General features: G+C 50.6%; 6 protein-coding genes across 13 annotated transcripts; 2 read left to right on the forward strand and 4 right to left on the reverse strand.

The window, feature by feature from the left end:
* Nucleotides 1-6,183: 6,183 nt before the first annotated feature.
* On the reverse strand, nt 6,184-22,995 carry DCAF10 (DDB1 and CUL4 associated factor 10). Of its 3 annotated transcripts, XM_074933276.1 has the most exons (8): nt 21,948-22,782; nt 19,312-21,873; nt 18,513-18,626; nt 12,467-12,664; nt 11,920-12,122; nt 11,038-11,160; nt 9,728-9,873; nt 6,184-7,159 (listed from the first exon to the last, which is right to left on the reverse strand). In XM_074933276.1, exons 2-8 carry the CDS (start codon nt 19,434-19,436, stop codon nt 6,791-6,793), a joined length of 1,278 nt encoding a protein of 425 aa, XP_074789377.1. In that variant the 5' UTR covers nt 19,437-21,873; nt 21,948-22,782; the 3' UTR covers nt 6,184-6,790. The 3 variants fall into 3 exon arrangements, with proteins under 3 accessions (XP_074789377.1, XP_074789376.1, XP_074789379.1); XM_074933275.1 differs by lacking the exon at nt 19,312-21,873 and having other exon boundaries at nt 22,678-22,995; XM_074933278.1 differs by lacking the exon at nt 21,948-22,782 and having other exon boundaries at nt 19,312-21,933.
* Nucleotides 22,996-23,209: 214 nt separating this feature from the next.
* Nucleotides 23,210-35,027, reverse strand: LOC141973959 (uncharacterized). Its single transcript, XM_074933056.1, has 5 exons — nt 34,772-35,027; nt 31,487-31,648; nt 29,041-29,140; nt 24,031-24,161; nt 23,210-23,494 (listed from the first exon to the last, which is right to left on the reverse strand). The coding sequence occupies exons 1-5, from the start codon at nt 34,808-34,810 to the stop codon at nt 23,210-23,212; spliced, it is 717 nt and encodes a 238-aa protein (XP_074789157.1). The 5' UTR covers nt 34,811-35,027.
* Nucleotides 35,028-35,100: 73 nt separating this feature from the next.
* Nucleotides 35,101-40,120, forward strand: TRMT10B (tRNA methyltransferase 10B). Its single transcript, XM_074933055.1, is given in 8 exon segments — nt 35,101-35,221; nt 35,319-35,462; nt 35,464-35,665; nt 36,142-36,294; nt 37,060-37,138; nt 37,979-38,046; nt 38,337-38,460; nt 39,388-40,120. Coding segments are annotated over 8 exon segments (978 nt in total). The 5' UTR covers nt 35,101-35,120; the 3' UTR covers nt 39,495-40,120.
* A 124-nt stretch (nt 40,121-40,244) lies between these two features.
* On the reverse strand, nt 40,245-81,531 carry FRMPD1 (FERM and PDZ domain containing 1). Of its 6 annotated transcripts, none has more exons than XM_074933048.1 (17): nt 81,446-81,531; nt 66,572-66,730; nt 65,182-65,286; nt 64,237-64,394; nt 62,206-62,308; nt 61,816-61,861; nt 59,208-59,315; nt 55,038-55,133; nt 51,911-52,036; nt 50,681-50,800; nt 50,238-50,374; nt 48,896-49,022; nt 48,407-48,526; nt 46,968-47,150; nt 46,441-46,588; nt 44,950-45,765; nt 40,245-44,434 (listed from the first exon to the last, which is right to left on the reverse strand). In XM_074933048.1, exons 3-17 carry the CDS (start codon nt 65,280-65,282, stop codon nt 42,102-42,104), a joined length of 4,722 nt encoding a protein of 1,573 aa, XP_074789149.1. In that variant the 5' UTR covers nt 65,283-65,286; nt 66,572-66,730; nt 81,446-81,531; the 3' UTR covers nt 40,245-42,101. The 6 variants fall into 6 exon arrangements, with proteins under 6 accessions (XP_074789149.1, XP_074789152.1, XP_074789154.1 ...); XM_074933051.1 differs by having other exon boundaries at nt 65,182-65,282; nt 66,572-66,733; nt 81,446-81,502; XM_074933053.1 differs by having other exon boundaries at nt 48,407-48,502; nt 66,572-66,733; nt 81,446-81,502.
* A 16,458-nt stretch (nt 81,532-97,989) lies between these two features.
* TOMM5 (translocase of outer mitochondrial membrane 5) lies at nt 97,990-99,262 on the forward strand. The gene is made up of 2 exons (XM_074932291.1): nt 97,990-98,178; nt 98,767-99,262. The coding sequence occupies exons 1-2, from the start codon at nt 98,058-98,060 to the stop codon at nt 98,799-98,801; spliced, it is 156 nt and encodes a 51-aa protein (XP_074788392.1). The 5' UTR covers nt 97,990-98,057; the 3' UTR covers nt 98,802-99,262.
* A 10,932-nt stretch (nt 99,263-110,194) lies between these two features.
* Nucleotides 110,195-111,701, reverse strand: EMC4 (ER membrane protein complex subunit 4). The gene is made up of 5 exons (XM_074931930.1): nt 111,612-111,701; nt 111,437-111,536; nt 111,131-111,284; nt 110,369-110,529; nt 110,195-110,279 (listed from the first exon to the last, which is right to left on the reverse strand). The coding sequence occupies exons 1-5, from the start codon at nt 111,677-111,679 to the stop codon at nt 110,244-110,246; spliced, it is 519 nt and encodes a 172-aa protein (XP_074788031.1). The 5' UTR covers nt 111,680-111,701; the 3' UTR covers nt 110,195-110,243.
* Between the last annotated feature and the right edge of the window lie 13,105 nt (nt 111,702-124,806).

Here is a 124,806-nt window from a genome sequence, read left to right on the forward strand (position 1 = left end):
AGATAATCAGTGCGGCGGCTCCGAGGAGGTTCCTGTGTGATGCGGGAGCGGGGCCCGGGCGTTGCGATGAACTTGGCCCTGCTCAGGGCGCTGCCGCCCTACGGCGCCGCCTCAGCCGCCAGCCCCGGTCTGAGCTCACGCCGCCGCGTCCCGTGAGGGCAGCGCCGATGCGGGGAGGGGGCTCGGAGGCGCCCTGGGCCGCCCCTGCCCCCGCGCCGGCCCGGAGCGGGGTCCCTGCTCTGCTGCTGCGTCCCGCTGTCGCGTTGCCACCACGCCGGGACCCTGCCCCGAGCGCCGGCGGGGCCGCGCTGCAGGGGCTGCGGTCACAAACGGCTGGGCCCGACCGGGAGGTTGGACCAGCCTCTGCGGCAGAACGTCAGAAATGATTGCCGGTGCCTCGGCGGCTCTTCCGGGGGGGGGGGGGGGGCTGCAGCGATCGAAGGGATGGGGAGTTCCTCCAACAGTAACCGGGTGCTGCCGAGAGAAGGACCGATAGGGCCTGACTTTTGGGTCCTGACCGCACAAAGGAGGACAAGGCTGCAAAATACTGCCCTGTGGGGTTTGAGGCGTAGCGCTACTGCAGAGACCCTGTATACCTGTTTTATGCTAATCAGGTCATCAAGCCTGGCCAGTTCTTGGCTGTTTGAAGCTGGGGTGGGCAGAACGCAGACCTTTGCATGGGTAAGAAAACAAACACAAAGGCAACAGTTCTGAGAAAGTGGTGGGGATGGAAAAGGCTCCAGCAACAGCTGTGAGAAACAAACGTCAGGTCAGTCGGGCTGTGACAGTCCGGTCAGGCTTTTCTCATAGAAACTAATGCCATCGCAGCTCTAACAATGCAGGACAGCCTTCCCCTCATTTATTACAGTGTGTAATGATGGAGGAAGAGAAAGCCACGAGTGCTGCCAAGCCCAAGCAGCATTTCTGCAGTGTTCAGGTAGGTAAACTGGATATACAGCACGTTATTTTTTGGGCAGGGCACAGTTTAACTGGTGGTCTGTGCAGGGCTGTGGTATAGATAAAAGGTTCGGAGTCAAACTTTGACTCATCATCTCATTTTCAGGAAAACGATAGAAAAGCATTAGAGCTGAATCTGTGACACACATGCTTGGGAACTGCAGCAGTAGCTTATAGCAAAGCCTGGGCAACAAAGTGTGCTTGTTGCCTCAGCTGCTTTGCTTGTATCCCTCTGCCCCCTCTTTAAGCCCCACTGCCCGTTATTCCTGCGTGTGTTGTTCCTGCTTACAGGAAACACAACGGCTGACAACACAGCGGGTGCAGTGCCCCGACTCGTCCTGCCCGACCCCCCTCCCCTCCGTCCCTCGGGCGACGCGGGGGCAGAACTGGGGTTTGCACAGATGCTGTTGTCACCGTGACAACGTCGGTGACTTCACGGGAGCTCAAACCACCGAGGGTGCAGCGTCACTCCTGGCACCGGACACCCGCCCCCCTCAGCCCCGGACACGGATGCCCGCGGCAGAGCCCACGGGATCCTTCCCCGTGTCAGGCCGTGGCCTGGGGGCAGGCAGGTGCCTGCACACCACTGTGGGAACAGCTGCCTCCGAGGGTTTGCCATTTGAAAAAAAGGAGTTCCTACCCCACAGATACCATCCCGGGCAGGGGAATAGTTAATTACACTCAGTTTGTAATTATCAGACTGGCCCCAACCAGGGTCCTGCTCTCTAGGCCTCCGGGCTGAGCTGTTCCCCGGCCCAGGCCGGGGGTGGGGGGGGAACCGCAGGGCAGCAGCGCAGGCGAGGAAAGCAGAGGGAGAGACCCCGTGCAGTAGTCGTTCTGCTCAGGGAACTGATTTTTTTTTTTTTCCCTGTTAGTTGAGAGGGAGTCGACAGGAACCAGTGAGCATTACAGAACAAAGCTCAGTGTAAGATAAATACATGAAAATAGATTTTAATTCATTGAATTATTAAATGTTTAATTTATTATGCAAGCAAGAGAAACTGTCCACAAATAGTAAGTTACTGTACGGCTGTAAGTACAATATTTTCAGAGCAGTTCTGACACTACCTATGCAGTATTAAAAGGCTGCAATTTTTACTATGAAATCTCAGGTATTTCAAAATAGTCTACATGCACAATTTGTTCTTGTATTAAAAACCTTATATTTAACTGAAGATACTTAGTGCTTAAGAAAATGCACCTTTGACTAAGATCAGGAAATGAGAAGTTTCTTCTTCCTGCAGGACAAAAATATTATGGGCTGTTGACTTTTTCCTCTTACTCCAACTTTTTAGAATCTTGTAAACTAGATTTTTTTAAAAGCTCTCATTTGGCAAGTGTATTTCTTTTTTCTAAGAGTTCACATTTTGTAGAGCAACAGACCCATGATTTAACGGTATCAAGACCTTCTCCACATCAGTGTTACCCAAATTAAAAAAACCCGCACCAACAACAAAAACCCCCCACCAAAATCAACCAACCCACCCGCCCCCCAGTCCCCAGAAAAACCTGATGTTTACATTCCAATTCTGGTAGTAGGCAATCAAACCAAGAGTGCAAACGAACATGTGTCTGTCTGTCTCTACCACTGTGCTTTTCTTCCTATCCCCAATAGTTCTGTTTGGAGGTCACATTTTTCCCTGAAATACCCATGTTTGACAAGTGGACTGATGCCCCGTGGCTGTATATATACTGAAATACACACACACCCCACACAGAAGGTACATACACATGAATGTCCTCATACAGTCCCAGTAATAGTTTCTCTCCTCACAAATAGACAACTAACAGTGCTGCAGTGATTTAAAGACTGACCTAATGGAATACTCAGAAAATGAATTTACTCCCACAACATACACTCACTGTACTATTACAAGAGGATTACTAGCTTCAAACACTAGTTTGGTTCCTGTAGACACTGCTATACGTTGACATTCCTACGGAGATCTGAATTAGGCAGTTTATTGGCTTCTGCTGATCAGCCATTCTGTGAATGGAGGAATTCCTTTACTCCAGAAGTTAATGAATATGAAATCATGCATTTAAAAAACATACTGCATGCTTTACAATCAAACGGAGACCTTTATCTTCAGTAGAAGTACTGTGAAATTTATCAAGTAATGCAACACTTGAGTGGTCAAAAGTAAACCAGATTAAAAGAAACCTCTGGTATAAGCCACTGCCACACTTTGCTGTTAGCACAGTTTTCATCTACCATTTGAAACATTTTCTTGTTTCAGACAGCATATAGGTTCTGGAAGGTTAAAAATTCATCTTTTGAAACATAACAGTAAGATAAACCCAATTTTTTTTTTACTAGCTAGAAATAACCCAAAGCTCACCAACAAATTACTTCATTAATTCAATAAGGCAAGGTTATATTATTCAAAAAGACATCTGAAAAATCACTCCTTCCACCAAGATGCAACTGCAAGGCCTATCGGTTATAAACTATTGATTAGTGTTTCAGTAAGCATTATGTGAACTTCACAGGTAAAACAGATTAATAATTTCCAAGTATTGAAACAATCAGATGATCAAAATCTGAGATTACCTACTTATTCAAACTTACTACAAATGCAATCAGAAGAACTAAGTAACATTTCTACATCACACACGGACAGAATCCATCTTCATGGGCACCTGCTGGATGCACTACAAAAGCATCAGCGTTGTCACTGAACGCCACGCTGCACCCCGGCCACGTCCTGCCCACGGGCAGGGCCCCCACCGCTCTTGGCGCTGCGCGGGAGGTGTCTAGGGGTGGTGACAGGTGTCGCTTTGGAGTAATAGTTCTTTATACAGAAAAGCCTCCAATGTTTCAGCACAATACTCTTATAAAAAACAGTGTGTCATGAGGTAGAATTAAAAAAAGTAACACTCAGTGCATATTAACAGGCATAGAAAGAATTAAAAGTCACAAGCAATCTACCAGCTCAAGGAACTTCTAAGAGGAAAAACCAAAACCAGCCATGAAAACAAACAAGCAAACAGCTAAGAGCTGCTTTGATTTCATGGGTGCTTCTTCATCTCCAAAATGAACAGTTCGAGCCTGTGAGAACAGTAAGATTTCTTTCAAAATGTTACCTGTAGTCCCTTCAATGGCGTTTAGGAAAACACGACGTGAGGCAGCAGCAGCCTAGGAGTGGGGAGGGCGCATGCTCAGGCAAAAACCCATCGTGGTCCAGCATAGGGACAGGGGAAGAACCACCAAGCCACAAGTTTTCACGGAGGGGAGCACAGAGAAGGGCAAGTGTTCTGAGAGTCACACTGTGTTCTGTATCAAAATACTTCAGGAACAGGAAACTAAGCACTTCCACTGGATTAATGTCTGGAACACAGTACCCAAGTTCTGCCACATACTCCTACTGGTTTGGGTTCTTTTGTTTGTTTTGGGGTTACACACCCTACACACCCCCCTCCAGCTTGGCCAATTAACAACTCCCTGTACCTCAAGTTTTCTTCCGTTCCACTGCTCTAAGTCACACAAGAGGGAAGTCCCCCTGACCTGTTGCTAACAAACCAACAGATCCAGGCTGCCCCAGAAGCAGGTTCAGGCTCACAGGCTGCTACATGCAGGCAAAAGCAGCCGAGTGCCAATGGAGTGATGTACTTCAGCTGGTCTCAGATATATTTGCATATTTTGTTCATTCAGTCACTAACTAGAGCCCATTTTTCATGGTTTGGCCAATTAATATAAAGTGAAAAAATACCTTTTTATGAATTGCGTTCCTTGCACAGAGTTCCAAAAGCATTCAAAAAGTACAAGTGTTTGAACTTAAGAGACAGTGTTTGAGGAAACAGCATCCCTCTTCATTTATCATTTCATCAGTCTACTTTGAGATCAAGACAATAGTTTCACATAACAAAAGAAACTGCTCAGAAGATACTCTATGGAACATCTCAACCTCTGAGTTGCTATCTGAGGAGATTATGTGCATTTATATGGATTTAAAGTTTGTATTAAGAAATTATTATTCCTCCTCCAGCTAGGATGATATTCTACTGAGACACCATCACCAAATAATTGTTAAAACTCAGGAGAACATAAAGTTTAGGACTTTTACCAGACCGTAAGTCTGTCAGCTGTGCATACTTGACTACCTGAATGTAGTCCTTCAGCAGTCTGTTGCTAGAGATGATGAAAACCCAGTGCAGGAGTAATTCACTAGTCCTCAGATTACCAAATACCCAATATTGAAGGCTCTGTGATACTAAAGAAATTCTCCAAAAGAGAAAATGCAATTTTTTTTCTCATAATGCAGAGGAGTCTGAAGTTTCAATGACTTCTCCACCAATACCCAGAGTATGTTACCTACACAAATTCAAAACTACAAAAGGATCATCAGGCTTACATACTTCCAGCTCTCTTCACAGATGTCTTCTTTTTGGCCAAACACGTATCTTGCAAAAGGCTTTATAAGAATCAACTTTGAAAAAGCACACTCTGTCAAGCCAGAGATAGTGAATCTGGACACCAAAATATCACAGCCGCTTTCAAGTAGTTTCCTGCCGAGTTGGGTATGACTGGTCAGCAAAACCTTAGCAAAATACTAAAGAAAAGAGTGATCTTGAAACATGCAAATGATGAGAATATTATAAACTGATAGGGATGCATGAGACTGAGATCACTGCACGTTTACAAGGTCAGCTGTATTAACTTGAGCAGCAGAACTTGGCATTCATACTTTGTATGTGATTTAATGGTGAACATGAACGTTTTTCACATCTTACGATAAGCTCAGTCAAACCCAAGAAGATCTTACTGTAGACAGGCATGCTTTGAACCTGCTCCCAAACTGACAGCACCTGAGACAAAAGGCTTATCTGGTGATACTGCGGCACGCCCCAGACAAATTCCTCTCACAGCAACAGTGCAGGGAAGGTGTGGAAAGGAGTCAGGTGGGAAATAGCCTTAACACCCGCAGATGGTCTGCCCTGCTAAGTGTCAGTCGTGGGATGAAGGTTTGTGTTACTGATGCAGAAAGCTCCCTACAACAGAAACCTGGAGGCTGAGGAGTCAAAGCGCCTGAGAGAGGCCAACCAAGGAACCTCCCTTGTACAAAACACCCAGTTCATCTGCGGTGGTGACAGGGCAGGGTCTCCTCCCATTCAACTCCTGCTTTTTCCTTTTGAGGAAAAAACGCAGCTACATCTCCATCCAGTACCTTTTCCTTCTGGCAATAAACGTAATATATGCAGTCACAGAAAACCAGATGTTTTAACTGCAGCAAAACATTAAATTTACTCATTTTTCTAGCCAATCACAAACAACCAAATTAATACACAAATGAAAACAGAATTTTCTTTTCTTTTTTTGACAGTAACTAATTGTGTTCGTTATATAGAAGAGCGGCTCATTTTCTGCTCATCACCGTACAGCAGTTCCAGCAACACAAAGGCCACGGAAGCGCACAGGAGGAAGTCTAGCTCCTCTGGGACAAGGAGGTGTCATGCCTGGGGAGCCTGGGCAAGCTGTGGCTGAACTGCTACCCTCACCCCCTCCACAGCTGTTTCAAACTGCCCACTTCCAAGCTGCACTGAAGGAAACTATCAACACGCATGGTACAAACAAACTGGAACAATGACTCAATGGCACAGGATCAGCAGGAGCAGAGGTCTGCTGGGAGAGCTGCGGACGCCGCGTCTGCAGCGCAGCGGCAGATGCAGGATGGGGACATGGACAGCGCCGGGCTGGAAACCTTCCACTGCCATGTTTGGAGATCAGAATAACTATGACCTTATCTGCATCTAGAGATCTCAAAGAACACACTTCAACTAAACTGAAGTAAAACCCACAAACATCTGGAGGTCCTGCTGATGCAAGATGTGCCTAGAACTTTGGCTGATACAGAGAAACGCGTCCGCTAAGGCACCCCGAGGCAATCTGACAGTGTGTTGGAGAAAACTTGGTTGTCAGTACCACGTCATTGTGAGAGTAGAGGGAACGGATTTCTTTCAGGGGACTGGCTTCTTTGGGCAAACAGTCAACAAGTTCACTGCAGCGTGCATCGAACCCCAGCAAGCGGATCCCAAAGCCATGGGGGGACGAAATCATCCGACCATCAGGACTGAAACAAAGTTCTTTGATGTAACCCCGGCCCACGTTGGCTTCTTCAATGCAATGAGTCAATCGCAGGGAACAACGAGGAGAGACAGGGCGCAATGTGTGTCCTTCCTGGAATTCATAGACACAAGTCCACTAAAGGGAGAGACAGAGAAAGAAACACTGAAAGAAAAGCAAAACACTGCAAATACTCCTCCCCTCCCGCTGCATGTTAAGTGAGCAACACAGGAATGACCAATGCTACCACTCATCTGCCCCAAGATAAGCATCTGCTACTCAACACTGAGAACAGGCCAGTTCCTCGGCATCTCCTCCGCCTTCAACTGTCTGAGCAAGACAGCTGTCCAGCATGAAAGCTGCTTTTTTAATTAAATGGATGCTATATAATCTTTTCAATCTAGTTTTTATCTGGAAAGAGCAAAGCCTAATCCTTTGGTCAGACATCTGCTCTAATTTAGTAAACATTTAAATTAAAACTACAATAAAGTAGAACTCATCCTACTGTAATTTACAACTGACCATTGGGCTTTGTGCCCTTAACTTCAAAAGGAAAGAGATCATGAAACAGGAAAGAAATAGATTTTTGAAGGAATGTTACAAACAGCCAGCTTGTTATTTGAGAGACAGCCAGGGATTTTCATGTGTAATCTAATTATCTGATCTCAAACCAAACGCAAAACCAGCTCTATGACAAAGTTTCTATCGTGTTGAAAGATTTTAGACACAAGAGGAAACAAGCATTCTTAGTTCTGTTCTATGTATTCTACTGAAATAAACACAAAAGGAACAATACTAATGAATATTAATAGAACAGAGTAAGGCAAACACTAGGTATGCAAAGTGTAACTAGGTCAATCATCAGTATCAACTAACAATATAATGTTTGTATTTTCAAAACATTGTATCATACAGCAGCTTGATTATAAATTTACAAAACCAGCTTTAAAACTTATAACAAATCTGCTAAACTTCAATTCAGTCCTCTACACATCTGTAAGAGATTACCATTACAAAGGTGGCTTTCTTAAAAACAAACAAATAAATTAAAAAACAAAACACAAAACCCCAAACCAACCCCAATTTACATCAGCTGTCAAATTTATTATTAGTCAAGTATTCAAAGAATTCCTTGTGGGTTTGGAAAACAAATATAAAACCTGCATGCCTTGAAAACAGAGTGGTCTGCACAACTGTCACAGTACTAATTTTGAAATAACCCTAGAAAAAAAATACAGTGTTTGCAAGAGGACCATCTGGCATTTTGAAGGCTCTGGCTGGGCTTTACCTTGTAAGTGAACTTAGTTAACCTGGAAGTTACTCCTGGACACAACCTGCAGGCTCTTGCTTTTTGTATACAGTCCACGAAGAAGCGTTTTCATTATTCCTGAGCACACTACAGACACCTTGTTTGTCTTAAAACAGGGTCCCAGTGCCATATAGCAACTTTTGTGTGTGCGCACTGGTTTAAGCCCTGCCGGGACCAGAGAGCATGTTGCCGTTGCCCCTCCCCCACCCTCAGCCGGTCGAGCTGGAAGTTAAACACAGACCCCGGCTAAAATAAGAAGAAATTTAATACAACAGTGTGATAAAACAATCTGAATAGCAGCAGTGGCAATGATAACAACAATAAACAGCAATAACAGTGAACAAGACAAACGATATACCGCAACCTGAACAAGACAAAAGAAATACCGCAAAATGGTCAGGGAACAAGCCCGCCGCGTGTGTGTGCCGCAACCCCAAAACCAAAAGCAAAAGTAAAAAGGCTCCGCCCCTGGACCTGACGTCAGCATGGTATGACTAACCCGCCTGGAGATCCCTTCCCCCTCTCTCTCTGCTGGGGAAACTTGACCCTATCCTAGTTGAACCAGGACAGTGTGACACTTCACCAACAAAATCTGGGGAAACACTCCAGCACTGGCCTTAGAGTCTGCCTTTACTTCTTTAAAGCAGTATTTAAGGGAGTGAAATCTGCGAGTTGCAGATGAGCTGTAGCTGGTCTTACAACTTCGTATTTCAAGTAAAGGCTTGAAATGGATTTGCTAGGAAGATCTGACACCCGCTTTGTATTTCAGTCATACTGTTTCAGGATGAGAGCTGATGCCAAGGCACCTGACATTACACAAACATCCCTGGAGTCCATCGCGCTCAGACCTGTGGTCTGGTCGTTTTAAGCAGATGCAGAAACATGCCACAAGGGTTTTTTACCCTGCAGTGTAGGAGCAGCCTCTGGTAAGCATTGCTCACCAGCACAGCAGGAGCACCACTGGAGGTCAAAGCATCCCCAAGGCACTTGAGGAATTCAGAGGAGCTTCTCTGCTCAGCTTAAACCATGTTCACCACTACACAACTCTCTAACCCTCTGTCTTTTCCAAGTTCACGCCTCCTATATTTTGGCAGGTACATATTTTTAAGTCACGTATTTAGCAGCACAACTCCCGTTTCAAAAGTTTTAGTAGGGCTGTGAACTGTAAAATGTATTCTGTGAAAGAGATGGGCCACAGGAGTACTGAATGTGGGATACTAAGTTATATGAGGTCATTAAAAAAATAGTTTCATAATCTTAGTGCAAAATTAATGAATTTGTAAGCAGAAACTAATTTATTCAAATGCAAATTTACCCCTAACAAGGAAACTTCAGTATAGTTGCATGAGGGATACATCTTACTAAACATATTTTACAAAAGCCCGTGTTTGTTTTACCTCCTGGTCATCTGTGTTACTTGAGCACCGAAGAAGCGTAGCCCACCCTTTTGGATGTAGCTGTAGTGATGTAATGCAGTTGCCTCGATCTCTCTCTCCAGGAACCTCTGGTGTTAAGACCTCCAAACTATTCCTAGGTGATCCACCTAGAAGAGGAAGTCAGCTGTTAAAGTCTCCGTGAAGTCTATCTGTTTACTTTCACCTCTCTCATCAGTCTAATGCTGAAAACTAGGTCAAACATGACACTTGCATCTGACTGCTAGGACAGACTGCACCTTCACGGGAGATAAATCAAGAGAGAGGTTATATGGACAACAGACACAAATACCAGTGGGCTCAGTCCCAATTTCAAATAGCTTCTTTTTTGAAATTTGCTTTGCAAGACCTGCATTAAATCACCTCATATTGTGAACAAAGTCAGAGTTAACTTTCCACACATATGCTCTTCATTATCATTAAAGCAAAGTTTAGAATGGGCTGTTTTTCTTTGTAGGCACTGACAGTTCTCAAACTTGTATGATGTCCTTTCTAAATTCCTTCCAAACTCTGCTCAGCTTTATGCAGCTTGCCTCCCTTCTCCCCCTCAGCACTTGACAGCTTTCCACAGGTAAATCATGCCCTGGTATTCATATAAGCCTCCTCCTTTCCTAAGTATATCTGAAGATCTCACAACCATGAGCAGTTAAAATTTAACATTATATTTCTTTTATTTTGCACGTGATTCACAAAGTATCTACCAATCTGCCAAGTTGACACTGACTCTCTGGAAGAAGCCTGCTAACCACAGGATCATCAGTCTTCACAGCTCTGTATTTCGGTGGGACTCGGTTCGTAATCAGAACTTCACAAAACACTCTGCCCACATTTAAGACCTGTTTGCATATTCTCTTTCCATGCTACTGACTCCTCCTGGAGAAACTGCAGATACATATTCTCATCCTTACCAAAAACAAAAGGCAAAACATAACTATGTTCTGCTCTAGGGTTCTCTCTTTCTTCCCCCTGAAGGTCATTCACATAAACTTTGTTCGAAGAAAAAGCACAAGAAAAAGGGAGCACTTCTAACTAACAACACTAATGTACTAATATAAAGATGTTACTGCTCTTATCAGGCTTCTTGGGAAAAAAATTATTAGACCCCCGGACTTTGGTGTGCAATAGTGTTTTATTGCTTTAACAGAAGTCATGGCAACGCTATTCTTTCAAAGGTGAGAGACAAAACTGCAGGTTTTTGCTATTATACTGTGACCTCTTCTGGGTACAATGAGTCAAAGTCCATGATTTTTAAATTTTTTAACATTTTTTCCTACCTTCTCTCTGGGAGGAGCGTGACAGGTGTTTCTCAGACAGCAGCCCCGAATCATTCTGGTGACAGGGTGAACCAACAGCTCGAGGACCAGATGAACCTGACGAGGAACCTGACGACGTTATGTCTGCAAACAGCATCAGGCAGGTGAACACAACAGGGAAGCACAGAGCACTCCCTATGCACATCCCTCACTTAACCGTTCTTAGAAGTGTTAAGTGTGAGGGTAAGGGATCTTGTTAAGAAAACACTTCTCAAAGCTCAGTTTATAGTCCAAAAGTACCGTCCTGTTTGTGCCTCAAAATAAACTGGCCACACAACAAACTACTGGGAATTAGATGCAAGCTGCATCCCTTCCTTCTGATGCACTGTCACTGCTAAAGGCTGGGGTATGAATTTCCCCCCAGGCCACTCCCTTTCTATCCCAACACCCACATGGCAGTTTCTGCATTCACTCTGTTACTGCTGCCAAGCAGGAGGAAGCAAGCAGTGACATTTCAGAGCATGTGACTCCTCCAGGTCTGCTGTCAAGAGCAACCACAGCACTACACAACAGCCACTCATAGCTGCCGGAGCTCACACACAGGCAGCCCACTCAACACGGGTTGTTTCCTGCGTTACAAGGACAGGAGATAAACCTGGAGACTGTCAGCCCAAGGGGACAAAATTCCACAGGTGCTGAAGTCACCCTAGACACTTCACCCAAGTCAGAACGTACCACGCAGCAGTACAAACATGTGTGATCCCTGAAACATAGAGCAGCTGCCATGCCAAGCTCCTCAGCAGGATCCTTCCGTCTCCATCTCTGCCTGCCTCTGGTAGCTCACAGTATTCTATAAAACACTTCTAACACAGAAGCTGCCACAGACTTTCCACAAGCATTCACCTGAGCTTGATGTAGTCCTCCTAGCTCTTAAAATCGGGTAGCTGCCAACCTCTAAAGACTTGTTTAGGTCAAGGTCATGCAAAATGAGAAGGTATCCAGAGGAGGTTGAGATCAACATTTTGGAACAATCTGGTGTCAGCCTCATTCGCATAAGAAAACGGGTGTGAAAAAACTTCTTGTGGGGACATCCATCTTCTGTGCACCTGGACAGTGAAAAAAGCACAGGCAATGGCTGCAATGAGCTTTGACTCAAGTCCCTAATAACAGCCAAAAGAGTCCAAGATGCTAAGCATCCTTGTTTGTCTTATCCTACTTAAATCAGATTTTAATGAAATGGCAGAAGTCACATTTTCACACTACCACAACAAAGACAGAACTTTTTCAAAAAGAACTACATTTTGGCAGGTCTGCAAAAAAAAGCTCTCTTTTTAGTTACTGGACTATTACCATGTAAAGGTGATGCGAGTTCTTGATAAGGGCTGTTAAACTATCACAGTATTTAAGAATGCACTATAGCCCCATTAACAGCACGGACACAGCCACATACCTGTTCGTGTCCCAGATGATCACATTTCCATCAAAACCAGATGTTACTAACAATCTCGTATTGGTATCATACTCAATGTTCTTAACCCAGCTGGTGTGACCGTGCAAAGTGCACACTTTTGTGTTCAGCTTTCTCAAATCCCAAAGTGCTATTGTAGTGTCATCAGAACAAGTCGCAAACAGGCGATTATCTAGAAACCTGAAAATGGGAGAGAAATACTGTGGTTGCTTAGTGCCTTTTCTAATTTAAATATTCTTAAATGGAAATTTAAGCTAACACAGAAATAAAAAGAGTGGCCACACAAAAAAATTAACATGCAGCAGAGTATTTGCCAATAAAACAGTTCAATTGAAAAACATTACCGTTGGGATATGAACCAGCAGTACATCTGTAGCAGCAAACTAGTTATCCCACAGAAGCACAGCAAAATTTTTTTTCTTTTATGGGGGGCTTTTTTGTTTGTTTTAACAAATCATGTAAAGGTCACACAATCACCAAACCACCAGCTCACAGAACCCCTGTAGTAACTAAACCTGTTACCCATCCAGACAACACTCAGCTCTAAACTTACCAAGCCTTTGTAAGACAAACGATCTAGGACTGGTCAGCTTTTACACCACTGGCACGACATGCTCACCAAAGGGTTTGGCGGTCCCTGCAACACAAGTCTGCTAGCCTAGATTGTTTGTAATTTCTGCCTTTCATCTTCCCCATTTTTGCCATACCCTTTCGCTGCAGTGGACAGTCACCACCAGAAGGCACAGCAATTCTATCTTCATTTCAGACCACCCAAGGTTCTCCCAGCTTGTAATTAATTAAGCCCATGCTGCTCTTTACTCTCTTCATTTCTACTCACACATCCACCCTTGTTCTTCCTCTACTGCTCTGTAAATCTTCCCCACCGCAGACATATGCTTCCTGCACTCAAAGGAGGGTTCTAAAACAAAGACTGCTTTTTCTGTCCCTGCTGGAAGCCCCCTCCTGTCCCCTTGGGTGCACACCTCGCCAGCTGAGCCGACACATGCGGTATCCAGGCTCCTCTCACTCACAGCTGGGCCCCTCCGCAAGTCCCAGCCTGGCAAGGCCCAACCTGGCTCTGTACCACTTGTGGCCCTGACTGAGGGCTCCCATCAGTTCCTGACCCTGCTGTCAGAGGTTGAGCTCAGCACCTGCCTGCAGCAGCCCGTCGGCAGGGACCCGCTTCCCAAAGCACCCTGCCTGGGCAGCCCTGGCACTGGCAGCGCCGGGGTGACCGGGGTCTGCAAGATTCCCCCCTGCCTGGCTCTCCCCAGGAGGCTGCTAGATGCAAGGGATCTGCAGGGGCCCTTCCCAACCAGACTCCTGCCCTCCGCCAGGTGGCCGTGGCTCGGCACAGACACCTGGGCTCACCCCAGCACACTGAAAGCTGCCCCGTGGTTTTACAGGATGTACAACAGCACTTCTCTGACATGATTTAATCCAGTGGATTAACTGCACGGCTTGCTTTACTAACACACACTAGACACGGTATTGCCATCTTGGAAACACGTACTAGATTTAAATCTGAACACCGCCACTGTCCACACGTCTCCAGACCCTTAGTTTCATTTGCCCACCTGCGCTTTGGAGCCCATCCAGCTCCACAAAGCACCAGGGGCACTGCCCACTGCAGCCAGGGGGCCAGGAGAAGCCACACGGACCTCCAGCATCAGAGGGCTTTGGACCACCAGGACAGTGTCAGCAAGCTCCCTCGAAGAGCCACAGGCCTTCACTCCCACGGTCCTGCCTTTCTTTTCCCCACAGCACAGCTCGTGGGTTGAGGCAGGCACAGGAAGCTCGGCTTTTCCAACACATCAAAGTGCAAGTGCAGAGCACTGCTCAGGGTGGAATTTCAGATCATCTTTGGAAGTAGCAGCTGCACAAACGTATGGACTCCTTCAATACAGATGTGCATTTGGGACTGGAGTGGTTTGAGTCTGAATCACAGGACCATGTGAAATGGCACCACAGGCACAGTGCTCCACAGGCACAGCATGTGTTCTGCACTCAGCAGGTCTGGCCTTCCTGCCTCCTTTACAGATGACAGGCTCGTCAATAACATCATGCTGAGAGACAGTGAGAAAGTGGAAAAGATTATGGGTCATACGAGTTGGATTACAAACTGATCAGGCCAAGTAATTGGCCTGTTCCTGCAGCAATTTTTTATCATGATAATCTCTGGTCTTCAACCAAAATTCAACGTATGTATCGCTCTTGCCTAAAGTATAGTAAGAGGCAGCTTGACCACCCTCAAGTGACTACAGGAGAAAAGAACACCTGATGTAAAAACAGTCCACCAGACAAGGGGGCTGGAATTGGCACTAAACAGGCATAGCTAGGTAGTAAATTGAATAAACTGAGTCTAGAGGTTATTGAAGCAAATTAAAGACTTTTCAAAAACACCAAGTAAAGACAAGACTTTGAAAGCATATTAAGTCATTTGGTTCACTGAGAAAATCACTGGATAAAACTATTCAGTTTGCAATACACAGATCAAAGTTTATCATACTGCATTCCCAGTGCAATTTATGCATGCCCTTACATACATAAAGGCAAAGCATACTGTTTTATGTTTGGAATTCATGCCTGATGAAGGCATTTAGAACAAAAGCCCTACCTGACACAGAAGGGAAAATAAAACCTATTTGAAAAACACCGGAAGTAGCTGCACATGAATACTAAGGCAAGAACAATCTACACAGAGACATGTGGTAGGTTACCCCTAGAAACAGCATTTTATCTTTTAGCCTTAGAACCAGGCTACATCATGCAAAAATAGCCACAATTCCAATGAAGAATAACCAACTACAATGGGAAGAATCCAACATTTCAGATTTTCAGGGCAAAAGTAAAACAGAGTATACCACTTGCCTGTGTAAATCCATTATTTCCCTGTATCTTGGATGCTACACCCACCACAAACAGGTTTGAGGAGAAACAGAGAGAGATACAAATGGTATTGAATGGGTTTTATACAAGAAAAGGCCTAACAGACTAGGATCCACTTGAAAAACATCTAACTGAAGGTGCATATGACTCAGGCAAATAAAACCAACTGACACAGAGGAAGTAAACGGAGGTTAATTGTTCCTTGTGTTGCTGCTTAAGAAAACAAAAAAAAGCTAGAGAGCCTCAAACTAAGCCTGCAAGTTTTAAAACCACTATTAAATACTCCTTGAAACACATTTGTGCCATGGAACTCAGCCATGGGAGAGTTTTAAGTAAGCTCAAGATTCAGGTGGAAAAAAATTTCTGCTTCAAATGATTAGACACAAATCCCCAGCGACTAGGAGGTTACGGGGAGAGGACCTCTGCCTGCTTCTCTGTTCACACAGACCTCTGAGGCACCTGCTAGAGGGCACAGCAGTAATGCTATTTATTTTTGGTGCTTATTACAAGGAAATTCTGGTGCTATAGTTCCTGGAGTCCTAATCATTAAGCAGAAACAATACCCCAGGTAATGCTGTACTAACCATGTATTACAGAACACAGTTAAGTTCCTTGTAATGAAATTTGTAACAACAAAGGGGTATGGGCAGGAAAACAGAAAAAGATGCCAATATCCTACAAAGACAAAATAAAGCTTTAAGAAGCATTTTGACAAAAAGTAGAAAGTTTATTACATGTTGCTAGGAAGGACTTTAGAAGAACCTGTGCTTACAGTAGATCTGAGAGTCACCTGCTGAAGACAGTACTGGTATTTTTATGTAAATCAAATTACTCTGAGAAAAGATGTTTAAGGACCAAGAACACACACACAAAGCCTCAAACAGCCGAAGTGGAAAGAAAGAGGATCCTTTGAGTAAGAGAAGAGAGCGGCAGGAAGTTTCAATGCTGTTCTCTACCAAGGAATGAGATATATTTTCAAGACCAGAACAGCTGACTGCAACAGAGACAGCCACAGGCCAAGGAGCCTGCAACAGACCGCTCTTTGTAAAACATGGCCCAGAGTAACTCACTTGAAACCCCAGCACGAGTGGTCTGAATGTACGGATCAGATACTGTATTAGGCATCTGTAAAAATCTAAGTAAATCCAGTTTGTCTCTGCCTTCCAATACCTTGACAACATGGCTTTATTTCTCACCTAGCTTTACCTAAAAACTAAGCATGTTTAAGGGACAACCACTGGCATGCAAGACATGAAAAACTGTATTTTCTTACAGTAAAGTGTGTTCAACATCTCCTCTTCTATTTGCGTCAGCTAGCCCCAGCTTTTACTTTAGCTTTTCTGACAGACATCCAACTGATGTAAAACTTCGGTCTTTTCTAAACAGACAGGCAGCTTATGAAAAACATCAATCCACCTGAAGAACATGTGAAGACAGTGGCACCCCAAATTTGTTTATCTCTTTTGAAGGGAAACACTCAAGATTGCTTCTACAGTTATCCTGGAGTTTCTGTGGGATTTGAGTGTGGTGGGTTTTGGTAACGGGGGACAGGGCTACTCCTGAGAGAAGCTTCTGGAAGCTCCCCCGGCCCCAAGTCAGAGCCGCCTCTGGGCAAGGCCGAGCCGATGGGCGGCCGCGCCTCTGGAATAACGTATTTCAGACGGGGAACCTGGGAGGAGGAGCAGGAGCTGTGAGGGAGACGCCTCTGCAAACCCCGAGGGCAGTGGGAGAAGCAGGGGGAGCTGTGCCAGAGCAGAGCCCCCCCAGCCCGTGGGGCGAGAGCAGGCTGTCCCTGCGCCCATGGAGGGCACCGGGGGGGCAGATGCCCTCCTGCAGCCTGGGCAGGGCCCCGCACCGGAGCAGTTCGGGAGGAGCGGCAGCCCCTGGGAAGGACTCGTGTCAGAGGAGTCCATGAAGGGCTGTCTGCTGCGGGAGGGAGCCCACGCTGGAGCAGGGGAGAGCGTGAGGAGTCCTCCCCCGAGGAGGAAGGAGCAGTGGGACTGACCACAACCCCATCCCCTGCCCCCCTGCGGGGACGGAAGGAGAGAAATGGGGAGCAGAGCTGAGCCGGGGAAGAGGGTAGGGGTGGAAAGGTGTTTTCACGACCTGGTAACACTCTCCCTGTCCTGCTCTGTCTGTTAAGTGGTGGTGGTGTTTGAATCAATGTTCTTTTTCTTCCCCTAATGAGTCTGTCTTTTCTCCATGACCATAATGGGTGAGCCATCCCTCTCTGTCCTTATCTCAGCTTAAGAACCTTTTATTTCTTCCTTCCTATTCCTAAGCAGGAAGGAGGGAGCAAGCAGCTCCATGGTGCTCACTTGCCTTCTGGGCTCAAACGACGACAGGGCTTTTTGGTTTGGGTTTAGTTTTTTTTGGGTTTTTTTATTTGCTTTGAGAATCTGAGGGAACAGAGGCCATGATACTGTCCACAAGTTTAGAAAGTTCATATGTCAAAAGTCTATCCTCAGACCCAGAACAGCTAAAAATAATAGAATTTAAAAGGGAAAATGTTATATAACAAAAATACCGATGATTTAGGTTCCTGCACTTGCTGTTTCCCACTTCATCCCAAGAAACAGGCAATGGATTTAAACCATAAGAACTGAGTTTAAGTTGAATTGCAGAAGACATTTCACTTTTCCAGCTCTTCTGTATTACACCTGTATTTAAAGCAGTCAATCTTTGTTTGGAAGTTTCTATGCAACTATGGCAATTACTCTTACAATTCAAAATACAAGCCATACTCCTATAAATGCCTGATCTTGCTATTGTTTCAGATTTGCACTTCAAACATAAATCACACACTACTCATTATGCTCTGATTTACTGTGTTCATTCAGGACACTCCAAAGGCCAGTTAAAACAGGTTATAATACCTTAACACCCTTCCCCTCCCATAACCTGCAGCTCCTCCATCAACAAAGCCACCTGCTAGCATTATTTACGCCCCCACCACTTCCAGACTCCTCCTCTTCCCCTCTCCTGCCTTTCCCCAGCTCCCATGCCAAAGAGAAGGAAAATGGTACAAAGCAAACAGCAGTCTAATGTCTTCATAAAAACCACTCTCTCCAAGAAAGTGTGCTATACAGACTTGTAAGAAAAGCATCTATGGTAAGACAAAATATTCCTTCCGACCTACCTGATGTTATTCACACAGTCTTCATGAGCTTCAGAGAGGGTTTTGATGTGCTTTGAAGATATTGGGTCAAAAAGCAGTACTTCAGTCTGTTCACAAGCAACAGTCAACACTGATCTGCAGAGGGGCAGAGCAAAGCAGAAACATCCGTGCTCAGTAAAAGAAATGACACCTGAGCACACCCAGCTAACCCCTGTTCCCCAGACCAACAGAACAGCTTCACCATTACTTAGCCTGGCTTTCTCTTTACATCACACAGGATCTGCAGCAGTGCTATTTTTTTATTGCCTATGCTCAAGCACCTAGTACACAAAACACGTAGAAGAAAATAGCACGTTGTTTCACTCTGGAGAAGTTAAGTTCTCTAACTCCTTTCTGAGAGTCCATGACTCTTCTCCTGCCTGGCTGGTGGCACAACTAATGCACAGCTGGTTCACTCACTGGAAAGACCACACAATCTTTTAAGTCACTTGGGTTTTTTTAACATGGTTGCTTTATAGCAGCTACATCCTTCACAGATCCAGTGATGGCACTATTTAAATCAGATCCAGTGATGGCACTATTTAAATCAGATCCAGTGATGGCACTATTTAAATCAGATCCAGTGATGGCACTATTTAAATCAGATCCAGTGATGGCACTATTTAAATCAGATCCAGTGATGGCACTATTTAAATCAGATCCAGTGATGGCACTATTTAAATCACACAGTTAAGTGTATTTACATCAGTGATTTTTTCAGAAGTTACTTGAGAGTGATCTGTCCCATCACTGCAGTGTGGTGCATGAAAGTGGTTCCTACCCAGGAAAAAAGTAGAACCAGGCTCTGGCATGAAGCCCACTCCTTTGTTCATGTGAGGAAATTTGCTGAATGTTGCAGGAAAAAGGAAAAAAGACAACAGCACCCCAGAGTAAGTGGAAAGGCATCTACTCTGAAATTCTACCACAGATTTCCCATATGATTGTGCCCATGTCACGGCCTCCCTCTGTCCATTCACTGGCAACACTTTCTGGGGGGAGACGTTGTAGTTGCTTTCCAGGGTGTCAGACGACCAGCCGAGGAGCTCTGCAAAACACAAGGGCCTCACAGGGGCCACTCGGAGCAAGGAAGCGCCGCCTGCGCTGAGTGCTGCAGGCTGCTCATGTCTGGGCACCGCAGAGAGGCACCTCGGGACAGCTTACAGCCATTCTACCAACCCTCCTGCAGGAGGACGGCACACGGGGACAACCCTCCTCCCCTATCAAAGACGACAATATTCCCCAAGACCTTCACAGACGTACCCCAGCCTCACCCTCCTCTTCAGAGGCAGCAGGTGCCGAAGCGCAACCCCAGGCTGTTTCCTCACCTCCCCCCATGGCTATTTAGTTTGGCATCCAGCCCCACACGGCATAAAGATGACAGACTGTGTGGTCAGGAGCAGGGTTTTAAACCACACTCTAAAGGACAGCACCCTTCCCCAATAATCCGGCTACTCAAGTAGCTCTGCTGACTGCCTGAACTTTTCTGCATCAGAATAGCATGAAGACAGTAAATGCTAAGGCAGAAATAAGACTGATACAAAGATTTAAAATACCTTTCTGCAGCTAACTCATTTTTTCACTAAAACCTTATATTATAAAGTTTAAATTTAAAAGTTTTACTTTCTAAACCTGCAAGAAGTCACTAAATTGCTATCAGACATCACATGCTATTAACTACAAAGAAAAAGAGTTCTCTGACAAAAGGTTTCTGAGTACCAGTAATGTTGGTACAGAAGTGATGGTCCCAGGCAGCCACAGCAAAGCACTGGCACCAGCCTAAACCGGGCATTGGCAGAGACTTAGCCTGGGAACATGGCTGATCGTTATTCATAGTTTTTGAGATTAATTTCACAGCAGACTTGAAAAGAAGCTACTGCTACTACGCTGAGTCTGGGGCAAGATCTAGTATCTTGATCACTCAATTCACTTGTCAAAACCAGCACAAATGCCAAGAACTACCATTTTAAGTATGCTAACCCCTTTAAAAAAAGAACTTTTTCTTCCCTACATGAAGACCTCCCTGCACCCATTTACAGCTTTTCTTGGAGGGAAAAAAAATAAATAATTAAAGGCCTTGTCCAGGATACACATTATTTGTGAATGAGATCTCTGCAGAGTTCACAGGGGTCCCAGCAAGCACAGAAAAGCTCAGCTGTCCACAGCCGGGGCAGGCTGTCCAGCTCCGCACTGGCCCCTCCTGGGGTATTGTCATTCACCAGGTTTGTGTATGCTGAAAAGGTCCGACTGAGTACAATGATGCGACAGCGGAGTCTGGCCTGCTAGATTAGCAAAGCTGATCTGCAGGAAAGCTCAGAAGTTCCCCCAACGCTGCCAGAACTCTGACCAGTACAGGAGCACGATGGCAAGAGGGTGGCCTGTCCCAGTGCTCCCCACCCTGCTCAGGGAGCCCCGAAGGAGCAGCTCCCCACGGGTTGCCCCAACCTCACCCACCGCACACACAGCCCCGAGGCCGGGTCCCTGTTGGCGCCCCAGAACGGTGCTTTGAGGGGCCAGAAGCGGGCAGAAGGGTCGAAGAACAGGGATGCAGCATCACTAACTGTGGTCGGTTCCCTCAAAGAGAGGCTGCAGAGAGACCACAAGTCTCCACCGCACAGGATAGGTCTGGCCAGCATGGGTCAGGGCAGGTCTGTGACTGCTCTAAGCTGAGCCTAACCACCAGAAGTGAGCAAGATTTGGGCTGCCTCCTTTGCTAGTAAGGCAACCAAGGTTTAGTGCTGTGGTCCCAACCTACGCCCAACACCACCCGTGGTCCGCCGGGCCAAGCACTGTAGCCACACCAAACACCAGGCCCGTGGACACTCCATCCAGCATGAGAAACTCTCTGCTGGGCTCGTTTTCAGAGAGGGAAGGTCCCTGGTTTAGCAAACTGTGCAGCTTCAGAAGCACCAGCCTCAAGGGAGGCTGGAGGATTACAGAATTACACCTTTTGCCAGAAACTTGCACCAATAATCTTCAACTGCAGGCCAGTTGTACTGCTGTCACAGTGACATCTTCTACACCGGTACAGAACATCCACATGCGAGTATTTTTCCAGTTTAGACGCTGTGACTAAACCAGCAGAGCAATCCCACAGTGCCCCTTCACAGCACCACATACAGCAGAGAGGACCCTGTGCCCTGGGAACCTTAAGCACACTTGGCCAGGGACTACAGGAGAAATTACCAAAGAATGGTTTTCATGGCCTCTGGAGCTCAACTCTGTCCTCTTCAAAAAACAGAGGAACAAAGGAGGAGTTGAAACTTGGCTTTACAGCACAACCACAGCAAAATCGTCATGAGTTCAGGTGTTCACAAAACCAGAACTCTGTTCTGATGAAAGCTCACTGAAAACAGAAAAGCTGATTAGGCATCCAGGGCAACGAGATTTCCATCTTGACTATCCAAACTTGAGACCAACCTGGGATGCAGGGTCCGTCCACCAAGAAGGCTCCACCTACAAGCACAGCGTAATATGCAAATACACAGTTAACCCCGAATGGAATTCACTCAGGTTTAAGGTGGTGTCAGGACTTCTTTAATCCTGAGCGAGTCCAGCTGCCACTCACTTCTGTCCACACTATTACACAAGGGCACCGCCGCACACCTCTGAACTCACCTGGCCGTACAGGCCCACAAAATTCAGAGAACGACCCATGAATAAATAAGTAAGTATCGCGTTTCGAAGAGGAGCTCGGCTCTCGGAGGACACCTGACATCAACGCTTTCTGCCAGCCGAAGCAGCGACTCCCGCACCGCGTTCCCAGCCCTGTGCCCCAGCGCATCGCGCCCCCGCCGCCGCGGAAAGCGGGGAGGAAGCCCGCCCGGCCCGGGGGAGCCCGCTCCGCCGTTGCCCGGGAGCCGAACGGCCCCGAAGGGTTCACACGGCGGCGGGGCGGGACCCGCGGCCCCGTCTGACCCGCGTTCAGCCCCGGGCCCCCAGCGTCGCGCCCTTAAGAAAGCGGCCCCCGAGCAGCAGAGAGCGGCGGGGCGGGGGGGTCACCGGCCTCGCTGGGGTGAAGGCGGCCAGGCCCGGCTCCCGCTGACCGGGGCACCCCGCAGCCGGCGCGGCCCAGCCGGGAGCTCCGCGGCGGCGGTGGGGGGGGCGGGGGGGTGTGTGCCGGGAGCGGGAGTCGGCGCGCAGCCCCTACCCGTCCGGCGAGTACTCGAGGTTGAAGACGGCACCATGCGTTCGGGTGCTGAGGTACACCGAGTCGGCGGGCTGGATGGAGCCGTACAGCCCGGTCATGGCGCGGAACGTGTCCCGCGCCGGGTCCACGGCGGCGCTGCGGCCCAGGCAGCGCCCGCGCAGCCACCCGAAGAGGCCGCTCCCCGGCAGCGCCCGTGGGCAGCCGAGCGCCAGCTCCATGCCGCCGGCCAAGCTAAGCCCGGGCGCGGCGGGGCTGGTCGCAGCCCGAGGGGCCTTCGCGCTCATGGCGCGCCGGGCGCGGGCACCGCCGGGCCGCGCCTCCGCCCGCCGCCGCGCCCCGCGCGTGCGCGTCTCACGGCCCCGGCACCGCCCCCGCCACGTGACCGCCCCGCCACGTGACAGCCCCATACACCACCGTCCCGTCCCGTCCCGTCCCCCCGTTAACCCTTTCCCCCCCGCGCCCATGCACAGCGCAGCAGCCGGATTCAAGAGCTCGATGGATCTTTCGGGCGCGCAGGCGCCAGCGAGCAGCGTCAGGCGCCCTCCGCCTCCCCCTCCCGCCCCCCCCGCGCCGTCCTGCCCATCGCGTAGAACTCCCGGTTGGGGCGCAGGCCGACGAAGTGGGCGATGCGGTTCGACATGGCAAAGAACGCCGAGATCATGCCTATGTCCCAGGCGTCCTCGCGGTCGAAGCCGTGCCTCTCCAGCTTCCGGAAGTGCTCCTCGGTGATGTCGTCAGCTCGACACACCGCAAGAGCGAACTCCAGCATCGCCAGGTCCCTGTCGCTCAGGTCTGCCAGCTTCCAATTGACGATCACCTGTAGGGCGGCACAAAGCAGCGGCGGGTCAGCCGCACCCCGCCAGCAGCCCGACCGGCTGACCGCCTGCTCTGCACAAAACACCCACCCGGCCACTCCACCTCCTCCCCATCCCGAGCACCGTGACGGGTTTACCGAGCTCTGGGGGAGCTCCTGAAACAGGACCCGATACCCGCAGGGTGCTGCTGCTCCCCGCCGCGAGCGAGTTCCTCCGCAGACCAGATTAACACAGCAAAGAACGTGGGCAGCAGCATGAATGTTCCGTAGAACCGTCCCGTCCCGCAGCTTGCTGGAAAAGGGGATGAGGGTGTGCAGACCCCCACCTCGAGGCCCTATCCCTGCTGGCCGCCGCTCTGGCAGCTCGCCAACAGACCTGCTAAACCAGGAACTAGGTGAGGGCCCTGGACACGTCAGGACTGCTGAGAACCACACAGATTTAAGATTAAAATTTCAGGTGAAAAAGCAAAAGGGCTGTTCCCACCTCCCAAAGGACTGTGCGAAGGAGGCGGAGCACACACTGCTGTAGTCCCACTGACCTGGTCAGCCAGCGCTGGCTGCTTGGAATATATCCGGTGAAGTGCTCCGTGTGCAACCACACAGTAGGGACATCTGTTCACAGCACTCGTAGCCACAATTATGAGCTCTTTGTCTGCCTTGCTGAGACGCCCTACAGGGACAGCAAAAGATTTGGCACGCTTTGCTATCAAAAATATCCAGCATAGCACTATCGTTGGGCAAACAGGGAGGGGAGGGCTCGGGGTATAGGCGGCTGGCAGCACAGCCCAGGAGACAGGGCTCCAGAGAACACGCATGGAGACACCACGACCAGAGCTCCTGGGTGACATGACAAGGGGCAGCGGTTTGAAACTGAAGGATGGCAGGTTTACATCAGATGTAAGGAGAAAATGTTTTATGGCGAGGGTGGTGAGACACTGGAACAGGCTGTCCAAAGAAGCCGTGGGTGTCCCACCCCTGACGGGTTCAAGGCCAGGCTGGACAGGGCTTTGAGCACCCCGATCTAGTGGAGGGTGTCCCTGCCTGCGGCAGGGGGTGTTGGACTAGATGACCCTTGAAGTTCCATTCCAACCCAAACGACGCTGTGATTCTGTGATCATCCATGCAACTGATCTACCTGGACAGTTTCTCATGAGGCACATAATTAGGATGAGGGACATGAGATTTGGTCAGCAGGGAAATTACAATTCTACATAACACAGAAACTCAGAGGAGCAAAATTACTTGCTCACTGATTAGAAAGCTCAGATGGTACTTCTCCATGTAGGTCTCAGAGGCAAATGGCTAGGGCGGGTGTGGTCTGTACTTCCTCTGATGCTTTATTGCTGCTTTTACACAAAAGTAGTGTTCTATAAGCCTCTAAGCACGTTTCATCAAGTAAACATTATTGGCAGCTTCTGAAGGCAGAAAGAAAAAAACAAAAGGAGCAATGAGGTACCCTAGGACTGGAGCTTTGACAACTTCTAGTGAGATATTTTATAGGCACCTAGGTGAAATGTCATGATTGCTTGCCCTTGTTCTTGTGGGCGATGTTAACTTCCCAGACATCTGCTGGAAATACAACATGGCAGAATGAGACCAGTCCCGGAGATTCCTGGAATGTCTGGGAGACAACTTCCTGATGCAGCTGGTGAGTAAACCGACCAGAGAAGGTGCCCTACTGGATCTCCTCTTTGTGAACAGGGAAGGACTGGTGGAAGATGTGGCAGCTGGAGGCCGACTAGGACACAGCGATCACAAAATAATAGAGTTCTCTATTCTTAGAGAGGTCAGGAGAGAGCTAAGCAGGACTGACATCCTGGACTTCCAAAGGGTTGACTTTGTCTTGTTTAGGCACCTGCTTGAAAGGATCCCCTGGGAGACTGTCCTGAAGGGTACAGGGGCCCAGGAAGGCTCGGCGCTCTGTAAGAAGGAAGTGTTAATGGCTCAGAAGCAGGTGGTCCCCAGGTGCTCTAAGAGAAGCCGACCCCAGAGAAGACCACCCTGGCTGAACAGGGAGCTTTGGCTGCAACTCAGGGAGAAAAGGAGAGTTTACAGCCTTTGGAAGAAGGGGCTGGCCACTCACAGTGATTACAGAGAGGCTGTGAGGCTATGCAGGGTGGAAATCAGGAGGGCTAAAGCCCAACTAGAAATTAATTTGGCGTCTGCAATCAAGGATAACAAGAAAAGTTTCTATAAGTATGTCAGTAGCAAAAGGAAGTCCAGGGATAGTCTCCATCCCCTGCTAGATACAGGAGGAAATATGGTAACAAGTGATGAGGAGAAGGCTGAGGTGCTTAATGCCTTCTTTGCCTGTCTTTAATAACAGGACTAATTGTACTGAAGGAATCCAGCCTCCACAGCCAGAATACAGAGACTGGGAGAACGACCCCCCTGCAATCCAGGAGACAGTGACCTACTGCATCACACAGACACACACCAGTCTGTGGGACTGGATGGGATACACCCGAGGGTGCTGAAGGAGCTGGCTAGGGTGCTCACCAGGCCACTTTCTATCATTTTCCAGCAGTCCTGGCTGACTGGGGAGGTCCCAACAGATTGGAAATTGGCCAGTGTAACACCCATCTATAAAAAGGGTCGGAAGGATGATCTGGGAAATTACAGGCCTGTCAGCTTGACTTCAGTGCCCAGGAAGCTGATGGAGCAGCTCATCCTGAGTACCATCACACAACCCATGTGGGACAACCAGATGATCAGGCCCAGTCAGCATGGGTTTATGAAAGGCAGGTCCTGCCTGACAAACCTGATCTCCTTCTATGACAGAGTGACCTGCTTATTGGATGAGGGAAAGGCTGTGGATGTAATTTACCTTGACTTTAGCAAGGCTTTTGACACCGTTTCCCACAGCATTCTCCTGGCAAAAATGGCTGCTCGAGGTTTGGACAATCGCACACTTTGCTGGGTAAAATACTGGCTGGACAATCGGGCCCAGGGGTTTGTGGTAAACAGAGTTAAATCCAGTTGGTGGCAGGTCACGAGTGGTGTCCCCCAGGGCTGGGTGCTGGGGCCACTTCTGTTTAACATCTTTATTGATTATCTGGACAAGGGGATCGAGTGCACCCTCAGTCAGTTTGCAGATGACACCCAGCTGGGTGGGAGTGTTGGTCTGCTCGAGGGTAGGGAGGCTCTGCAGAGAGACCTGGCCAGGCTGGAGCAATGGGCTGAGGCCAACTGCATGAGCTTCACTAAGGCCAAATGCCGGGGGCTGCCCTTGGGCCACAACAACCCCCAGCAGCGCTACAGGCTTGGGGAGGAGTGGCTGGAGAGCTGCCAGTCAGAGAGGGACCTGGGGGTGTTGATTGACAGCCGGCTGAACAGGAGCCAGCAGTGTGCCCAGGTGGCCAAGAAGGCCAATGGCATCCTGGCTTGTATCAGGATTAGTGTGGCCAGCAGGGACAGGGAAGTGATCTTGCCCCTGTACTTGGCGCTGGTGAGGCCACACCTTGATTACTGTGTTCAGTTTTGGGCCCCTCACTACAAAAAGGACACAGAGTTACTCGAACATGTCCAGAGAAGGGCTACAAAGCTGGTCAAGGGTCTGGAACACATGTCCTATGAGGAGCGGCTGAGGGAACTGGGATTGTTTAGTCTGGAGAGACCTTATCACCCTCTACAACTCCCTGAAAGGAAGCTGCAGAGAGCTGGGGATGAGCCTCTTTAGCCTAGTAGAAGGCGACAGGACAAGAGGGAATGGCCTCAAGTTGCGCCAGGGAAAGTTCAGACTAGATATTAGGAAGCATTTCTTTACAGAACGGGTTGTTAGGCGTTGGAATGGGCTGCCCAGGGAAGTGGTGGAGTCCTCATCCCTGGAGGTGTTCAAGAGTAGGGTCGATTTAGAGCTTAAGGATATGCTGTAGGTGGGAACTGTGCTAGGCGAATGGTTGGACTAGATGATCTCCAGGGTCCTTTCCAACCTAGATGATTCTGTGACTACCAGACAGACAAACCATAACTTCTACAGGGTGTCTGTCCCTGTGACTGCTCTAAAGCAGCTGTGGAAAAGGCAGCTGTGCTCTGGTATACTCAGAATCAATCCTCTTCATGTTCACCAACAGCTTCACAACAGGGCTGTGCACAGGATCTGAGGAACTTATCTGGCTGCGTATCAGCACTCATACTCTTTGCCATTTTTAAGATAATTAGCAGCAGCATTTTTTCAAAACTACACTTCACAGGGAAGGTCAGGGCCCCTCCTCCTCCTCACAAAAGCTACTGCTTTACTGACTCTGAAAATACTTTCATAAAACCAGTGTCTTCTATGAGCATTAAAGACACTACTAAAACCTACTAAAGAGGAGTCAGGGGGAGAGGCCTTCTCACCCTCATTCAGCACCAGAAGGCAGCAACACCACGATACTGCAGCAGAGATGCTGAAGAGTGTGGGATGCAAAACAGCCCTACTTGTCAAGTCAACCAAAAAGAAAGCATGTAAATGAGAAGGGAAAAACAGACCCTGGTATAGCTAGTGGCAAGGCTTCACTCCAGCAGCACAAGCAGAAAGCTTCACAGAGACTGCATGTGAGAAAGGCGTAAGGCCGCATTCCTCACTGCCCCCACAATTGCTGGAACATCCCTCCTGAGCCCTCATCTCCCATGAGCAGGAGGAGCAGTCTAGACACACCAGCTTCTTTTAAAAAAACCTGGGTTTTACTAATGTTCCTTCAGAGCAAAAGCAATGAAAATGGGCCCCTCAGTGCCCCGTACCACGGAGAGCTGGAGGGAGGGAGGAGCAGACAGTCTTCAAAGTGCGTTTCCTTGAAGGCGCCGTGCAGAGTTCCCCAAGGCCCAGCCCAGAAGTCCTGCTGCAGCCAGCCCTGGCCTCCCCGCTGGGCACCCAGAGGCACCCCAGGGCACAGCCAGCACCTCACTGCCCCACCTGCTGCTGCCTGGTGCAGACGCCCCGCGTTCTGAGTCCCCAGTGTGGGTGCCAGGGGCTCAGCCTCTCTCACACAGGTTCTGCATGCTGCTGGTGGGCCAAGAGTTGCTGTGAAGGAAGAGCTGCAGGGGGCTCAGCCCCACCCCAGGAGCCGTTCTGTGCTGGGCCCGGGGCTGCGAGCCCATGCAGCAGCTGTGGTGCCTGCCTGCGTAACACTGCTGGTCTGGAACCTGCCTGACGCCCAGGCCAACTTTCCTGCTTGGTCTCAGCTCTGCCTCGTCCCCACGGACTTGCCTGGGAAATCAGAACTGCTGGCTGGCCCTGCTGACTGCTGCCAGACCTGCCCTGCTGCCCCTGCCCTGCCAGCATGCTCAGCTCCTAGCTCACCCTCCCTTAGGCACCAGACCGTCCTTTCTCCACTGCGACACAGAGCACAGTGCAGCAAGGCAGCAGAGCCTGGCTTGAGAGGTACGTTTAACCACTGGCTAAAGAGTATGAAGCTGTACTCAGTACAGGCAGAAGCAACTGGGCAGTTCCAGCTGCTGCCAGATGTTACTGGGGCAGGAAGGAGGCACAGTGAGCGATACATCTGAGGATGTCGGAAATGTCGCATCTACAGAAGGAAGGGCAATTCTGAGGTGGTTGTATGGTTTACCTGTGTCTTTGTTCATAATGGCATTGTAATAAGCGAAGAAAGCTCTGAATTCAGCAGGTCGGTGAGACATGGCTTTGAACACATTGGGCAGAAATCCTGTCTGTTCAAGGAAAAAGAAAAAGAAGTCAGGAATTGTAACAACACAGAGCACAGGGGGCAACATTCATGCACTAGGCTGAGGGAACAGTTTGTTAGTGTAGCAGTGCTGAGGCATCTTTGCAGACGCATTCTCCTGACCTTGGAGCCCATTTATACATATGGCTGAATACCTAACAATGTGGTTCTTAACTAGGTGTTGCTGCAGTTTCATCACGTGACTATTTGCCCTGTTCACTTCAGCCACAGCGGTAATGACCACAGTCACATCACAAGCTCCTTTCCAAACCGAGGAGCTGTCTCTGCTTGGTCTCCCTGCACAGGTGCTGCTTTGCCAATTTCACTATCCTAAACCTTCTACGGCTCTTCTTTTCCCTGAGCTTACAGGACACAAGACAGGGTGTCGTGGTTTAAACACCATGCAGCCACTTGCTCACCCTCTCTTGCCCTGGGGATGGGGGACAGAATTGGAGGGGTAAAGGCAAGGACCCTCATAGGTTGAGATAAAAACAATTTCATAATTGAAGTAAAATAATAATGGTAACAATAATAGTAATAAAAGCATATACAAACGAGTGATGCACAGGGCGATTGCTCACCACCATGACACCTGATGACCAGCCCGTTCCTGGCTAGCAACTGCAGAGAAGGGAAAATCCCAAAACCACGATCCCAGGAAAGAGCGAGCTTCCCAGATCACCCTCCTCTACACACTGATCGTGACATTGTGTGATCTGGAACATTCCCTCGGCCAATCCAGGCCCACCACTCTGGCCGTGCCCCCCCAGCTTCGTGTGCACCCGCACACGGGCAGGACACGGGGAGTTGGAAAGTCCTGGATTTCTCAGCAACACCTGACACCATCAGTGTGTTACCAGCATCCTCAGGCCGAGTCCCATGATGAATCCAAAACACAGCACTGTTAATCAGCTCAGTGCCAGCCGACACGAGGACACAGGCCCGGCCGAGGCTGTCTGCAGTGCCGGCACATGGTGGATGCAGACTGGCTCCACTCTCCCTGCTCTGCTCCCACACCCGCCGATGCCCAGCCGCCCTGTCAGTGCCAAGGCTCCTTCCCTGGAGCACTGCTCGCTGCCTCTCACACGGAGGCTCAGCCCACCTGCGCCCAGCTCCCCATGGTTGGTGTTTCTCAGCAGGGCTTCAGCTGTGGTGCCCGGCTGCCCACGGCAGCTCTGACCAGGCTGGGCTCTGGGTGATGTGGGAACCACCCATCACCTTGCCAGCTGCTGTTCCTTGGGGTGTTTATGGGAAAGGAAAGCAGCCCAGGTGTCACAGACCCCTCTGGCAACCTCCCTCCACTGACACATACCTGCCTGAGCCTTCCTTCTGTCTCACCCATCTGTTTACTGCTCCTTAAGCAAGAGGAGGCTCTTCCCTCTTCATCCACAACCCCTCAGCTGACTTAGGAACCTCTGGCAATGCCAGCAGTGCTGTTTGGGTATCAGGTCTGCTCAGCTGATTGGATCGGATACATCAATCTTTGCTGACCCCTTCAGTGCACTGAGACACAGGGTGTGCACCATAGCATCAGAAACCTGAGCAGACTCTTCCTCTGTACATCATATTTACCATCAAGTCTGCTGACTCCTTCCTTTATTACACAAATTTCACTGGGGCTGCTGCACAGTAGCAGAGTGTAGATTCAACCCCGGGGCAGGAAGGACAGGGAGGCTGGACCAGTACTTCCCTGAGAGGAAGGTCTTGGAGGAGAGAAGTCTCCACAGAGCTGTGGCTGCTGGAGTGTTCTGGCCACCAGGAAGGGCTATGTGGCATTCCTTCTCCACAACAGAGGGAAGGAAACTCTTGCCCAAAACCCTCTTTCTCCCCTTACACCCAGTTCTGCATTAGGCTTTACTGTTCTGCCACTGCATAGCCCATTTTGGCTTTGGAGAGCAAAAACCGAAGCTCAAAAGCAGAAATACCCCCCAAGCCTTTTAATACTGTCATCAGAACAGCTCCTCCTTTGTTTTTTCTCCATTAAACATGTTAAAAATACTCATAATAGTGCCTCAAGTGAACACAGATGCTCTCCTAGAAAAACAAGTACGTGTCAGTATTCCAGCTAATCCCATGCACGAGATGCCACCTGAAACGACCCACCAGTCTCACGGAACCAGGCAGACTTACAATCCCGTCAGCACCCTACAGGATTTCCAGTAAAATCCCCATCCTGCAGACTGGAAGGAGCTTTGCAAGAAGTGCTGCTCCCTCAGTCTCCCATCAGGTCTGTGTTAGACCTAATGGACCAGAGCCACTCTCTCAGGGTATACGACCTGCTCAGACTTTGGACCCTTTCCACTAGCAGAGTGTTGCAGCAGAGTTCCTTTACCTTCACTTCCACTTCTTCCATGAGCTCCACAATGTCGTACGGCATGTCCTTCTTGTTGGGTACCGGGTATCGCCCAACAGGCCCTGCTCCGCTCCCTTCTCTGGTGCTGTATGCCCCCTGGGGCCGCCTCTGGAATCCGCCTGAGGCCAGTAGAGGCAGGAGCTGGGGAGATAGGAGGGAGGGAAGTTTGTAATTTGGAAGGACAGGGCAGCCTGGGAAGGGAGAACTTTTCCCCAGCTACTCCTGCCTTTCTGACAGGACTTGGAGGCACGTCTGTTGCTGGAAGCCACTATCCGTTAGTGGGGCAGTTGGTGCTATGAGAAAAGCAACCCAAGTCCCATTCTGCCCTGGGTTTGTGTGTGTCATGGGTTTTTGGTAGCTGGGAAGGGGCTACAGTGATGGCCCATGTGAGAAGCTTCTGGAAGCTCCCCCGGCCCCGACTTGGAGCCGCCTCTGGGCGAGGCCGAGCCGATGGCCGGCAGCAGCCGCACCTCTGGGATAACGTATTTCAGACGGGGAACATGGGAGGAGGAGCAGGAGCTGTGAGGGAGACGCCTCTGCAAACCCCGAGGGCAGGGGAGAATCAGGGGGAGCTGTGCTGCAGCAGAGCCCCCCCAGCCCGTGGGGCGAGGGCAGGCTGTCCCTGCACCCATGGAGGGCACCGGGGGGGCAGATGCCCTCCTGCAGCCCAGGGAGGGTGGGGGAGGGCCCACCCACCCTGGAGCAGGCGTCAGCGGCTGAAGAAGGCTGGGACCCTGTAGGAGGAAGCCCCTGCTGTTGTGGTTCAGCTCTGGGGGTGACCCACACTGCAGCAGTTCAGGAAGAGCTGCAACCCGTGGGACGAACTCATGTTGGAAAGAATTTGTGGAGGAGTCTCCTGTGAGCAGGGGACTGCACTGGAACAGGGGAGGAATGACACGAGTTCCCCCCACCACAAGGAGGAAGGAGCAGTGGGACTGACCACAACCCCCATCGCCTGCCCCCCTGCAGGGACGGAGGGAGAGAAATGGGGAGCAGAGCTGAGCCGGGGAAGAGGGGAGGGGTGGGGGAAGGTGTTTTCAAGACCTGGTAACACTTCTCCCTGTCCTGCTCTGTCTGTCAAGCATTGTTGTTAGTGTTCAAATTAAATTGATTTCTTTTTCTTCCCCTAATGAGTCTGTCTGTTGCCTGTGACCATAATGGGTGAGCCATCCCTCCCTGTCCTTATCTCGATTCCTGAACCTTTTACTTTATTTTCTCCTTCCCAGCGCTGAGTGGGGAGTGGAGAGTGAGCGGCTGCTTGGTGCTCAGTTGCCCGCTGGGCTCAAACCAATCTCTGGCTGCAGCCCTAAACTGTTGTGTGGGTACCTGGCAAACACCACCTCCCCTTGTCCCTGTCCTCTGCACCAACCACCTCAGCGGCAGCCACAGCTCTGCTCCTCTCAGTCCTCACCAGCCACGGATCACCTCATCTGCACCAATGCTGAATTGCGGCATCGCCGGAGTTTAAAAGGTGTTTCCACCCATCTGCACTCAGCAACATCACACGGACATCCACCCGTGGCACTAACAGATGTCCTTCAACAAAGGAGCACAAATAATAAATTGAAGGTCTTTTTTTTAATGCCAGTCAGCCTTCCTCCCGGCAAAGCCACCTTCCCTCCTGCAGAAGTCAGTGGCACCACAATCAGGCCTCCCAGAGCATTGTTATGTTGGGACCACTGAGGGTTTGGTACTGACAAGGCTGCATCCCCCTTTGCAATGCTCCGTTATTGTAAGAAGTTGTGGTCTTGCAGCATCCATACTACAGGCCTCATTAGCTCTTGAGCTGGGTCTTGAAAGGCTTTTCAAAAGCAGCTGCACCTCACAGACGGGCAGGAGGGTGGTGAGGCAGTGGGTGCAGGGGTGGCAGCAGAGCTGGGGTGTCTGGTGCCCGGCTCGCAGAGCACCTCGAGCACCTTCCTGGCTCCCCAGCATGTGCCATAGCAGGTCTGGGAGCTCCCAGGAACAGCCAATGACCCCCAGTCGCCCCATCACTGCACAGCACCCCCATGAGCTGGGGGTAGAGCACTAAACCTGTCGGATCACACATTCTCTGAGGGTTTCTGCTTGACACATACTCGATTTCTGGCCTGAAACGCCAACACACTACTGCAGCATCAACGAGTAACAACAGTAATGGGGGCAGAGGCACCTAAACTGGCTGCTGAAAGGAAGGCGCAGAATCTGTACACGCTGTACCAAAATGTATCCAGGTACCACCTACGAAAACTGTGAGAAAAACTCTAAAGCAAGTAGAGGCAGGAAAGCTACCTCGGAAACCAAACTTCTCAGCATGAAGTGCAAAAATACATGGTGCAGCAAGTGGCTTAGGGGCCGCTGAAAGCAAGGATGGCCACAGGGCAACAGTCAGCGGGCACCAGTTCAACACAGGAGGAGGCCCAGTGGGTCCCTCGGATGGGGGAGCTGTTTTGCCAGTTATCAGGCCTAGCATAAAGATGAATCAATAACCAAATTGTATTTGATACAAAAGGGTCAGTACATGGGTGAGCGCTGGGGGTACAAACAAGTCAGATCATACATAATGGACATCAATCCCACTGACCCCAGCAACGACACCGCACGACCAACAATGGGTGGAATAAATGGTGAAATGCAGTTTCCCATAGAAGGGATGGGAGACAACCGAGTCAAGAAGCCAAACACATCAGACCAAGGAAGCCACATACTGAATCTCTACACAGCCCACGTTTACAAAAGCCAGACCTGACTGGAGCCCAGTCCCAGGGAGGCGGGAGGTCCTTCCCCAACAGGGAACTCTGCACAGGGCATCCACCTCACACACAGAGACTGCCCCTGCCTGCAAGGGGTCCCAGCTTTTATCCCTCAGTGGGACACCTGACCTTGGGTTACTCACTGTGGGACCCCTGGGGCTCCTTTACCCCATGGCTCTGTCTGCCAGGCCGGCCCACCCTGGGGGGGAGCCTAAAGGGAAACTCACCCCCCTTTGGGAAGGGCTGTGGGAATCACCCCTATGTCAACCTTAATGTGGGGCTGGGGGTTGAAGCCCCAGCATTTCAGGGGCTCAGGGCGGGCGGCACGGGGCAGCAGCTCCACGGAGGGACGAAGGGCCCCGCCCCCCACTGACAATGGCGCGGGACGCCCGAGGGCGGCGGAGACATCGTCAAGGGGCAGCAGCCGGCGGCTTCCGTGAGACCCGGCGGCGCTGTGCAGGCTCCCCCCCTCCCCCGCGGAGAGGCCCCCGACTCCGGGTCCCCCCCGGCCCTGGGCCCAGCCTCTACTCACGGGTGGGCGGGCCAGGCCGCGCAGCAGGGCCGCGCTCATGGCTCGGCCTCCCGGTGCGCGGCGCTCTGCTGGGAAGCCGGGGCGCGTCGGGGCCGCCGAGACCGCGGCCCGGGGCGCTCGGCGCTGAGGAACCGGCACGGAGCGACGCCGTTGGGCCCCGCCGGACGGTTCTTCCGCTGCCGGGGCGGCCCCTCCCGCGGGCGGCGGGCGGCAGCGCGGGCCTGCCCCTGCCCCCGCGGCTCCCCCCGCGCCCGCCCGCCCGGCCCGCGCCCTCCGCCGGCCCCACAAGGCCCCGCCCCTGGCCGGCCCCGCCCCGCAGCGGCGCCGATGGCGGGCGGTGGTGGAGGCGATGGCGGCGGCGGCGATGGCGGCGGCCCGTCGGCGGAGCCCGAGGGGGAGGCGGCGGTGGCGTGCGAGGCCCTCCGGCTGCTGCGGATCGAGCCCTCGGCCGTCGGCCCCGGCGCGGCGCGGGCGGGCGAGGCGGCGCGGGCCTCGGTAGGTGCCGCGGGGAGGGGTGGGCGCAGCGGCGGGCGGCCCGAGGGCTGAGGCCACGCCGGTCCCGCAGAGGAACGCGCTGCGGAAGCGGCGGCGCTGGGAGCGGGTGCTGGCGGCCAGGAGGAGGAAGCGGCGGCAGGAGCGGGAGAGGAGCCGCGCCCGGCGAGCCCAGGGCCCAGGTGAGCGGCGGCTCGGCCGGGGCGGCGGGGGCCGGGCCTGGGGCGGGCGAGGCCGCGGCGGGGGCTGCGCTGCCCGTTCTGCTCTCCCCTCCCAGGGGCTGCCGGCCGGCGCGGCGGGAGGCCCGCGGCCGCGCTCGCCAGGGAGCGGCTTCTGGAGGCCCGGGAGTCGGGGCCGCGGCTCTGCGTGGACCTCGGCGTGGCCGGCTGCATGACGCGGAAGGTACGGGGGGTCCGGCCCGCGCAGCCCCGCCGGGCCCAGCCCCTCACCGGGCTCCGGGGGCTGCTCGGAGCTGCGGGGCCGTGCGCGCTCGCAGCCGCGGCTCGGCCGGGCACCGCTCTCCTCACCGGCCCGGCCCGCTCAGCGCCCGCTCCGGGCAGCGGCCGCGGGAGAGGGGGCGGCCGGGGCGGGCCGCTGGTCCGTTCTGGCGGTGCTGGGAGCGGGGCTGCGGGGGTGCCGGCAGCAGCTCCCCGAGCTCCGCACCCGCGGCGGCGCCGGCCCCTCCACCCCGTCCTGCCCGCGGTCCTCATTGCCGGCTGGGCCGCGTCCCCAGCTCCGGTGTCCGTGAGAGCCGGCAGCAGCCGAGCTGCGCTCCCCGGGACGGGCCTCTCCATCGTGGATGTCCGCGGGCTCCGGGTGGAGCCGTGTCACCCCCTACCCCAGACCCGCGGGTCACTGTGCCGGTTCTCTGTTGGAAGGAAACGAGCCGCCTCGCTTCCCAGATCAGGAGACTCTACGGGGCAAACAGGCGGGCTGAGAAGCCGTTTTGGCTCTGTCTGACGGAGTTTGTGGTGGGCTCATTGATCTACGAAGAGTGTTTCCGCATGAACGACGGTTTCTCCGATTATTTGGTAAGAGTCTCTGACCATAGCGCATCCAAGGCTCGTAGCCACAGCACTGGCCCATGGAGCTGACCCAAGATGGGCTGAGATGAGAGCTGTGAGTGGTATGGGACTGCAGTTCGGTGACAGTGCATGAGGTCATGTCCTCTTGCCCTTTGGCAGGAGCTGAGAACTGAGAGATGATGGGGGTGATGTGCAGGACCTTCAGGTTGGGGCTTGTGTCCCTCCTGCCCGCAGGAGAATTACTTCTCCAGGTGGTACTTCTGCAGAGAGACCTGTGATAGGCAGACACATCAGCTTGGTTGGGGATTAGGCAGCTCAGGCATTCCTGTCCAGGGTTTTTGTACCCACCTCGGGTCTGACTCAAGCATGAGACCCACACACAGGTGATGGCAGCAACATCGAGCCCTGTGTTCTACAGTGCACATGGGGCTGCAGCTGGTAACAATGAAGGGGGAAAAACACCTCAAGTGGAGATTCCCGAATCTCTCAAGAATCGGAACATCATTTAAAATGAGGTAATTATGGATGCTCTTCCTCAAACCACATTGAGGAATTCTGATGCAAATTTAAGTGATTTTGAGATAACATATTCAGTGCTCCTATTGAAACATTTTCCACTTTTAAAAAAACCATTCTTATCTGCAGGAGTTTAAACACCTCAGGCAGTAGTGTCAGTTCCAGGATATTTCTTGAGTCTGAGAGTGGGTTTTGCTCTGGCAGATGGACTTTGGGCTAATGGGCTGCTTCTCTCCCTGTCTTTTCATTTTTCAGATGGATACAACTCCAGAAAGTTACCTGGACCTGTTTCCTTTAGATGCAATTGTTTATCTCACTCCTGATTCTCAGAATGGTAAATATTTTACATGCTCTAGGCACAGAGGAACTATGGCAAAAGGTTGATTTTTAAACTTTTCTTTTTGAGACTATTTCATACTTCAGGTGATTGATTTCCAAGGCATTGATGCGGCATCAGCATCTCAGATTGCATGAGATGTACTATATACTTAGGTCTGATGCTAAGTCTATCCCTTTCTTAATCGGTTTTGACAAGGAGTGAGGTTTTGACTCAGGACTATGTGTGATCTGCAGCTGACTTACTTAAAACCTGTGTGTAGACCCCCTGCAGTCTGTAAAACTGCAAAGTGGCAAAGTGGAGATGCTGTGGCAGTTTTGGAGATGGTCCAGATGACATCTCTGAAACAATGCAGTGGCTACAACATTCCCTTTATTACTGAATTTGCCGCAGTGTTTATCCTCTTCCTCCATTTCTAACTGGCCACAGGTTTCTGGGGATGTAGATCCCCTCCTTGATTTACGCGAGTGCCTTACTCTGATAAAGGATCCGTGGAGGGTGGGGGAAGGTTTTAGTAGGTGACCTCGACAGTGGGGAGGCATCTGCAGCACAGACTGGGATCAGAGCGACCAACCCAGTCACAGTTCAGGTCAGAGAGCGGCCAAGGGCAGCCGTGCGCAGTGCCACCAGCGCTCTGCTTCCAGACGCTCTCTCATCTCCCTCTCACCAGCGGGTCCTGGCGGGTGCTTCTGTCCCTGAGGCCTCAGGCTCCTGCACGCTCTGGGGCTCCAGGGTGAGGGGCGGCTCTAGCCACAGCTTTCTCATGGAAGTGGGCTCTGGGGTAGTACGAGATTTTACTGCTGTGTGGTGGTGAACAAGTGCTTCTCTTGTTTCTAGTCCTTGAAGATATTGATCCAAGTAAAGTGTACGTCCTGGGAGGCCTGGTGGATGAAAGTATTCACAAGGTGGGTAGTGGCTTGTCAGGACTGGAAGGTGCTGTCTGCCCCTCAGGAGAGCAGCGATGTCCCATTGGTGCACCCAGTGCTGCTGCTGCCTTGATCCCAGACATGGCTGCTGTGCCACCATCCGTTTTTCTCAGGTTCTGCCTGTGTCCCTCACCAGGCTGCAGCAGTCTGGGTGAAATGAGCCCCAGGACAGTTTTCAGCTTCATAGCTGCTTGTACCCAAAAGAACATCCATGCTACAGGTGTGCAAGTTTGCTCACACCGGGCACCCTGTTCTGGTTTCCCTTGCAGAAGCTGACCCTGCACAGGGCAGAAGAGCAGTCCTTGCAAACAGCCCGCCTCCCCATTCGAGAGTACATGGTGAGAGCCGTTAACACCAAGAACTACCACTCGGAGACCCTGGCAATTAACCAAGGTGAGGGGCTGAGCCGTGTCCAGCCTGGGGCTGGAGGGGCCTGGGGGGCTGTCATGCACTTGAAGTATTTCCAAAGTTGAGGCCCAGTGCTGAGAAACAGGGAGGCACGGCCAGCAGAGGTTTCTCTTACTGGGTTTTACCCCTGCTGCCCCTTTTTAAAGGTCTTGTGTGCTTCTCTGCATCAGCCCGCTGTGGGGGAGCAGGGCTTGCCTCACCCTTGGTGTGCACAAAGCAGCGAGTGGGGGGTGTGAGGAGGCTGCTGTTGCTGACAGGCACGCAGGGTCCCTGCAAGGGTGGACAGATTTTTTCAGGGCTGTCAGGCTCGATCGGGGCAAGGCTGACAGCAGGGCGGTCGTTTGTGTGCCGTCCCACAGTGATGGCCCCGTGTGGTGACGGTGGGCTGGGCCAGCCACTCGCAGCAGTGAACGTGCCCGTGCTCCTCTGCCAGGGACTGTGGTGGGGCTCAACTCAGTTCTTAGCTCTGGCACAAGGACAAGGCAGAGGTGGTGCAGGGCTCTGCAGGGCACCAGGCACAGCTGCTAGACACTACGGTGTGTCCATGGGAGCCCTGACACAGGGAGACGGGATCTGAGCAGCAGTGGTGGAAGCGCAGCAGGTGTCCCCCACCGTAGGTGTTCTGTCACAGCACGTGCAGGCAGCACAGCTCAGCCAAATGGGACTGGAGGCACCTCGCCTTAGCTGACAGCCTCTGCTTTTCCTAGCCAGTGCTCCCCAGAGTCTTCAAAATATTCCTCTACTCCTGGATGAGCTGCCTCAAACACTTGCTCATCAGATTTTAAATGGGGGGAGTGCAGACCCTGTGCTGACCTCCTCTGCCATCAGCTGTTATGCAGCCAGTGGGGTAGGTACTGTAGAGCTTGCCATTGATACCGGTATCACAGTGTGGCACATCTCTCTTCCGCACAGTGTTTGATGTCTTATCAACTTACTATGAGACCCAAAGCTGGCCAGCAGCCTTGAAAGCTGGAGTTTCTACCGGAAAAGGCTATGTTCTACCAGATGCAGTGAAATAAGTGGAAATAGCTCACCATGAGAATGTGCAAGAAAATTCTTTATTTTGTGATGTTAAGAAGCTCTGCAGACAAGAGAGGCAAACTCCAAATTTCAAGCAGAGGTACTGGTATGAATGTACATAGAGAAAACAGCTCTGCTTAAATCTTATGTAAGGACCTTGTCGAGAGTGACACGTTCTACCTCAGCTTTACAACGCTGGAAATTACTTTTCCCTTTGAACAGAAAACAAAGATGATGGAGCCCTGGGATCGAGCGAAAACTGACAGGAGTTCAGTTTAGCTTCTTTGGAGATGCTTGTTAGTGTTTCTGACTCTTGCATCTACTCTTGTTCTGGGACAGGGAAGAGAGCTTTAAGGTATTTCTTTCATCTTAGTTAAACAGTAAGGAAGGTGAAGTTAGAATTGCAAAACTCACTGGTGAAGAAAATTCCTTCCCATGGAAAAGGACAGTGCTGTTCCAGCTGGGGAACCCAAGATGAGAAGCAATTCCCCAGTGGAGGAAGAGTTCCCAGGTGCACCACGTCCAAACAAGTTTAAACCAGTTGCACTGAATTTGGTGAGTTGCTGAAGCCTATAGCTAATCTTGTGCATCTAATTGATAAATAAAACTCTTATTCTTAAACTGGCATTGCATCCTTGCAGTTACTGGTGCACGGTACATCATCACACGCTGACAAGCAGTTTGCTGACCCTGATGTGCCTCCTGGAAGGGTGTCGGCGGTTTGACTGTGCCCTGCACTAACAGCAGGGATTTGCCACAGCAAAAAGCATTTTTGATACATGTAATGCAGTATGTCACCTCAGCCAGCTGCTAAAAAAACCCAAACAAAAAACCAAACCTTGCAGTGAATGCCTATGGCTGACCACCAATGGAAGGAGCTGAAGGTCTCCTGAGGTAAATTACTCTTGTGGGCTTATGTGTGCACAGGAAGAGCCTTTTACACCTCCTGGCATTTGGTGTCAGTGGGGCTGGTTGCCCCCTCTGCCCCCCTGCTGAATTGGGGTTTGCTGGTGCCTGGTGGGCTCCATCCTCTGCACCCTTCTAGCTTGTGCCTCTCACGTCCCCCTGCTCATCTGTCGCTGGTGTGGAGCCAGCGGCTGCGCAAGAGCCTCGGGGAGTCTTAAGTTCCTTGCTGTGCCTAAACCACTGGCAGTGCTCCCAGCCCTGCCCCACAGGCAGGGGACAGCCCGTGCCCACAGGCGTAGCAATCTGCAGGGGCTCTGCGTGGGGTGGTGATGGTGCCTGGTTCCTGTGGGTGTTTCCCGGCTGTTGGGGTCTGTCTGCTCAGGGAGGTTTCCCAGGGGTGCTGCCATGCACACGGGGTCAGCTGCAAGAACCTGCCCTTGGCTCTCTCCGGACACGCTGAAGAATGAGCAGAAAGTGGAGGTGGCCTCCCACAGATGTTACAGGGCCACCCTGTCCCCCCACTGCCCTGGGAGATGGGGTGTGTGAGGGCAGAGCTGGCCCCATCCCCCAGCACCTCCATGCCCCTCTGCTACCCAGGGCAGACCCCCCACCCTGCACATGCTTGGCTGCAGCAACTGACCTGCTGCAGCCACAGCCCGTTGTGCAGCTCGCCTGCTGCTGGGACCCCTCACAGAAAGCCAGCTGCCCCCAAACACACCCCTGGGCTAAACACCAGCAGTGGGGGGCCTGCCTCTGCCCTCCTCCTCCTCCTCTTCCCCTCGAGGTCAGGCCTCCAGCACCAGAGTGCCCATGACAGGGATACACGGCTTGGCCGCCCAAGGGCGCGCAGCCCGCCCCTGGCGAAGGATGTTCCGCACAGGGCAGAAAAGAGCCACTGGCGAGGTGGGGCAGAAGGGCTCCCCCTCTCCTCATAAAGGGCCATCTCTACTGCGAAGGCAGCATTTCAGCCTCGGGACTTGCCCGTTCCTCCTAGAAGTCACAGATCTGTTAAGCAGCGTGGGGGGTTAACTGGGGATGTGCCGAAGCATCAGCAGAAGGAAACTGAAAAGCTGGCAGACACACAGGAACCCTGTCAGAAGAGCAGGGCATTGTGTTGCCCCCCTTGCCTGGGACAACCCTCTTCTGCCCTCACGAGGAGAAGCAGTTAAATAGAGCACAGCTTTGTTCCCAAAGAGATTTCCCTTATGAGCCCAGACACACCCTCTGCTACGGAAGGTGGGCAAAGCCGCCTTGGTTCCTTCAGGTCAGGCCAGGGTGGGATTTGACACCACTACCAGAGTCAGCCTGAGAGTAAGGAGCAGGAGGAAGAGCAGGCCAAAAGGCTCCCGTCCTTCACAGGCGACGGAAGGCAGCCAAAGCAACACCTGGGGACTGGCCACCTGCAAGGCCCTCGGGACAAGCTCCAGGTGAGATGCACAAGCCACTGAAGCTCTCTAGAGGTTGCATATTACATACAGGTTGTGCACACAGCTCAGCTGAGGGCAGCACGCCCTGCCCCACCACCACCTGCAGACACGGCAGCTCTCGGTGCAGCTGAGCCACGCACACGGACACATCCTTCTGTGGCCATCCCCAAGCTGCAGGGCTGCGTGTCCCATGGGCGGAGCTGGCAGTGGACACAGAGAACACGGCTGGGCCCTTCCCCACCCAGTGCACTCATGTGCCGCCAAAGAGCCCCGTCACAACAACGGGGGCACCCTGAACTGCTGCAGGAGACAAAACATGGCAGCTGTAAGGGCTGTGTGCTGGCGGGCAAGGAGCTTGGCACCCAGATCCGGGCAGTCTTGCCTGTGAAGCTGCTGGTGAACAGCCTGCACAAGCTGGTGGTAGGTGCCCACCACATCCAGGAGGGCGGCCCCAAGCTCCTGCTGCCTCTGCCTGCACATCCGGCAGTGCGTCACTTGGAAGCAGGCCACTGCCAGCTGAACCAGGTGGTCAAATGTCACCCTCAGCACACCCTGCAGCTCTACAAGGGGCTGCTCGGTTTTCAGGAGCTCCTGGCAACTGGACAGCAGGTCCTGGGAGGCTAAGCCAAGGGCACCCTTGCTCTCAGCACCCTGCTCTGCACATTGATCCTGAAGGTGTGTTGCTTGGTTCCCGGAGAGCTTCCCCACAACCTCCTGAAGCTCTGTGATGTAGGCAAGGAAGCAGGAGAAATCTGCAGGGCTCATCCGTGCTTGGTCCTTCAGCTGGCTGAGGGCTTGGATGTGAGGGTCCCACCATGCCGCGCCCCCAGCAATGGAAAGCGGGTAAGTGCTCCCAGGAGTCCCAGGAAGGCTGCAGCTGCTGGATGGTGGGGTGGTGAGGGGCCCCAGGAATGTGCCGCACACAGGGACAGGGGGTTCACCTTCCCCCTTGTCATCAGGCCTGTGGAAGCAGCTGATATAGGACAGCTGGCAGCTGCACTTGTCCATCCCAAGCTGTGGCGGAAATGTCATCTTCACTGTGGAAAAACCCAAAGATCTGGTCACGATGGGGTCAGAAGGGGTCTGCTCATCCTTCTTGTGGTTAAAGCAGAGGAAAAAGTGTTTTGAAGCCCCATGTTCTCCTGCTCTTTTCTGCAACAAGCCCAAGGAAATTGGGCCCGAGGAGGTGGAAAGCCCTAGAGATGGAGTCAGAGGAGAGTCCTTCCCCACCTCAGTAGCCTGTTCTCTGGGAAGAGGAGCCTGAAGAGGCTGCAGCTCTTTGTGAGCCACATTTCCTGTGTCTTTTCCGGGCTCTCCTTCAGCCAGCCCCTGGCTGATTACCAACTCTTTCTCGAAGGGTGGTCCATTTGGGGATGTCTGCATCTCCCTCCTGACAGCATCAGCCCCCAGGCACCCGCTGGTCTTCTGAGTGGCCAAAAGCTCTAGTGGAGTATCCACCCTTTCCTGAGATGGGCTGGGTGATGTGAGGTCTGTCCTCACCCCAAATGAGAGCCAGGAGAGGCGAGTTATAACCCCTGAAGTGCTGCTGCAATCTGATAAGAGCTGGGTTGCATCTGGAAAACCCACGTGATTTTTTCTGTGCACTTTCTGTAAGGCCCCCTTGGTCATCACTTGTCTGCTTTTGGCCTGTGACCAGGCACCATCGCTGCTGTTTTCAGCACAGCTGCCACCATTAGCTCTTCCTTCTTCACCGGGAGCCAGGGCAGGCTCCTCGCACACTGCCTGCCCCGCGGCTGCGGGGAGCAGCTCCTGGTGCTGGGGAGAGGCCACGTCAGGCCCACGAACAGAGGGGAGCAGTGTGTGTTCATCAGGAGGGCAGGTCACCGTGCGGTCCGGGACTGGGGGTGCACCGAGAACTGTCTGCGGGGCTGCCATCACCTCACCCGCCTCCCCCAGTGCCAGGCGGGCCCGCCAGCCCCCAGTGGCCACGCAGCTCTCCTCACTCGGCCACACAGCATTTGTCTTTGCAGAAGAACTTTCCTGGGAAGCTCTGCTTTGCCACCCAGCAAGGGGCTCAGCTTCCTCCAGGGACAGGAAAGGTGGATGCATGGCATGTGCAGGCTGGAGGCCACCGTCCATATGCACGGGAACGCCTGCACTCTCCTCCCTGTGCTGGTCACCCTGCAGGCGAACAGCTGAAATGGAATAAACCACTGAGTCAGTCACCGATTTTGTTTCCATGGTGTCAGGCTCCATTTCCATCAGGTGAGAGGATGGGTCTGTGCTGGCAGTGTCCCTCTGGGCCTGGGTGGCAGCAGGAATTTCCAGCTCTGCATCCTTCTCAATGTCCTCTGAGGAGGGTGGTGTGGGTGGCTGAGCCAGCAGCGATGGGGGAGGTGGCCAAGAATAGTAGCTCTGCAGAGAGTCTGGCAAAGCCAAGGGGAAAGTGACCTGCGAGGTGTAATCAGTTTTCAGGAAAGATCTCCTCTTTCTCAGGTTCTTGGCATATGTCAGCTCCTTCTCCTTTCCATGTTTCTCCCTTGCTGTCTGCCTTGTCATCAGGTTTTCCCCCAAGCTGTAACACCTTGGTTTCTTTAGGAGGTGGGAGGAGTTGTCTGTACCCTCCTGGGTCATACTGTAGCCTGCTGGCAAGAAAAACACATACAAATCAGGAAAGAGCCCCAGGCAGCAGAATACCCACATCTATGCAGTAGGCCAAACAGCTCTTAACACGGGTCCTGCAATTACAGAGTTTGGCAGCAAAGCCTGGCTCCCAAGTGCCAAAGGAAGCTTCTGTTATGGGTCAAGCACCTACCTGGAACCAGCTGTCTCAAGAAAAATAGAGTCAGGGCCTGTGGCTGCAAAGACTGAAGCTCAGGATTAGTGCTGAAGGGTGCTAGATAGTCTCCCCTTGTTTACTGGTGTCCCTTGATCTGGCTGCAGGTACAGCTATCATTCTCAAGTTAAATTTGGTGATATTAGCAGCAGCTACAGAAAGCACTGCCTACAGCTGTAGATTTATTATCACTGAATAGAAACATTATCAGAAATTCCCAGCCTGAATATTTGGATGATAAAAACTTCCAGAGTTTACAGTTTTGTGCCTGAACATGCAGGAAGGAAACCTGCGGCAACCTGCAGCCTGTGGGTGAGGGTTTACCTGCCAGGGCATCTGGAGGGCTAAGCCTGTCTGCAGCATCATAGAACTCCTCCTCAGAGCTGGTGTCACCAAACCCTGGGGGTGGCTCCAAAATGAGGTTGTTCGCCTCTGCCACCTGCTCTGCTCCACACAGTGCCTCTTCCCGGGCAGACCCATCTTTCCAGGGACTTCCCTGAGGGCTGCAACTGACATTGCTCCTCTCCACACTGCCTGCAGGGGATATGCTGTAGCACAGGTTGTAGTAGCCCTTGGTGTTCCTCTCAGACAGCTTGGTCTCCAGCACAGAGGCACCAACATCCTCCCCTCTCTGCTCAGAGGGGCTGTCTTCATACCCTGGCCTCTCTGCACGTGGCACCTGCAAGAAGCAGAAGTAGTCTCTGGTTTCTGTGCTGCTGGAGCCTCCTGCACCACGAATGGGGAAGAAGCTCTTGTCTGCGCTGCTCATCTCCTGGACTGTTGGTGTGTAGAAGTGGAAGAATTCTGGCCTGCAGGAAGAGCAGGCTTCCAACTCATCTTCCTCCAGTGCATCCATAGAGTCACTGGAGCCACTTGTCTTAAACCCTCGGCTCTCAGTGTTGGCTGAATCTGAAGTCTCGGATGTGCTGTCAGTTGCGTTGTCACCCCCATCACACTGGTCACTCCCTCCAGCCCGGGGCTTTGTGATGTCCTCCTCCAGGCTGCAGGGCTCTCCCAGCTTCTCCTCGTTGCACACAGGATGGGCGCTACCGTACGCAGAAGGAGTGTCCAGGCAATGCTCCAAGGAGGAATCCAGCTGCCAGGAGTCTTCAGAGTCACTCCCGGTTCGAGATTCATACCCTGGGATTTAAACACATCTATCAGCCTGTCCTTTGCTGTGGCAAGAAGGAACAGCCAGACAAGGGTTATGAACTTATCTGCACAGCACAGAAGTGCTTCAAGGCCCGGAGAGCTCTGCCCTCGCCTGCTCTTCAGCAAACAAGGCGAAGAAGCAGTCTGACCCTGCAGAGCTGTAACTGGGTCCCTCCTGGCTGCTTCGCTGGTGTTACTGCAGAGCAGTCCCAGAGGGAGGCAGCTGCAGGACAGCAGCCATGAACTCACTGCCTGAAGGCTCAGCCTGGCACCCCTGCGAGGCGGCACTCATCCTGACAGGGTCAGGGCAGCACGGCAAACAGACCCTCTGTTTCCGGGCCCAGGGACACCTGCCCGGGGGAAGCTGTACAAGAGCGCTCAGGGACAGGTCTGCAATTTCCACCACAGGCACTCTGCCTGCACTTCGGGGAGGCGCTGACCACCGCCGCTGCTCCTCCCCTGCCCCAGGATCTGGGGTTGACAGAAACCACCCGACACTGCCCGCAGCAAGGCTGGCAGTCTTCATGATCTGCAAGTGCCACCACACACCCCTGGGCTACTGCTCAAGCATGACGCTATTCCCAGGAGGGAAAAATGCCTCTAATTGCTGGAGGATCCACCCACTTTCTCCCCATCCCTTGGCAAAAAAATGGCCTTTTAAACCTTCTTCAGTTGAGACACGGTGCAGTTGCTGTTTTTTCTCTCCCCAGGTAAATATGGAGACATTTGCATCCACGAACAGTCTGTAATAGCCTGTGATGAGGCAGACAAGATCCTTTGCACTGTTTGATTCCAGCAGCAAAGTCAGCAGCTTTTTTTGGGGGGTAGGATGGCGAGAAAACAGTAAGAAAATATTAGAATGGACAACTATTGCTTGTACCACAACCTTCAGGAACATGCTGCACATTCAAGACATTCATTCTCCCCATATCACCCTTACTGCAGAGCACTCTGGCTTTGCATGAGGTACAGAGAAAGAAGAGAAATTGTTTTTCTTGCATTTTGTTTCTTAGATATTTCTCACTGATGGAGGACAGCAGGAAGAATCCATTTTCTTCCATTATTTTGTAATCTTCCTTCAAGCTTTCCCTCTGAGTCTGTTCTAAGCTTTTTGTACTAAAGACACCATCAGCTAAATGCCAGATTTTGAGAAGAATAGATGGTGTGAATGACTCCCCACTTGCGCTTACCTTCAGATCCTGCAGGTAGATTTTCACCATGCTCACTTTTTCAGACTCCTCTGTAAGCTCCACTCTGCTGATGTTTGCAAACTCTGCCAGACTTGATATGATGTTGAGCTTATTATTGATAATCTGGCTCACACCGTACTTGGCACCCACCAGCAAGGCAACGTATGATTCTCTGTCCTGTAGCTGTAGGGGGAGAAGTTAAATCTGTAGCCAAAACCTGAGCAGGAACCTATTCATCTGTGTTGGGCAGGGACTCTTCAGCCACCCGATCTTGTGTGGTGTCTTAACACTGAACTCTCTGTACAACTGGGCTGTCACCAGCTGCAGAGGGAGCCCCTCATTACTTACAGGCTGTCAGGTCACCTGCTCCCGGCTGTTCTCTTCTCTGCCTTGGGACCGCCAGACTCCCTGTGCACCCAAGGCAGCTGGCCCCAGAGATGCACCAGCCATCTAGCAGATCCAAAGAGGTGGTCAGCAGCAGGTTGCTATCAGAAGTGTCACCTGGCAGGCTGCACCTAGCAGATGGACCTAGCGAGACCTACTGGAGCTGGCTAGAAACTTCAGGAAGGCATTTTTCGTTTTGGAAGAAATGTCAACACTTTCTGTTAGGATCAGACACTTAAATAAATGAATCAATGCCCATGTAACTTGGCAGAAATATTTCAATTTGCACCCAAGTGTAAACCTAGGCATTACTGCAACCCATGAGTAAGGTCCTCCTCTGGTACAGACCATCCTGCACTGCTCAGCTCTCTGTACAAAACAGCTTGTGGCCCACAGTTCAGTACAGATCCAAGAGGGAACAGGCAAAAGAACCCCCAAGAAATCTCTTGTGAAAAGAGCAGTGTTCTTTTTTACAGGAAGGTTTAAGTGTGGCCAATATTTCGTCAAGAGTTTTTGAAACCTCCCCTGATCTCTTAAGTACTTTACAACATACAAAAAATATAGACAAGAGCTTGTCTGAAGAGTCACAACTTCCAATTAGAAAAAATATGTATAATTGTTGTGTAGGCTGGTATGTTATTCACTTCAGTAGAACTACGCTGACTTACCCTAGCAGAGTCCCTTACCAAGATTTATCATGATATCCCAGGACAGGGAAAAGTGGTGTGACTGGAGCTGGCTGAAACAACATCACCAGAGCTACTGGTACATTTTCTATGAGCACCAAAGCAAAGACAGGGAAGGAGACTCAGTAACAGGTTGCTAGTCTCACATCAACAATCAACAGAGAAAAATATTTAAACATTTCTGCTTTAGATAGGGTTTGCTTTGGTTAAGACATGATCTTACCCACCAGTGAAGAAAAAGGGTTAAAACTGCTTCTTGTGCCCTATCTTTGCAGCTATTGTCCAAGTACACTGCCGAAAGAGACGTGCAAAGCAAGGCAGTAAGACAGTAAGCCAAAACTCCATGACATAAACAAACAGCACTCGTACCATGAGTGTGGCATTAAAGATCCTCCCATTGTACATCTTCAGGTCTCCCAGTATTTGCAGGTAGCTCAGGCGCACTTGGACTGCAGCGAGCATGTGCTTCAGTTTGCAAGAGGAGAAATACTGTTTAGAAACGTGACAGACGGTAAGGTTTGCCAGGTAGCCCGTAGGCTAGAAGATGTTCTTTTCATACAGGACTTGGTATGTGACCAGCCCATCTCTATTGGTCTGCGTAGGTAACAGATCTGTACAGGACCATCCCACAATACCACATTTGCCACTTGGCAACCCCACAGGCAAGCTGCAACAGAACACGCAATGAGGGAATCGGGGTGCATGCGAGCAGAGGGCGTTACAAGAGGAAAAGACAGGAGAAAAGCCCCAAGTGGTCCCACAGAGAGGAGACCCACAGGAGAAAGACATTGCCTCTTTGGACCTGAGAGATGCTGCCGCCATCCTGGAGGCCCCTGGAAGCCAGGGGACGCACACTACCTTCTGCCGAGGGTCCAGCAGCACCTGGTTCCGCTTCATGTGGTAGCTGATGGCCTTCTTGATGTCCTTCCCTCTCATGTTTCGAAGCAAAGTTGGCGAGATGAAGTTTTCAATTCCCCAGTCCCTCCTGCCAGAAAACATGGGAAGGGAGCAAAGGGGTCCCGGCTGTGCTGTCCCCCCAGCAACACCACCAAGTGCAGAAGGGCAGCTGGCCCGAGGCAGAAAAGGGCAAAGGCACCGCGCCAGCCCAGGGCACACTGCGCCCCCAGCTGCTGCAGCGTGTCCGGGCAGCTCAAGCAACACGACTGCCTCACTCAGAGTCACTTCTACTGGGTCAGGAGGTGGGGCTGGAGGAACACCCACTTCCAGGCAGAATGCCTGTTTTCACACAGTTATACAGGAGACAACCTGCAAGCTTAGTCACCATAACGGTCCCAATCTGTCCTTGCCACCCAGAGGACGAAGAGTCTGTCTTTATCTTCAGTTTACTTAGGTTACAAGATCACATTTTAACACCTCCAGTTCCCTAGACCCAAAAATGTGGCCCATCTGTTCTGCTGAAGAACTTATTCAGCCCAAGCACTAAATATCCATGAACTAAGAATGCTGCAGTTGTCTACAGCCACTTCTCACTCCCCACTAACTGCATGTGGCTGGGTATGTCTGGCTCTGTGCAAGGAATCAGTGGTGCTTGCACGGGCTGGTGGAGGTTCGGTGGGGCACTTACCACGACTGGCTCAACACAGGTTCTTAAAGCAGGGTTGCTTTTTCGGGCAAGTGGGGTCTAACAGCACTGACATGCAGCACAGCACACCTGCTGCTCGTGAAAGCATTTTTCAGTATTTTTTCCCACATCCCATGACCTCACAGGACCTATCACTTACACTGAAATTAGTTATTTCTGACACAACTCTGACGGATGAAGAGATGTAAAGTGTTGGCTGTGCAAAGTTGATGACTATCCTCTCTCTCAAGTACTGCATGCAAATGTTAGTGTACTGGCAGGAGCAGCCTGCGTAACTACAGCTGTGTGAGATTTGCAATTTCATGTCCCTGCTCCAGCTACAGCCCAGAACCTCCCTCTGCTAAGGGACATGCCCAGATGTTATACTCTCCGTATTATTCATGCAGCTCAGCAGCATAAAGACAGGCAGGCTCATGAAGCCACTTTGCCCTAAAATGACTGGCACAACTAAGGAACAGCAGTCTCTTTAGATGAGAGACAGTCTTTTATCCAGACAGTCTTTTAACACTGGGCAAACATATAGCTGATGCCACTTTTAGTTGGCTCCTACTTTTGCCAGGCCTAGTCACTACTGAACACAGAAATTGAGAAACTTACTCAATGTATTTCAAGGATACTTTCTGTGGCTGAGCACAAGTATAGATCCTTTCCTGTATGTGCAGAGCAGCCAGACGTAACGCCACACTGCATTTCATTTCCACAGCAAATCTTTCCTGAAGTACATCGCTGCAGCTCTGGAACAAGCAGAGCAGAATTAGCATGACGATGGAAGCTCAAGAAGTCAGGATAAGACCTCTGATATGACTACTGTGCATCAAATAAAGGGCGTTATCCAGCTCATCTCAACCTCATCCTGCCAAAAAGCCAAGCATGTAAGTCGATTTAAGAATTTAAGGCAAACTGAATCCAAATGCTCTGTTCTTAAGTGTTCTGCATTTTACATTCATGTAACTGAACTGGCCTGAAGTATGCTTTGGTTCAAAGCAGAAATGGGAACTGGGTGAGAAGAGATCCTGAAGCATGGAATGCCTCGATTTCACCTGCAGGTAGAGATACTCGAAGGCAACTGGGTCTTCCTGTAGGAGGTCTAAGGGATCCTTTGGGACAAAGGACACTCTGAAGAGGCACCGGTAGTCATGAGATTCTCTTTTCTGGACCACCTGCAACAGACAAACAGCATCATGCCACACTACTGCTGTAGCCCCTCCCTTCATAAATGCACAGTAAGGCTCTGGCTTGTACAAGCTCACAGAAATAATTTAAAGCTACTGGCATATGGGATGGCTGCAGATTAGCCATTGTCCTTAGCAAATACAAGGAGACATTGCGAGTGTTTGTAATTCTATTTTCAATTCTTCTTCTGGTTTTTGCTTCTCCCTGTGGTAGTTTGGAAGTCCTTTGACAGCAAAACTTCATTAAATATCCATTGATCTCATATACTTGCAGTATAATCAGGACAGAGGCTTCAAGCCTATATGATAATGTCAGAGGAAGAAGCAAGCTTCTCTGCTTTTAAATTCAGTCATAAGATACAGCAGCCCCAAACAGACACTTGGATCATCATCACAATGTCAATACAATCTTAAGACCCCTGGGTTATATATCAGCATGTTTTATTCTGGGCAAATCCCATACAGGCTCACCAACTGAAACAAAGCAGAAACTCTCATGCACATGTGCTCAGCGGTTAGGCAGTGTTAGCTACTGCACCTCACCAACCAACCAAGTCAGCAGCATGGAGATGAACCTCCCAAGTAGCACATTCTGACAAGCTAGGTTACCCCAGAATTACTAGCAGAGCAACAGAATTACTAACAGAGATAACCTCATGTTTGCAGGACACAAACTTTTGATTTAGAATTTAATCAAAGTGGCACCTGACTGAGTTAACTCTGCAACTACCTAGGGGACTGTAAATAGCTGGGTACACAGCTGTTTTGAGACTGTCTCATGTAGTCCTCTGTGGCTGGACCTATCTGAGGCGTGGCACAAAGCACGCTTGTCCTCGACTGCTCAACACGGTCCAAGCAATACCAGCCCACGGGTGTTGTTCTGTGGGCTCTCTAAGCAGAGTGCAATGCGCCATTCCTCTGGGGGCTCCGGTGACCACCATGGTTAATTAACACCTGCCACAGGCAGAGATGAGAAGAGGGCAGCTGAGGAGATCGGGGCCAGCTGCCTCCCTCCTAGGACACCGGTGGAGCTGAGCTCTCTGCTCCTCGTGCCGGTGTTCTCCCGCGCAGCCGCGGGCACGCAAGGGCTTGGCTCACCTGCTCGATGAGCTCCTCTTCGTGCAGCAGGTGGATCCTTGCCACGTTGTACTGTTCCTCCAGAGCCAGGGCAAAGTGCGCGATGCTCCGGAGGGAGAGCTTCTCCTTCAAAGTGAGAACAATGTCCTGCGAAGGGAAGGCACACAAACAGAACGGAGACACAGCTGCTGAGCACCGCTAGCACACCGCATGAACGCGGAGGATTCCAGCCTGCTGCTGGCAGCCATGTGAGACAGCGCTGAAAGGGCAGTGGCCAGACACAAAATTCTCTGCAGCCAAGAACATGCTTGGCAGCCACAAACAGCGACATGTTTAATGCTGTTCCACAGGAAACCAGTGCCTACACGACATACCGCCTCTCTCTCTTCACTGACAACTTATGAACATGTTAACTCAGACAGACCACAGAGGTCTCATGGTTAAAGCCTGCAAGTTCATCACAAGTGGAAGCACTGGAGATGGTGCCCCATGGAGGTTACCAACCACAGGCTTGGCAGTTGGCTGCTGTGCTGTCCCAGCTGGATGCCTGAGCCACAAAAGCATAATCCAGGCAGGCACTGGCAGGACGGTGGCCAGAGCCACCCATGCCCACTGACACTAGCTGGTAGGGAAGAGTCCAGGCAGCTGCAGGGGAAGCACGGAAGCACAGAAAAAGGCAGGACAACACATTTCAGTAGATCAGGAGGATAAGGTAGGGACACTGCATCTTGCTGTGGTAACAGTACAGTAAGACGCAAACTTCAAGGCGTAACAGGCATCAAATCCAGTTCCTAGAGCTGCGTGTCCTGGGCTGCTTCATGCTGAAAGCTTTGGCCTTACAGTTTTCAGTCTGGTGGTGCTGGGCACTTTCTGTCACTCTTGATCCAAATGTCTGCTGCTAACCATTCTAGCTTTATACAACTCTATGGCACCTTTTAAAGAAACTACAAAGAAGAGATGAAAAACACCTCTCCCCACTGATAAACAAGAATTTGAGAGCATAATTGTAAAAATCTTACCAAATTTGACTGAAACTGGAGTGTCAGGGGTATGGAGAATTCTGTTGTAATACTAACTGTCATGGAAATAACTAGGTTTATTTTTGGCAAACAGAAAACATTACATAAGGCTTGACAGTACAAATGGAAAGAGAACTCCTTTGACTCGCTCAAGCTTCTTGAGGTAAGCAGAAATGTTTGACTCATCTCACTTTTAAGCAAAGATCTCTCAAACAGCAGAGAAACTTCCAAAACCAACTAACTTAGCAAGTATTTTCCCTGTTTGAGTGTTTCTGGAGGATGCTGGTGAGGGTTGCACTCAACTCCAGTAGGGAAAATCTTGTTCCAGGTCAGAGGTGAAGAACTCAAGTCAAACATGAAGAGCTAATCCATGTTTTAGAAATTAGTCCCTTGAAGGTGGGCATGCAAATCTCTCTTTACAATTTATCTCCCCTTTCCTTACTAACTCCTTGCTTTATTTCATTATTTTCTTTTACTCTGCCCTGCACAAGACCTGCACAGACTTACTTGCACAAGAGACCACAACAGTTTTGTGAAGTTTGGATGAACTAGACAATAAACTCTTTCAGGAAAGTTTTCAGTGCATTATAACAACATCTCCTTGCTTTTCCCCTTAATACTCTTTCAGCCTGACAACTCCAGAATGTCTCTCCATCAAGCATCTTTTCCACAGTAACTGCACTTCTGCAGGACATCATATATCCTTCAAAGACATTACGGCCTCCAATCACCCTGCACAGGAAAATCTTATTAACTCCAACTTAAACACTTAACAACTCTAAAGATCAGGCTAGAAAAACTTGAAGGTTGTAAGTCTATGTCTAAAATGACAATTATGGAAAGTGCCAGATTAACGGTTCTGGAGAGCAGCACATTGTAGTTTGAAAAGAATGATGGTAACTTGTCTATAACGCCTCCAAGCACAAGTGATCCTAGGGAGGTGGTAATGTTTTTCCATCTCAGGGGGTTCATCAGTTTTCATGTCTCCCCAGGGGAACATTTCCACCAGTGCAGAAATGAGGCTGAAACACAGATGATGCCTGTAGCTGACGCCTGCAGGCAGCTGGTGCTAATTGCTGCAAGGGGCTTCAGACAAGAATGTGCCCAAGGACAAAATTTTTCCAACTGTGATGGGAACATCCCGGGGAGGGCAGAAAAACCAACAGACACCTGTGGTAGCCAAAGATAAGAAAGCTGGGAAACTTTACAGACAAAGCAATGAGTCAAGACAAGGCCTTATATGAAAAGAAAACAGACACAACTGAGAGTTAAAGAAAGGACACTACGAGATGCCTCTTCAACAGCCACTAGGGACCATCACAGACCACCGGAAACCCCCATGGAAGCCCCTCAGACACCCTTCCCCAAATTTTACTACACTTGCGCAATATATGAACATATGCATTAGATCCTCTGGAAATAGGTGTGTACCTCTCAGAAACTAGATGAATATTCATTTCTTTTATTGTATATAGTAAGTGTGATTTTGTTTTTCAGCATGCGCATTAGAAGGAATGATCCCCCGTGCATCCTGCACTGCAATAAAGAATGCCTGCCTGCTAAAAACTTCAAACTAAGTCTTAGAGGTTTCTTTTGAGACTGAATTTACAGTAACACAGAAAGGCACTTTAAGTAACAACTGGCACAATTCCACTTGCTGAGCTCACACGATATCCAGACCAGGACTCTCCTGTCTAGGTCCCAAGCCAGGAAACTCATTCTCCCTCTCAGGGATGCGCACTGTCACTGCTCTATTAAACCTTCTCTGTGTTCTGCCACCTGGTTTCCAAGGAAAGCAACGTTTGTGTGGACAGCTGCAAATCTGCCAGTCCCCCACTGACCTGTGCACTTGCCCAACTTCGATCACACTTCACAAAGCTGTAGTGGTCTTACAGCCAAGTTGCTGCAAGTTCTGTGAAAATCAGTTGCTGAGAAAATGAGGTGAATTAAAGTAACACCTTCTCTGCAGGAAGGGCATGGAAAATCCAGCATGCCCAGCATCAGCAGGCAATACAGTTCCCACTAGCTGGCCAATACAACCAAGATGTTGCAAGTTTTACTGCATGTGGTTTTGCTACTGGATTGAATTCAGGTGGTGGGAACAAAGACAAACAACCACGCATCATTACCTTCACAGTAGTGCTGGTCTCAAACCTGAAAGCCTTCGTCTGTCCATTTTCCAAGTATACCTTGAGAACGTTGGGCATACAAAGAAGAGAATTCCCCTGCAGAACAAAAGCAACAGCACTAATCCCTGGACATTAAGCCTCTGGGCACCAGTCTGCTCTGCCTGACACAGCACATCCTGGTATAAATGAAAATCTTTCTCTGCTTTTGCAATCCTCTTCTGTGGCTTTATTCCTTGATTATGCTTCTGGCACGGAACGAGGGAAAGTGATCATAACAAATGCTTTTACCATAAAACTCCAATCAGTGCAATAGCTGCACATGGTCCAAGATATGCCCGCTGCTTAGTTCCCTACATGGCACAGGCAGATCTGGCAGGTACTGAAAGCTAAGAGCCATTCTCCCTGCTCATTATCACAAAAGCGGCGATGTCTGCTGGAAAACCCATCTTCCCATTACCGGGCACCAGGCAGTGCTAATCCCCATACTGACACTCTCCCACTGGCAGCAGCCATGGCTTCAACTCAAGAGCTACCCAAAGCCTCCATGCTACCACGAACAGATCCTGCACACCTCAGCAAGGCTGCAGGACTCAGCTAAACATGCAGTGGTACTTTTCTTGAGCATTCCCCTAAGGTTTGTGATTCTGGGACTTCCCAAACGAGATGATCTCAGAGTTTCCTGAGATAGGTCTCAAACACATTAGACAAGGCAGTGTCTCCCACAGCAAAAGTACCTCCACTGGTGCTCTGAGAAGGGTCTGGGAACTTGGTATTAGCCCTTCTGGGGCTGGCTAGAATTGCACCTCTTGGCCCTCCACCTTACTCCTTTAGTAGAGCTCATTTGCACCTGCATTCCTCTTTTCAGCCTTATTTTTCCTGTTGTTCAGTGCTGAACAAGTGTACTTCTCTGCCCTTGAACTTCCCATTCATCTTAATCTTTCTTATGTTCTTGGACCAGCATATTCCTCCAATCTTAAAAGAGTTTACCTACATGTCATGACAGTCCCAGGGTTGAGAATGGCATTTTTACAATGGTCTCCCCAGTTTCATTGCTGTGCAACACCTTATAAATCCCACAACCTTGCTCCCTCTTGATAGAGAGCCCATATACCCTGAAAGTACTACCAAAACGCAAAACACCCAAGAATCTCATTCCTTGTTCCTCCCAAATCTTGTTCCTTGTTCCTCCCATCCCTGCTTTGTGGTCTTCAAGGTGCCTACAGTCATCACTGAGGTAAGAGTGAACCCTGCCACTATTCCTGAGCCCAAACTCACTCTTTCATGCTGAGTAGCACACATCACATCTCCGACAGGCTTTGGGTCCTCAATCAATTTCAGAAAAGTGATGCTGGTTTACACCAACTGCACCTTTTCTCTGGTAGCTCCCACAGCCACAGGTTATATTAATGGGGCCTTGTACAGCACATATCAGAACCTGAAATCTATACAGAAATTCAAATACAAATATCACCACTCTCCCAGTCAGATCCAATTAGCTGGCCAGAACATACAGACATGATTTATCTCCTTTTGTGCAGGCTCTAACAGGCTACTGTGAATCAATTCTGAAAGATTCTGCTATGGCTTAAGCAGCTGTACCCCTCCTGTTTTGTCTGGTGCAAGGTTGATTTATTCCATGTTACAGCTAGGCCCACAGCTTCTAATAATACACTGACTGATGATGACCTGAGGATCCTGAGGGATGCATTTCTTGCATATCATTCAGTTATACGGAAATACATAATGAGTTTGCAACAGAAAATGGATGCTGGATAGCAGTGAGGCCTATTAACAATTTATGTTCAAAAACTAGAGTTTCAGGTTTCAACTGCAAAAGACAGCCTCTGGCTTCCTTTCACTTGCCACAAAGATCACTTAGCAATGCTCCATTAGGATGGCAGGAGTAGTGTATTTACTGAAACTGGAGGCTTTGCAGTTTTTCAGGGCCAGAACATCCATTTTGTCTGAATACATCAGTCTGCTGAAAGGAGAGCAGTTCTGAAACAAGCAAAGTAGCTGCTGGTGAACAATGCTTTCCCAGAAAGAAGTCATAAATACATAACAAATTTATTTGCTCCTCCTTTGTGCTAACGTTTTGCTGTTTAAAACAGTGTTCACATTCAAGTGTTGAAAAGGGAAGCTAACAACAGGGACCCCAACACCCAAATTAATTTCTTACTTTTATGTTCTCATTAAATGAATCACAAGCTGTATATTGATTGTGTCCCCCCTCTGCACTTGCATAGGTGTGATTAACTTAGCAAAATATCGACAGAGGCTTTGTAGGAAGCACAGAGTACACTATCCCCTCTGGAAATGCCCTCTTCAGACCTCTCAAGACCTGCCCTGCAATCAGTAAGTGAATGGCACAGATCTGAGACCTCCAAGTGCTGCAACACCAGCACACAACTTCTGGCTGAAACAGCTCCATGGGAGTTCCCAAGCAGACAGCAGTGTGCACCTCTAGCTGTAAGAAAAAGTAGAGACTTCTGGCATTTTCAGGTCTGGCTGGCCCTGCCCAAGGCCTCTCAGTACCTCTGCCTGGGACCTTCCAGAACATGTTCATCCTGTTCCCCGCTCCCCACCTCGTCAGCTCTGTGGCCTGTGTCACATCTTCTGACCACATGAGGAGTCCAGCCCTGGCTTCTCTGGTCAGCGAGGGTGGCCCAGCTGCCATGATGCTCCGCCAGGATCCCAGACCAGCCCCTCAGTGAGATCCGAGCGATGTGAACACAGCCCTTGGTGGAGCAGAGACAAGCCTTGCATCAGCTTCAGCACATGTGGCAACAGCTTGGCAGGAAGGAAAGGATCCCAGAGTCTAGAGAGACTGACTGGCAAATGTGTCAGGACTCACCCCTGACCCTCTCCTGCTCTGGAGAGCAGGCCAGAGAAGGAGAAGTCCCGACATGCCTGGAGTCAGGCACAGGTGCCAAAGCCTTCACGCTGTGCCTGTCTAATAGGCTTGTGACATCCATGGCATCTCTGGCTGCCCCTCTGCCCTGGTGAGGGGCAGGAGAGGAGACACCAGCCACAGGGAAGGCTCTGCCTGAGCTGGGTCAGGATAGCTCTCCACCAACAACGGTGGAAAACAGGAGACAGCCTGAAGAGAAGAAAAGGGCCTACTGGCTGGCTCATCATCACTGCAGACTGCAAAGATTTGGTCAGACCTGGAGATGTGAACAGCACTAATGAGTACGGCACAGGAGTGGGGGATTTTGACCACTGAAATTTTTCATCCCAAAAGGAAAAAGGAAAACTCAAGAATTAAAACCTCCAACTGACCCCAGTCCATCCCAATCACACTGAGCTTAGTAAGTGAAAGAAAAAGGAAACATTTAAGAACTATTCATACTTCAGGGAAGCTACAAGTGTTCTCACTGCTTGCTCTTTTCTGCTACAGGCAGACTCGTATCTATGCGGATCATTTGTTACCAGTGCTACAAACCCTGTGATAAATCTACAACATTCCTCCAGTGAGCCATGATCTCGTTGCACATAAGAACAGACTGGCTCAGCTGACAGATGGTTGATTATAGAGGCAGCTGTGAACGCTCTGTGGAAATCCTCTGCAAGGATATGAAGCACAACAAGCTGTAACCCTATCAACTAGAGAACATCTCAAATCCAACAACAAAGCAAAGTCTCCAGTACCAAACTCTCTGAACACAATGCTATCTGAACACTCCTAAAGGCCAGGAAGAGATACCCCAGCTACTCTGGCAGCAAATAAGCCTGGTGTGGACAGTAAGAATCACCTCTCTCAGTTAGGGTTAGGATTTCTCGTGCCCAGAGTACAGTCCAGGCTAACTATGGAGAGATTAGCACCTCAGGAGATGACTACTACATCCCACAGCTGTGTAATGCTCGTTTAAAGTTCACCTGATGGTAAAAGGACAAAAGCAGTACATGCAGGTATTTTCCATTAGTCTAAGTAAGCAAATCAAAGATAAAACCCTCTGGAGATGCCAGCACTTTCCCCGATCACCCATGGGCCTGGGAAAAAAAAGTTGGGACCAGATGCTGGGATGCACATCCAGGGCAGACTAGCACAGTGAGGTGCAGCCACTCTGACGGCCCTGGCCACGCTAACCCAGCCCAGCATCTGTCTGCAGGACAGACCCATTTCTTCCCAGCATACAGAGCCCACGGCCACAGCCCTGCTCCACTGACCTGTGTGTGTCCATTCACCAGCACTTCCTCTGCGAACCGTACCTTCACCGGGTTTGTTTTTAGCCTTGCCCTCTTCTCTGCAGTAAGAAATGATGACTTGGGCCCCCCCTGGAAAAACAAGAGCACTTTGTTAGCAGCTCAGTCTGTTGCAGTCACGTACGAGAGGCAGAGGTGCACAGTACAGGCAGGGGTGCGGTCACAGCCCTTGCTGAAGCTGCTCACACCACACTGCCTTGCACTTACAGGAACAGGTTAGGAGTCTCTCAGCCCCCAGGCTTGCTACGGGCCTTTCTGACCAAACTCAAATCCAGCTCTCCAGCCAAGGGACACACATGCAACACATGCTGTACACACACTCCTGATTTCATTGCATGTTAACCAGCTGCTGTGTTGAGGAATCTCCCCAACTCCTGCAATGAAGCCAGGACCCTGCAGAGCAACTGTTAATCTACCAACAGGTGGCTTGCAGTGGGGGTACACAGCACCATAAACCAACACACGCAGACTGCCTTGCAGTGTCAGACAAAGCCCCCTGTCAGTGCATCACAAAAACACAGCCCTGTACACAGCACTTCTCAGCTCAGCTAGGGTTTCTAGAGCATACTCTCATATTGCAAGTGTTTAAGAAAACTGCTCAGGGTTAAAAAGCCACCTTAACTTCATTGCACCGCTGCCACATAACCATGCTGCCACATAACCATGCTTTCACCATGACGGGGGCCTACCAAGCTCACAAGACACCACGTGGGCCTAGGAAACACTGAGTTCTTGTGCCCAAACATCCTGCTCCTGTAAAGCACAGTATTCCCTAAGAAGAACAGAGGCAGTGTCCCTCAGTATGCTCCTAGACAACTTTGAGGTAGAGCAACTCCTATACTCCTGCCAGAGGCACAGGTGCCTCCCAACCTGCCACAGCCCATCTCGCCCCAAGGCCATTTGGCAAGGACGGAGGAAGGGAGGCAGGCAAGAGTCCCTGTGCCCGGTGCACAAGCCCTGCCAGTCTGCCGGGCTGTACAGAGCATCACGCCGCACAGCTGCCCTGAGCAGGGCCAAGGCCGCCCACATCCCTTCCAGTGCGGCCAGAGCAGCCCTGGCAGTGGGTCTGGTACCGTTGATGGGAGGCGTTACCTCTCAGCTCTAAGAACAGCTGCCTTCAGAGCGCGGCAAGAGCCAACCCCAAACCCCAGATCAGCCTTGGCTGTATTTGGAGGTGTCCTTAAAGTGACCTGCAAAGGAAAAAACAAAAATGGGCTTGTGCCCCATTTGCTTCTCAACAATGCATGAAGGCCTGTAAACGGTGTTCCAAGTCCCGTGAAGGGTTTTCCAAATCCTTTCTCTCTGAAAAGCCATTGCATTTCCCCTCTTTTGGCAGGCATGCAAAAAATGCATTCAGGTCTTGCATAACCAACTCTCACTTTTATCTCCAGAGCCAGATCAAGCACTGGCAAGACCGATGGCCAGTGTATAGACAAGGGAGATCAGATTAACAACAGAAGGAAGCCACTGTTCAGTGGGTTTGCTTAAAGTTTTTCTGGTTACTTTGGCTTTGTGCACATCCATTGAACGCCAACACATGGAAAACTCTGAGCAGGAAAAATATATTAAAGAATTTTTCTTTTTAATGTACCTCTACTGAACAAGCCAAGAAACCTCATGACCTTAAGCCTGAGAGCTCCAGTAACTCTTCTGAAGGAATCATTCTTATGTCTAAGAATAAATCAAAATAAAAGAAAATCTCCAAACAATCAAAAAACACTCCCAAAATTCTTTCTGGAGTGGGGGAAAATCCCTCTCAGGCCACTTTCATACATCACAAGAAGCCAAAAAGCACACAAACCCAATTTTGTCCTTGCTTTGCAGCTCAGCTTTTACACACATAGAAATCATGTGGACAAACACAGCACGTCAGCAGTACATGGCTTCTGGGGAATTTTATACTACAGGAATGGGCCATCAGCACCAAGTTTTGTACTCAAACTTTGTTTCTACTCCCTAAGTATGATGCACACCCAGGTCTCAGCCCTTAACCAGATGGAGCCTGGAGAAAAAGGGATAAATTTTTTCAGCATGTGTAAAGGAAAGCCGTAAGAGGTTCCACAGAGCACCTAAGGCGGGTGCTGGGCCTGCAGCCTCAACTCCTAACCGTCGCGTCCAGGGGTCCCATGGCCCAGAGAGCCCCAGCACATGGAGAGTACTCCAGGCTGTTCTTTGTGCCCACAGCTTGCCGAGACCTGCCTTCATTTCACTGTGGACTCCTGGCCTCTGTGGATCCTGCTGGGCCCTCACAGCTCCTGATGGAGCCTCCAGCTCCAGGGACTGTGGGCTCAAACTGGTCCGCAAGCCTCTCCATGTGGCCGGCTCTGCAAGCCACCCTGGCCCTGCACCCAGGGGAGCGGTGAGGAGTTACTGCCAGTTCTCCCCAAAACCCCCTCAAAGAGTATGTGTGAAGGCAGAGGACCCTTGCAGCTCCCTCACGACTTCTGTCGGGCCCTCGCATCCCGTGTGCCAGCCCAGCCACCCCACCTTCCCCATCAGCCACGCTGCCGGCCGCGGCCCTCTAGGGCAGTGCTGCTGGGAGTGCCGAGAGTGCTGAAGAAAGGCCATTTACCGACGTGCAGCGCAGGACGGTTAGGAGGAGCTCGTCACCAGCCTCCCTGTAACAGAGACATGCAGTCAGCCCGGGTCAGCACCGCCCGCGCCTTCCTTCCCACTGTCACGGCAGGCGGTGCCGGCGAGGCCCTTGGCCCCCCCACCGCCCTGTGAGGGCAGGCTCTTGGCCAGGCACCGACATGGCAGAGGAAAGGCGGGAACCCCCCTCTCCTGGGCTGCCATGCCCTTGAGCCACAGGGTCACCCTGTTCCCGCAGGGCAGGGCCCCACTGGGTGCAGCACCCTCGGAGGAGGCGAGGTCCCTCTGCAGCCCTCGGTGAGACCCGGTCCCCGCACGTCTCCTGTCAGGCCTCTGCCGCCTCGTCCCCACGGGACACACTGGACCACACCTGATGATGTCAGCTGCTCGTTCGACGGACACGTCGTCCACCACGGTGGAGTTTATGAGGAGGAGCTGGTCACCTGGCTGCAGCTTCCCTTCAGCGGTGCTCCCTGCGGGTGACCAGCACACTGTCAGTCACAACAGCACTACGCCTACAGACTTCCCCCACAGGGGACACTCACTGCGAGCTCCTCTTCCCACCCAGCGCCCACATGCCTCACCAACTGCCTCTGGATGGTAAAATAAAGAGGGGCCAAAGGACGCTGTGCCTTGACGCCAGCTGGTGTACCACTGCCCATGTCCACGCCAGCTCACCCAGGCTCTCCTGGCCCCAAAGGCTGCCCCTGCATCACAGAAATCATCCTTGTGCAAGTCTTTTCCCTCGTCAGAGCCCATCACACAGGGCTAGGACACCGCTGGCCTGGGATGCAGCTGGAGGGCTCACAGGCCCTCAGGAAACCACAAGAGGACTGGGGGTAACAGCACTGCCTTGCCCTTTGCGCGCCTGCTAGCCCTGGGCCCATGGAGGCCCCGGGGCCCTGGCCAGCTGCCACAGCTCGGGGGTCCCTCTCTGCCAGATTCACACTCTGGCCTGGTCCTGGGGGTGACATCCCAGCTGACTACAGGCAGCACACAGGCCGGGGCTCGGTGCTCCCGGCACACCGACGGTCACCCCAAGGAGCTGCAGCATCCCTGGGAGGTCCGGGTGGATTCCCAGCACAGTGACTCCCCTCTGACACCCAGGAGAGCAGGGAGGACATCACCTTAACCACCATCTGCTGGGAGAACCCACGACAAGGGGAGAAGATGGTTTCTGAGCTTTGCTCTCCAGGAGAGTAGCAGCCACAGGATCCAAGAGGCTAAGGAGCAGGCGGACCCCAGCTCCACCACGACACACACTACCGAACCTCTCTGCCAGAGCCCACACACCCCCCCAGCACCCGCCACCTCTGGGAGACCCTGGCACCAGGTGCCATATGTGAAAGACAAAACAGGAAGACAGTCATTTGGAATTAAATACAGGGATTTTAGCCGTGGGCTCCAACAGCAATGGCAGGACTTAAAAGCACAGGTTTCTTTGTGCCTTAGTTTTAACAGAATGTTGATCCTTTCTGATTAAGAAAAAAGAAAAGTGCAATAGAAAACCTCCTTCACCACTTCTCAGACCCCAAAACTCTCAGGTAATTTAGCCATGTTTCACATGGCAAGGGACATAAAGAGAAAATTTCACTCAAAAGCACTGTGAAAGGACAGACCCTGTCATAGTGCCTTTATGTTAAACATCCCGCCCTAGGCAGACGGGGGATGCCGCAGCCCACACTGGCAGCTGGAGAGGCAAAGCCCAGGCCAGCCCTCCAGCCACCCTCCCCACAACATCCACCTGCCCAGCTCGGGCACAGTCGTTCTCTGGCTGTCACACTCACACCAACAGGTAAAAAGCAGCCATTTTTGGGTACCCATTAAAAAAATAAATAAAAAACAGATTCACAGTTTTTGATTCAAAACCCCCAAGCCACCTTAAAAGCAGAGTTATATCCCTCCCTTTTATAACTGGAAGAGCTGATCTGCTTCACTCAAGCAGAATTTCACCTGGGCTGCCTGTAACTAGCAGTGATCCTCTCTGCATTGCAGGGCTGTAAGCCCAGAGAGCACTTTCAACAACAGATCACCAGGGCCACTGCAGAATAAGAACTCTAAGATGAGATAAAATTTTTCCTGTGCATTTCATATAAAACACCAGAAAGAAATTCGCTTTGAAGCAGCTCTTTGCATCCCTAAAGGTCAGCTGTGTCCAAGTGCAGGCAAAGGATTAGCAGTGAAGCTGCTATTGGCTCAGATTTCCTCCATGCCATCACAATCAAGTAGATCTTCAGGCACTCTGCACACACAGGCACATCAGTTTTTGTCCTCATTATTCAAGGATCACATGCCAACCTGAGAAACTCATAAATACCTGTCAGAAGTTTATCACTAAGTTCACCTGGGACAGCTCAGGCTTCTCACACCTATGGCTGTAGGGAGAGGAATCAGTGCTTACCTGCAGTGACAGATGCAATTGTAAGAGGAAGGTTTGGACAAATCTCAAAGCCGTAGTGGTGGTGGACCAAATCTTTGTATACTGTGACAGTAAGTTTGACACGGCTGGCAGGCTGGCCACTGCCATCACTGGGACTGTCAGTCACAGACACTCTGCCCCTGTAAGACACGAAGCCAGTGATTAATGAAGATACAGTCAGAAGATACTTTATTTGAAGGGGCATAGATTCACACACACACACACACACACTTTCAGTGGGCTGCACCAGTACACAAAGAGGCCACTGGCTGGCTTGGTACCCAGCACTGCACAGGTCAGCAGTGACCCCTCAGGCTCCACCAAAAGTCAAAGACATCACACCAGTGGCACCAGCTGGTTGTACCACAACCCTTCCAGCCCCCACCAGCCCAGTGGTCACAGGCAGAGCTCCAGGTGTGCCCTGCAGCAAGCCCTGACCTGCACAGATCACAGCAACACCATTACCCACAAGGCAGCGAGAGAATTTACAGTTCTCTGCTTCTGCCAGGATCCAGTCCAGCTTAATTTTGATTCACAGACCTTAGGAAAGTAAAGCAGCTGTGGGCCAGGATCCCTTGTAAATGCAACCCAGTCTTACCCTAAAAACACGGGCCAACAGCAAGACACAAAGACAAGTACAACCCCATCTTCAAGAAACGCACACTTCACATTGAGCAGTACTGCTTTTCTGCAGATGTGGCTCAAAACCAGTATGGGTGAAAGCAGGAACATCTGTCCCCAGAAACAGAGGGAGATGCTTAAAAACACTGCTTTTTCTAGTAACAACTGTATGTATATTTCCCAAGAACAACTAAAACAATGAGTAAGGTCTGCAACCTGCAACTGCCCCTGTTTGTTGGGAACAAGCTTGTGCTGTCTCTGATCAAAGGTAATAACAGATACTCCTTTCACAGAAAACATGTTTACCTGGATGCACCATCCCGAGAGCGATGAAGCCATTTTGCTACCATTTGCTCTATTCTACACGCTTTGCGTGTCTGGATTAAGTTAGTGTCCAAATCTTCCATCTACCTGAAAGTGACAGAAATCACAGGAAAACAGAATGATAAAAGATTGAGGGAATCTATTCTAGACACTGTCCAGAGTTACCAACACCAATTCACAACTCCTTTGTAATAGAAAGATCTATTGGCAACCTGGGAAGTCCACATGCTTTAACAGAGGTTGTTAACATCTGTACACTTACCTCCTGCCCATTCAGCCTCCCCTCCTTGTCCTTCTGGTCAGCCTGTGTTGGTGGTCATAGTGCATTAGCTACTCATGGCAGAGAATGACCCATGAACCTCTGTATTCCTTTTTCATGGTTTCTGGATCCAGTAATCTGTTTTCTCAACATGAGAAAGCTGCTGTGGCTAGTCATTGGAAAGCCCTTCTCCATTTTAGTCCAGGATCTCTGAATGCTAAGTTTGGTAACACCCAACTGTATACTGATTCAAACTAGACACACTTCTTCCACTGACCATCATCTCAGGGACCAGCACACAGCCTTCAGACTCAGTGGGCCCAACACTTCAGGGCACAACAGTGAGGTTTACAGCCCATTATGGCTGGCTGCCCTGGAGAGCCTCACTGTGACAGATTTTCTCCTGGATGAATACAGCCACAGTAATTTTACAAAGAGCGGTGACAAAGCAAGAAACTGAATGGCCAGCACAAGCTCCTGCACACTGCTGTTTGCACTAACAGAACTAGTCTCTAAACCAAGGTCACAAGCTCAAATTTGTATCTCTCTGACAAAACTGGTCCAGGGTACTGACATCTCGTATTCCCGGAGCTCTGCGAATTTATGTGGTTCCATATATCAGTAGAGTGGCTCATCCAGGATCTTCCATTTAAAAGCTCTAGTTCAACAACAGGAAAATGGCTACTCACACTCCCTGCTCCTTTTGTGTGTACCCTCTGCTTTTGATAGAATGTTTTTAATCCTACTGAACTGAAGAACTGCAGCATTAGAAGGGTTTGGCTCAGATTTGGTTAATTCACTGTGACTTTAATTGAATCTAAAAACCTCCCTTCTTTGGAAGATGAAAAGGCTAGGTCAGCTTCCACACCCCAAACTGAACCTGCCAGCCCACAATTCCTCAATCAAAACAGATAATTTGCCATTTTAACACTGTGCCTTCCAAGATGCAGAAAGCCAGCAGCCACATATCATTTTCATTACTCATTCAAACACTGGAAAGAACTGAGCTGCAAGTGAACCAGACAGAAAATACGTCTGCATCTACAAGAAATCATGAAGAATATAAACTCTTTGTATTGTATTTCAGCAAGGAAACAGAATTATCGTATCTACCTTTCACACTGTGTCTTCTGGTCAGCTTGCAAGATTTGTATGTCCTGAGCTCCTCTCTCGTGTCTTCTGCTCAGACAGTAAGTTCTGTGCATCGAGGACATTGTCTGTTATACTGGGACAGTGCACAGGACAGCGGGCTGCTGGTCCATAGCAGGAGCTCTGCTGTAGCAGAAATATCAGTAAGCTAACTTCAGAATAACAAAATATAAAAGAGATGGTTGGAAGCTGACAGAAACAAGGCACAAAACATTTTGTCTCAAGACAAACTGGATCACTCCCCCTCAGCACTCTCCCAACTCACAGCACTTCCCCTAACCCATCTTTTCTAACAAGGGTAAGACAACAGGACCAACATTTGTTGATGTCTCCTTCCTTCCCAGGAAGCCATTTGAGCCCATTTCACTGCCTGCCTGTGTAGAAATGGACAGAAAAGAGGGCCATAAAATTGAACCCTTCAGGAGTTGTTTCACTGAGGATTCTCCTGGCTGCTCTTTCTCATGCTGCACAATTCAAAACTTCTCCTTCTGACACACTGCTCCTGTATCTGCCTCTGAGCAGCATCTCTGAACCAAACACATTGCAACCAAGCAGTGTTTTCTGAAGGAAACTAGAGTTGTAGGATGGGAAATCTGCTCCCTTTCTGAAGGATGACTGGGAAATAACCACAGAACAAGCAGAAGTGCAGCAGTTCTGCAGCCTGAAGGATACACACAGGACATGTCAGACCAAGGCCTGAGCAGCCATCGTCTGTGCTTCACATGCCTCTGTATTTCACCATTTCTGACACTCATCTCCATAGACACTGTAACACTCATGTGACAGTGTGGCTGCAGCCATCTTCTGACTTTGATTTAATCTCCTCAGTAGCGTAAAGTGCTTTGGCTTTCCTACATCCCTTCAAATGCTCTAATATTCCCCTCTGAACCACGGGAAAGTCCTGCTTGCAGCTGGCCCTTCCTCTCAGAGGCTCTCTGCTTGGATGCCTAGATGTCACCCGCTTCAGCTACTGATGCACTGAGATCAGCTGTTCTCTGGTGCCTTCTCATTATGTCCTTGTGCAGCTGCACCCTCTACCCTGCCCCCTATCTTTTACTTTGCAGAAGGAACAGCCTCTCCTTTCTATGCTTCTGCTGTGCTTCACAAAACAGAATTTCTGGAGAAAGCCTCTAAACCTGCAGAACAAGGAGGAAAAGCCTGAAAAACAAACATAAATGCTTAGAGAACCCAGATGGAATACTAGAAGAGAAAAAAACCTACATTGTCCCTTCAGTCAACTGGAATACTTGAACCAAAAAATAGGCATCTTCGAAGAGGCAGTTTTGTTAGGTATTTCCCTGTAATAGTGCAGAACACAAGTCAGCAGTCGTCTTTTTCATGGTGTCCCCACAGCACACAGGCACCGGCACTTTGCATAGACCTATCACGCATGTGCAGGTGGCTCCTCCTTGCTTCAAAGACGTCTTGCCAAAGCTCTGACCTGAGACCTTCTCCCAACTGCCCTTTTGTGACTGTTCTTGAGCCAAGCCTTCAAGCACGTCACTAAGCAGCTTGAGTGGGCTAGGATCGTAATACACAAAGACCCTTAAACTCTGTCAGAGGAAGCCAGGACTTGTCAGGTATTTGCATGGCTGACAGACCCATCCAGGCAGCCGTTGCTGGGTGTGTCAGAGGAAACCTGGGTGGGCAATTCTGGCTGTTCAGGAACAACACTGACTTAAAGATCAGGACCTTGAAAAACCTCAGAGCGTGCAGCCACAGGGCAGTACAACAGATAGCAGTGCTGCAAAGTGCACTGTCACCTGCCTGGAGCAACTGTGGACACAAGAACTGCCAGTCTTCAGTGTCCATATATCATGTGCCTCTTCCACAGCAGCAAGAACACCACTTCCCCACCAGCCTCTTTTTCTGCAGCCTCCCTCTCACCCACTGCAGCAGCACAACAGGTTCATAAATTCCACCCCTGCTGCAAACAAGGACAAACATAGACCTGATCTCACATCACTTTGTTCTTGTTCACTCCAAAGTGGAGCAAAACGTTGGTTGCAGCCTGCCATACAAGGAGAGGAAGCTGTGGAGAAATGGGTGCCAACTCTGCCATCAGGCAGAGGGCACCAAATGGAGGAGTATTCAGCCAGCTTGCCCAAACTTGGCTGGCAGGAAAAAAAGCCAAAACCAGCTTTCAAGAAGAATACTTCAATTTTTCTCATATCATTAAATGGAAAGTATTAATCCATCAAACTGAAATTTTCTGATGGACAAAAGTTTCACTGTTTTTGAAATTACATCTTTGTTTTAAAGTGTTCACTGCCATCAAAATGTAGCAGCAGGAACAGCAGTCAGAATCAGCAGGTCTCCACCCACTGATGGCAGAGAACTGCATGAACAGAAACAGTTGCAGTAAACTGTCATAAAACAGCTCTGGGTGTGGTCCACCCGCATCTCCACTCATCTGGGCTTTTGGAAGCATCTTTCTAAGTACTTCTTGTAATGGATGCCAGTCAGCAGTGAGCAATCTCAAGGCAGGCAATACTAAAATCCAAATAGTGTATAATGTGCCCCATCCTCTCCCAGCCCCCAAAGCACAGTACAATAATGGGCTCTGACAAAGAGCTATGACACTTCGGTGCTCCTCGGGGTGAACAGAGGTCTGCAGCACATAATTCACTTGCTCACTGCCCATGCAGCAAGACTTCAACACACAAACCACTGTGCATTGTGGCAAGCAGCCCTGCAAGGCTAAGCAGAGTATAACTGTTTGTGGGAACACAGTTCATCCTCTTCTGCTGCAGTTTTTTCCCCACTGGCACCCTGCACATTGCTGAGATAGCATCAGGCCAAAATCCAAACTTTCCTCAGAGTAATAAGCAAGAGGACCATGGATAACCTAGGTTAAATGACCCCTGACTCTCCTCAGGGTATTTGGCATGGTGACTGTTCTTACACACATTTTTGATTCTGCCAGAGGCCTCAGGCAGGCCACCTGAGAGCAACCAGAAAAACAGGCAGCTAGAGGAGATGATGGGCAGGTTTGACTCCAGCTGTCTGCCTGAGCTCTGCAAGCTAGGACACAGCAAGAAAGATGGCCTGTCTTCTGCCTTCTCCCACAGACTCTGTCAGAGGTGGTCAAGACAGCTGAGGAGAATTCCTTTGTTCCACTTTTTAAAAAAGGGCTCCTACACCTCCCTGCAAGGCTCCCAGAACCTCCCATGGACATGAGAAGCTCAGCAGACTGGTAGGGCAGGACACCCAGCTGTGGCCAACACAGGAGGTGCACATACAGGATATTTCTCCATTGCTCCATCTTCACATTATTCCTAACAACTCACTCTTGGTACAGCCCAACCACCCTCATGCTCATGTTCCAGAGCCCCTGCTCTAGAGTTATACTGATGGCTAGAAGTTCCAGATTTGGTCTGATTTCTACCATGAGAGCAAAGTATATGACCTTTACAGTGGCAACAAGTCACCCCTGATACATGATCCCAGGTGCATCCTCACAAGGGAAAGGGAGAGGAATTCAAGTTTTTTGCTTGTTTTAAATTTCCTGCAGTCTGGGTTCTAAATACTGGGAGCCAGCAGCTATGACACAAATACTCTTGTGAGAATACGTGTATTAATAGCAGATGCAGAACAATTACATCTTCTTTACAAAATACACTTTTCTACCTGAAAAGCACACAATCAACATTTGCCTTACCACTGTTGCTGCCAGCCCTGCTGATGGTACCAGTGGAAGATGAAGCCAGGCTTAGCAGCAGGTTCCTAACTACTGTAACTTGCTCTCTGTTGGGTTTAGGGAGCATCTATCAGGAGCCTGTGCAGCTATGCAAAGATTAATGCACTACTCCTGCCTCACACGTGAATTTACTAAGGGAATAAAGGGCCTTTAAGGCTTCTTCCACCTCCCATCTTCAAGTCAGGCCCCATCCACTGTGCAGTAATGCTTAGAGCAGAGATAATTAGGAGAGCAGAGAGCTCCAGCCTCTAAGCTCCAACCTCTAAACTTCAGTCTCTAAGACCCAGCTAATCCCACAGAGCCCTCACAGGAAGCCCCACCACATGCAACAAGGTTGTCTGACCATGGACGATACAAACCCTGCCTCCGACCACACTAACATGCCAGGGACCCCAACATTCCTTGTGCAGATGTGTCTACAATTTCTAAACATCTCCTTCCCTTCCTTTGAACTGAAAAGGCTTAGGGCTCACAGTCAAAATTTGTGGTGTTGAAAATACAGGCAGTAAGATTCAATGGCAGTGAGTTCCATGGCCCGAAATGTAAATACAGGGCCTTGTGCTGGTCCCTTCTGCTCTTCATCAAAACTGAATCTCTTTTGACACATGGTCAAAACCTGTGCACTGGGTTAGATCTTTAAAAAGCAGTCTGTTGCTCCTCAGGAGGGGTCCAGCTCCAAAAATGGTATCTTGTCCTCTTCCAAATGCTCCTTTATGGGGCTGACAAGTCTCCCAAAAGCAGCAAGACTGCTGGTACTAACACCATTCATTGCTGCTAATGCAGCCTCAGTGTCTTATCGTTCCTCTTACCCTTTGACAGATGCCTCATTCCAGACCAGAGCTCTTGGGCTTCAAAGTAGTAAAAGTGAACTTCAGCATTTCCCCTGGAGAAAAAGCCGAGGTGTCTGTGCCATCCATGCAGAGTATGAGGATGCTACACACTACAGCTGTGAAAGTCACCTTTCAGAACAAGCTGTGAAAAATACATGGCAGGGTTGTGCATTTTGTCATGTCTTCCTTGCCCTTTGCCTCTTCATGGCAGAGGAACATAAACAAGTCCACAGTCCTGCCAGTATCCAAACTGCAGCTGCTCTTGCCAAGAAGGCTGAAGGTGGTAGCAGAACCGTGGTCGGAACACCTCACCAGAAAAAACACAAGATCAAAGCAATCCTGTATCCTCTCAGCACCAGGCCGAAGGCAATACTGAAAGGAAAGGCGTGAATGGAGGCAAGTCCACACTTGGGGAGGCAGGCAAACACCCTCCCTGCCAACCTCGCTTTCCCAGGCACCTCTGTACAACAGGTACGAGGCTCTGGATGTGCTCTGGATGTTTCAGCTGAAAATGAGGGTGATGGTGCATCATCACCTGCTGGTCAAACTAAAGAACACAAAGGAAACAGGCAGCAGAGACAGGGAGAGGTACCCTGGCAGGAGTCGGGGTTGTTGCCCAGTTGGGTAGGGATTGGGTCAGGAAGGCCATGGGGCAGCTGGAGCTGAACTTGGCAAAGGACACAAAGAATAATAAGAAGTGCTTCTGTAAATATGGCAGCCAGAAAAGGAAGGTCAAAGAAAGTGTACTGCCCACAAGGAACACGCCTAGCAAACTAGCAACAACAGAGAAGGCTGAGGTACTCAACAGCTTTCCTGCCTCAGTCTTCACTGTCCAACTCTCTTCCCGCACCTCTCAAGTGGATGGACCTCAAGGCAGGGACTGGGGGAGCAAAGTCGCTCCCACTGTGAGAGAAGATCTGGTTCAGGACCCTCTGGGGAACTGAATATACATAAGTCTGTGGGACCTGATGAGCTCCATCCCAGAGTCCTGATGAAATTGGCTGATGTTGTTACCAAGCCCCTCTCCAGGAAATTTGAAAAGTCATGGCAGTCAGGGGAAGTCCCCACTGCCTGGAAAAAGGGAACCACTGCACCCATTTTTAAAAAGGGTAGAAAGGAGGACCCTGGGAACTACCGACCTGTCAGCCTCACCTCTGTGCCTGAGGAGATCATGGAACAGCTCCTCCTAGAAGCTCTGCTGAGGCACATGGAGAACAGGGAGGTGATTCGAGACAGCCAGCGTGGCTTCACCAAAGGCAAGTCCTGCCTGACCATCCTCGTGGCCTTCTAGGGTGGAGTGACTGCATCAGTGGGCAAGCAAAGAGCTATGGATGACATCTAGCTGGGACACAGACCCTCACAACATATTTCTCCCTAAACTCGGTGGACTGGCTGGATGGTTGCATCCAGAGGGTAGCCGTCAACGGCTCAGTGTCTGGATGGAGATCAGTGACAAGTGGTGTCCCTCAGGGGTCTATATGGGGACCAGGACTGTTTAATATCTTCATCAGTGACACAGACAGCAGGATCAATTGGCACCCTCAGCAAGTTTGCAGACAACATGAGTGCCACAGCTGACATGCCTGAGGGATGGGATGCCATCCACAGGGACCTGGACAGGCTCGAAGGGTGGCCTAGGTGAACCTTGTGAGGTTCAACAAGGCCAAGTGCAAGGTCCTGCACATGGGTCAGGGCAATCCCAAGCAAAAATCCAGGCTGGGCAACAAGTGGATTGAGAGCAGCCCTGCAGAGAAGGACTTGGGGGTATCAGTGGGTGGAAAACTGCCTGTGAGCCAGCACCGTGCGCTGGCAGCCCAGAAAGGCCCCCGTGTGCTGGGCTGCACCCAGAGCAGGGTGGGCATCAGGCTGAGGGGGGGATTCTCCCCCTCTGCTCCACTCTGGGAGATCCCCCTGCAGGGCTGGGTCCTGCTCTGGGGCTCCCAGTACAAGACACACATGGAGCTGTTGGAGCAGGTCCAGAGGGGGCCACAGAAATGATCAGAGGAATGGAACACCTCTCCTTGTGAGAACAGACTGAAAGAGTTGGGGTTGTTCTGCCTGGAAAAGACGAGGCTCTCGCAAGACCTTATTGCAGCTTTTCAGTACTTAAAGAGAGGTTATAAAAAAGATGAGAACAGGTGGTTTAGTAGGGCCTGTAGCAATAGGGCAGGGGGTAATGTTTTTAAGAGGGTAGATTCAGACTAGATATAAGGAAGGAACTTTTTACAATGGGGGTGTGAAAACACTGGACCAGGTTGCCCAGAGAGGTGATAAATGCCCTGTTCCTGGAAACATTCAAAGCCAGGCTGGATGGGGCTCTGAGCAACCTGATCTGGTTGAAATGTCCTTGCTCATTATTGCAGGGGAGTTGGACTAGATGACCCTTAAATATCCCTTCCAATGCAAACTATTGTATGATTTTACCTCTTGTGTAGCTGGTGACACATCATCATGCTATACAGTTTAGATAAGAAAGCAGGGCTGGCCTTGCTCAGGCTACCCTACCTCATCAGGCATGGTCTTCCCTGCAGACCAGTTATGTGCCACATGCTGCCCTCACAGGCTCTGACAAGCAGAAACTGCAGCAGCAGGATGTTCTCTTTTGCCCCATGGCTGACCTCCTTGGTTTGGAGAACAGCACAGAGAAGCCCCTCAGCTCATGCTTGGCCTCTCTGCTGTCAGAAAGACAAATTTTTTTTCCACCCACTTCCAGAGGTCACCAGGACCACAAAAGAAAGGCACAGCCCACGTTTTTGTTGAAGTCCTCCCCAACCATCTGGAACACCCCTGAGTCAGGGGGAAGCCTGTGCTCCTGTGGGATGAGAGACCCGCTCTGTGGTTGCTCAGCCAAGGAAGGACTCTTCATCCTTGACAGCAGAACCAGGTGTGGAGCTGCCTGGGTCAGGAGAACAGGCAGGTTCTCACACAGGAGGATGCAAAGCACTGCTGACCAGCCGGGGGATCTAGGCCATGTAAAGGGTCAGCTACAGGGCAGGGAAGGAATGATACAACTGGTGATGTCTGCCCCCTCAGCTGCTGCTCTTGTCCACATACCACCAGGCAGTAAGCGTGTTCTTTGCTTCCTAGGCAGGCAGCTGAAAACTAAATTCATTCTTGACAAACACAGTTCACTGTGAGCCTGGGCTGCATCAGAAAACACTTTTGGCAGGACTGGACATCTCTGCAGTATGGCTTTTGAAGGTCAGCCAGCCCCAACAAGACACTGAGACAGAACAGTGATTTACAGATTTTCCACATTCTAAAGATGATCTCCAAGATATGATCAGGGGAGATAGCTGGGTCAGAGGAACAGGAATAAAGCTTCCATGGCCACTTGCACTCCCACCAGAATGTGAGCAAACCCCAGCTGAGAATATGATACTAGAAACCCCTCCAAGAATGTTTGCCTCTGTAACACCAGGGCCACAAGGGCTCTCTTCTTCTTAAGAGTGTTTTACCCAAGACACTGATACAGAGAAATTACTAGTTTGCTTGCAAATTATTTACTTATAGCAACATATGATGATTTCTGAACATTGTCTAAGAATCCTGCTTGTCCAGCCTGTTTTCTGGATTCAGTGTAGTTTACCAGATAGTTTGGGGATTGGCTATGATAAGAAAGTAGCAGGTAGCCCAGGGGTATGAATTAAAAGGACAACTTCACGATAGCAGAATCAAAGCCCTCAGTGGGCATGTAGGCAAACTTAAACGTGAACAAAAGGACTCACAGATGCTATCTAGGGAGGATGATTTAGGAAGGAGGATGATTTGCTCATTTAGGAAGAAGACACCTGGACTGCTTCACAGTGCATGCCCTGGAAACAGCAGACACGTGAAGACGACCACTACTCCTCCCCTTGACTAATTATAATAATCACACCTACTCCCCGAACTAATTGTAATAACCTGGCCTTTCCTAATGAATATGTATGATTTGGTGCAACAAATATTTGGCTACTTGCCAGAGACAGTGTGCAAGCTTTGTGGAGAAATCCCCTTGCACACCAGCCAGAATAAACATACCTGCTTTATAACTCTCTCCGAGTTGTGGAGTTTGTTACCGTGCATCAACACCAACCCTGAAATGCTATTGAGATGTCCAGACTCATGCTTTGAGTTCTGCCCAGAAGCAGGAGCAGCTGGATGGCTCATGCTCACAGAGGTCACGCACACACCAGCACTCGCCCGTGACCTCCCAGCTTCACATCCCCTGGAATCTCCCCAGGCTCATCCCCACACAAACAGTGGATGCTCCACAAACAGGGTGGACTTCCTTTTTCTTCCAACGACCAAGTATTTTTAAAAGAAATTGAGGACTGTTAGAGGCGCCAGTCATGGCTCCCATCTCCAGCCCCTGCAGCGAGGCAGGTGAACAGTTAAGGAAAAAGGGACATGAGCATGTGGGCTCCGGTGAGCCACGCTGCTGTCACTATTTGGCTGTGATTGTGCTGCTGTTGTTACAGTTTCCATAATCACACAATTAGGTAACATAACCCTTACAAAAAAGAAGAAAAAAAAAAAAGAGTAAAAAAATCACTATGGTCATCCTGTCTCATAAGTGAACACATTATAAGCAGGAGAAGTTTTCCCTGAGCAGAGTTCCCTGCCTTTTGCAGAGACAAGTCATTCACACAAGGCTTGCCCAGATCAAAGACCAGTCCAAACTGTTCACACACGTTTCTGCCATATGAGAATCACAGGCCCATCTGGGGCTCATCCTGCTGCCCAAGGAGGAGGGTCCAAAGCAGGATCCTTCGCATGGCCACAAACATCCTTGTATGTCATGATGTCAGTCCCCTCACCCACTACAGCAGCACTGATTCCCCTCACAAGGAAAACACCCCCATGACACCACTCAGTACTGCCAATGTCACTAAGAGGATTGAGGTCTCCTCAGCAGAGTTTATCCTCCACACTCTTATGTCAGCTGCTTGCCCGATCACCTCTGGGGCCCTGGTTATTACTGCTTTGCTACCACAGGATGGCCTGCTGCCCAAACAAGGGCTGCACAGCTGAGCTGATGTCCCTCTGGCAATCCTGAGCGCCTCAGCCTGGCCTCTCCATGCTTGGGAAGCTGAGCTGGGTCCTAGAAAATGAGCAGCTTGATTTGGTATAAAAGGAAGGAGCCCTACAGCACCAGCCAGTGGGTCAGCAAGCTCATGACCCAGCATCGTGCAGAAGTATGGGCCCTCCAGGCTTGTCAGGAGACAGTAACCCAACCCGCACCATCCTACACAGTCTTCTGTACACTCCCCGGTTCATCTACAGCCACTGGCAGACAGGAGAACATGTGCTGTTCCAGAAGCACACCACCTTGTTTGCCAAGTGAGGCCAGGCAAGTCAAGCACGACCCAGTTACAGTGCCAGTGCTCACAAACCTTCTCTGGCCATTCGAGCCAGCAGTCACCACTGCAGATTGCCCTGCTCTCAGCAAGCAGGTGAGCAAGCTCTGACGTGTCAGCTGCTGTCACCAACTACCTTAGGCTAAAGCACCAGTCTGACTTAATTAGTTTTTCATCAAGCCATTAATGCATCTTGGGTTTTAGGCTTTTGTTTCTACAGAATGAAGGCACTTGGCACTTGAGTGGCTCAAACAACAAAGCAACAGCCACCACCATGCCCACTACACCAGCCCATCCTCAGGGTCAGGAACAGGCTGCAGCAGCCTGAGAAAATGTGATTTCTGATGCCTCCTGCAGCTCCTTAAGAAGGCACAGTCCTTGTGACTCCTCACACAATGCACTTAATCCTCCAGTCTTAAAGGAGGTAATAAAGCCATGAAGTGTTTCAGGAGGTGCTATCCATGTCAGAAACATCATGTGCCCAAGACACAGTTCCCACAAAGTGCTGCCCCGTCATAGCATTATTTCTTTCTCATCCAAAATGGAAAAAACTTTCACGATCAGCACTTCTTTGTAATATCTGGAAAAGAATTACCACCACTACCATCCCATCCAAGGAAAAAAAAAAAAAAGCACTGTTGTTTTTTAATGATCATGGAAACCGAGGTTTTCACCTACAAAGTTACACCTTCACCTACAGCACCAAGCTGCTGCCAGGAAGGAAAAAAAAAAAAAAAAAAGATTATAAAAGAAGAAAAAAAAAAAGAAACTTTCCATGTGCCATAAGTCAACAGGAGAATTTTGAGCACTTGGCAACTCAGGGAAGACAGAAGAAATTCTGCTTCAGGCTGTGGTGCTGCTGAATCCTGCCTGATGCAATGGCTGCATGCAGGTAAGTCTTCCCAGGAACAGCAGGGACACCCCCAGAGACAGCCTGTGCTGCCTGTACTTGCACATTCTGACTGCCAGAGTTCTCTCACCCTCCTCTTTCCCACAGCACTGGTCAGGTTTTACACGGACACAGTCCATCTCTGAAAGGCCACAGCATCCTCACAGGCAAGTGTCAGGCGGGACAAAGTTCCTCATGGCCGCCGCAGCATCCCCGGGGTGCTTGCTGCAGGGAACCCCCGTGCAGCAGACGCACCCTGGGACCGGCACAGCGCGGGGTCGAGGTGTCCACAAAGGAGAGGAACGGCACGAGACCCCACGCGACCTGTGGACACACGATTTGCTGGCTGGGTGCCAGCACTGCTGGCAAGGTGGCTCCACAGCCAGCAGAGCGGCGCTGCAGCAGGCCCAAGGAAGACACCAGTGGCTGGTGGCCAGCTGAAGGATGAACCTGAAGGTCCGAATGAGCTACACCCTCCATGGCAGTCACGCAGCACAGCCATCCCCCCAAAGGCCCACAGAAATTCATCACGCAGAATTTTTAAACAAAAGCCAAGTAACACCTGGCCAGACGCAGGGAGCCCGGAGCACACCTTGTAGTTTGCCTGAGAATAGACACAAATATCAGAGGAGCAGAGTGACCGGTGCTGCCAGACACTTGTGAAGATGGTCCCTTTGTCCTCTGCAGCTTGACCATACATACTGCCCGTGGCTAGAGGTCATTAGTGACAACGAGCACACATTTCGCCGTTCGGTGCTGCTCTCCCCAGCCACTCTGCAGGGCAGCACCAGCCCCTCACTTGCTTCCTGAAATCATTCGCGAGCCTCGCCTGTACCATCACACCCTCACTGTGCTCTGGTTTCCTGCAGATGTAAGAGGCTTCAGATCTGAATTAGTTTTAAAATATGAGGTTCTGGACACAGCACGCAAAGATTTCTGGCACCAAATAGAATTCATTTTAGCAAAGTCCCTACATCCTTGCCTGGCTCATATATAGAGCAGAATGGGAAAAGTAAGAATAGCTTTGTGTATGGTCCATTACATGCAAACCAAAGAAAATGATAAACAGAACATTCAAGGTGGAAGGATGAAAAATCAATACTTCCCCTCCTGAATAGCTTTCACGTCTAAAAATAGACTTGTGTTGAAGTGTGTGAAGACTTTCATCCCTTCTCTCTGGTCAAGAACTGCCAGCACAGAAGGAATGTTCCCCTTTAATTTCCTGACTTAGCTTTCCAACAGTAACTTCTACAGTGATAAAAGTAACTGCCTCTGAGTGTGTAGTTAGATCATCTTCCCTCGCCCCTGTATGCACAAGACTATGAAATCAAGCAGCTCACCCCATCAGTGACAACAGGGGGGCGAAAAAAGATTCTGTGCAGAACTCCAGATATTGGCACTGTTTTTCATGTCCTGGTGCAGACCTTGAACCAACAAACATGCCTGTAAAGCTCAGAACTCTGGAGTAATTCCAGCACCTCCCTGGGATGGTTCACACAGAAGAAAACTCACCTCAGCATATACAAGTTCAGGGCAGGAAACACAACATGTTCCTCCACACCTGTTGGTAAAGGCGATCTTTACGTGTGTGTGCCTTGGATTACACCAAGCATGAAGACTATATGCTGGCAAGTAACTTCTGCACAGTCTTTTGGCAAATGCCAAGAAAGGAAGAATAAAGAAAGGGAAACATATGCACTTAAAATATTGGTTCCGGAATTGTGCGCTGCGTGCAGAGCCACTTCATGACAGCCTAAGAGCTTCTCTTCAGCTTTAAAAATGCCAGTCTCTTTGCAAGCGTTAGAGCCCAGGTAACACACTGCTCTATTTGCTAGCAGCTTGCTTAGCAAGAATTTAGAGGGTAATTTGGTAAATCTTAGAGGAGTGAAATTCAGGATAAATTAGACAGCAGTACACTTGGAAACATGCGCCATACACCTGCTGGCAATGCCTGGATTGGAGAACCAAAGGAGTCTCCACCATGGCGAGCTCCACACTTGGCTGCCAGCCCAGCTGCACCCAAACGCTGATGCCAAGCCAGTCTTCCCCATCGCAGTTGCAGCTGGTACAGGACATGACCAAGAAGCTTTGGTGGAAAAGAAGTTCAGCTGCTGTTTTCTAGAAGGCTTCACTGGCTTTCTGTCAAGCTCCCTGTCCATCCAGAGTCCTCCCACCCTCTACTCTTGTCTGAGAAAGACCTGTCTCTACATCACCATCTCTGTTACCTCTGTAGTATCACAGGGCTGTACAGAGGGCCAGCCTCTTCGTTTGAGTTCTGCTGCATCCCTGCAATCCTTCCAGCACACCCTTCCTTCTGGCCTTCCCACCTAGTGTGGCCACAGAGCTTACTCATCAGTCCTGTCAGAACTGCAGGGGCTGATTTGCAAACGGAGGGATGGAGCAAAGGTTAGGTGCCTCTCTAGCTGATGGCAGCTGGAATTTATCCAGACTTCCAGATTTTTTTTCTTTTCCAGCTTGGATTTTTATCAGGTTGAAGGATAGATCGCTGAACCCTTCTCTCTGGGCCTTGCTGCAGAGAACCCCCTATGGGAGTGGGAACAGCACCAGAAGGAGATAAAGTGGAGGAAATGGTTCACTGAGTACTTCTTATCTAACAGGACTGTGATTCCCATCTCCAATTCTGCAGATTCTTCTAGGTCAGCAGTACTGCTCCTCCAGGACAAGACCCCCATGACTAATCAGCTTCCTAACATTTCTTGTCTTACAGACCCTTTAGACCATTCAGCCTTATCTCCCAGACTTCACTGGCAGGTTAACTCTCAAACAAATCTGACAAGGAGAACAAACTTCAGATGGTTTCTCACTACCATAGTAAACCTGTCTTCGACAAGGGAGCCAAAGACAGGCTGTTGCAGAGTGTTAGCAAAACCCCATAATGCTTAAGAGGGGGAGACAACACACACACCCAGAGCCAGTCACCCTGGCAGAAGCGGACAGGTGTTCCCAGGGTTAGACAGCCATCATGGGCACATGCAAATGGGGAAAATCCAGTCACTTCAGCCAGCAACACCAACCTGTAACACCTACCAGACAAATAGGCATGGCCGCCCTGACCTTATCCGCTGTCCTTTACCGAGTTCCATCTCTGGGCTCCAGCTGCTGTGCAGAGACCCTGCCTCTTCCCGGCGAGACCCCCGCCCTCAGTGATGAAGCATCTCTCCAGAGAGTGCTACACACTGTGCTGGCCTATTAAAGCCACTCAGACTCTGCTCCCCCAAGCTCAGATGAAATTTCTCTCACAATATTTTCCCACTGTGGTTAAAAGCCGAAATCACTGACTGTGAAATCCACAATACTGAGGTGTTTGGGGGGTTCTGTTTCCAATTTCTTGTATAGCTTCCTTTCACAAAAAAGAAAATAAGCTCATAAGGTTTGGTGCAAGACCAGGCCAGAAACCCCTAAAAAAGTCACCCAAATGAGAAGAGAGGCACGCAGAATTCAAGGTCAGGAACATTCCACTCACGCAGAACAGCACCAGCAGGTGCCACCCAGCGAGGCAGGTATTTCTGGACAAAAGACAACAGCAGGACACCAGAGCAAACGCAGAGCTGCCGGCCTTCTGCTTGACCCCGGGTTAGTCCGGCACAGCCTCTCCCCCTGAACCAGCCCGGCCACCGCCGGCTACGCCAGCGCGGCAGGAATCATTTCCTTGAACCCGGCCAGTTTTGGGGCAGACACCCCTGGAGCCGCCTATGAAGTCCAACAGCAAAGCAATTTTCCACGTGGCTTTTGCGAAACAGCCGACGCGGATCGGACCCAGCAGTACCACTTATAGCGGCACCTCCTCCAGCCGAAGCCGCCACTTTTGACCGTCTGGGCTGACGCGCCCGGCCCCGCAGCTCCGCGGGCACCGCCGGCAGCGGCAGCGGGACCGGGACCGGCTCCCCGGCCCCGCGCCGGGACAAACCCCGCGACCCTCGGGCTCCCGGCGCGGCGCAGGGCAGAGCCCCGAAGGGCGGCTGCGGGGGCCGGCGAGGGGCCGCCCGCAGGGCCCGATCCCGCCGCGCCGTCGAGGGGTCCCTGGGCCGCCTCCCCCGCGCCCAGCCCCGCCGTTACCTGCTGCCGGGAGCGGAGCGCGGCGCCGCCGACGGGGTGGGGCGGGGCGGAGCGGTGGCTACTGCCCGGGAGGCGGGGCCGGGGCGGGGCGGGGCCGGACGCTACGCTCCGCCTCCTCGGCCTGCGCTGGCCCCGCCCCCGCCGGCGCCCGGGGCTGGATCCGGCCTCACGTCTCAAGTTTTCCCTCCTCTGGAATGTGCTGGGGAGGCCGAACCCGTCAGCTTGATCGCGGCGAACTTGCTGCACCCCGTGACCCGACTCCAGCCGCGGCGACACTGAGAATGCGTTCGCCAAAGGCACGTACCGAGTGAACACCTGTCGGGGGGTGAACTTTGAGAGCCAGGCAGCACCGTTGCGGTTCCCTGAAGCACGATGTGCCCTGTCTGTGCTAGAGCCAAAGGCATCCCCCGCCAGCACCACAAGGAGATTGCCTTCTCGGAGCAAGGACCTCCCGGAGCCGTTGGACCCGGAGGAGGGCGCAGCGCCCGCGGGGCCAGGAAACTCAGGGTGCGTGTGTCCTCCGCAGAACTGCCCTCGTGGTTACCTAAACATCACGCCTGTCGGTCAGGAAGACCCTGCCCGGGGAAAGACCCTTCCCCTCAGCACGCACAGTGGTGGAAGTGTCTGCCAGCCAGTGTATTATAATTGTATGTAATTTACCAATCAGTCATCTTAGAGAGGAGGGACATGGAAAATCACTGACTCTGCAAGTTCTGTGCATAAAGACAGCACAGAAAGTCCCACTGGTGTGCTCGATTTGTGGGAGAGCACTGAGCACCCAGGCTTGGGCAGCCCTAAAACAAACAAGCGACGTCTCTGCAGGGTGCGGCTGTTGGCCCGTTGCACCCCGGGCCACGAACCCCCGTTCTGGAGAACACACTTATGGCACATACGGGGCTTCCACACAGAGCAACGCTGCAACCGCACAAACAGAAACAGCACCAGCACCTCAACTTGTTCTTTCATCTGGTTGATCAGCATAAGGTCCCTCAGCAGGAAATACATCTGTATGTGTGTCTGTGTGTACAGTGTGGGCCCCTCCAGAGCCAGGCACAGGTATTGTCAGCCTGGTAGCTGCCCCTGGGTCCCAGCCTCCTCAGTTGCTGGCAATTACAAGCACATAGAAGTTGCTGAGGCTATGGCCCCACTCCATCTGCTGGATCAGACCCTCTTGCACACACCATCACAGACACACATACATTCAGAGCTGCCCTGGCCCTCCACTAGCCAGCCCCTCTGGTGGACTCGCCCCTAGAGACCCACATCCCCCCACTCACTGGCCACATCTCCTCCTCACCACTGGTTTGGCTGGATCGTCACCAGCACACACACACTTTCTTGCGCAGCCACACCGCTGTAGGTGCTGCGCCACTGACACGTGGGCTGCTCTAACACACACATGCACACCACACAGAGAGTCCTTCACTCAAGAAAACTGCTAGAAGTGAAGTTGAATAAGGCAGTAGGACAGACTTGACCCAGAGCAGGGTGTGGCCAGACAAGCATCTTGACCAGAAAACCATTTGTGTGCTGCCAGCTCTTCTTATCCCTCTATTTCCCCACGTTTGTTGTCCCAAGCCACATCGATGCCTGTGATTCCCCACATGTGGTTCCTCCCCAGGACATCCTGTAACAACCCTTGTGCAATTCTGGGATGCTCTTCCCCTGCACCCTGTAGCATGTTCCATGTTGATGGCAGGGACCTCCCTTGATCACAAGGACATTGACTCTTTTAGGTGAGTTTCATGTCTGGACTGTGGGGCTGAGCCTTGTCTGGGACCGCCCTGGGAGGGCCCTGGACAGGATTTCCCCTCCTCTGAGTCCGTAACTTGTTTCCAAATGTTTTCCAAATGCCTTTGTGCCCCTGTGCTCCCCTGTGCTTGTGCAGGCGGGCTAATGACTCCTGTGTGGGCCTGGGAGTAGGCAGGGCAGGGTATTATCCAGGTTTCCCTCCCTGCTGTTGCCCCTCTGTGCTCCTTTGTGTGTGCGCAGAGCCACCTTTATCCCATAACAGCATGCAGTGTGTTTGCTCCTGGTGCTCTGGGCATAAAAGGCTTAGTGGTGCTAAAGACAAATAAAGTGGGTGCACAGCTGCTGGGAGGTTGCCCGGCACATTCATTAGGCACTGCACAAATGGGGACAGAGGAACCCACATCCACTGTGTCATCTCTTCCTTTCCTTCTCTGACCACCAGCCTTTGCTGTAAAGATGCTCTGCTCTGTGTTTAAACTTCTCTGCAACTGTCTGCAGCACTTTATTTAGCACAGGGCTGGTCACAAAACAAAGACTCACCTACAGAAAGGTATTGATTTTTTTCTGTTTTCTGCCTTCCTGGTTTTGCTCTTTCATACTCCCTAATTAGCCAAAGTATTTCTGCAGTGCGGGTCCTTCTGTCTTTACCTTTGCTGCTCTTTCTGCTCCTTTTTCAGGGACTGCTCTTCCCCCAAATCAACTCACCCACAGAAACTATGTTATTTTTCTTTTCTGCTGATGTAAAAGCTAAATTTGTCTGGCACTTTTCATGATCAGTACTAATCTGTGGTCACTGAACGTAACCAAAAATGAGGTTGGGGCCTTACAATCTGTAATTAATGTAACACTAAACAGTGCTCAGGAAAAGGTTTCGCATCAGCTGCTGATTCATGCAGCTTTCCTGCACAATCTGCATCACATTCCCCTTCCTACCAGTGCCCCTGGATGGTGTTTTCAAAGCAATCCACAGAGGAAACAGAATTTAATTTAAAAATAAATTAAGCCATAGTTCTCTTTCCTGGGGATGAAAAGTGGTATCCACTAACAAGAGAAATCAAAGCTTCATGCCAAGCTACCAAATGTATTAGATTTGTTCCTCTGTGTGATGGAACTGAGTGTGTGGTTTTCTCCTCCCTGATTAATTTAAGTTTCAGAAGCCTGGGGAACATTTCTCCAGAAAGTTATGAGACATTTTGTTTCTAAATAGTGTTCTTCCTTGCTCATGTTTTGATCGTGTCACAGCTGACCTATAAAAAAAGCCTTCTGCCCAGGGAAATATTTCAAAACTATTTGGAAGCTTCCAACTCATTGCTGCTTGCCTGCCAAGCTGTTTCTATGAAGAATGCAAGAATATCAAACCTCTGGGAGCTCATCCTAGTCATGAGCTGAACCTGTGAACCTATCTTCATGTCCATGGTCCAGATAATTGCTCTGGAATTGCTGGGCTTAAATATCCAGAAAGCTGCATCTGCTGAAGAATGACTGAGATTTCATGAAGGAGCAAAAACCTTCACATATCACGTATCTGAAAAACTGAATTTAGCAGATGAGTCAGGCCCTTTCCCAGAGTTCCTTAGCCTGGATGTTGGGGAGCTTCCCAGAAATGTTTGAGTGCCTTCATGGTACAGGTTTTTGGTTGCATGAGCTCCTCAGGAACATCTCAAATTCCCTGACATTCTGCAGGACAGAGCTGCAGACAAAGCACACCTTTATCCTTCAGGCCTCTCTGTGTGGCTGGCCATGCCATTCTGCTGCTGCTGCCCAACCCATTTGTCTGATGATGTTTGACCCATCAAAGGTCACTGAGTATTATGTGAGTGACCCAAACTACCATAGAATCATAGAATCATAGAATGGTTTGGGTTGGTAGGGACCTTTACAGGTCCTCTAGTCCCACCCTCCTGCAATGAGCAGGGACACTTCAACCAGATCAGGTTGCTCAGAGCCCCATCCAGCCTGGCTTTGAATGTTTCCAGGAACAGGGCATCTACCACCTCTCTGGGCAACCTGGTCCAGTGTTTTCACACCCCCATTGTAAAAAGTTCCTTCCTTATATCTAGTCTGAATCTACCCTCTTAAAAACATTACCCCCTGCCCTATTGCTACAGGCCCTACTAAACCACCTGTTCTCATCTTTTTTATAACCTCTCTTTAAGTACTGAAAAGCTGCAATAAGGTCTTGCGAGAGCCTCGTCTTTTCCAGGCAGAACAACCCCAACTCTTTCAGTCTGTTCTCACAAGGAGAGGTGTTCCATTCCTCTGATCATTTCTGTGGCCCCCTCTGGACCTGCTCCAACAGCTCCATGTGTGTCTTGTACTGGGAGCCCCAGAGCTGGATGCAGGGCTTCAGGTGGCATTTCATGAGAGAGTCAGATGGAGGGGTCTCCCTCAATGTGCTGGCCACACTTCTCCTGATGCAGCCCAGGAAACCTTCTTAAAATACAACATGGCCTGTGTGACCAGAGGAAGACAGAGTAGCTCAGAGGACAGAAGAGGTGAGAAAGACATGTTGCAGAGGTGACTGCACTCGACCCCACCCAGAGAAATGGCACTCGTGAGGAGGGTGTGTGTCCATCCAAGCCTTTCTGTCTGCGCCAGCTCTCCCCATTGGGAAGAGCTCTCTGGAACGCCAGGCTGTAGGTGCCGTCAGGGCATCTATCTGAACATCTTCCATAGAGTGCTTCCCTCTGTGTGCTGGCGATCATGTTCTGCCTGTTTACAGCTCACCCTGATGCTCTTGCTAAGCTTCTTAAAGTGCGGACAGCAAACCAGGCCAAGAGACAGCCCTAAGAACCTCCAAAGGCTGCTGTGCAGGCACCTCTTACGGGGCTGTTTTTAAGGAAATGCTGTCAGATCCCTTAGCAGGAATGGACAAATGAAGCCATGAAGCAGAAGAGCTCAAATACATGGCTCAGACCAGTTTGTCTCAGAGGCAGTGATGTGCATTTGTGTACTTTTGTACTGTAATGGGTGTACACATGTGTGCATCTGCATCCTGGTGATACCTGCTCAGCTTTTCTCCTGGCTGGGTCTGGTTGCAGCAGCCTCACCTCTCTTGGGCTGCCAGATCCGGCCTCCCCTGACAGGGAGCAGCCAAAGATGATTTCTTCGCTGGCAAGCCAGTTCCAGCAGTCTGGCAGGGGCAGGCAGGGGAGGCGGGAGCATCACCACTACCCCACGCCATGCTGCAGTTGGAGGCTGCTTTGCCAGTCTCCTTCTAGCTCTGGGCACACCTACCACATGCAGAGCTTCAGGCTCTCACAGAAGACCAGAGGTGGCCCGAGTATTGCATATGGAGGTGTCAGGAGAAGCAGAAGAAACCCTTGTCGGAGGTGTGCTCCCTCTGGGAGGAGCAAACAGCCCTGCTGGGTGAATGCTAACCTGTCTGCCAGCGCAGGCAGTGATGGCAGGGCTGGATTGAAGCCACACTGTCGTGGACAGAGCTGTCATCGCTGGGACAGGGCTGGCAGGCTGCTGGCCTGGGGGTGTGGTGACAGCTGCTGGTGAAGGAAATCTTATTGTCAGTCTGGCCCCTGAGGTGCCGAGCCCTAGATGTCCAGACACATGACAAGTGTGCAAGTGCCCCAAGGCAGACAGACCCATGTTCTGAGTGAGCACTGTCCTGCTGCTCCTTCTCCTCCTGCTACACATCAGGGACTGTCCTTCTGCCCCAGGTCCCCACCAAGCAGGATGCTGTAGCTGGTGAGGCTGCTGGGGAGATACAGCCCACCACAAAGGGGATCAGGGAGCTGGGTAGAAGCAGAACACTGCTGTGGGAGACTTCCAGCCCAAGGTGTACTAAGGACTCAGCCATTCCTATGGCTGGCACCATCTCTTCACACTGCATCTCTCTGGGCCTGTGGGCCTTTTCACTGTGCCCACAGCAATGCAGAGGTAAGGGCAGGGCTGAGTCTTCCTGCCCTGGAGCTGCTCTGTTGTGTTTTAACAGCACTATGTGAATTTACATTGCAGGAGTGTTTGCTTTGGTGTGGTTTTGCCCCTTTTTATCACCCAGTTTACACAACCCTCAGGGTACCCTGTGAGCCTGAATGCTGCCTTATTTCTTGTTATTTGGTCTGCAGGAAAGTAACATCTCTCCTACAGTCCTAGTGTCGGTGAAGGATGTCGCTGTCTCCACCAGTACTATGCTGAATGTACCCCTGCATGAAAATCTATGCAGTCTCCTACCTTGTGCCTGCGATGCATTTTAAAAAATCTTTCTCTGCTTAAGCTCCTTGCCATTTTGCTTCTCTTTTGGATTAGTTATCCAGTTGCCAGCTCTGCCACAGCACAGTGTTAGAAGGAGTAGATGCAGTTTCCATTTTGGAGTCCGTCATTCAATGAAGGAATCTGTGCCAGAGTGTCTTCCCCCTTGTACAGCCACTGAGAACCCTGCTGGAAGGGTGTATTGGCACTGCTGACTTGCCTGGACCTAAGTAGCTGCCATTAGCTGCAGTCCATGCCAGAACTTCTGTATGGAATTAGTTGAAAGGAAAAGACTTCAGACCTGGTGAAGTCAGTCAGAGCTGTAACCGTGTACAGTCATGTGCCTATCTTGCAGAATTTTCTCTACAGTGAGATGGGGATGATGTTACCTGCCTCCGAACTGAGGGAACGAGATGAATGGACAGAAGCTTGTGCCGTCTCTGGGTGTGTTACTGTAGCCCTGGATTGTATGACTACCAGGTGAACCGTGGGCACGGATCTTGCTATACCCGCCCTTAGCTGCGCACCATTTGAGTAGACTCTCATGTCTTAGACCCAGCTGTGCTGGCTGGCACACTCCCCGCCCCCGGCAGGATGGGAAGGACAAAATACAACAAAATGCTTGGGAATCGAGATAAGGACAGAGAGGGATGACTCACCCATTATGGTCACAAAGAAAAGACAGATTTCACTTGGGAAAAAGCCCATCAGTTTAATTTGAACACCACCACCACCACTAATCTACTAATCAAATCAGAGTGCAACAGTAAGAAATACAATCACATCTTAAAAACACCTTCCCACCCCTCCACTCTTCCCTGACTCAGCTCTGCTCCCCATTTCTCTCCCTCTGTCCCCGCAGGGAGGCAGGGGATGGGGTTGTGTCAGTCCCACTGGTCCTTCCTCCTCGGGGGAGGACTCCTCACACTCTCCCCTGCTCCAGTGTGGGCTCCCTCCCGCAGCAGACAGCCCTCCATGGACTCCTCTGACACGAGTCCTTCCCAGGGGCTGCAGCTCCTCGCTAACTGCTCCAGTGTGGGGCCCTGCCCGGGCTGCAGGAGGGCATCTGCCCCCCCGGTGCCCTCCATGGGCGCAGGGACAGCCTGCCCTCACCCCATGGGCTGGGGGGGCTCTGCTCCGGCCCAGCTCCCCCTGCTTCTCCCACTGCCCTCAGCGTTTGCAGAGGCGTCTCCCTCACAGCTCCCTCTCCTCCTCCCAGGTTCCCCGTCTGAAATACGTTATCCCAGAGGCACCGCCGCCGCCTCCCATCAGCTCGTCCTCACCCAGAGGCGGCTCCGAGTTGGGGCCGGGGGAGCTTCCAGAAGCTTCTCACAGGGGTAGCCCTGTCCCCCGCTACCAAAACCCACCACATTCCAACAAAACACATTGACAAACTTGCTGAAAACTTTCAGAATCCAATAGAACAGTCCTTGTCTTCTTTCCCGACATTCACACCAGAGACTGCAGATGCAGACTGGAGAACACAGGGAATGAAGAGGAAAGATGTTCCCTAGTGACTGTCCCAAAAGGAAACAGCCTGTGGACTGAAATGGCAGACCAAGCTTCACAGGCAAAACTGCCAGGGCAGTCCTGTTTGGGAGGGTCTGCCAGAGCATTCTCCTCTATGAGAGAGACCTGCCTTGCATTAAATGCACCAGCCTATGCCAGCCTAACTCAGACTCTCTTTGCCCTTGCTAAGCCTGAGTTAGACACCTGAATCTTCTCTTGTGCCTGTGTAGCACTGCCTGCAGCAGATGCATTGTTCCTGCACTCAACACACATCTTGTCTTTAGCCACATCTGGTTCTAGTCCAGATGAACTGAAAGCGGTGAGTACAGATGCTCCAGCTACAAGGTGCTGGGGAGCCAAAGCCCTGAGCGTCAGCCCCCAGCAGCAAGGGCCATGCACACTGTATGTGCACCCATGCACTGGGAGAGATGGCACCACACTCTACACCAGGCCTGAGAAGCTGGGAGGCAGGGGTGGAGGGGGGGGAGCTGTCCCTTCAGCTTGAATTGACAGTCACATTAATTTGCTTTTCAGACTGGTTTGATGAAGTCCAGAAAATTTATCTGACTGTGGAGCCCACAGAGACTACAGAATGGCAAGCTGAAATTTATTGTCCAGACTAAGAGAAAGTCTTTTTGTTTGCACAAAGGCAAATGCTGCCATTAGTGTATGTATCAATATTGATTCTTCTGATGGGGTGAAAGGGTCAACATGGGAGGTAGCACCAAGGCTCCAGCACTATCTACATTACCTCCCCCTTGTGTTCCTGCAAGGCTTCCCCTGGGCCTCTAAAAGGCCTTTGCTGCTCATCAGTGATAAATGTCCTGATCCAGCTTCAGAAGTGGAGGTTTCTGGCACTTCTCTGCATCTTCCTGGTAGATGCTCAAGGGGCCAGGGTGGGCTAATGCTGCCTTGCCTAAGGGAAAGGCATGCTGTCCTTCCAGCTGGCTGATAAGCCGTCTCCATGATGTAACAGCCCAGAAGAGTGTATGGAGGGGCACTCCACAACACACCCAGGAGGATCAAGCCATCTTGGTGAGTTGCCTTCCCCCACAAACACGCCTGAGGTCTCAAAAAGGGCAATCAGGGCAGACTTCATTTCTGAGCACTGTTTCTTGCCTGCCCTCTGTACTAGCTGTGTCTCACACCAGCACCAATGCCAGCAATTTATGGGAGGGGGAGAACCCCTGGGTCAAGAGGTGTGAGCTTTCACTAGTGTGCCCTAGCTGAGGTCCCAGGCAGCACTGCCCAGCCAGCCCCTCATCTCTGCGTTCCCACCCAGAATGCAGCCCTGCACTGTTGGGATTCTAGAGGGCTTTCTGTGAGAGAATGGCCAGGTGAGCAATCCTGTATGAGAACAAGACTGATAAGAGCCTCAGCCGAGCAAGAATGCGATAAGGATGTGACCCTGAATGAGGGGGGAGAAACTCGATGAGACAAACAACCCCCGGAAGGGGTTGGGACGGAAGAGGAAGTTCCACAAGGCAGGAAGCCTGGCAAGGCTGATGTGGCACTTTTTATCCAATCATAAGAACGTTTAAAGCGCAGGCTAAGTTAACTGTCCGATCTTGAGGATTTGTACTGCATGTTACTCACGTGTGTGGGAGAACATTATAAAAGGACTTTCTTAGTTGTAATAAATGGGCATTGCTTGATCACATTGGTCGTGTGCGTGCTCAGCTCTCCCGCACTGCACCTCCACCTGCTCCTTGGCCTGCAGAGCTTGTTTGCACCTAGATCCTGCAGTTTTCCAGATAGCTTCCACCCACCCACAGCAGTGGCAAGAAGAAGCCAGAACCAAAGCTCCTCACTCAGGCACAAACAAGTCATCCCAGTCACAGGCACAAGGGAACATTGTGCATGCAGGGGGATGTTAACCTTAGTGATTTTGCCACTGGGGTAAAGATGCAGCCAGAGCATGCCTGTCCTCGGTACATGAAACGCACCTTGGCTCATGTGGACCTTCACTGTGGAGTGACCTACTTTCCTTGCTAGGTTGGTATGTAAACCTACTGCAAATTCATATTCCATGTCACCTTGTCAATCTTTTCTCAGCAAGATTAGTAAAGGCTGAACATGCTTTTAAATAATGTTAGGAAGTGATAGGTAGCTGCCAAAGCCACCACACCTAGAAGATGCATCTGTCATATCCCGCTCCAACAAGGGAACAAGTGACTCAGATTTTCAAATCCCCAGTGGAGCAGACAAGAAGTCTCCAAGTCTGAGCGTTTATTAACTACCCACAATGTACTAATTGAACACATGATAATTGGCTCAGGATATAGCAAGTTGTGGCGAGCAATACAATATGCCTTGCATTTCTTTGCAGGAGAGCTGAGCACGCACATGACCAATGTGATCAAGCAATTCACGTTTATTACAACTAAGCAAGCCCTTTTATAATGTTTTCCCACACACGTGAATAACATGCAGTACAAGTCCTCAAGATTGGACAGTTAACTTAGCCCGCGCTTCAGTCCTTCTTATGATTGGATAAAAAGTGCCACATCAGCCTTGCCAGGCTTCCTGCCTTGTGGAACTTCCTCTTCGGTCCCAACCCCTTCCAGGGGTTGTTTGTCTCATCGAGTTTCTCCCTCCTCATTCAGGGTTACTCCTTATTGCATTCTTGCTCAGGCTGAGGCTCTTATCAGTCTTGTTCTCATGCAGGATTGCTCACATGCCCATTCTCTCGCAGAAAGTCCTCTTGAATCCCAACATTTCTTAATGGAAAAAGGAAAAGAGGGAGATAGAGGGAATGGGGAAATACAGATCACCGGTCTGGGTTCCTGCGCTGATCCCGCTTGCGAGGGTTCCAGGGGATGGCCATCTTTTTTTCACTTGCATCCATCTTCTTCACTTCACTGCTCTATCCAGATGGCAGCGGGGCAGAGAGAGAGAGCCCTTTCTTCTTCCCCTTGATTTATACACACTTTCCTTGGGTCCGTCCCCTAGGTCGACCCACATACCTGCGTATCCCATGGACAGGAAGGGGTAAGGTGTTTCATGGGATGATGTAATTAGCATGATCATGTCAGCCCTCATTAGCATATTGAGGGGTGTTAACTTTAATATGCATTTTGTGGATAATGAAGCAAAGTTCATTCACCGGACAGATGGCCCTTGAAATTTGCCCAGGTGCCCCAGAGCAGGGCCATCCATATGGCTCCCTCCTCCAGCTGCAGCTGCATCTCGTGTTATTCGGGCAGCTTTATCAGCTTTGACCTCCACAGAATGCACCCTGTGACTCATAGTTTTGTCTAGTGTTTGAGGCATTTCTTCAATCAGCCTCAACTTTTGCTTTCCCAGGTTGTTCTTCTTAGTTTCTCACAGGCCTGGTTTCTCGTCTCTCACAGCATCTATGTGGTAATACCACAAAGTTCAATCCATTCACCTGGGTGTTCTCAAGTGTGTAGGGAAAACAGCATGCCTAGCGTGCCTTCCCCCTCATCCTGAGCAGGACAGTAGGTCTGATAGGCATGCTGTGGCCAAAACAGCAGGTTCATTTTAGGATCCTGCTCTAGCAGTGGTGACTGCACACACAGCTGCTTGGCTATTTCCTCCACACAGCGCTCTCTACCTTGGTACTGATTCACGGAAAAAAGACTTTACAGCTCCAATAGAGTTACATAGCAGGTTTGTTTACTCAGGTGCCAGGGTGCAAGGGGATCCCTCCACAAAGCTTGCACACCCACCACACATTTTACTAAAAACTTATAGAGTGTGGATATCTATATTCATTGGGTTACATAAAACAAATGTCCATATGAACGAGTGAGGCTGGGTTAGTTCTAGAGGCTGGTGTCAGCAGTCAGTGTTCTCTTTGCACCTGCCCACTGCCTCCTGGGGGGTGTCTCCAGGGGGCTTTGGGAGGAAGGCTCGTAGTCTTTCTCATGTAGTTTTTTCCCCGGAGCATGCACAGATTCTCTTGGCCAACTTCTTGAATAACAAGAGGGTTTTTCAGCAAGTTTACTCATTCTATATTATCTAAGAGAACCAATAGAACTTCTACTCTCTGTACTCATTACCAAGACTCCAACTAGATAGAGCACACCTGTTCCCCAAGGACAAAAACATAATATTTTGCTGAACATTATATTTCTTGGTAGATTTTCACAGTGAACTGCTTTGTTTTATGAACACAGTAGTCCTTAGTAAAATTCCACAGAACAGTCTGGGCAAGCAGGACTCTTAGCAATATTAAAAAATACTAGAAGTAATACGATAACTTGCTATAAGTAAGGAAATGTCTCAAAACAAGTAACAATTTATCTGTATCAGTACTCCCTTGTCCTGTTTCTTGACCTCCTTTTTGCAGTCCTTGTACTTCCTTTGTCTGTCTCAGTCTCCTCACAAAGGAACAACTGGCTTCTAACTATTTTTTCCTCATTGGTTTCATGGGGCCTTTCTAAGTTCTGTGTCCAGTTTGGTATTTCTGACACTGTTACTTAGGTAATCTTGGCATTATGTGCCATTACTGACACAGCTACTGAGGAACTGCTGGCCTTGCTCCAGAAGGACTCCAGTGCTTCTTTCCAGTTATCTGTGAAGTTTGACCCTTCCTCACATCGCTGCTTCATAACCACTTGGGAGATCTAGCTACTGTAAGAGTTGGTCAGAAGATCAGCATTGTCTCAACATTGTCATCAGGGACATGGACAGTGAGGTACCTGACAACGGCCTGCTTGGCCTTGCCAATCCCTGGAGTGGGATGTGGTGTCAAGGCTCCTGAATGCAGACCTGTGTGGCACAGCGAGTGCTGGGCTGTTCTCCTGAGCACTGACCCATGCGGTGCAGGCAGTGCCGGGCTGTTCTGCAGTGCCGGAGCCGTACAGTACAAAGAGTGCTGTGTTTGGTGCCTGGGCCTAGCCAGAGCTGTTAGAGATAATTGCATAGCCACTGTCAAAAAAGATGGATCGCAACTGTTGCCATAACATCGATGAAGAAATCATGAACCTTAGACAAACTTTGCTTCATTATAATACCAAAACACCCCTCCTGGTGGAAGGCTGCCTGCCTCCAAGACTGACCACGCCTCGGATGTTCCCCCCTGCGCATGGTGATGGCCTCACTCGAGAAGGGCAGAGACCCCTGAGGTGGAGGTGGAGCAAGGTGTGTTACTGAGCATAAAAGGATGACTTCTGGACAACGAAAATTGGAAGCTTCCCCACCAACCAAGGACCATGACAATCGACGACGCAGCATCAGCTGGACCCGGGACTGTTAGGACGTCATGAGATCAGCGGTGGTAGCTATAACCTCTCTCTCCCTCCTCGCTCTAAAACTTTACTTTACTTCTCTCCTCTCTTTCACCCATCTCTATCGCGTGCCACTTCACAGGCAACACAATAAAGTTTCATTGGTTTATTACTGCTATCCCTTTGGTGTTGGTAACCTTAATTTTGCACTTTCGAGATCGTAGCAAACAAACCATCACGAGTCCACCAAGTGGACTGTGACAGCTACCCTTGTGGCATTATCTTCAACTTTTGTCAGTTTTTTACTACCTGCCATCTGCAGCCACTTTGCATACCATGTTCTGTTCGGAGACCTGAACCTCAAGCCACTGCCAAGTCAGTGGCTAGTAATCTGCCTGTAGCCCCAGGAAATGAAAGGTAAAATTTTCATGCAATTACAGGACTGAGTAAAAGTAAGGACATGGTATGAGTTGTCAAAACTGCACAGTTTGGAGGTTTGAGAGAATTCTGGAAAATTGCCACAAACATTTCAAGGACAGCTCACTCTTTCCTGGAATTGCAGTTTTGGGATTTTCTCTCCTCTGGTATCACTAACTGGAAATGGGCTGGGAGTGAGAGGGCAGGTGGCGAGCAACTGCACTGTGCATCACTCATTTTTATATTCTATTATTAATATTATTATAATAATTATTAATATCAATTAAATTGTTTTTATCTCAGTCTATGAGTCTCCTTACCTTTACCCCTCCAATCCCCTCCACCATCCCTCAGGGCAGGGGAGGGTGATACAGTGGCTGTGTGGTATTTGGTGTGCTGGCCAGGTTTAAACCATGACAGAAACACAAACCAAGACTGGGAGTCTTGAAATGAAGGATGAGAGTCCTTGCTTTTCTGCCTGGATGAGCTTGGGACCTGCCAACCTGTTTCTGCTAGCAAAGAACAGAGAAACCCACCATTCAGAATGAAACCTGGAGCAAATCAACAAGATTTCATGGAAGCCAGCAGAATAAGGCTAGTTTGTCAGCTCTACTGTGTTCTCTTCCAGCACTTTGCTCTAAGAGGCCAGTCATAACTTCTGTGACAAGAACAGGTTGCCTCACTGGTGATTGGGATGGAATGTCCTGCAAATGTGCTGGAAGTAGGGTGGTTTTTGGAATACTTCTCCTTAGTTATCCTTTGCAAAGTCAGGGATGGCCCTTGAGGTAGCACAGAAAGGCTGAAAAGCTCCCCCGGCCAGTGGGAGATGCAATTAGCCCTGTTAATCACTGGCACAATGAAAACAGCTGCTCTGTAATTGGCTTTGCCTTAGGCCACAGACAGCTTAGCTGAGAGAAATCTGGTTTTTTGAATTATCTGCCTGCTGTGTATTGCCTGGTCCCAAGCAGCACAGGCAGAGCAGGGTGGGCTGCAGAACCCAGACATCTTATGGGGGTGGTGGGGAGAGCCATAAGACACTGTCTGCTTGCTTGCTTGACCCTCTCCAGGCATTGCTAGGGCCTGTGTCCATCTCTGATGCCATTCCTGGCATCTGAGGAGCAGTTGTGAAAGCACTGCCAGATGCCTGCCATGGGCAGGGAATACAGGGCTTGGCTGGCAGAGGCCAGTCTGGTGCAGACGGAGCTCAAGAGTGAGGACTGAGGCCTGCATACACAGTTCTCTGGGTCAGCCTGGTCTCAGGCCTGAACTAGCTTCTGTCCCTAAAAAGGGGCACAATTCAAACCAGCATTCATGGCCATCCATTATCCTGACTGAAACTCATCCACAGCCCAGCTTCCCATGAACTCCAGCTTCCAGAGAAGAGTCTCTGTGGTTAGCAAGAGGCCTCTCCAAAGACAAGATCCCTGGCCCTCTCAGTCTCTTTGTACCAGTTAAATATTGGTGGCCTCCAGCACTCTCCCTGGACACGTTAGGGAATGGGAGTTGCCTTTGTTCAAGGCTTTGCACGATGGGGTTCTGTGTTGGGGTGAAGGCTCCTGTGTACTCAGTGAAGCAGCACAGATAAGTCAGTTCCTAGCTGAAGCAGAAACAAACTCTGCAGATCAGCAGTGGTACCAAAGACAGTGGTGGATAATTCAGGAAGGCTAGCAGAGCCAGATGCACATTGACTCACTGTCACACTAATTCTTTACCGGAGTTAGTGAAAACCAGATATCTGATAAATCCCATTGTAAATAGATTACCCAGAATGAAGGCACTTGCAAGAGCTCAGAGGAGCCAGCACAGCAAGCTCTGTTCCTGCCTCGTGTGGCTATAACCCTCTCTTCCCAGTGACTAAGCACATTGAGACTAGTTTGCTTTTCAGGACTGTGTTCTCATGCACATCTCACACAGTAGTACCACACAGACTGGAAAGCCAGTGGAGTTTGCAGCAGCAAATGTAATGACTCGGCCAGAGCTGCTGACTTTGAGACTGTTGTGTTGTGACATGAAGTATCGTGAGGTGTACTCTGCAAAAGCAGACTCTGCTTCATCTGGGTGCATCTCCCTTAGACAGAGCTGTTCCCATCCCCAAGACAAACATCTGGTACTCGTTGCTCAGATGTTAACTTCAGCTGCTCAGGACAATCATTAGCCACAGACCTTGTCAGTAACTGACGTTCCAGGCACTTGCAACAGAGTTGACAGGCATTGTACAGTTTCTCTGTGCCTTGCTATGTAGGGCTGTTCTATGTCTGCTTCCTACTCTCTGCCTTCTAAATAGAGGCACTGGGCAAAGAAGAGAGGTTACTGCATGACTCTCCTCCACGTCAGCTATGCCTAGCCAGGAGAACTCCTGTTCCATGCACTCGTGCCAGTGTGCTGACTGCACTAAAGGTCCCTGAGTTCACACCCACGAGTCAACCGGACCAAGCCACTTCCAGGCTGCTCTGCTGTAGACTTAACCCCAGCGTGGAGAGAGCTGCTCTCCAGCCCTGGAGGAGCAGGCACTCAGGGAGCACAGCTCCCTATCACAGACCCATCCCTGACCTGTTTGCCATGACAAACACACTACTGCCTGGAACCTGGCAGGAGCAAAAGAGGCGCACACTGCTGGTGGCAGGACCAGAGAAACCCTGTCTGCAGGGATCAGGTGCGGCCAGCACCCCTCGGAAGGGGCAGGCTGCAAACCCCAGACCCCTGCCACAACTCTGCCTGGGCTGCTGGCAAGCCAGCCCAGCTGCTGGTGGGTAAGGCCATCACCACAGTCCCTTCAGGCAGCAGGGCAGATGGAGGGGCAGGCACGGGCTGTGTTTCTAGGAGGCTCCTCCACAACCTGGGAGGGGTGTGTTGTCCCTCAGACAGGGTTTGTTACGCGCTGTGTAAAGCCAGCCTCACCCAGAGCCCAGATACCAGTTCTATTTCAGAGCTGCACAAAGAGGGGTGCTAGGGGGTAATTCCACAAAGCTGGGACACGGCACAAAGGAACTGAAGCCTATTTATCCTATTACGTGATTAGTCAAAACCTATCTAAGTTTACACCCCGATCTGCTATTGGTTAGTTATATTTAAATTAGCCTCGCTTGATGTGTAAATTAGCACGTGTGCTCCTTGCAGGTGTAGGGGCAGGTTTTTTCGGTCTTGAGTTAGTTATGATGGTCTCCCCCTCCCACCTTTACTTTTCTATTTCTGTAGAATTTTGCTGACTGCTTCTTAGGCAATGGTCCATCTCCTGGCGCCTTCTGGGGCAGGGGGCCCCCCTCTCACCAGTCCTTTATCGCCTCCTCACCGGTCAAGTTTAGCGAGGCCTGGATCCCGTCAGGCTCACAGCAGGAGGCCGCGGTCATGTTTACCCCCAAACCCCCGCCCTGCCGCTGCCCGCCCCGCCCCTCGGGGCCGGGCACTGAGCGCCCCACTGAGGGCACCGGCCTCGTCGCCGCCACGTGCGCATGCGCCGCGCTCTCCCGTCACGTGAGGCGGCCGCGCCAGTCCCTGCCCGCGAGCCGTAGCGGCGGTGGCGCGGGGCTGCCGGCATGTTCCGCATCGAGGGGTTGGGGCCCAAGATGGACCCGGAGGAGCTGAAGCGGAAGATGCGCCGCGACGTCCTCGCCTCTGTCCGCAACTTCCTCATCTACGTGGCGCTGCTGCGGATCAGTAAGTGCTCGGCGGGGCCCGGCCCGGCCCGGCTGGGCTCCCGGCACCCTCGGCCGCCGCCGTGCCCGCGTGGCTGTGGGGCAGAGCCGGCGGCGGGCGCGTCCCCGGGGCCGTGGGAGAGGCTCGGCATCCCGGCGGCGCTCTCGGCAGCGCCTGTTGTGCCGGGCTGGGGCGAGCGGCAGCGCGGCTGTGCCGCTCCCGAGCGCGCAGGGCCGGGCCATGCTGTCGTGTAGGCAGCGCCTTGGTGCGTGTCATCAGAGTCTGGCACCTTTCCCTGCAGGGCGCCCGTCTGCTCAGCCAACGCCAAGTGGCGTTGGGGGGTCCCCCCGCCCGTATCGAGAACAGGCCCGAGGCTCTGACCTGTGGCACAAGCCGGCAGACCTGATCCCCTCTTGAGTCGTGCTGCCTCACCTGTTAAAGCAATCGTGCAGGGAGGGAAGGGGCTGTGTGGGAGGCAGAGGGTGGCGTTTTGCCCAGAGTTTGAATATTTTAGATGCCGCGTAAATATGCAGCAGTTTCATCCCAGACTCACTGCACACATCTCGCTCCCTTCAGCCGAGTTATGTCCATTCTGCTTTGTCTTTTCAGCTCCTTTCATCCTGAAGAAACTGGACAGTATATGAACACTTAAGAAGACTCGATAGATGAAAACAAAATGGACTGTAGCTGCTTTTCAGTGTTTTGTTAATTAAATATTGTACCAGAGGCAGGCATCCGGTACTGAGTGGTTCTAAAATGTTTCACTTAAGCATATCTGACCTGAGAATGATAGCCTAGTTGGAGTATGGGAAAGATATCTGTTGTCCTTGCATCTGAATGTTGGTCACAGAATACTCCCTGCTATCATCAAGCAATGACTTGTGATGCAATATTTCTTGTACTGTTTTTAAAAAAAGTCTATCTCCATTTTGTATGAAGTGTGAAGTGCTAGCAAGTTGCTTTGTTATGCAGCTACCTCTAAACTGCCACATACTCTGGCTATCAACCTTATTGAACCTGCCTGTATGAATAATGAAGTCCTCAATGAATTCAGCTCACAAGCAGTCTGATTTGAAATAAATGGAAGAGCAGTTGTATCACTTCACTCTGGTAGTGATTTATTTTTAATAATTGTCACTTAAACTAGTGGTCATCTGGTATTACTTCCCTGACTACATTAAGCTTGTTCTCAGCTCCACCTTTAAAATCAACTTGTATTAAGGAAGAGCAAAGGAGAGTGAAAAAGACAAGGCAATGATGCATTTTCCAGGTTGTTAAATGCATAGAACTCAGCTGTGAAACACGAACATGTAGTCAAGACTCAGAGAAATAAAAGGGGGAAGATGGCTCAGCTTTATCTGGGAGGCATGTGTCAGTTTTCCCTTCAATTAGAACCACCTGGATCTTGAATTTTTGTAAAGCAGGAACAAGGGCATATTTCCTCTGTGAGCTTGTAACTGAATTTTAGTCACAGCAGAATTTTTTAAGTGCCTGTTCCTGCCTTCTGCCAGTACTTGTTGTATTCTATCATACCTTGATTTGAGTGCTTTTTACTGTGACAAATTGTATTTCTGGTAGTTCAGAAACGTTACTTTACTCAGAGACTGCCTGCAATATTGCCTTATACTGCTTGTGCTGATGGCAAAATGGGGAGGATTTTGCTAGAGAAGCAGCTTGCTTTGCGAAAGGGGTTCTGAATGTCCTCTCTGAAAGGGATCTGATAAGCTCTGGGGCTGATGCTTATTAGTATGCATCTGTTTAAGATGACCCTAAACTGAGCTGCCAAAGTAGGAGTTGGATTTTCAGCCATTTTGGGTTACTTCTCTGTTTGCACAAGCCCTAAAGGATTTGACTGATATCCTTATATCAGCTACACACCAGATCTCCATAGCGCCTTAAACATTTCTTGTACTTAACTCCCTGAAATACTTTTTGCCTGGTGTTAGGCGAGTGCCTGCAGAGCCACTTGCAGCAAAGGCACTGCTTGCTCTTTTCTACTGCTCACTTGATGAGCAGAAGAAAGAATCTTCCTGTAGTTTACTGTGCCATTGCTGACAGCACAGTGCCTGTATGAAGCATGGTGGAATATTTGCTTTGCTTGCCCAAAAGCTGTGATTGCAGTCTAAAAAAAGCAAGGGGGAAAAGATTTTATCAGCTCAGACAGAAGGGGCAGACATTATTGTTGGCTGGCATCAGAGATGAGAGGAATTACAGATAATGAAGAGACTGACCCTTGGAAACTTCCATCCTTCCATTTTGACCATTGCCTGAGCTTGCCTGCAGAAAGCTGTTTTTGAAGCATACATAGGTTTGAAGCTGAAAGAAAGACAGATAAGGGAGGAGTGGGGACAGACCTGAGGACTATATATTGCATCTGAGCTTCAGGCCTGATATAAAAAGACATTCCTTAAGACAGGCAGGGTTTGGAAGTGCAGAATGGCAGTCTGGGAATCAGTATTAACTTGGAAGCATAACCAAGTGATTTGGAGACTTCTTACTAGAGCTGACACATGGTCCTGGAGCCTTGGATACGTGCTGCAGCCAAGTGAAATAACACAGTCCTATTTAGTTATCTGGATTTTGCTGAGAAATGGAAGCAAGTATATTCCTGATTTCATTTGTTCTGATATCTGTGTAAATGGGAACAAGCACAACTGAATAAATTATGGGATTATATTACCCAGTTGACAAATTAATGCAGCAGATAAATGCAGTGAAGTTATGACATTGATGGTGGGATACATTAAAGAGTCTGGCTCTGCCTGTGCCAGGCAGAAACTTCAGCCATCCTATCCTTTGCCCAGCTATGGCGAATGGGACACTGGTATCCCTTTTGGTCTCAGGCCTTTGTGCATGGTCAGAGGTAGAGCAGTAGAGTCCTTAGTAAGTACAGGGATGTGAAGGTTTCTAGCGAGCCAGTTTCACAGAATTACAGAATCAGTTGGAAAAGACCTTGAGGATATCTAGTCCAACCATTAATCTCACACTGACTGTTCTCAACTCCACCAGATCCCTCAGCACTGGGTCAGCCTGACTCTTCAACCTCTCCAGGCAAGGGGACTCCCCCCCCTGCCCTGGGCAGCCCATTCCAAAGCCCAGCAACCCCTTCTGCAAAGAAATGCTTCCTAATATCTAAACTTCCCTGGTGGAACTTAAGGCCATTATTTCTTGTCCTGGTGCTTGTTCCCTGGGTCAAGAGACTCATCCCCCCTCTCAGCGCCCTCCTGTCAGGGAGTTGCAGAGGGCCAGGAGGTCTTCCCTCAGCCTCCTCCAGACTAAAGCCCCCCAGTTCCCTCAGCTGCTCCCCAGCAGACCTGTGCTCCAGACCCTGCCCCAGCTCCGTTTGCCTTCTCTGGCCATGCTCGAGTCATTCAATGGCCTTTTTGGGGTGAGGGCCCAAAACTGAACCCAGGAATCGAGGGGCGGCCTCATCAGTGCCGAGCACAGGGCTCAGATCCCTTCCCTGTCCCTGCTGGCCACGCTATTGCTGACACAAGCCAGGATGCCATTGGCCTTCTTGGCCCCCTGGGCACACTGCTGGCTCATTATCAATCCCCCCAGGTCCTTCTCTGACTGGCAGCTCTCCAGCCACGCCTCTCCAAGCCTGTAGCCCTGCTGGGGGGTGTTGTGGCCCAAGTGCAGAAAAATTTCTGTTTACTATATACTTAAAATCATGTATATGCACCCATTTTTATCCACATGCAAGCACATTTCAAGGGCTTAACACAGCTGACTTGTCAGCAGTTCTGCATACCGTTAATCCTGAAGAAATGTGCTTGCTCAGGAGTGGTTTTGAACCGGCTGTTGGGAGCTGTTAAAGGCTCTTCTAGTTGCTTTCAGACACATTTGAGAGATGAAGCCATGCCCTTATTAAAATAGGAGAAAATAAATGTTTGGTATTTTTCTTGTGACTGGTTTTCTGCAATCTCTGATATACCAAGCAATTGCATATTTCTTCTCCAAGGAGAGAGATACGCAGCAGGAGGGTGATGGGGATGTCAGACTGCAGTCTGGCAAAAGATTCCCATCTGTTGCCTCTTCACCTCCATGGCCTGTCCTGCTGCTGTGTAGTCTTAGGCCCTGGAGAAACAGCTACTCATCTTCCAAGCAGAAGCAGACCACCTGTGTCAAGTATCATGTCAGGATAGCAAGACGAGTAGAGCTGAAGTCATCATGAAGCTCAGAGCTCAGGTTATCCTGCAGGTACTTTTTCTCAGGTAACTTTATGACTGTTGGCAATAGGAGGAGGAAGACACTAAATTTTTCTCCTTGCATTCTAGTCTCTTAGCAACAGAATTTTCTTTGTGCTCTGTCTCAGGGACCTCCATCATCCACCTGTGGTGCAAGTCCTAGTGTTGAGGACAGGCTAGGCCTGTGTCAAAACACTCAGTGTGGAGTCTTCATCTATTTGACTACAGTTACCTTGATGCATGCAAGTTGCAGGCTTACCTTAGGTAAAGGACATAAGACTGAAACCAGAGATGTTCCTAAGTCCAGCATATGACCATATCAACATGACATTTCCATGCACTCATGCTCCTCAGGGCAGCTATTTCAATGTCTGGGCATTTTCTAAAATAACCTTACCATCATAATACTTTTGGACCTAAAATACAGAAGCTCTAACCTGGCAGCACTAACCAGGCTTCTACTCACAAATTTTTCCCAGGCTTATCTCAAGTTTGGGTCTCCTGCTCCTCAACTTACAGAGCATTTGTTTTGCTAATGGGGTGCTCTTCCCAGAGTGGGATCTGTCTTCCATTTTCCAGAGGCACTTTTACACTGTCCTGCTCAGCAGCTCTGTGGGTTCACCACTGTGCTATGATGCTCCACAGTGTTGGAGCTCAAAGGGGAGGGGTGTGTGCCTTGCTAAAACTTCAGGGAAAAGGTTGTGCGTGGGGGCAAGGAAAACCTCTGAGTGCCATTAGAGTGCACTATCCCAAGGAAGACATGGTTGAATCAGGCAGCCTCCTCAGCTGGTGTTGGTTCACAGCTACCAGGATGGCAAGAGCAGCACAGGGTAGTGCTGCTTAAAACCAGTAGCTTCTGCAGTACAGACAGTGTGAAATCCTGGGATAAATGAGTGCACGTTCTGGGGTGTCTCCAGATGGGAAGGGCTGCTACTCCCCTGCCCCAGCCTCCTGGCCCTGCCATCATGTTTGGAGTTACTAATAGCAGCCTTCTAGTAAATACGAGGAGGTGCTCAAGAAGATGGAATTGGGCTTCTCACAGTGGTGCATGGCAGGGGTATGAGAGACCACCAACATAAATTGAAAAGAGAGATCTTGGCTGGATGTAAGGAAACATTTCTTCCACACAAGGACAGTCAAACAGTGGAAGAGGTTGTCCATGAAGGCTTGGCAGTCCTCATCCTCATAGGTTTTCCAGACCACGCTGGATAAAACCCTGAGTAACATGGCCTGGCTCTTAGCTGACACTGCTTTGAGAAGGAGGGTGGACTGTAGACTTCTGGAGATCTCTTCCAGCCTGAATTATCCCGTTCTGTGAAAATGAAGCAGAGTTCTGTCATCTCCATGACACAGAACTTCCTTTCCATGGGTTGTATGGGCAGCTACACACCAAACAAATGTGAAGGAAAGCAGCCTATCCCTTCAACTGTCAAGCTGATTTCAGTGACTCATTTGATCAAGATGCCTCCCAAACTGACTCTTGAGACTGGAAATGAAGTTCAGTGAGGAAATGCAAAAAAAACTATTTGCCAAAACTGTGTCCCAGTGGCTGCAGGTACATGAGTTCAGACAGTCAGAATAGTTATGATGTTGGGGAAGATTATTCATCTCTGCATTTAGTGAGGGAAAAGAAGGACTCAACTGGAGAATAACCAGCTATAGACAGGCAGCACAGTGTACAGAAACATCTGGTCTAGTGGAAGGTGTCCCTGCCATGATGGGGGGTGGTGGGGGGTGGAACCAGATAAGGTTTAAGGTCTCTTCTAACCGAAACCATTCTATGATTCTATGAACCAGCAGCATGTCAAAGACACTAGAAATGTAATGAGAAAATTGTGAAGCACTTAAAACACAGAAGAGTGTTTAGCATGCAGCTTGTTTTAGATAAAAATACTGGACTGGAAAATTTATAGAAGTGCATCTGCAAAACTTCTGTGATCTGTAAGCAGTGAAAAGCAGCACAACTTCTCTCTAAATCAGTGTTAAATACAATGCAGCCTATTTGTTCACAGCCTTGACATCACACTAACAAAGACTGACATGGTTGTAATAGGTTGTAAAATGAACTAGTTGCAGTGGAAACCAAGTGCTCTTTAAAAGCACTGGTAGTTAATCACCGTAGGGTACATTCAGTGTCATATACAGTGGTATTTACAGTTAGCCCTTAATGTGAAACCAATTACTTCATCTTCCAACCAATTACCTGTTCTCGTACTTCTGCATTTAAGAGCTGTTACCAACTTCTAGGTTTCTGCTATGCAGATAACTGTACCACGTAATCAACTGGGGGTTTTTTTGTCAGCTAAATAAACTAAGTCCTAAGTCTTGCTGTATAGTATTTTCTCCAACTTCTATGCATTTGAAATCCTCTCCAATAAACAAACAGACCTATTATAATAAGGAAAGCAGAGCTATTATTCCAATGCCTGTCTCACTGTCATGCAAATCAGTGCCTTGCATGCATGTTTATTCAGCAGCAATTACATTCCCTGTAGCTCTGCCTCTGCAGAACCATCATGTTCAGCTGCTTGTCCACTCCCATGCCTCAGTCTTTCCAGGAACCCTTTAGACACCCCAGTTCTGTCTCCAGAACTCACACTGCCTGCTCCTAGGTTCCTGACCACACCCTGTACATACCTGCATATCCACCCCATGGTCCTTTCGTACACAGAGGGCTGCTAGGAATTGTGTTTGCAGAGGACATGAGCCCCTGTGAAATACCCACAGGAGTATTCACATTTGCTTTCTTCTCCATGGCATTCCTCAGGCCCTCAACTTCATTCAGGTCAGAAGGCCCTTCGAGGGAGCACACGGAGATCAGGTGAGCACGGGTGCAGAGCTGATGGCCATCCCCACCATCTCACACTGGCTCCAGCATCTCTCTTAGGAGGGCCTGTTTCTCCCCCGGTGATGCCCACTTTCACACAGCCATGCTGGCTCCGAGCGCAGCCACTAGCCATCCCCCAGGCCAGCTCCCTGCTAAAGCCCCTTGTGCCAAGGGCCTGCTTCATGGTACCATCTCTCTTGCCATGGAAGAGGCAAACCAGAGGAAAAAGCCAGGGTCTCACCCCAACATTTCCCTTCCAGGGCCTTGCAAAGGCAAAGCCCTGTCACCATGAGAAAGTTGCCCTGTCCAGAGCCAGGCAGTTGAGAGAACTCCATGCACAGCGAGTGCTGGTGAGCAGGGCCACTCACCATGTGGCTGTTGGAGACATGCAGGTCGGCAGCCACTCCCTCCAAACATAGCAAAAGGCTCTGCCAGCATTGCCCAAAGCCATGTAGTGGCAAAGGCACTGCTGCATTTGAACCCCATACTACAGGATCACTATTAGCAGTCTGTACCTCCACCGCCACAGTGCTGTCAGGCTGCAGATTGCAACAGAGCTGCTAAGTGACATAATGTTGATTTTGAATACACTGGTTGACTGCGTGTAGGTAATGATGTCTCTGAGACTATGTCCTGGCTGGGGACAGATGAAAGGATTCACTGGCACAGTTAATCCTTCCCATGCAAGGATGCTTGACCATATGCTTAATTATATACTTTACTCTTGTATTCACTGTAAGGGCTAAGATATACCACATAAATTGGCTTTATGTCATCATTACATTTCTGTGATACTGTTGTTCCACCAGCGTGGTTGTTTACCTGGTGTACAATACACCCATATACACACAGAGCAGAGGTGTGCTTATTCCATGTTTACAGAAAGATCATTGCTAGGTGGTAATTCCACAGAGCTAAGCACCCTGCAAAAAAGAAGTTCAGTGTATTTATACACTTGGGACTAAACGAATACACATTTACTGTAATGACCATTGGGTAGTTTCTTATCACTTTGGTTCCTCATTGGTTAGTTATACTTAAATTAGCCTCTCTTGCTATGTAAATTAGCATGTGTGCTCCTTACCGGTGGGCAGGAGGAAAAGTCTTTTTGGTCTTAAATTGGTCAGTGGTCATGATCTCCCCCTGCCACCTTTACCTTTCCTCCAGTTACCACAGATTTTTGCTGACTTTCTGCTTCTTTGGCAATTACTCAACTTCCAGCACCTTCTGGGCAGGATGTTCCCTTTTTATCAGTCTTTTAGCTCCTCTTCAAGGGTATAGTCTAGCAAGGCCTGCATCATTTATATGAAGAAGTATTCGGTTTACACAACGGAGCCAATGTTTAGTGGTCCTCCTTAGAGGATTTAAATGCAATATATCCAACTCTAACTTGAATAGTATCACTATAACCTAGGCACTTATTCAAACATATGGTTTTACATGGGTAGCAATACCAATTGGATTGTTACCATTGTTTTAACTGTAGCATTTTGTGCAATTATAATAGTTGTTAGCAGTGTTATTTTAGTAGCTCAACTAAAGATTTTAATCAAACAGATAATCTCTGAGAGTCATGCCTTTTACTCCAAACTTCAAAATAGTAAAAATGAACCTTGGCGCAGAAGGTTTTTTTGTCAAATGCTCTTAAACATCATTAACCAGATATTTGGTATAGGTCTTTCTAATTCTATTTGATTTGGTTTTGAAGTTTGGGATAGATTGATCAAATCTGACAAATACAATAAAATGAACTGGGCAAAAGTGAGATAGGTGAGAAAGAGCAATGGGCCACATCATTATACTCTGGCCCTTAGCTAATTTGCCATAGGTAATTTCTGAAATGTAACTGCCATGATCTCCACACATTCACTTAAACACACTGACACAACTTCTGTTGGTCTTGCAGGGCAGCTTAGCTGTCCATTTCCTCCTTGCTGCTCCCACCAGAGGCCAGGAAAGAGAACAAAGAACATAGGAACATTAATGTCACAACCTAAACAGTTACCCAGTCTGTGGGTATGTAAAGATCATAATGTCTGGGTAATCCTTTAGGTCATGACAGTAGTTGGTGTCAGAAGTGGGATTCTGTAAAATACAGGCAGTGGAAGAGGAGCAAAAATGGCAAGAGGGTAAGGAATGAAAACACCTGGGTGGGACAATAACTGGGTGGCTGAAAATTGTTTTGATTGGGAAACAGTGAGAGCAGAATTTCAGAAGTGCAGAAAACTTGTTTATGTAAGGCAATGGAACGCCCTTCACTGGGCTTTTCACAGAGGCATTAGCAGCTGCAGGCACTTTACTAAAGATTTCCAGGCAGGAAGCTCAAGATGTGTTATAAGATGCTTTGCAGAAATGCAAACAGCTGCCTTTGAATCTCATAGCCATGTTCACAGCCAATTACTGCAACAATTAGAAATTGATCTTAGACCTTGGCTTTAGGACAGATAGAGCAAGAACACGCATGCCCAGTCTCAGAGAGCAAACTTGTTGAAAAGAAATGTACTCTGAAAACTGATAATGAGGAGGATGATTTTGATCTTGGCAATGAGCCTCCTACCCCCACCTTACTACCTGAGCCTCATCCAGATAAGACAGCTTCCTCGTACCCTATCATTAAAACTTAAAATATATACAACTTCCAACTCGTAGACAAAGGGATTTCCAAGGAAAAAAAAAAAATTGTACATCTGAGAAGCAGCTGTGCTACAACCTGTTTTCTGTGACTCAAGAGTTGCAAGGTAAAATGAAGACGACATATGGAGGAGACAGCAGCGCAGAGGTTTGAAATGGATAAGAGAGGTCTAGCACCTGGCAGGGTTAGCTGGCAACTACAGTGGCTGTTGGGACATGGTCCTTGACACAAAGATTGGAAGCAGTGGAGAGGAGCAGAGAAGGGGAGAAAGCACCCGCACACAGTCCAGTAGATGGGGGAGTGGGGGAAGGCCCTGTACATCGCTGGAAACAAGCATGGCAGAAGGCAAATATTTTTGTAACAAAAGAGGTGCAAGAGGTGACAAGAATGGATGGATTGCTCCGCAAGAATGCAGATAACACCACTCAGGAGAGACAACAGGCAAATACAGTAAAATAAGAACAGGATAGAAAATAAGAGCCAGCAAAATGAATTGAGCAGAGGTGTCAGTGGCAGATTTCCATCACCTACAGAGCCGTCACTCAGCTGAAAATGGGTGTCACCAGCCACTGCTGCAAGCAAACGCCCGCCGCGGGTGCACAAACACCAACCTCTGTCACCTTTCCATTCCTTATGACACATTACAGAAACACGCCCTGCCTCAGCCCTCAAAACTGACACCTTTATGACTTTATTTGATGTCATTTGCATGGAACCAGCGTAATGACCTGGGGGTGGGTGGGTATGTCAGGCCCAGGGTCACACCACTGCCATACTTGGTGGTACAGGGGAGGAGTCAGGGGCCATGGGGCAGTCAGAGGTCACACCGGCCCCCTCCAGACTGTGATGACCACATCCCTGGGCACCATCAGCACCAGTGGCCTTGGCCGCGGCAAGTGCAGTGGGACCCCGGCACCAGCCATGAGGGGGGACTGACAGATGGACACCCCTGCCCCACCCCCCACCTGGCAGGGGGCTGCCCCCAGGGGCAGCACAGCCAAAGGGGGCAGTGGGGCCTGGGGGGAGGAAGGGCCATGTGGCACATGGGTAATAGCATGAAACAGAGCAAATGGGACAAAACCTGGGAAAAATCGGGGGTAAACCAGGGAAAAGTGGGGCAACACTGAGAAACAGGATGAAAATAGGATGAAAATGGGGCAAACGCAGGGAAAACTGAGGCAGAAATGGGGCAGTGGGGGGAATCTGGGGCTGGTTATGGGGCAGAGGGAACAACTGAGGGGTAAACTGGGAGGCAGTTATGGGGCACTTGGGCAGGTTTGGGGCAGCCGTGGGGCAGACCTGCAGCTCCTGATGCAGGGGCTGGGGCCAGTGATGTGGGCAACAGGAACAACCCTGGCCTCTGAGGACACCAGTCTGGCCCACTACATCCAGTACCACACATGTACCACCCGGGCTCACCTACCACCATGCCAGTATGGGCCCAGCATTCCCAGTACAATGCCAGCCTGAGCCATGGGTCTTCAAACACGATCCCAATACAGGTCAGTGTTCTAGTATGAATTCCAATGCTCCCAGTACAATGCCAGACTGGGCCACAGCTTTCAGAGCATGACCCAGTACAGCAGTAATGTTCGCAGTAAGGTGCCAGCCTAAGCCACGTCTTCAGGCATGAACCCACTATGGGTCCAGTGCTTCCAGTACAGCACCAACACTGCCTGTGCTATGCCAGTCTGGATCACAGCTCTTCAGCTAGGATGCCAGTATGACCCCAACGCTCCCAGTGTGGGCCCTGCACTCTCAGTACAATGCCAGCCTGAGCCACAGCTGCCATCCAGATCCCAGTATGGACTCCAGTGCTCCCAGTATGATGCCAGCATGACCTACATTAAACTAAGATCTGAATATGAGCCCCAGTGTTCCCAGTATGGACCCAGTGTCCCAGTACAGTGCCAGTCTGGGCTGCAGTTCTCCGAGTATGAGCCCAGCATGGGCCTCATGCACTCCCAGTGTTCCCAATATGCACCTTAAGGCTCCCAGTATGGACCCTGAGCCTCTGAGTGCAGCTCCAGCGCTCTCCCAGTGTGGTCCTAAGGCTCCCAGTACAGGCTCTGAGGGTCCCAATGCACTTCCAGTGCTTCCAGTACAGGCTCTAAGGCTTCCAGTATGGGACCTATAGCTTCAAGTGCAACCCCAGTGCACTCCCAGTGTGGCTCCCAATGATTCCAGTACAGGTCCCAAGGCTCTCAGAGCACTCCCGGTACAGGCTTCAGTCCTCCTCCAGTGCACTCCTAGTGCTTCCAGTATGGGCCCCAGCACTACCAGTACAGGCCCCCATGCTCCCAGCACACGCCACCAGTTTTTTGCTCCAACCCGTCTTGGTGCCTCCTTGGGCCGAGCCCCCCAAATCCTTGGAATTCCCCTCAGAAATAATATCACCAGCCTGCCATCGCCTTTATTGGTGGGTGGGCACATTGGGTCACAGGATCAGGCCCCCCCCAGTGAACTCCATCCGCTGCCGAAGGAAGAGAGAGAAAGCAGGTGAGTGGGGGGGCCCTGGTGTCCAGAGCAGCAGGGGTGGGGGGACCCCAGGTCTGGGTGTACCTGCGGGGGAGCAACGAAGGCCAGCCAGTCAGAGGGGCGGGTGGGAAGCAGCCCCATGGCCTGGCACTTGTAGAGGGCCAGTGCCAGCCCCAGTCCATTGCCCACCAGGAACACCAGCCCCTGCAGTGCCCGCCGACTTGAGCTCTCCAGCGCCTTCAGTGCTGTGGGGAGGACAGGGCCAGATGGGGGGACCCGTCACTGTCACCCACACGCTGCACACCTGGCACCACAGGGAAGTACCAGGGGTACCGATGGGTGGGTGGGGAGTGGCAGGGGAGCACCATGGGGGAGAGCGTTGGGAGAGGGACAGGACAGACGGCACAGGGGTTCCTGCGGGGTGACTGGGGATGTGTGGGAGTGACCAACACGGGGGGGGGGGGGGAGGGGGGGGCTGTCATAGGGGTGACTGTAGGGGAATGCTGGGGGGCAAGTGATGTGGGGGTGACTGCTGGCAGATGCACAAGAATAACTGACATGGGGGCAACTGTTTGGGAACGTGTGGGGAAACTGATGTGGGGGTGACTGTCATAGGGACGACTGCTGGGGGACACGCGGGGATGACTGACATGGGGGCAACTGTTGCAGGACATGCATGGCAGAGGCTGTTTTAAGGACAACTGTGGGGGATACGTGGGAACGACTGTTGCAGGGCGAGATGCAGGACTGAAGACCACTGCAGGTACGTGGGGCAACAGTCACGCAGCAGGGGATGGCCACGGGGGGACACCTGGGGAGCCGTCACCTGCGTGGGGCTGTACTCACTGGCAGAGAGGGACATGAGGGCTTGCAGCGGGCGCCAGCCCATCATGCAGACCATCATGGCAGGGAAGATGGAGATGGTGTTGCCGGCCATGTACATGATGAACAGGTTCATGGGGATCTGCTTCAGCGGCGCCAGTGCCACGTCCCAGCAGCGCTGCAGGAAAAGAGGTGACCCGGGCGTCCGGGACGGGAACACACGGCTCTTCTACGGGGCCCAGGCATCTGGGACAGCGACCATCCCCCCTATGCGTGACCCAGACGCCCGGGGGTGTCCCTCCCAACCCCCCCCGGGTCGCCCCCACCCACCTTCTCCATGAGGATTTTGTCGCTCTCGTGGACGCCGCCCTCCCCCAGCTGCCGCTCGGCGAAGCCCAACGGCCCGCGGCCCTCGGCGGCTCCGCGGGGCCTGGGGGGAATAGAGAGACGCCGATGAGACCCCCTAACCCCCAAATCGCCCCCGCCCCAACCCCCCGGGCCTCACCGCCCCCCCGGCGCCGCCGCCAGCTCCAGCGACCACTTGAACCGCCGTCCCCGTACCGCCGCCGCCATTTTGATAACACCCGGATGGGGAGGGTCACGTGAAGTGTCACGACGGGGTCCGGGTGCCTTTGGCGCCACCCAGCGCTCCCTGACCCATAGCAACGCCATAGCAACGCCTGAGCGACGCCCGGCCCCATAGCGGCCCCATAGGAACCCGCAGGAACGCCACAGGAGCCCCAGACCAGCCCTGTGGCAACCCCGCGTCTCACAGCAGTCTCCGTCCTCACAGCAGCCGCACAGTCCTCCCGCGCCCCACAGACCCCTCCCGGTCGCTGCTGCCCTCGGAACCGCGGTGCCGGGGACGCGGGTTCCGCCCGGAACCGGTGGCGACGGACGCTTCTTCCGGTCCTTGGCTCAGCGCCGCGGTGGCGGCTGCGGGGGTGGGGAGTGGCCTTGTCTGCTGCCCGGCCCTCTCCCACCCCCTTTTGCGGTTTGGGGTTTCCTCACAGTCAGGAGCGGAGAGCGCACAGAAGCGAAACTGAGTAGCGTTGTCCGAAGGACTGTCCGCACGCGCGTCGGTCACGCACCAGGAAAAGATATGTGCAGACGTGCTGGTTTTGGCTGGGATAGACTTAATTTTCTTCATAGCAGAGTGTATGGGGCTGTGTTTTGCATTTGTGCTGAAAACAGTGTTAATACAGGGATGGTTTCATCACTGCTGAGCAGTGCTCACACAGAGTCACGGCCTTTTCCGCTTCCCGCACCACCCCAGCGGGTAGGCTGGGGGTGCGCAAGGAGGTGTGAGGGGGTGCAGCTGGGACAGCTGGCCCCAACTGACCGAAGGGATATTCCAGACCGGATGGCATCATGCTCAGCATATAAAACTGCGGGTAGAAGAAGGAAGGGTGGAATGTCTGGAGATGTTTGTGTTCTCAAGTAACCATTACATGTGATGGAGCCCTGCTTTCCTGGAAGTGCCCCTGAACACCTGCCTGCTGATGGAAAATAGTGAATGAATGCCTTATTTTGCTTTGTTTGCTTATCTGGGTTTTGCTTTACACATTAAACTGTCTTTATCTCAACACATAAATTTTCTTACTTCTATTGTACCAATTCTCTCCCACATCCCTCAGGGGGAGAGCAAGCGAGGGGCTATGACGTGCTTAGCTCCTGGCCAGGGTTAAACGACAACAGTAGACCACCTTGAACCCACTGCTGCCCCTGCATTTAGGCTGCTGAAGAGTACCCCATGGTCTTAGCCGCCTTTGCCAAGGCACACAAAGGGCCCTGCTTCTCTTCAGAGTGCCCTGTTGCATTTGTCTGGTTTGTAGACACCTGGGTGGTGTCCTGCTGCTCTCTGAATTTCCCTGTGTCTTTTGTCAGGTTTTTCCAGGACCCAAGCAGAGCCCTGGTTTCCTGAAGAGTTCCGTGGGGCCTTTTGTGGGTCCCAGGCCAGGCCGGGTTGTCCTCTGGAGAGCCTCAGAGCCTTGGCCAAGCTTTGCTGGTGTTCTGGTGGGGTCCTGCTTCTCTCCAAAGTGCCCTAAGGCCTTCAGTGGGCTTTTCTGGCACTGGTGAGGGGCCCTGCTGCCCTCCAGAGAGCCCCAGGGACTTTCCTGGCCCCTTTGCTAGGGCCTGTAAGGGTCCTTGCTGTCCTTCTGAGTGCCCCATGCCCTTTACCAAGCTTTTCTGGAGTCCAGGTGGGGCCCTGTTGCTGTCCAGATGGCCCCAGGTTCTTAGGGTTAGGGTCATTAAGGTTAGGGGTTAGGATTAGGCTCATGTTACAGGGCACCATTAGGGTTAGACGTTTGGGTTCAAGCTCAGGTTTGGCTTCAAGTTGTTAGGGTTCAGGCCTTGAAGCAAGCTTTTTTTTTTACTTTGGTGATGTACGCCATCCAGCCACAGTTACGATGTGGAAAGAAATGGGTAATTATTTGCCATCTTTGGACTGACCATGGCTTCAGATATGATCAGTTATTTTATCTTCTGAACATACATTCCTAGACATTACATACTACATTTAATACAACAAAAGCTACTGATCTTAAAGGATGCTTCTATTTAGTCCCTGGCACCCTGAGGATATTGTCAGACCAGATGTCCTCCTGAGTTCTCAGAGAAAGAAAGGGCCTTCTCTCACCTGCATAATCCTCTTAGGAGGAGGACTTCTGTGCTGTCTTCATGGAGACATTTGTCTTTCTCATACCTGTCTTGAGGTGTTTCCTTTTGTAATTTATTGTTGTTCATGCTGCTTAAGTGTTACTTAAGGTGCTTGGTATGTTACCTATGTAAAACTGTATGTTTGAACAAGTACCTAGGTTACAGTGACACTATTCAAGTTAGAATTAGATTTACCACATCTAAATCCTCTAAGGAGGACAGAGACTCATGATTTTACTATGTAAGCCTGATTACTTTGTGTGAACAATGCAGGCCTTACTAATGACTATGCCCTTGAAGAGAAACTAAAAGACTGATAAAAAGGGAACATCCTGCCCAGTAAGTGCTGAAAGCTGAGTAATTGCCAAAGAACCAGAAAGTCAGCAAAAATCTATGATAACTGGAGGAAAGGTGAAGAGAGCAGTGGGAGGTCGCAACTAACAGCTCAATTTATGACCAGAAAGACTTGCCTCCCCCTTTACCCTTTAAGTTTGCACAGAATAATAAAAAGACACTATAACTTTAAATTGAGACGAGGCATGTCATTAACGAATGAGGGTCAAAGTGATAAGAAATTGCCCAATGGCCATTACAGTAGATGTGTATTCGTGTAGTCTGAAGGGTATAAATACACTGAAGTTCTTTCGTGCAGGGTGCTATCTCTATGGAATTACCACCTAGCACCCATTTTTGCACAAACATGAAATAAATAAAATACCTCTGCTCTGTATTGTACACCAGGTAAATGATCCCACTTGTGGGACAACATGAACAGACCTTATAGCAGCCTTCCAGTGCTTAAAGGGGCTACAGGAAAGATGGGGAGGCACTTTATCAGGGGTGTAGGGATAGGACAAGGCGTAACAGTTTTAAACTGAGAGAGGGGAGATTTGGGTGAGATCTAAGGCAGAAATCCTTCCCTGTGAGGGTGGTGAGGCCCTGGCACAGGCTGCCGAGAGAAGCTGTGGCTGCCCCCTCCCTGGAAGGGTTCATGGCCAGGTTGGACGGGGCTTTGGGCAACCTGGGCTAGTGGAAGGTGGCACTGCCCGGGGCAGGGGGTTGGGGGTGCACAAGGAGCTGGGAGGGCACAGAGCTGGGACAGCTGACCCCAACAGACCAAAGAGATATCCCAGACATGATGCTCAGTAATAAAAGCTGGGGGAGGAAGGAGGAAGGGGGAGACATTCAGAGTGATGTCATTTCTCTTACCAAGTCACTGTTACACATGTGGAGCCTGGCTTTCCTGGAGATGGCTGAACACCTGCCTGATGATCGGACATAGTGAATAAAGTCCTTGTTTTGCTCTGCTTGTGCACGTGGCTTTTGCTTTTGCCTGTTAAACTGTCTTTATCTCAACCCATGAATTTTCTCTTTCACTCTTCTGGTTCTCTCCTTCATCCAACTGTAAGGGGCCTGAGCAAGGACTGTGCTAGGCAGGTCATTCTGTCCTCTCTTTCTTCTAGCATTGCCTTTATTCCTTCCCTGGCCTCTGATGACAGAATCACAGAATTGTCTAGGTTGGAAAAGACCTTGAAGTCCAACCATCAACCCAACATTAACACTTCCCAACTCCACCAGATCCTTCAGCGCTGGGTCAGCCCGACTCTTCAACCCCTCCAGGGATGGGGACTCCCCTCCTGCCCTGGGCAGCCCATTCCAACACCCAGCAACCCCTTCTGCAAAGAAATGCTTCCTAATATCTAGTCTAAACTTCTCTGGTGGAACTTAAGGCCATTATTTCTTGTCCTGGTGCTTGTTCCCTGGGTCAAGAGACTCATCCCCCCTCTCTGCACCCTCCTGTCAGGGAGTTGCAGAAGGCCAGGAGGTCTTCCCTCAGCCTCCTCCAGACTAAAGCCCCCCAGTTCCCTCAGCCGCTCCCCAGCAGACCTGTGCTCCAGACCCTGCCCCAGCTCCGTTTGCCTTCTCTGGCCATGCTCGAGTCATTCAATGGCCTTTTTGGGGTGAGGGCCCAAAACTGAACCCAGGAATCGAGGGGCGGCCTCATCAGTGCCGAGCACAGGGCTCAGATCCCTTCCCTGTCCCTGCTGGCCACGCTATTGCTGACACAAGCCAGGATGCCATTGGCCTTCTTGGCCCCCTGGGCACACTGCTGGCTCATTATCAATCCCCCCAGGTCCCTCTCTGACTGGCAGCTCTCCAGCCACCCCTCCCCAGGCCTGTAGCCCTGCTGGGGGTTGTTGTGGCCCAAGGGCTTAACCCAGCATTCACCCTCAGTGAAACTCCCTCAGTTGGCCTCAGCCTGTCCAGGTCTCTCTGCAGAGCCTCCCTACCCTCGAGCAGACCAACATTCCCACCCAGCTGGGTGTCATCTGCAAACTGACTGAGGGTGCCTTCGATCCCCTCGTCCAGATCATCAATAAAGATGTTAAACAGGAGTGGCCCCAGCACCCAGCCCTGGGGGACACCACTTGTGACCTGCCACCAACTGGATTTAACTCCATTCACCACAATTCTCTGGGCCCGGCCATCCAGACAGTATTTTACCCAGCAAAGCTGTGCACATCCAAGCCCCAAGCAGCCAATTTCACCAGGAGAATGCTGTGGGAAATGGTGTCAAAGGCCTTGCTAAAGTCAAGGTAAATTACATCCACAGCCTTTCCCTCATCCAATAAGCAGGTCACCCTGTTGTAGAAGGAGATCAGGTTTGTCAGGTAGGACTTGACTTTCATAAACCCATGCTGACTGGGCCTGAGCATCTGGTTGTCCCACATGGGTTGTGTGATGGTACTCAGGATGAGCTGCTCCATCAGCTTCCTGGGCCCTGAAGTCAAGCTGACAGGCCTGTAATTTCCCAGATCATCCTTCCGACCCTTCTTATAGATGGGTGTTACGCTGGCCAATTTCCAATCTGTTGGGACCTTCCCAGTCAGCCAGGACTGCTGGAAAATGATGGGAAGTGGCTTGGCAAGCACCCAGCCAGCTCCTTCAGCACCCTCGGGTGTATCCCATCCAGTCCCACAGACCGGTGTGTGTCTGTGTGATGCAGCAGGTCACTGACTGTCTCCTGGATTGCAGGGGGGTCGTTCTCCCAGTCTCTGTATTCTGGCTGAGGAGGCTGTATTCCTTCAGTACAACTAGTCCTGTTATTAAAGACTGAGGCAAAGAAAGCATTAAGTGAGGAGACGGAGACATGGACTCTATGTACTGTGCAAACAGAGACTTTTATTGTTCTTAACACTGAGAATTTACCTATCTTCAGAGCTGTGTCATTGAGCACACGTTAGGCTGCGTTGCTATAACTGGTTACAGTGTTCTGTGCACTTGCTGTCCACAAGCTCTAGTCTATACACTGATTGGCTAAGCTAAAAGACTAACGTCGACATCCCGGTTACCAGTTCTTTAGTTCTGCAACTCTGCATTTTCTTGTTGCACAGCTGCCAACTTTCTTCCATTGTTCTTTATTCTTCAGTCAATGACATAGTCGAGCCGAGATGTCCATTTTCTGCCAAAAAGCTCTCCACAATTAAGCACCGCAGCCTTCCCCTCATCACTTCTTACCGTGTTTCCTCCTGCATCTAGCAGGGGATGGAGGCTCTTGCTGATCTCTCTTTTGCTGCTCATATACTTATAGAAACATTTATTGTTCTCCTTGATTGCTAAAGCCAGATTATTTTCCAGCTGCACTGGAAATCTGATTTCTGCCCTACATAACCTCACAGCCTCTCTGTAATCACTGTGAGTGGCCAGCCCCTTCTTCCAAAGGCCGTAAACTCTCTTTTTCCTCTGAGTTGCAGCCAAAGCTCCCTGTTCAGCCAGGGTGGTCTTCTCTGCTGCCGGTTTCTCTTAGAGCACCTGGGGACCGCCTGCTCCTGAGCCATTAACACTTCCTTCTTACAGAGCGCCGAGCGTTCCTGGGCCCCTGTACCCTTCAGGACAGTCTCCCAGGGGATCCTGTCAAGCAGGTGCCTAAACAAGACAAAGTCAACCCTTTGGAAGTCCAGGATGTCAGTCCTGCTTAGCCCTCTCCTGGCCTCTCTAAGAATAGAGAACTCTATTATTTCATGATTGCTGTGCCCTAGTCAGCGTCCAACCACCACATCCTCCACCAGTCCTTCCCTGTTCACAAAGAGGAGATCCAGCAGGGCACCTTCTCTGGTCAGTTCTCTCACCAGCTGTGTCAGGAATTTATCTCCCACACATTCCAGGAATCTCCGGGACTGGTCCTGCTCTGCCATGTTGTATTTCCAGCAGAAGTCTGGGAAGTTAAAGTCTCCCACAAGAACAAGGGCAAGCGGTTGTGAGATTTCTCCTAAAAGCCTATAGAATATTTCATCCACCTCTCTGTCCTGGGTGGGTGGCCTATAGCAGACTCTACTACATTGCCCTGTTGTTCTTCCCCCAATTCTAATGCAAAGACACTCCACCCTGTCTTCACTACACCTGTACTCAAAGCAATCATAACAGTCCATAACACACTGTGCCACCCCACTGCCTCTCCTTCCTTGTCTACCCCTCCTAAAGAGCTTGTAGGCATCAACTGGCACACTCCAGTCAATTGGCAAACTCCAGTTCGTTGTGCAGCATGTCTCTACCCCCTGCCTCCGCTGAGAAGGCAGGGTGAGTGTCATGCTGGCACAAAACCCCACAAACTCTGGTAATCTGCCCTGGGGCTTATGTCTGTGAGTTCCAGATTTGTTCCCTTCCCCCTTCAATCTAGTTTAAAGCCTCTCAGTGAGCCCAGATAACTCCTTCCCCCATTATCTGAATTAATAATTAAATATCTGTTTTATTTGACAATAAATTGGGTTGCTTTCTTCTGAGTCATGTCTTGCCCGCAACAGGAACTGGGAAGTGATCTCCCTGTCCTTGTCCCCACCCAGCAGGTTTCTCATTCCTATTCTTCCTATTTTCTCCCCAGTCACACTGGGGTGGGAGAGGCAGTGACTGAGCAGCTGGGTGGCAGATTGGTGATTATCCACGGTTAACCCACCACAGCAATAAGATGCCTTGGCTGGTGGATGAGGGGAGAGCAGAGAAGGTGTTTCACTTCGTATTAACAATTCTTTTCATGCTGCATCCCGTCACACCCTGATAGGCAGAGTGAGGTGGGCTGGAAACAGGTGAATGCCCAGATCCAAAAGGCCATGGTCAAGAGCACAAAGTGCCTTTGGGAGCAGGGCACCAGTGGTGACCCCCAGGGGCCAATCCTGAGTCCAGTCCTGTTTAACAGGTGGGTTTGCAGATGGGAATGAGAAGGGATGGGATGCAGATGGGAAGCTCGAGGGAGCTTGCGACTTCAGGGTGTGACTGTGAGTGAATATGGACAGAGTCTGGGGCAGGGGGTGCTTTGGGGGTTCTTGGGATCTCTGCTTGACAAAAAATGTGTTTTCCTTTGCTCGAAGGCCATCACCACTGTGGAAAGTGGACTTCAGAGGGGGTAACATGGACTTAATACACAGCAGAAGAATGTCTTTTATTTTCCATTGAACCATGCCTTCCATCGATTTAGCTTTCTGGCAATTAAACATCCCTGTGTGTCTGCATGCAGCTGTGTGCACTTTTCCAAGTACAGAAGGTGGGATTTGTGTCAATGGGCTATAAGTTGCAGACTGTAGTGGAAAAAGCATAGATTTGAGAAAAAGTGCTGGAATTCACAGGGAGCTGATGAGAGAAACGTGGAGTTGGAGGCAGGGGCAAAGATTGCCCACAGAGTGTCTGACATAGAGGATCTTGGCTTCCCTACATATTCAGCCTCTATCAGGAGATGCTCAGGATCAATATCCATTGGAGTTGGCTGCTGTCACTTAATGTGTGAGCAGAAAAATAAGGAGCAGTGGAAAAAGAAGAAATTGTTTCTCATTGACATGTAGTAATGAAAAGTTTTCACTTTGACTGCGCGCCTGAAACCTCTCAAATTAACCACTTCAGAAGTGAGGAATTAAGTGATGCCCAGAGACTTGGCTTGTCAGGGGGATTTGCGTGTTCATGAGCCCTCTGGTGCCAAGTTCCCGAACTGTAGGTCCAGAAAAGGGATTGAAGTGGCCTCTAGAGTGAAAGTCAGCAGCAAACCTCCAAGTTTGTGAGGGTGCCAGTGATCCCCAGCGAGGGCCATCACTGGAGAGGCCAGGGAGGGAATGAGGAGACAAGGTTCCTGTCCCTGGGGCTGGGGAAGCAGGAAGTCAGAGGTTCTGCTTACAGGTTGCAAATCAAATGTTCAGGGATTGTTAAAGGCCTTGATGGGTTTCATCAATGGGATGGTCAAGCCCTGATCCCCATCCCCTGGGAACAGGGATTCTTTCCCTCCTGGGATGCTCAGGGCTCTTCCTGGGGGCAGTGAGATGCAAGGGGGGTGATGCCGATGCAGGACAGCGGTAGGATCCCCCCAGGCTCTGTGGAAGGTGAGGGAGGAGGAAACTAAGTGCTGTGGCTGTAGGAACTGGTGTCACCTCAGGGACCTCAGTGGTGGTGACAGCCATAGCTGAAAGGACAAGGACTTCAGTTCCATTGGGGGTCCCAGCCCCAGCCAAGGGGCCATCCCCACCACAGGCTGTCCCACACTTTGCTATGCCTCTGCCTGTTTCTTTGCAGATTTTAACCAGCACTCCTGCTTCCCCACCTCACTCTGACCCCATGCTGTCCCAACATTTACTGATGACTCTCTGTCCTCACTATTTCTTCAAACACAAACTTGTCATTTTCTGTGGCCTGACAGTGTCTGTTAGATCCCCATAACCTGTGTAGCTTCTTCCAAAGCCCTGATAATGCTCCTCAGTAGCCTAAAGGTGTCCCAGTCAACAGCGTCACTTGAATCCTCTATTTAGCCCCATGTCCCAGCACTGAACTGCACATCCTTCCTCTTCAGCTGCCTCAGAATCAAAACTCCACTTATTTCACTTCAGTATGATACACTCCCACCACAACCCCTGTCTTCTTTCTGCCTTTTATACACACACTGCCACACACACAACCTCTCTCTCCCTGGACTCCCATGTGTCCCACAAACCCTTCCACTTCCCCTGCAGTGATGGGACATCAGCGCAGGAGGTTTGTGCATCCTCCAGGCTGTGATGGTTTGACTGGCTAAATATTTGCCAGGTATCCACCAAGTCGCTCTATCACTTCCCCCCCCCCCCTTCCCTTTGTTTTCTCAACAGGGTAAAGAAGGGAAAGAAGATAAACTAAGCCTTGTGGGTGAAACAAAACAGTTTTAATATAAGCAAAGCGAAGCAAAAGTCCGCGCGCGGAAGCAAAAGCAAACAGATTTATTCTCTACTTCCCCATGAAGAGGTGATGTCGGGCCTTCTCAGGAAGCAGGGCTCCAATACGCGTAGTAGTTGCCTCGGAGGACCAAGGGTGACCCCACCCCCTTCTTCCTTTCTCCCAGCTTTATACTGAGCAGACGTCATATGGTATGGAATATCCCTTTGGTCGGTTTGGGTCAGCTGTCCTGGCTGTGTCCCCTCCCAAGATCTTGCCCACCCCGTCCCACTGGGGGAAATATCAGAAAGAGCCTTGGTGCTGTGTAAGCACTGCTCAGCAGCAGCGACAACACCAGGGTGCTATCAACACCCTGCCAGCTCCCAGCATAAACCACAGCACCGTGAGGGCTGCTATAGGGGAAAACCGATTCCAGTTCAGCCAGACCCAATACACAGGCTCATGGATGTTTCCCAAGGTCCATCCAAGTGTGGGAGTGAAGTAATAAATGGGAGGTGCCTCAGCCTCCCCATCAGGCCCAGGGCTGAGGGCCAGCCATGGCATGAGGAGATGGAGGCCAGTGTCTCCCTGTCCCCTTCTCCTGTCTCCAAGGCATCCTTGGCTGTCCACAGCCCTCTGTGCCAGTCCCCCTCCCAGGAGAAGTCTCTTGTCCCAGAGGCTCCTCAGGCTTCTCCAGCTGTCCCAGCAATAGAGAAACTTGCCCAAAGATGGTACATTCAGAAAGAAGTTTTGCTTGGTCATTTATTTCCCGCTGGAAGCACTGAGCTGCTTTTTAGCTCTTCTCTGGGGATGTCCCTGCCCCCAGAGAGCCTTTCACCAGTGAAATGTTTCCATGCTGGCCTTAAGGAAAAAAATGTTTTAGGATGATGGTGCTGAGACACTGGAACATGTTGCCTAGAGAAGTTCCAGAGAGGCGACATACACATCTTCTCTGGGCAACCTCTATCACTGCCTCACCATCATAAGAAATTCTTCCTTATATCTAACCTAAATCTATCCTCTTTCAGCTTAAAACCTTTACTGCTCACCCTGTCCCTACACTCCTTGGTAGAGTCCCTCCACAACTTCCCTGTAGACACCCTTTAAGGACTGGAAGGTCTCGCCAGAGCCTTCTCTTCTCTAGGCCGAACAACCTGAAATCTCTCAGCCTGTCCTCACAGGGGAGGTGCTCCAGCCCCCAGTCATCCTCGTCGACAAGGGAGTGGATGGGGAAGAGACCAACAAAGGCACCACAAATTGTGATGTTGATTGTGAGGCCACTCCTGTTACAGGATCCAAATTGGCCAGCAGCTGGCCCCAGCAATCTGGGGACAAGATGTTCATCACAAAACCACTCATCCCAGCAGAGACAAGACAGGGACAGAGAAGAAGGGGATAGACAGCCCAGGGGAGCTGGCTAGAATGGGGATGGTGATGACGTCGCTTCCAGCGCAGCAGCCTGCCTGGCCCTCAGGAGACATGCTGGCCAGCAGCATTCTGAGGTCATCCAGTGCATCAGAGAATCCACCCAACAGAAATTACATCCTTGGGGAGGGGATGAGGAAGTTGAAACAGGCCCACCTGGGTTCTGATTCTGGGGGCACCTCTGTTATTCTGACCTGACCAAGCATTGCACAGAGGGCTGGCAGGCTCGTGGCCACCGTACTCAGGACTAGCCCTGAGATAGGTGAAAAATCGTTTCCTTATCTCCAGGTTGAACATCCCCTGTTTCACCTAACACTCATCTTTCATTCTCTAAACATGCACCACAGTGCAGAGCCTAGTTCTGTATTCTTTATGGCCTCCTCGTAGGTGCTGCCAGGCTGCACTGAGGTGCCCCTCAGTCCTCCCTTCTCCAGGCTGAACAAGCCCAGCTCCCTCAGCCACTTCTCACAGGCAAAGTGTTCCAGGCCCGGCCTCTCTTCGGGGCCATTCACCAAGCCCCCTCCAGCTTGCCAGTATCATTCCTGTACTGGGCTCTGAAATCCAGACACAGTAACCTGGATAATGCCCTCTCTTGATCTCCTGGCCATCAAGCCCCGGGGGCAGTTGGCCTCCCCTGATGCCAAGGCACATGGCTGCCTCCAGCCTGTGCCAATGCTGGGGGATGTCCTGCTGGGTCACACACTGGCACTCGTTCTTGCTTAATTTCCTGAGGTTCCAGCACATGCTCTCCTGCTCGTTTGACCCCTTCCCTAAGCACTGGGACCTTTCCAGTAAAGACTCAGGCAAGGATGGCATTGAGTCCCACAGCCTCACCTGTGTCTGCTGTTGTTCAATCACCCTCCCCATCCAGCAGCAGCCCTGCATTTCCCTTGTTGAGCCTTGCTCTCTAATGAGCCATTGAATCTCATCTTTTTGCTCCTGAATTTCCTTGCCACCACCAGGTCCAGGCAAGCTTTGCCTTCCTAAAAACAATGAAGTCAATCTATATAAATTTCTCCTTTGTAAAGTGTCCTTGCTGTCACCTCCTTGCAGCTGCTTTCTGGTCCCCATCAGAGCCAGCCCTGTCTCCGCGCTGGCCCAGCCTCCCTGCCCCACACAGGCATTATTGTCAAGGGAAGACCTGGGGTGCAAGGAAAGGTTTCTAGGTCAGTCAAAACCAGTGTCAGTGGAGAAAGGGAGACAAGGGTGGGCTGTTGCTATGCTGTACTCTGTTACTGCAAGATATGTACCTACGTAGACACACACAGAAAACTGATCCCTCCAAGAGCTGGACTTACTCTATCTGTCCATCCAGAACCTGGCATCCCCTCGTCCCTCCATGCAGACAAGCACGCACACACACACCACCACCACCCCCCTCTCCCCCCCCCCCCCGTAATGTCTCTCTCCAGCACACAGAACCACTGAGGCTGGAAGGCAGCCAGCTTCCACCTTCCCTGTGCTGCCTCTTCATGCTTCATTTTAGTCAGGAGCTCCTTTCTCATCCCTGCCAGCCTCCTGTCACCTTTGCATGACTTCCTGCATGTCAGGGTGGAGCCTTCTGCACCTGAGAGATCCTTGACCATCAAAGACCTCATTACACTTCTCTTCTCTGCAGGGTGCTATCCCATGGGATTTTTCCATTCAAGTCCCTCAGCAGGCCAAAGGCTTCTCTCATGAGCCTTGTCCCCTTCTCTCAGGAGCCTCAGATCTACCTTCTCACCCCTGACTGTCCCATCCCTGACCACCTCTTCCTTGTTTCTAAGTATCAAGTCTCACAGGGCACCTCACCTCACTTCCTCCTCAGTCACCCTTTACAGGACAAGTCAACAGGCTCCAAAAGCAGCAGGTGGCTTGCACTTTGCTCTGTTGCCCCTTTGGCAGATATGGGGATAGTGTAAGGCTTCTTCCAGTTGTTTGAAGGCGGCCTCATCCTACTTCCTCTTCCTGACCAGGTGGTCTGGAGGACAGGCCAGACATCCATCCGCCACAGCATTGCCCATGTTGTTCTTCCCTCTCAGCTCAGCTGACTCCTCATCCATCCCCAGACACAGCTCCATACCTGTGGCAAGTAAGGCACGGACTCTCTATGAAGTGCAAAAGGAAAGACCCTTTACTATTACATATTTATTACGTATTTATGCTATGGTTAAAGCTCTTTATAATTAGCAAATCAGCAATTAAGACAGCTATCAACCTTTTCTCCTATCAGCATAAGACCACTCTAACATACACTGTGCAGATCAATCAACTTCTTGTTCATGCGCTGCTCACACGGCAGTAATTTCTCACAGTTCATGACTTTCCCACAGCTCAGTGTTGCAGCTGTCTGTTGTTTTTCCATGCCACCTTGGCACAACTCAGCAGTTTCTGATCTTTCTCCCAAGGCCTGTTTCTCACCAAAGCTGAGCTGCTTCTCAGGGGCTGTGCAGGGCTGACAGGCCGATGTTGAGTTG

The sequence above is a fragment of the Athene noctua genome, chromosome Z (assembly GCF_965140245.1).
Source record: "Athene noctua chromosome Z, bAthNoc1.hap1.1, whole genome shotgun sequence".
Classification (NCBI taxonomy): domain Eukaryota; kingdom Metazoa; phylum Chordata; class Aves; order Strigiformes; family Strigidae; genus Athene; species Athene noctua.

Excerpts from the sequence above, each read along its gene's own strand:
- DCAF10 (XM_074933275.1), bottom strand. The coding sequence starts at position 22,961 with ATGAGCGCGAAGGCCCCTCGGGCTGCGACCAGCCCCGCCGCGCCCGGG. Across the intron at positions 18,627-22,677 it reads CTCGAGTACTCGCCGGACGG|ATCAGTGTTGACTGTTGCTT; the intron begins GTAGGGGCTGCG and ends GCCCCTCTGCAG. Across the intron at positions 9,874-11,037 it reads ACGCTCCTCCCAGAGAGAAG|GTGGATCACCTAGGAATAGT; the intron begins GTAGGAAAAAAT and ends TTCCTCTTCTAG.
- LOC141973959 (XM_074933056.1), bottom strand. The coding sequence starts at position 34,810 with ATGAGCGCGGCCCTGCTGCGCGGCCTGGCCCGCCCACCC. Across the intron at positions 31,649-34,771 it reads GCGGCCTGGCCCGCCCACCC|CTCCTGCCTCTACTGGCCTC; the intron begins GTGAGTAGAGGC and ends CTATCTCCCCAG. Across the intron at positions 23,495-24,030 it reads AGCCAGCGCTGGCTGACCAG|GTGATCGTCAATTGGAAGCT; the intron begins GTCAGTGGGACT and ends GCCGCCCTACAG.
- FRMPD1 (XM_074933048.1), bottom strand. The coding sequence starts at position 65,282 with ATGGAAGATTTGGACACTAACTTAATCCAGACACGCAAAGCGTGTAGA. Across the intron at positions 52,037-55,037 it reads AGACCAGCACTACTGTGAAG|GACATTGTTCTCACTTTGAA; the intron begins GTAATGATGCGT and ends TTCCCTTCGCAG. Across the intron at positions 49,023-50,237 it reads GTATCCTTGAAATACATTGA|GAGGGACTGGGGAATTGAAA; the intron begins GTAAGTTTCTCA and ends GTTTTCTGGCAG.
- TOMM5 (XM_074932291.1), top strand. The coding sequence starts at position 98,058 with ATGTTCCGCATCGAGGGGTTGGGGCCCAAGATGGACCCGGAGGAGCTG. Across the intron at positions 98,179-98,766 it reads CGTGGCGCTGCTGCGGATCA|CTCCTTTCATCCTGAAGAAA; the intron begins GTAAGTGCTCGG and ends TTGTCTTTTCAG.
- EMC4 (XM_074931930.1), bottom strand. The coding sequence starts at position 111,679 with ATGGCGGCGGCGGTACGGGGACGGCGGTTCAAGTGGTCGCTGGAGCTG. Across the intron at positions 110,530-111,130 it reads CCTCATGTCCCTCTCTGCCA|CACTGAAGGCGCTGGAGAGC; the intron begins GTGAGTACAGCC and ends TCCTCCCCACAG. Across the intron at positions 110,280-110,368 it reads CCTTCGTTGCTCCCCCGCAG|CGGATGGAGTTCACTGGGGG; the intron begins GTACACCCAGAC and ends TTCCTTCGGCAG.